The 144179-nt window shown below is 46.7% G+C and overlaps 1 non-coding gene across 1 annotated transcript; it reads right to left on the minus strand.

The window, feature by feature from the left end:
• Positions 1-58982: 58982 nt before the first annotated feature.
• On the minus strand, positions 58983-59097 carry LOC144825761 (U5 spliceosomal RNA). The gene has a single exon (XR_013609551.1). It is a non-coding gene; the product is annotated as a U5 spliceosomal RNA (small nuclear RNA).
• Between the last annotated feature and the right edge of the window lie 85082 nt (positions 59098-144179).

Here is a 144179-nt window from a genome sequence, read left to right on the forward strand (position 1 = left end):
CCACCACAAGACATAGATTGGGTAAAAATAGACCGAACAAGACAGGAACCCAAGGAGACAGTTCATGAGTTTTATGAGAGATTGCTGAAAACATTCAAACAATACAGTGGACTCGATGTAATGGACCCCAAGGATATAGGACAGTTTGTGTCAAAGTTTGTTTTGGGGTTGAGACCTGATATTTGTTTGATGATTCAGCAACATTTGATTTGTTGGCAAAACAGACCATTAGATGAGATTTTGAGGTATGCCAGGTACTGCAGTGACGAAATAGATTCCAAAGCAAAGAAGCTAAAAGAGAAGCTGATGGTAGTGCAGATGCAGTCAGCTGGAAAGGGTGGACAGCGCCAACAGGGAACAGGGACAATGAGACGAAAACCAAATGGACAGAATAGAGACAACGAGGAAAACCCGAGACCTAGAATAGACCTTGCTACGTTAAAGAAAACGACAAAGTGCCACCAGTGTCATCAGGTGGGACATTGGAGACGCGAGTGTCCCTATAACCCTGAGAACGGAGAATTAGAGGTAGAGGAGGAGGTTCCAGAGGTTCCAGTTCAAGGGGTACCAGTGCCGAGAATCAAGGTGGCCAAAGGGGGCACGTCGGCTTCACGAGCTCAGTTTCCGCAGCCACCAAAGATTTCGACAGGGGGAAAGGTTTTTAGACAAATGCCTCTTTTCGTGGATGAAGAAAAAAGTTACTACATTGATCCATTGACAGGACAACGTGTAAGCAAAGAAGAGGACTGTACCCTCGGGGCAGTTCTGGAAGTGGATCAAAGGGGACCATTTGTGGAGGCAGAAGTGGCAGGGTGTCCCACGACATTCTTGGTGGATACCGGAGCTACTCGATCAACTTTGAGGTCAGCAGTGGTTCCGGATCTACCAATGTCGGGGGAAACAATTCAGGTGGTAGGAGTCGCAAACAAGAGAATGACTAGCCCTTTGACGGAACCAGTGTCAGTGAAAATCGGAAATTACATGAATGAACATCAGTTTGTAGTATGTGATTCAAGTCCTGTGTGTCTGTTAGGAAGGGACTTATTGTGCAAACTGAACTGTACCATATACTGCACACCACAGGGAGTAGAGGTAGAGACGACAGATGATGACGCTACATTTAAAATTGTGAATTCGAGAACATGCATAGAGCTGTATCCTACTCTGACTGTGGAGGACCTTCCTTGGGACTTACGCGAGGCAGTATCATCAGAAGTATGGGACTTTACAGGAGAAGAGATAGGATTGGTCAAAGGGGTGGATCCAGTGAAGATCATAGTGAAACCAAATGTCGATTATCCAAGAACGCCACAATACAAACTGTCCCAAGAGACGATTGCAGGAATAAAGCCCGTGATCGACTCTATGATTAAACAGGGAATACTGAAGGAAATCGTGGGAAGCCCATGCAACTCCCCGATTATGGGTTTGCAGAAACCTAGTGGGAAATTTAGAATAGTACAGGACCTTCGAAAAATTAATAACATTGTTGTTTCATGTTGTCCAGTGGTACCGAATCCATCAGTGATACTGTTTCAGATACCATTCCAAGCTGAGTGGTTCACAGTGATAGATCTTTGTCAGGCTTTCTTTTCAATCCCATTAGATGAAGAGAGCCAGTACCTTTTCGCGTTTAAAATGGAGAATCGCGTCTTAACATGGTGTAGAATCCCACAAGGGTTCACAGATAGCCCATCAATCTTTAATCAGTTACTGAAAAAGAATCTTGAAAGTCTGGTACTGCCCCAGAATTCGGTTCTGGTCCAGTACATAGACGACCTACTTGTTGCGTCAGGAACAGAAGAAGCTTGCAAGGAAGACACCATCGCCTTGCTGAACCATTTAGCTGAGAATGGACACAAGGTATCCCCGAGTAAATTGCAGTACTGTCTGACCGAAGTACAGTACTTGGGTCATCGGATAGAAAAGGGAAAACGCAAAGTGTCACCAGATAGAATAGAGGCAATAATGAAGATGAACTCGCCTACAACACAGAGAGAAGTCAGGATGTTTCTAGGAATGGTTGGTTATTGCTGACAGTGGATAGCTAACTTTTCACTGAAAGCAAAACCCTTACAGAAACTGACGCACAAGGAGGTGAGTGATCCGGTACCATGGGACAACGAGTGCTTGATGGCGTTCCTACAGCTGAGAGATGACTTGTGTCGTGCTCCGGCTCTGGGGATGCCGGATTATGAAAAGCCATTTTCCCTCTATTGCTGCGAAAGGGAGGGCTGTGCTTTGTCAGTCTTAGTGCAAGTACATGGGAATGCCCGTAGACCAGTTGCATACTTTTCGGCTACCTTAGATCCAGTAGCCGCAGCGTTGCCCGGATGTCTCAAATCCGTTGCTGCAACAGGTGTCAGCATTGAGCGTTGTGAAAGCATTGTGATGGGACACCAGTTAGTGGTGTATGTACCTCATTCTGTGGAACTGTTAATGACCAGGACCAAGACCCAGCACTTGACCAACAGTAGGCTCACGCGCTATGAGCAAGTTATTCTTGCTGCAGAGAACGTGACCCTTAAGAGGTGCTCTGTCTTGAATCCTGCTACTCTGATGCCACTTCCTAATGACATAGAAGGCGAAGACTGTGAAGATCACGATTGCCTTGATGTGACTGAACTATGTACGAAGCCCAGACCAGATATTGTGGATGAACCATTGATCGACCCCAATGAAATTTACTTTGTCGATGGTTCATGTTTAAGAGACGATACTGGTCGGTTGAGAGCAGCTTATGCTGTTTGCACCATTACTGGAGTTGTGGAAGCCGCTTGCCTGGAAGGAGTACACTCCGCTCAGGTAGCAGAAATCATTGCATTGACACGTGTCTGTATAGCAGGTAGCAAAATTAGAGTCACCATCTATACTGATAGCCAATATGGTTTCGGTGTAGTTCATGATTTCGGGCAATTGTGGTCTCAGAGGGGTTACATGACTTCCTCTGGTTCGCCAATCAGAAATGGAGAATTTGTGCGGCTGTTGTTGGAAGCATTACAGGGTCCAGCTGAAATCGCGGTTGTAAAGTGTGTAGCTCATACGAAAAATACAGATTTTGTGTCACAAGGAAATAGATATGCAGACGAAGTTGCCCGCTATTGTGCGGAGCATGGTTATTCTTTCATGGAGGTGGAAGTAAGTGGGGCTCAGGAAAGGACAGAATTGAGCATGATGTTAGAAACAGTCGATACTTGGGAAGATTTGAAACAAATGCAAGACAATGCACCTGAATCTGAGAAGCAGGCGTGGGAAACAGCAGGGTGTGTGAGAAGCTAAATGGATTTTTGGATTTCAGCAGATGGAAGGGCCGTGTTACCTGAGGAGTTAGCGAGTCCAATGGCACGACAGATACATGGTCCAGTGCATTTGGGAAGGGATGCCATGCTGAGGGTGTTCAGGCAGACTTGGTATTGCCCAAAGTTTAGGATTGCAGCAGAAGTGGTGTGTAAGCGATGTGTCACTTGTCAGCAGTTGAACATAGGGAAAAGAACACCAGTTACACTGAGTCACATTGGGAGGTCTGGGGGGCCTTTCAACAGAATGCAATTGGATTTTATTGAAATGCCAAGGGTCAACCGCCTTAGGTATGTTCTGGTGGTAGTATGCATATTTTCCAGATGGGTTGAAGCATACCCTACACGCAGGTGCGATACACTTACAGTAGCAAAGTTGTTGCTTAGAGAGTTGATACCGCGCTTCGGGGTGCCTGCCTCTCTGGAATCGGACAGAGGGACACATTTCAACAGCGAAGTTGTGAAGATGCTTTGCTCTGCATTGAACATTGATCAGAAATTGCATTGTAGCTATCGACCAGAGGCTTCAGGTATCGTGGAACAGATAAATGGGACGTTGAAATGTCGAATTGCTAAAGTGTGTTCATCAACTTCCCTAAGTTGGCCTGATGCTCTCCCTTTGGTCCTTATGAGCATGCGTAGCACACCCGACAGGAGGACAGGTCTCTCTCCACACGAGGTATTGATGGGGAGGGCAATGAGACTTCCAACTGTTCCAACAACTGCATTACTGAACATTACAGATGACCTGATCCTGGATTACTGCAAGGGGTTATCTGACGCCATTCATTCTGTGTCTCTTCAGGTACAGGCCGCAGAAGTCCCACCTTCAAGAAATCAGTGCCACGACCTGTGCCCAGGAGACTGGGTGCTGGTGAAGAAGCACGTCCGGAAGAACTGCTTCGACGTGTGCTGGAAGGGGCCTTACCAGATAATCCTAATCACGAACACTGCCGTGAAGTGCGGAGGACTGCCAAATTGGATCCACGCTTCCCATACTCGAAGAGTTCCAGCACCCCTGGAAGAAACAGCTCCTCTCGCAGACGAAAATCCAGTGGTGGAGGAAGAATCACAAGAGGGGATCAGTCAAGCTGTGGGGGTGTCTGAAGAAGTTGGGAGTGTAACAGATCCAGAAGAGGAAGGAAGACAGAACGGCAGTGAAACTGAAGTTGCTACTGAAGGAGAAAGCTGTTGTGAAACCAACTCAGAGACAGAGCAAGTTCAGAGTGATCAAGAACTGAGTGAACGGACAAGAAATAGGAGAACAAGGCGTGGAGCAGCTACCTGGCCTGAAAGAAAAAGGAGGCCAAGCTTGAAGCCAGCTCGAGAGGAAACTCTTGCTCCTATATCCGAAGACTCAGATCCAGAGGAAAGTGCACAAGGACAAGAGCAGGAAGGTCCGAGAAGGTCAAGGAGGGTGCGAGTGCCTTGCAGAAGATACGCTACTCCTGAGTGGACCTACCTCGCTACAGATGTCCTCAGCGGGACGCAGAACTGGGAGGGTGAGGGAAGTGACCCTGACCAGAACTGACCCGATCATCACAGTGGAAGTAAGGTTCTTGATACCAGGAGCGGAGGTTGAAAGATTGCTGACACTTAACATCGTCTATCCTCCTCTTCTGAGCGGAATAAGAAAGTTGATCCTAGAGACAGTTGAATTTCCATGTTGTTGTTCGAGGTGTCCAATACTTGAGGGAATCCTTCTTCGTATGGAAATATTCGAGCAAGTGGTGGAACTTCTTGGAACACGCATAGTTTCGGATTACTAAAGACTTTGCAAAGAACTTTGTCAATACAGATTGAGAGATAACCTAGTGCCAAGAAGAAGAAGAAGAAATTAGGGATTTCCATTTTAGAGGATGGAGAAGGACTAAGGTTGCCTGTTGCTACAAAATTCAGAGACTGTTTTGCGGAGGGGATTTTTCAGCTTCCAGGTGTGGTTCGAGAGATTGGAAAAGCAAAGAAAAGAGACTTGTACTGTGAAAGAAAACCAGAACTACACTGTTTTGAGATCATGGAGGCTGGCAACCCGAACCGCAGGGCAAAATGCATAATAGGCACACTTTTAGGGGTAGTGATTTCTCTTATAGTTTTAGTAGTTACTGTATCTTATATAGTGGGACATGAAAATGATGTCAAAGCAGAAAAAGAAGAAAAAAGTGTACCAACACAGAAGCCTCCTACGGTTGGTAAACAGGGGGAAAACACAGCGAAAGAAAAGGCTTTATTAGATGCTGAGATTAAGAGGTTACATGCAGACGAATCCCAGGGGAATTTTAAGTCAAATGCTTATGCTAAATTGCTTTATGAATATATTGATGTCATGGAGGCGAAGAACTGCTATGTTTGTATGCAGTTGCCAGCTTCTGTGGATGAAGGCATCAGGTACCATCATCTTCCATTGACCTATGGAATTTCATGTAGTTTGTTGCTGAGCATATTTTATGAACGAGAAGGGTTTGAGTATTACTTCTCGAACTTCGACTCGGTATTGCCAGAGGTGCCAAATTATAAACACCTCAATAAATGGGACTATTACAAAAGTGAAGACAGGTTACAGAAGTTTTTCCTTCCATGGAGAACATTAGATACTTCACATGCCCGAAGAAATATTTTGACTTGTAAAGTGTCAGAAATTGAGAAAAAATTTATAGGGCAGGTGGATGACCGATATAGAAGACAAAAGATTCTAAAAGCTTCAGGACAATGGAAAACAGATTGGACCCAGGAAGAAAGGGAACACCAAAGAAAGGGTAGCAGTGGTCCAATAGCTTTAGACCGAGAGAAAAGGGGAAAGCTATGTATACACCGAAGTCAAACATATTATGAGAATATGTTTGTGAGAGCCGTCCGTTGTGAACATGCTTTCCAATTGGAGTATTACTCCAAAGATTTCTTAAAGGAAATGCAGGTGATTCCAAATGTATATTTTGTCTGTGGAAGAAATGCATATGTGAAACTACCAGATAATTGGTATAGATCATGTTACTTAGCAATTGTCTTCCCCAAAATATACCACGCTGAGGACTTAGAAACCAAAAAGAGAGGAACATCAGCTAGAGGAAGAAGGGATGTAAGCGCTGAGGAAGTAGTTGGAGATGTATTTGGTGCTATGTTTCCTATTTTAGGGATAGCACTAAATGATGTTAAGATAAGAAGATTGGCAACAGTTGTAGATAGGTTGTCCGCCAGTACTGCTCGATCTTTAATGCTGGTGGAGGGAGAGATGCAATCGATAAGGGCAATGGTTCTTCAGAACCGACTTGCTCTAGACGTTTTGTTGGCCAAAGAGGGCGGAGTCTGCAAGGCTTTGAAGGTCCAGGAATGTTGCACTTACATTCCAGACAATTCAAAACCTCTCGAAAAGTACATTCGAAACATTACTGAAATACATAATGAAATAGAAGATTTGACAAAGGTGACAGTGTGGGAAAAGGTAGGTCAAGGAATGGGTAAAGTTGGAGGTTGGTTTGCCAATCTGGGAAAGAATATCATTTGGTACATACTGAAACCTATCATCATAATAGTGATTTGTATAATCACTTTGTGGGGATTGGTGAAACTGTACAAATGGTATAGAGCAAACAGGTTGCAGAGATCTATGCGAGAGCAGGGAAGGAGATTAGCTGCGATGCAGGAGAATCAGTACCGGAGTCTGAGGGCTCTAGAGGAGATGAAACGAGGGAAGATTGCAACGACTTCAGTTTGATACTCTATACCTTAGAGAGGGTGTTGTGATGGTGATGACTACTGTAAGTCATCAAAGGGGGGATTGAGAGAGCACAAATCTGGAAAATGTAGAAGTGCACCATATTTACAAGCACGTTGTATTAGTCTAGTAGATAATATACAAGAGTGTCAAACTTATATAGAGAAAATATATACATGAGTGTTTAATTAGAATAGAGATACATATATCAGTGTGAAAAACTAATGTAGAGATGTAGAAATGTTAGAATGATGTTGGAGTCACACGTTATGGGGCTGTGTGAAAAAGAAATGTAATTCTGCAAACCATGAAAATGTGTAGGCCACATGGCAGTTCACAAGAAACGAAAGATGCTGCTACACTTTTAAGTAACTTGGATTCTAATGTCATTTTACTGCAAAGTATTATTAACCATAGAATTGAAATATGTTTTAAATAGATGTGTTACATTTTAGTAATGTGTGTTAGTTAGAATACTGTTTAAACAAAGAAATTAAATGTGTATATTGCAGAGGCCCGTTTCATGTAATTCTAGTAGGCCTGAATAGATAAAGTCGCTTCTTTGATCTGCATGTGCTCGTTAAGGAGAGGTCGCACAGAGCACGAACGAAAGGTCTGTTCAAAATGTTTTACGACTTCTAGATATGGTAGAGGCCGGAATTTGGGGCCTACCGAGAAAGTGTCTGTTTGCAGGTGCGAGGGGGACTTAATCAGAAATGATGAATAGACTTTTGTTCAGAGACGCCAGGCACAGGCCTGTAGGAGTCTTCAGGAATTTTAGGGGGTACCGCCTGGTCGGAGAGAAGCCTGGGAAGCAAGGTCAACTTTAATGAAGAGTCCCGAGGAGCACCAGCATGGAATTTGCCGCCCGAAACTACACCACGTGAGAGGCATCTCCAGGGGCGTTCCTATTGGAAATGTGATTTTGTATTAGGGACAGCACCCCGGGGTGGAGTTAGAGCAGATGATCTGAGGAACCTAAGAGAGCGGATGGGTAGGCAGATAGGGAACTGCGAGACTTAGACTTTGAGACAAAGACTAAGGGAAGTGTGTGATCTTCTTTGGAAGTCACCACTGCTGACACCTTTTTAGGTAAAGATCTTGTTAAGTAGGGATGTCACTTAGTCTAGTGTAGGGACAGCCTAACTTGTATTTTTCTTTTCTGTAAATGACTCTCAAGTTGCAACTCATAGCGATTCTTGCAACTCTCATGGTATTTGAGATATTTTTGATAATTTCCTTTTGCCGATTAAGAGCATTTAGAGAATTTCTTTTTATATTGATACCTGTATATCTTTTGAATCTTATTCTGAGATGTTTGTATCTTCAGATACTTTTGGCTTTATAATAAATCTTTAAACTTATTTGTAGTCAGTGGTTCTTTAGAGTGGTGTAAGTTCTTTCTTGATTAACCTAGTAGTGGATTGCCTTTTACTCAATGACAGGTACCAACGATTCAGTCGACCTGAGCTGGGATCTGGTAAGATAATAATAGACCAGAAATCCCACGTTAACAATGTGTAGCTTTAACTTTGACATGTCGACACACATCAAAGTCAAAAAGGGTAGATGACTCAGATTTGTGCATCTGTACACCATATGTCAGACATGATCATAAACATACATCTATTTTTCATTTCAGAGCATGGTACACATCCTCATGAGCAGGAACCTATGTTTGAATCCGATGATGACGGCGGGGAAAGTGTACCAAGTGTAGACACAGACGTCATCCAGGACCTGTTACAATCAATACAAACTCCCTCTCCCTGCACCAGAAGGCAAATCAGCACAGTGGGATCTCCGCTTGCCCAACCTGGAACCACTCCTACGCCACCTCCCACAACATCTCTGCCTCACCACTCGCCAAACACGCTGAATTCATTTGAACAACGTGTTGTGGATGTACAGGGTCAGTTGGCACAGGAGGTGCGTAAAGGCATTGAGAGCATGGCAGGCACCCTAGAGGGAGTTCTCCATTGCCTAACATCCAATAGTGGCAGTGCGGAAACTGGTAGCAGCAATGATGCACCACCACGTACTTTGTTTCACGCCATAAATGAGATATCAGAAGTCATGCTGCAGAGGCACAGACAAATGCCTAACACAAGTGCCAGTCTTGAGGTGGCCAACAGGCAGAGGGAAATTCAGGACACCCTTAAAGATATGAATGCAAAACAGGATGCCTACCTGACAAAATTGGCTAACTACCAACGGGATGTAACAGCTGTGCTTGAAAATCACCAACTCATGCTCAGTGCATTCATGCGGTACCTGATGGGCATTGAACATGATGCTGGTACAATCCCATCAACATCTGCAGCCCCTGAAGTGTCTATGCCTCCTGTGTCGACTGCACCACTGATTCCACCATCAGCTGTGACAACAAACACATCTGATGAAGAAGATTCAGAAGATTGTCCAGTCCTCCGCAGAACCATGCGTTAGCATCACATATTGTACCTGGACAATACATATACACTGTCTGGTGCACATAATACTGGCATTGTACCACAGTAATGATGAACAACAAATTACTGCTAGCCAATGGATGTACAATAAATTATCTGTGGCCTCCCTCCATGAGGTGAACAGATGATGTTGACACTCCCTTATCACACAATAAAAAACTAATCACTCATGCATGTCTCAAATGTCATGTTGATGTATGGACTGTGCATGTACAAATTCAACCCTACTGTATGTGTCCCTTGATCATTAGAGTCCTGTCATACCTTGCTAATTGCTAAGTTGTGTCACTTTCATAAATGTGCACCCACAACATGCAATGTCCAACTGGCAACGTTCATAAAGTGACTATTAACGTGTGTACAACAGCATTGCTAATGTGCAACATTACGAATGATGACTTAAGTTAGAATGACTAACACTACAAGTTTGTACAAGGAGGGGGTGACTGGGAAAATCAGATCTGCTTGCACGCTACCATGATTGTGGGTCAGTCCAAGGTGTATGTATGTGATGATGAAATATCTGACATACCACATGTATGTATGAAAGGAAAACATCAGCACGTGGCTGGCATCAAAGGCACATCCTAAGGTAAGATGAGTAGCACACAATTCTATTAACTTAAGCATGGGAATAGGGATATGCTTCACACCAGTGATTGAAACAACATCACTCAACACTCACATGGTGTCTCATGTATGAAGTCCTACAAAAACTTCAGTGCTGCTGCAAAGACTGTGGCACTCATGCCTCAATGCCTTTAATACACACTTGGTACAGTCTCCTACCACTAGATCATCAAAGTGAATGTCAACTTACATGAACATAAGCAAGGCATACCACACAACACCTTAGCCCAAGTAAGCCACACTACACACCATCCTCTGGTGGCCACATGTCTACATGTTTCACATCACAAACACCGTGATGGACATACTTTAAGGAGCACCCACACACCCCTGCCCACAGCACATCTTCCACAGGGCTGCATCCCCCATTGCACACGAACACTGACAGTACATGGCCTCCACCATTGGAACATGCACCTCCACAGTAATAGCAAATGCTGAGAGCTACATGACATTAGCAGTTACACCCCTGCTGACCAAACAGACGTCAAGACCCACAGGCACATCTTTCCACACACATATGCAGTCAAATTCATTAACCAGAGGGTCATCATGCACCCAGTGATGTTCATAGGAACATAGAACATCCCCAATCCTCCGCCATGACAAACAACAGCATCAAGAGATCCCTCCTACACGCCACAACAACATCCACACAATCCTCAAAGTAGGTCACACTGCCACTCCATATACACAATACATGGCATCATTGCAAGAAACAATGTTCCACAACACACTAGCAGTTAGACTCCACTATGGCATGAGGCAAGGTAATACACCACACTGGAATGTCTCCACCCTTGCAGACCGGACCAGAAGATTCAGCCTAATACATTTCACAGCACAACACACAGAGTACTGATGCTGAGTTCCTCAGGGACTGTCCCTCAGTACCTTTGTCTGCTATGTCTACATGGCTCCGCTTGCTGAGGGCATCAGTGAACATGGACTCTGCATTGTACCCTACGCCTAATACACGCAGCTCTGCCTCTCCCTCACCAAGGTACCCAACATCACAGGACAGAACTAACCACAATGGATGCGAGATGTGCCAACAAGTATGTGCCTCAGCTGGACAAATCTCCATTTGTTGTCAAAACAGGTCATCATCATCACAAGAACCACTACCACATGGGACTATACCTGGGGGTACCCTGGGCTGGATAAACAGTTCAGCACTCATATGTGCCACACAAACTATACATTGTACAGAACACATCCCTCACCCTGTCATTATGGATAATAGCAGTATCCTCACCATACTTCTTCACCCTCTGCTAACTCTGCAAGTGCATCAAAATTATTGCCAACTGATGCATTCATTAGATCTGCCACACATCCATCATCATCAGCCTGTGCAATGTGAAAGCCCTCAATAACAGTATCAAAAATACCCTCAGTACAAAAAAGATGAATGTCCAGACAACCGTAGGTAGACGTTCCCTGTGGCTCCCATGATAATACCACTTCCGCCTGCACATACAGGAGCTCTACTGCATCCACACCCATACAGATATACTGACACTCAAGGAGCTCACACACGCCTACACAGTCAGCCAGAACCCTGGGCCAGCAAACCTCTACCAATGAATCTGCTTCTAGGACCACAAGACATACGTCTGCAATACAGACCTAGCCATGGTCACATTTCCCTGCATCTACATAGCCAGCCTGTAAACCATCTTTCTTTCCCACTTGCAGGAAAGACGTGGCTCATACTGGCCCTCAGCATTGGGAAACACTGCAAACATTGAGGTACAGTCTCAATACCAGGTGGCCCAATAAATGACCGCCCTTGTGCCATCTGACCCTCACTTGTTGTGACGTTGTGTGATGCCTAACCCTGCCTAACAGTCAACATCCATCACCAAGGCACATAGTCATGGGATAATGCTGCATGCAGCAAATCCAACCCTTGCACGCATTGATCTGCGTTACAGGCACGTGCAATGGGTGTTGCTGTGTGCCTTACCAGCAACATCCATTGCCTTTTGACAGTGCCCCAGATGTAATAGGAACATGAAATGTGAGGCACTGTCCAGAAATTACACAGACCCAGTGCAGGCGTGAAGAAGGCTCAATGTTGACAAATATGATGAATTCTCCTTGTCTCCCCTTTTTCTCACAATGCAGTAGACATAGTAAGAGGAAGAGGGCGTTGTGATGATTGATTAACTGAGAGGTGTCCGTTCCTGTACAAGTCTGATGTTCACCGCAAGGCAGACACACTTGCCCCATTGTGCAAAGATGACTGCGTTAGCGATGAACAGGACATTGTGCAACAGTGCTGGTGAGAACAACAGGACTGCGCAGTAACTAGCAGATACGGCACGGTCCTGCACTTCATCCTGCAAAAGGGTAGCGCTACAGGAAGGCCTGCTGTCCACTACGGAAAAACGTCATGAAAGAGGTCCCAGAATCTTTACACATGATTGTTGATCACATGGGCTCACCTGAGACACATTACCTAAAGTCCCTCAAGGGTGAGTATTGGCCTGTATGAATTCGTGATAGTGTAATGAACATTTGGCTTACAATAGCTAACATGTAACGGTAATCTCAGATATGAGATCATTGTTGACATTCCTTGGCCAGCAAGGGTAAGGCTCAACCAGAGCTGATTTCTCAACTTCATATGCCTACAAGTACAACTTATTGTAATTGAAACACATATTTTATTATCAAAAATTGTTCACACTATTTAAATGTAATGCTAAACTACACTATTAAAAAATATTAATAAAATCCTACACTAATCTAATCTAAGGCACTAACATCTACACTTATCTTGTCTAACTGTTCCTATACCTACCTCACACATACTACACAACACACAGATGACCCCCACCCCCTATTCAACAATCACACATCAGGCATACTTACACTTAATCTAAACACATACTAATTAACCTACCTAACTAAACAATGATATATTTTTTTTAATTATTTTTTTATACATCTCAAAATACATTTAACATACACTATACATCAACCCCCACCCACTCCTAATAACTTAACACTTATCCTAACACTATTCCTAAGTACTACAACTATCCTAAATACTATCTAACCATTTTAAAAATTTTAACAATAACAAGGTCCGTAACTTGACATGTCAAATTCCATGTCATGGACAACGACCACAGTAGTTCACTCTGTGTTCATTCCTGCTCGTCCATTTGTTCAATGGTGGCCTTCATGTCGGCAACCATGGACAGCAGGGTGGCCAGCTGCAGTTGCATGCCCGCAACCTTCAATGTCAGTTCCTTTTGGGCCTTTTCAAAAGTTTCCATTTTGCCCTCAATATTTTTAATTTTGGCCATCAGGAGCACACCGTCGATCTCGGGGGGAGCTGCTGCATGCCCTGTTGCTGTACGTCCAACTTGCGCTACTGCAGCTCCACCGGTCCTCGTTGGAAGGGCCTCTGCTGTGGTGGGTCCAGATTTTTGAGCAGTGGTTGCCACTGGGGTCAGATCCGAGGGATGTCCAGAAGTGGATTGACTTGCAGATCCTGAACCAAGACCAGCTGGGGGTGCAACCCAACCAGATGTTGATGGTGCTGATGTCTGACTGCCTGAGGGTCCACTCTGTGTAGGAGATTCAGTGTCCATCTGGGGATGTTGATCTTCACATGATCCAGTTGGTGGTCCCAAGTGCATGAGTGAAGTTTTAGCCTTTTCCTTCCTGCTCCGCGTGTTGGATGGTGGAGTGGGAGTTGGTGATCTCCATGCTCCAGCAGCACATGAGTGCTCATGTCGGCGTCCCATCTTCCGGAATGAACGACCAACATTGCGTATGTGGCGGTATCTCTCTAGACGGATGCGATACTGCCTCTCCTCATCTTGTGTCATGTTTTCTGTAATGGAGCAATGACATCCACATCAGTCTGCACTTACACATTGACACCTGTACACATGCACATTAATGCAATCTTCAGAAAATTTTGTCAAGGGGCTATCGTTAACAGGGCATCAATTTAAAAGCATGGTGGCATCATCATCGATGGTCATACACAGGGATGCTAATTGATGTTGCGTACTACCTAACATTATAAATAATCTACATGACATGTAAGGCCTCAATACATATGAGATGGTGCATTCCAATGCATTTGTCCTGGCCATGAACCCAATGCTCGCCATTCACATATGCAGGCCCCTTCTCAACATGATGCCAGTGCATCTGTGTGCAGGCAAGGTTTGTATAGGCATTGTAATTGTGCTCTTCATACGCAGATACATAGCAAGGTATATGGACCATCATCCCTGTATGCTGCACAAGCCGACACACATGTAAAATGCACCATGGAAACGAAACATGGCCAAATTAGGATTGTGTTGCAAGGAAAGACACAGGTGTGCACTGCAATTGATTTGGGCACAGCCTCCTATCATTTAACTCTTGTACATGGGGTGCTGCTTGGGAGTAAATACGTGCTGCGTTTTCGCACTACGCAACACACACTGCACAACACTTTCATGGTAGACGCATCTTGACAGGGGACGTCATATCATGGCCAGCATCAAGGCCTGGTATGTGGATTGACTATGCATGATAAATGATGCAATGGCCATTTATACACATGTACATCAATGCAAATTTACTACTGCTGTCAATAGTCAAATCTGCCGGTGGACCTTTTAGTTGCATAGGTAACTGCATGATTATTGTGCTAATTGATGATGGACTTGCAGCAGTGTTGCATCCCTCTAACAATGGCAAGTACTGACACACGAGGGGCACAAGGAAATCCTACTTGTAGGAGGTATGTCTATGTTGTACTACAATTAGCATGTGTCATGTAGCCATGGTCTACATACACTGACTGTCACGTACCCCAAGTCTCCTTGATCAGCACGACACTCTTCAACATCTCCATGTGCACACTTGCCACCATTGCATGCACACACCACCACAACATACAAACCTATGCCAATGACACCCATCTGGTACGGTCCCTCACCCATGACCCAGCCCCAACCAAAAACAACCTCCATGAAGGAAAGATAGACGCTGCAGAATGGAAGAAGGTCAGTCAGAGGATACTGTAGACACACAATACAGAGGTTATCATTCTTGGCAAATCAACATCCGCCAGGGACGACGCCTATTGGTCCACAACAATGGTCACTGCAAGAACACCCACGGAGCATACACCCCACTTGGGATTCTTCCAGGTCTACTCACTCACAACTAACAAACAAGTGGACGTCATGTCATCCTTATGAATCTACACCCTGCGCATGCTCCGATAGATATTCTGGTGGATCACCACCGGAACGTGTGAGACGGTCACCCAGGCCCTCATCAACAGCCAAGTGTACAACGGGAAGGCCCTATACACAGGAACCACTGCCAGACTTCACTTAGAATTACTACCCATAGTAAATGCATCCACACAACTCATCCTCGACGGCCCTCACCACAGCAGCATTTCTACAGGCCATATTGACCAACACTGGGTCACCGTCAACACAAGGATCACGTTCTGCCTCCTCACCCACACACACACACAGACACATGACATGGGCCCAGAATGACTCCTCAACCGTCTCTCGTTCTCAGATCCTACCGGCCACCTCCGCTCCACCAGCCTCCCACTGGCCACCATCCCAAGGATTGACTCATCCACCACTGGACGTAGATCATCCTCCTACCTGGCCACCAAGACATGAAAGTCCCTTGGCGCACAACTACGACTGACCAGGACCATCTTACCTTCATTACAGAACTGAAGACATGCCTATTTCATCAGTAGCAGCACACCCCCTCCCTTCAGTGCCTTCAGACCCTCACACCTGAGTATGGTGCTCTATGGAGGTCTAGATGTATTCTTTGATTGTGGTCTCATTTTATGTGATAGATACTTACAGCAGCACAAGAAGTGTTACTGTGTCCCTTGCACACTGTAACACCTCATACATGTGACCCTTATCATTGAGTTTATGGATTTCCACATGGTGCCATTGAGTCCTTCACACTTCCATGCACATGTGATGTGTAAACATGCCGCATGCAAGAATGATGATTTTGGACTGTCTGCATACTTGGCATGCATGAGGAGACATTGTAAGCATACAGACAAAGATAGTAAGGATTTCACACTCACCAATGGCCTTAGGATCCTTGAAGGACTCCACCTCATCCCTTGTGTATGGTGGTGGACCACCTACAAGGGAAAGACAATAGAGCAGATTCTCAGCGTATGTTGCATATTTCAACACAGTACAGAGATTACATGAGAGTCAGTGGTATCTTCAACATTGGCTTACGATGCGTCCCATGAGGCAACCTGATTCATACAACAGTCTCTGGCTAAGTGCTTCACATGTGAAGCACACTCTTCCACTGCATGTATGACACACATGTGATCCCTTGTTTGTGGTGTCACATTGAGATGGCATTTGCCAAATACTTGCACACTTGTCCCATATCGATGATATGTTTGCATTGTGTAGATGTATGTGATTGTGCTTTTATGGGGGACTTCATTTATAATGCAGCACACCATGGTGAAAAAACGGCACAGATGCGTGAGGCATCTGTGCGGGAATTGTGGCCCATTGCTGGAGTTGCGTCGCAAGCGCAACGCAGCTCCAGCAAGGCTCGGGGATGCACCATCTGCATAATGCTGCGTCAAGACCTACGCCTGCTTCAAGCAGGCGCAGGGTTTTGACGCAGCATTGCCCAGAAAGTGACTGAGTGAAATCTCATAGATTTCACTCAGCCACTTTCATGAGGCGTTCCTGCGCAGGAAGGCCCCCCCCCCCGCCCCCCTGCGCAGGAAGGCCTTCTTATGGCGCAGTGCTTTACAACGTTGTAAACAGGGCGCTTTATTTGCGCGGCAGTTGGTCAAATAAAGTGACGCAATTGCAGTGCAAAGAGGCACAACTGCCTCATAAATCTGCCTTTATGTATGTAGCATTTTTGTGTAGCAAATTATGTTAGAGATTTAGCAAATTAACACCAACCTGTAGTTGATGGTAAGGTGCATTATTTTCCAAACATGCACAATTTAGCTTTTTGGAAGGTGGCAGGTGATGCACATAGGGCATGTATGTGCACCATATGCACACACATATACTTTTGAGGGCTGCAGCAGGGTGTCTTTGAGACACCCCTGCACCCTTGTACTTATTCACAAATGTCGATTAGCAAATAGCAGATTTGCATTTAGTGTATTTATTTCAAATTATTCCAATGCCCTCCTGGGCCATGGCAATGCATATGGAATGATCCCTTATTTGCAAAGTATAAACATGCAAAGTTGCACATGCGGAAGATTAATGAATTCCTAAAATAATAGTGCTTTTACTTCATACATATCATTTAGCAAATCATAAATAGCGATTCCTTGAAAATCTCAAGTTTAGATTAGCGAAAGGGTTTGTTGATAGATATGGCCCTATATCTGATGTTACAGCGGTGCAAGGGGATCATCAGTGAGGCCCCTGTAGTTTCACAATGGAATAGCTTAACCTTACAATACAGCTGTTAATACATGATATAAATGTAATTTGACTTACCAATTGTTCCCTCGACCTCGATTCCAAGGTGGTCCAGGAGATCCTGCTCACGGTTGATGACATCAGCCCACCGATGCTTGTACTGTCTGAGGGTCCAGTCCACTCCAAATATTCGCAACATCTGGTACCGGACCCTCTCCCGCCTCAGCTTCCTTTCTTGGGTTGGGTAACCCAGCAGTACCCTGCCTCCACTCCCAATCATGTTTGGGAGGTAGTGGACAATCAGCCACAGTAGCCCCTCATACTCCTGCTCAGTGAGGTTCCTAGACCTGGGTGACATTGTGACAAAGCACAAGCCACGCTGTGTGAATGCAACAAAAAAAAATTTTGCTATCACAGGAATGCCCCTATTATTATAAATCCACTAAACAGAACACTAATCCCCCTATTATTAACTTTGAAAACCCCTTAACACAACACAAATCCCCCTATTAATGAATATTATAACCCCTAAACAGACAGACACCCCTTTACACACAACACACAGGTAGACAATACACAACACTACAGAGACTATTTGGACACAGTTAGCAAGACACACACTGTAAAACAACTGCAGGACAGGACAAAACTCTCAAGCACTTTGCAAACACACTCCTACACCTCTCAGAGACTACAAAGGAGTGAAAGAGAAAGCGAAAGTATTATATAACTTCCTGTTTGTGGGCAGGGCAGGCTGGTTACATCATTTCCTGTTGCGATGCGACTCGTTTCCGTCGATGCGTCATAATTGGCATGCGAATAAAACGTAATTATGTCGCATCGTTGACTTGAAGCATGGTACAGTTAAAAAATGTCCCCTTACGGTGCGACCAGTTATGGTGGAAGCGTCATTATTGTCATGCGACACAATCTTTATTATGTCGCATCATTGATTTGATGCATGGCTGACTGATGACATATTTTCCCCCCAAGGTGCGACCAGTTATGGTGGAAGCGTCATTATTGTCATGCGACACAATCTTTATTATGTCACATCATTGATTTGATGCATGGCTGACTGATGACATATTTTCCCCCCAAGGTGTGACCAGTTATGGTGGAAGCGTCATTATTGTCATGCGACACAATCTTTATTATGTCTCATCGTAAATTTGATGCATGGCTGACTGATGACATATTTTCCCCTTACGGTGCGACCAGTTATGGTGGAAGCATCATTATTCTCATGCGATACAATCTTTATTATGTCTCATCGTAAATCTGATGCATGGCTGACTGATGACATATTTTCCCCCAAGGTGCGACCAATTATGGTGGAAGCGTCATTATTGTCATGCGACACAATCTTTATTATGTCGCATCATTGATTTGAAGCATGGGTGACTGATGACATATTTTCCCCTTACGGTGCGACCAGTTATGGTGGAAGCGTCATTATTGTCATGCGACACAATCTTTATTATGTCGCATCATTGATTTGAAGCATGGCTGACTGATGACATATTTTCCCCCCAAGGTGCGACCAGTTATGGTGGAAGCGTCATTGTCATGCGACACAATCTTTATTATGTCGCATCATTGATTTGAAGCATGGCTGACTGATGACATATTTTCCCCCCAAGGTGCGACCAGTTATGGTGGAAGCGTCATTATTGTCATGCGACACAATCTTTATTATGTCGCATCATTGATTTGATGCATGGGTGACTGATGACATATTTTCCCCTTACGGTGCGACCAGTTATGGTGGAAGCGTGATTATTGTCATGCGACACAATCTTTATTATGTCTCATCGTAAATTTGATGCATGGCTGACTGATGACATATTTTCCCCCCAAGGTGCGACCAGTTTTAGTAGATGCGACTTTATTGGCGTGTGTCACAATCTTCATTAATGGCACATTGCAGTTTTTATCTGACAATGTTGTTGCATATCTCAAGTGCTGTATGTTTTGACGCTGGGCAAAAGATGCGTGTTTACGCTTAGCGTGAAAGTATCTCAACAGGAACACAAAATGTTTGTGTGTAAATCTTTGTTGTTTCTATATTCAGCTGAGTCAGACTATGACATGTGTTGACCAAAGTCACTTTTGGTCCTTGTGTAACGTCACTTTTGTGCGTGGAGTCAGGAATGCATAGGTCAGATTGTGACGTTGGCAGACCTATCGTCACTTTTGGGCGTTGAGTTGGGAATGCATGGGTCAGATTGTGACGTAGGCAGAGCTAATGTCACTTTTGTGCGTCCAGTCAGGAATGCATGGGTCACATAGTGACGTACGCAGACCCAACGTCACTGTTGTGTGTAGAGTCATGCATGCATGGATGAGATAGTAAAGTATGATACACCAACTTCATTTATGTGGCTGCCACATTAGTCATATAATGCAAACTTGTGTGAGCACTGAGGGCTACTTTTTCATGGATGGTCATATTTATCCTCACATCCACTGTGTAACATATTAATGAATGTAATGTTTGTCCTATTATTGATTTACCTCCAACATGACTTTGCAACATACAAGAAATGTTTAATATTTTTACCTGCTGTCTGATTTCATAATGTGGACTCATCTTCACCTGTGCTTTTATCATTTTCTGCACCACTAAATTGGGATGGTAAATGTTGGTTTTTGACTATTATGATTTTATTCACTAATTTATGATGTTTTTGCGCAGATTATTACAGCATGCATTCGTGCGGCACTTCCCTGCAGCAAGCAAATAGGGCAGGAAGGTGCTGTGTCTTTGACATACGGGAGATTCCTGTGCTTTTCATGTGCGCTGACTCACAATGGCCGGCCTGCCTACCTGCACTATGTATGCTGTGTTGCATGGAGGAATATTTTAGTACAGGAACGGTCACCTTCATACACATGTGCATTCATACCCTGCACACAGACACACATGCACTATGGTGCCAGGGTACCTGTGTTGAACAGACACTGGTGAGTGTGGCCATTGCAGGTGAAATTGCAAGGCAGTACAATGTAAATGGATGTGTGGCCTGATGTATGTCTGATGTCAGCCTCCAGACATGAGAGTAAATGTCATGTATACCTGGTGACCTATCCTTAGGACACCCCCGCACCGCACGGCCACCAGCTGTCGCGTGTGCCCCCTGCCTGAGAGCCACTGCTCTGAGCCTCGCTGAGCCGTCCTTCCTCTGGCCACGCCCCCCGCCGCTGCTCGCTCTCCCGCATTTTCTGCATTTTGTTGTTTAGTTTGTAACTGTACAGCATTCCGTATTTAATTCCTGTTTTGCCCTCTGCTTGTACTGGTGTCCCCCCCTGTGTATTTTGTCCCCCGCGCCCACCCACCCCGCTCCCTGCTTCCCCCTTCCTGCCGCCGGGAGTGTGGACACGCCCCCTTCCTTCTGTGCCCTCCCAGCTGCGGCTCCCTCCCTGCACTTGGCCATAAATGGCGACCGTGCGCACGCACGGCGTTGACGCACAGCGGGAACGCCGATTGTGTGCCGAAGGCGCGCCAAAGGTAAGCCCGTCTGCGCCCGTCCGCGCCTGGACCGCGCTCAGTGCCAGGACCCCTGGCTCCCGCAGACACCAGCCCACCCGCCGGACCTACGCCGCCACCAAACTCTACGCACTCAACGCCGGCCGAAGCCCGGCCTGGTATCGAGCCACCCCAAGACGCACCCACGGACCCTTCTGCTGCCACTCCTGCAAGTTCACCTGCATCCAGACCTGCACTACACCAGCACCGACCAAGCCGAGCACCAGCAGCAACCACCTCAAGTGCATCCTGCTCAACACCAGCTCCATCCACAGACACGCCGTCCAACTCTGGAACCTGATCGACACCACATCTCCAGACGTCGCCTTCCTCACAGAAACCTGGATGAACGCCTCCTCAGCGCCCGACATCGCCATCGCCATCCCGGACGGCTACAAGATCATCCAGAGGGACCGCGTCAACCAGACAGGAGGTGGCATCGCCATCATCCACAGGAACTCCATCCGCATCACGACCAACACCAACGAAGCCCTCGCACCCGCCAAACACCTGCACTTCCAGATCCACATCAACCCCAATACCACCCTCAGAGGCACCCTCATCTACAGACCCCCGGGACCACGCACACAATTCTGCAAAGACATCGCCGACTTCATTAGCCCGCACGCCCTCCTCTCCGCTGACTACATCCTCCTCAGGGACCTCAACTTCCACCTGGAGAACAACTAAGATCGCAACACCACCACCCTGCTGGACAACCTCGCCAACCTCGGTCTCAAGCAGCTGGTGACCACCCCCACCCACTACGCCGGACACACACTCGACCCCGTGTTCTCATCCAGCAAGTACATCACCTTCAGCCACGCCACCGGACTCCACTGGACGGACCACAGCTGCGTCCACTTAAGCTTCAAAAGGACCACGATCCACCACCACCAGCAACAGCTTGCACGCAGATGCTGGTACAAGATCACAGCCGACCAGCTTGCGACTTCCCTGAGCATGAACCCTCCCACCAGCGCAACAAACCCAAGCCAGGCCGCCACCAACCTCGCAAAGTGGATCAGCAAATGCGCAGACGACCTCGCCCCTCTGAAGACCCCACCTAGCAGACCCCGCAGCAAGAAAGCCCCATGGTTGACCAACGAACTCGAGAGCTCTAAGAAGAACTGCCGAGCACTCGAGGAAGCCTGGCGCAGAGACCCAACACCAAACAACATGACTGCCCTCAAGCTCGCCACCCGAAAACACCACCAACTAATCCACGCCACCAAGAAAAATGCATTGAAGGAACGACTGGACAGCAACGCACACAACAGCAAGGTAGTCTTCAACATCGTTAAGGAGCTCTCCAACCTCAACGGCGGAAACAACGACATCACCCCTTTGCAAGACCTCTGCAAGTGTCTCGCCTCCTACTTCCACAACAAGATCACGGACATACACAACAGCTTCAGCACTCAACCAACGCTCGCCACGACTGAACGACCGCCCCCCACCACCACCCTCCGCGCCTGGACCCCGATAGGCACCGAAGACACCATCCGCACAATGAACTCCGACCAACCCCTGCCCTCACCACGTATTCAACAAGGCCGACGCTGTCATCGCACCCCACCTGAGGGACATCATCAACGCCTCCTTTGACACCGCCACCTTCCCGGAGAGCTGGAAGCACGCCGAAATCAGCGCTCTACTAAAGAAGCCTTCAGCCGACCCCACCGACCTCAAGAACTACCGCCCTATCTCGCTGCTCCCGTTTCCTGAAAAAGTCATCGAGAAGACCGTCAACAAGCAGCTGGCCGCCTTCCTCGAGACGAACGGATCCCTCTACCTCTCGCAGTCTGGCTTCCGGGCCAACCACAGCACCGAGACGGCCCTGATCGCAGCCACCGATGACATCCGAGCCCTGCTAGACAGCGGAGAAACAGCAGCCCTCATCCTCCTACACCTCTCCGCGGCCTTCGACACTGTCTGCCACCGTACCCTAGTGCAGCGCCTCAGCAACGTTGGACTCCAGGAGAAGGCACTGGAATGGATCACCTCGTTCCTCGCCGGAAGGACACAGAGAGTCCGCCTACCCCCGTTCAGATCAGAAGCCACCAAAGTCATCTGCGGCGTTCTTCAAGGCTCCGCGCTCAGCCCAACCCTCTTCAACGTCTACATGAGCCCCCTCGCAGCCATTGCACGCCAACACAACCTCAACATCATCTCCTACACCGACCACACCCAGCTGATCCTCTCCCTCACCAACGACCCCGCCACCGCCAGAGCCAACCTACACAAAGGGATGACAGACGTAGCCATGTGGATGAAGAACAGCCGTCTGAAATTGAACTTGGACAAGACGGAAGTCCTCATCCTGGGATCCTCACCCTCCGCCTGGGACGACTCCTGGTGGCCCCCGCCCTGGGCAGCGCACCCAAACCAACAGACCACGCACGCAACCTGGGCTTCATCCTGGACTCCTCCTTCTCCATGACCAGACAAGTCAACGCAGTCTCCTCGTCGAGCTTCAACATCCTGCGCATGCTACGTGAGATCTTCCGGTGGATCCCCACCGAGACCAGAAAGACTGTTACCCAGGCCCTCGTCACCAGCCGACTGGACTATGGCAACTCCCTCTACGCAGGAACCACTGCAAAACTCCAGTAGAGACTCCAGCGGATTCAGAACGCATCAGCACGACTCATCCTGGACATTCCCCATCGCAGCCAGATCTCCGGACACCTGAGAGATCTGCACTGGCTCCCGGTCAAGAAGAGAATCACCTTCCGTCTCCTCACCCACGCACACAAAGCCCTACACAACCAAGGCCCAGGATACGTCAACAGCCGCCTCAACTTCTACGCTCCCACACGCCAGCTTCAATCTTGGCCACGCCCTCGCCCGCGTCCCCCGCATCCGAAGAGCCACCACAGGAGGAAGGTCCTTCTCCTATCTGGCCACCAAGACTTGGAACTCCCTCCCGACCCACCTCCGCCTAAACCAGGACCACCTTGCCTTCAGGAAGTGGCTCAAGACCTGGCTGTTCGAGCAGTAGCGGACCCCCCCCTCCCCTAGCTCCTTGAGACACTCCGGGTGAGTAGTGCGCTATATGATAGCTTTGATTGATTGATTGATTATGTACTCCACATATGAGATTGTAATGCAACTTGCAGTGTAATTTTTTGAAAAATATCATGCACAAGGGAGTAAAGGTTGTATTATGTATTTTTATTAGTCCTAACAAAAATCAAGATGCATGATGAGGATGTTATTTTTCACAATCTTTAAAAAAATTATGCACTATGTCTGCACGTCTGCGGATGCCTGCTGCTGTGCTTTGGTTTACAGGAGCATGGCCGTCCTCCTGGTCATCCTCCGGCATTTGTGGATTTAAATCAGGTCCATCATCCCAGGGGACTTTTGTGAGCACACATATGTTGTGCAGTACTGCACAAGCCAAAATTAATTTGCACACTGTCTCTGGTGAATACAGCATACGTCCACCAGACTTGTCCAGGCGCCGAAACCTGGCCTTGAGCAGACCAAATGTTCTTTCAACAATGTTCCTGGTCCTGCAATGTGCTTGGTTGTACGCTACTTCCTGTGGCGACTGTGGGTTTCCATAAGGTGTCATCACCCACGGCTGGATGCCATATCCCTGGTCAGCTGTAATGGAATAAATGAGAAGGTACAATGAAATGGCTGTAATGGTTCTGGTCGAGTACAGGCCATATGTTGTGGGCAATATTTCATTTGGCAGTGTCCATTGGGCATGGATGTTGCAGAGAACACACCCCGAGACTCACATGCAAGACACCTTTGGCACATAGTTATGCTGGGAAATGGACACAGATTTGGACGGACATGCATTGACTCCCTATATGCCTCTACATGACCTTGGCCCTCATTTATGAAGGACTTGCGCCACTGGTGTATAACTTTTTCCCATTTTTTAAGTTAGGCACCAGCAGCGCATTTACTTAATTAATTATGCCCCTTCTATTGATGTATATGTATATGCTAGTACAACATTATTCCACTCATGACCTCATTAAAGCGTCATTGAAGCAATATTAACAGTATGGTAGCATGGATGGTGCATTGTATCATACTCTTTTGCTTACCTACAAGTAGGCCATTGCCATACTGACCATTCTTGAAGCGGTCATTTATGATGCAGTTCCGGAATATGAAGGCATCATGTACACTGCCAGGGTATTTTGCCAGCACATTGGTAAATAGTCCACGGTGATCCACAATGGCCTGTACATTGATAGAATATGTATGTTTGCGATTTATGTACAAATGTGCTGTTGCTGCCGGAGGTACTAATTGCACATGTGTACAGTCAATGGCACCCAGCACATGGGGTAAGCCTGCTATGTCATAGAATCCTTGCTTGATCTCCATCTGCTCTTGTGGATTGTTGGGGAAACGGAGGTAGCGGGGTGTCAGATGGATGATGGCATCCAGGACAGTTGGTAGGAATGATGAGAAAGCTGGCTGGGATATTCCTGCCACTTTGGCAACTGTTGTCTGGAAAGAGCCCGACGCTAGCATATGCAACACAGCCAGGAGCTTTGCCTGTGGCGGTATGTTGGTAGGCCTGTTGGTTCCTACCTCTAGCCTTGGTCCAATGAGTCGCAGTAGATGTAGTATGGTCTGCTTCTTGAGGCGAAATAGACTTATGACCTCCTCATTCCTGAGGCCTCTCAGGACGCTCCTTTGACGGAATAACCGCTCCTTTCTGCGGCGTTGCCTTGGGGGGGGGTGGATTTTGTGGGGCGGGGGGTTGTGGTTGGATTCCTGGTGCTAGTCGTCTCCGTCTGGCAGCTACTCGCAGCATTACCACATCCATGGTGTGGGTATAGTTGCAGCAATGTCCACTGTGGCCTCTCCTCTTGCTATGTGCAGATGCGTCATTTCCTGCGCGTCCGTTTTGTAGGCGCACCAATTCTGACGTAACCGCAACGCTGCGCATTTTCCGCAACAGATGCGACAAAAGTGGATAAAGTCATTAATATGGATGCGTCACTTTTGCGAGTGTTTCTCCGTGGTAACGCCCACCTTGCATACATTAATACTTACGTGTCGCAGGGCATTTTCACGCAGTGGTTTTCCGTGCGCAGTGGGCTGAAAGTGGCGCATCGTCGGAGATGCGCCACTTCATTAATATGGCGCATGCGTTGCGCCGACGATGCGCCATTATTTTTGGCGCATCGACGGCGCAAGCTCTTCATAAATGAGGCCCTGTGTATATGCTGTTGAAATTTTTATTGTGTGCAGATTCAGACTGAGACAGATAGTTTCTCCCAATAGCTGGAGCAACTACAAGTAAAGTGGTAAGAGATGTCAACAGGTAGAAAAATAACTGAGATTTGAGAGATGATGGGACGGAGGCACACCCACTGTTATTATTCCTCTTTACATACTCAACACCTTTGGGTCCTGCATAGAATATATATGATAGTGCCAGGTTCCTGCCCTGGATGCAAATTAGACAATGCTAATTGTTATGTCTTGCCTATCACAGTACATGAGCTGCCTGTTGCAAGACATATTGTTACCTTACAGTGGCTTAGATCCCTCCCATTACTTATCACTGGTTAGCTCCAATGTCACTCTTGTTTGCTTGCCTCTTATTCATTAGCTGTGTGGGTTTTCCTTCCTCTTCTTCAGTGGCGTAGCATGTGTTTCATAGGCCATAGTGCAAGGAAGCAAGTTGCCCCCTGATTGCTGCTGTTGTTTGAAAGTAGTGGGGTATTATACTGTCCTGAGTTGTAACTAGAGAGTGAAGTGAATGAGACATGCCTCTTCAAGAGGAGTTTGGAAGCAAAATATGTGTAAATCTTGAACTTGTCGTATGTAATATTGTATAATAGTGTCTCTTTGCGGCGGCTTAGATTATAGATAACACATAAATAAAAGGTTGTGCTGTGTTGAAAGCTTATATATCTGGCAAATCACAGCATATGTTCCTGAACATTTATACAAAGGGGAGAAGACTGGCAACAACTGGTCTAAGGAATGTTTATCACAGGTAAGACCGACCAGACCTTCTATTTGGACTCTACCCTCTTTCCTGCATTCAGCTTCCAGCGGAGATCAGGTAGGGAGGCCACAGAAGGCCTGGCGGGTGTGTACTGAGGAGTGGCTGTAGGGGTAAGCAATCTCCAAGCAATCTAGAGGAAGAGCCGTGAAGGCAGCAACACCAGAGTTAGTCTGTTTTTGGTTCTCATATGTAGTAGAGGCCAGGAAACATCCTTTACAACGCAACCATTACATCGGACTACACTTACAACGCAGTCATTACATCGCAACATCCTTTACATCGCATGTCACTACAATGCAGGTATTACAACGCATGACACTACATTGCATGTCACTACAACGCAGGCATTACAACACATACCATTACAATGCATACCAATACAACACATAGTACCCCTACACTATCCAAAACCTACCCTACTGTTGCACCCCCTGGAGTTAGAATCGTAATTGTTACCCCTACACTATCCAGCACTTACCTGAAATGCAATGTAATGGTATGCGGTGTAAAGGTATAATGCGATGTAATAGAATGCATTGTAAAGGTAGTTTCCAAAGATGCGATGTAGTGTCATGCGATGTAATGGAATGCGTTGTAAAGGATGTCATGATGTAAAAACTGCGTTGTAAAGGCATGCATTGTAAATGTATGTGTTGTAACGTCATACATCCTTAGCGGCCTGGCAGGGTGTTGAGAGTCCTGTAGCCCATCAAAAATAGACTTAGAGTTTCCAGGCAGAAGGCTACAGTTAGGTCACTGAGACAGGGCGACCGCTAGAGGAACCTCCATCTAGTGCTAAAAACACCAGTGAGCACCATTCACGCAGTACATGGACTCTCCAACCTTTAACACAGCAAAAACACACACCACATATGTCACATGCCACACATATGTAGGGATTAGAGCAGGATTCCGGTTATGGGTGGCTGAATTGGTTTGACACAGATGCACACGTCTCTGCCACTCACTCAAATCTGAATTTCTTTAAACTCTCAGTCTCCAGAGAACCCGCTGAGAAGGAAGAGGACACCTTTCACTAGGGCGGTGGAGGGAGTAGTTTGGGTATGCATCAGTTTTAAAAAGGCTCGAACTCTGCAATTGAAGTGACTTAAAATATACTGAGTACCACCAGTCACCGCACAGACGTCTAGTCCACTGGGAAAACATAGGATCAATCAGGGAAAAGCAAAAAAGAGGAGGATGGCACCACTCCCAGCACCTGTGAGGGATTATTGTCACCACAGAGACTCAATCCTATACCCTACCGCAAGGTATCTACCTAACAGTGGCCACTCACCCAATTTCTTTTCACTACTACTACATACAGTGTCAATGGCTGCTGAGTACACAATAGAGAGAAACAAAGACCGGGCAATACATTGCCAATAATTAATAATGACCGGTACCAGCCTTGAAACTATAAATACTGGTCAGGTGGTCACCCTAGTCCTGTGATGGCCGCCCCAGCGAACATACTCTCATTCATTGCTTATATAATTTAAAAAATGTAAGTCAAGGGGCCAAAACTTTTCATAGGATCCCACTGCCAGTGTTGCCACAGTTGCGGAATGCGGAGGCTGATTAGTCTGGCTTCCTCCTCATGCCTCTTTCTCCCACCACCCCAGACTCCTGGTCCCTTCCTCACTCTTGCAGGGGCTTTTCCACTTTCATGTTCCCATTTCTGCCTTTCTGTCTATCGCTCTTTCTTAAAGTCTGATGATGATAACTAAGTCCAGTCCCCTAAAATGGGTGCTGATGTTGAGACCCACCTGCAAGCAGCGGTCCAAACTAAGCCCTGTGATGTCAACCGAGGCACCAAATGCTCCATGTCACCGGTGACCCTACCGACTCTCCAAACCCTTACCTCTTGCCCCTTGTCTGATCAAAGCAAAACACAAAGAGAAGAAGAGAGGGCTACTCAGGGACGCGGGCACTCCTTGCAGTAGCGCAAGACCACACGCAACCCCTGGCAGGTAATCAGAGCTGTCAAGGCAAGCCTTTACTTGCATAGGTGTCACCAACCCATTGGTAGCAGGGGAAGAAGATGCTGTACCTTCCACCCTCCTCGGGCCTTTTTCATCCCTCTAAACTAGCCCTTGTTACCTAGTAGCAATGGTTCTCTAACATGGGAATGCTGCTTCGGAATGTATAACATTACAAAGCAAATTATTACAATGCATAACTGTACAACATGGTCAATAGACTGCAGCTTCCATTACAATGCATGCCATTACAACGCATATTCCATTACAATGAAAATTACTATTCTAACACACCCGGGTGCTTACCTCGGAGAAGGTGCTCGTCAGTGAGGGATATGTGTTGTAATGCATCCTGCGTTGTGGTGACCACATTGTAAAGGCATTGCGTTCTAATGCCTGCGCTGTAATGGATGTTTCCTGCTGGTTCGACCTCAACTTTCCCATGAAATTAATTGCGCTGTATGTCCATGCTGAAGTGTTGCATCAGGAAACAAAAAAACACTGCTGACCTATTACATTTAACTATGCTTTTTGCTAATGCTGTTTAGCATCGGCAAAAAGAAAAAACATGTTTTGCTGTGGTTGTGCAGGATTGGCAGAAGCATATAGGTGTTATGGTGCTACCAAGGCCCAGCCTAATGACATATATGCATGCATGGCAAATTGGTTTTGTTGACTGTAGACTACCTCATCCATTATTATTCTTCTACTGTAAAGCCCTCTGATACCCTCGTGGGTCACGTTCACGCAATATAAAATTCTATACATAAAAAAAATGCATCATTCCACATTTGCATACATACGAAAGGATGCGTCTACCGTTTGCTTTAAGGTGGAAGAGGCCAATCTTGGACAGTTAAACAAAACAAAATAGTGTGTAAGAACGTTTCGAAAAAGGAATGGACTGGGAGCAAATTGAAGCTGCTGTCCCGCAGTGGCTTAGCTACAGTGGTGCGGGGGTGTTCCGCCCCGGGCGGCACTCTTTTTGGGGACCGCAGAAGTGAGCAAGTTACCTACCACCCCTGAGAACAGCTCATCTGTCAACCGCCGCTGACACCCCCTTCACTTACCTGCACTGAGCGGCAAACTCAGGGACCGCCCCGGGCGCCAAAAGGTCAGGCTATGCCACTGCTGCCCCGCCAAAACTTTTTAACAAAAGCATAAAAAAAAGGACTATGATGAGGAGGGCCGATGAGCAATGAAGGAACTGGCAGTGGAAGAAGTCATGGTGGGGGGAAGAACTAGTAGTGGGGAGGACTGGTCGGGGAAGTAACAGAGGAGCTTCAGGCACGTAGGGAGAAAAAGCAAGCAAAATAAAAGCCAGACAAGGAGATGTTGGGTAAGCAATGGACTATTTGGTGTTCAGGGATAAGGAACCAACACAGAGTGCGTAGGCTGATGGGCAGCGTCGGATTGGTAACGCGGGCATTCGGGCAATGCCCGAGGGGCCGGTGTCCGAGGGCTGCTGTGGGCCTCTTTTTTTAGCAGTCTGGGGGGCCATTTGGGCGCTATCTCTATTGTTCGAATACAGCCAGTGGCCCAGTGGGTGTCTGAGTGGCCTTTCTAGAGGGAGATGAGCGCTCGTTCCCTCCGTTTAGCAAGAGGTGTCACTCCCTTTGTATCGCTGGCCGGCCCATTAATGTGTGCACATACTGAGTGGTGGCAGGGGGCTTGAGTAGAAGTGGCCTAACTTGTTTCACCACTGTAAACTAACACATGCATTTTTTTACCCCCCCCTCCTAAAGTTTTTTTTATAAGATTACGCCAAAGCAGTGATTTGAGGAGTGATTATGCAAATGTGGGCCGATTTTTTATTTTTTTTTGCTTGCCCGTGCCGATTTTCAATCCTAATCCAACCCTGCTGATGGGTATTTGATGGAGGGACGACCACACAAGGGAGAGAGCAAGAAATCACATTTACTCCCAAGGAGTGGATGCCAAGAAGGATGGCAAAGAAGCTATGCTCCATAGGAGGGACGAGTACGAGAAGAGGAAGGAAAGCCATTGAATAAGAACCAAGCAAATGAAATTAACAAGGAAGCCCAAAAACCCAATGTGAGTATTGGTATTGTTCACAACAATTGTCAACAGACAGAGTTAAACAGACAGCTAAAATCTAAAGTCGGTCCAAATGTAGGTAATTTTCTCCTTGTAGCTGTACTCTCATGCACAAGTGTGAGACATTCAGCATATGCCCCCAGGGCCGGCCCTAGGCATGTGCAAAGTGTGCACCTGCACAGGGCCGCCAAACCCCAGGGGCCGCCACGACGAGGATCGAATCATACACATATTCGTTGCACTGGCGGCCCCTGGCAGGATTTGGCGGCCTCCAACCCCGGCGGCTTTTAGTTTCACTTTTTAATACTGACTTCCGCAGCCCGCAAACCCTGTCACCCCCCTTTCACTTCCCTGGCCTCCTCTCTGGCTCCGCTGCGCACCACCGACCTCCTGATTGGGCAGCAGGGGCGCCGGGGTGTTACTTAAAATGATTAATGACCAGGCTGAGTTGACTGTCATCACCCGGCTGGCACAGACAGACGCCGGAAGCCAAGGTGATATGCGGCGCACGCAGAATACTCAACCTAACCTGGCTGCTTCCCGGCGCGTGTGCGTAACTTGTGTGGCATATCTATTAGTCTCTGGGGGCCGGCTGCAACCTAACAGCATTCGGTGGTCATCGTCCGTCCGTCCGTCGATGAGTGAGCCTGAGCAGCGCAGCCTCAGAAAGAAGTACTTACTAGTTACTGTACTGTACGCTGCGCACCTGTCCTGTGACCTGGCGGGTAAGGGCACTCAGAATCTGATTGTTTTTGACATTTGTGTCACTCGACTCGTTTAAGTACAAGCACGAGTGTGGTGCTCGTGCTGCTTGTAAGGCAGCCCTTCCATTGGTGTGTTTCTCCCCTTTTGTGCCCCTGCATGTCCATTCTGCGTAGCGTATTATTGACGGAAACAGCAAGGTGGAAAATACCAAACACAACACAACTGCGTCTCTAACTTGTCCCTCTGCCAAGAGGGCACTGAAGAGCAGCAGTTACTATCCCTCTCCATCCAAACAAAAGGCCCGTCCAGCGCGGCGACTCCCTCCCGTGCAATCCCACCAGCCTCAATCACAAATGCACCACTACACGAGCGCGCTCCCCCAACCCCGTACCTCAAAATGCAAAACCTCCACCATGATGTCTACCAATTCCTGCACCTAACGAAATCAATATGCCAAGTGCCTTTAAGGTGTGCATCTCACCACACTCTAATGTTTAAATTGTCTTTTCCGTCCACCTTGGTGAGGTCGCACCCATGATTAAACTGGAACAGTGAAACAAATGGAGAAAAAATGGAATAAACTGAAAATGTAGGTAATGATAATTGACACAGGGGCCGGGTTGCATAACATGGCTGATGATTTACAATATGATTAAGCAAACGGAAAAAAGAGGAACGATAAACTGTGATGTCTTCAAAATGTCTCTCCAGAAAACAAAATGCCTTTTAAAGAGGTAAGCCTGTATTTATGGATGTAGCTGTGAGCTAAGAACTTTGGTAAACATGCTTGTAAATAGTGGTTGAGTAGGTTTTTCATGCATGTTTAATTGGGCATTGGTTTCGATATAGCATTTTGGGAAATGTAGTTTGTGCTTCACGTAGGTGAAAATAAGGGGGAGTATAGTCCTTTGTTAGGCTTTACTGTTTGGTTCAGACTCACGTAATTAACCACCTGTGGGTACTTGAAGAGGGGAGATAAAAAATGGAGCAAACCTTAGCAGGTAATGGAGTCAGACCGAGAGGGAGGTAATGTGCTTCGGCACACTTGAAAGACTGAGGGAAAAATTACCGAAGTTATACGGCACTGAAATGGAGTCGATTCCTAGCGTGTTCGGGCTGTTTCATTGAAAGAATGAACTTTGCAAATGTTATGGTAAGCGCATTTGAATAATAGCGAGCGAGAATGACAAAGGAAACTAGTGGGGTAGGCTGATGTTTTGAATTTAAATTTATTTCTTTGAAAATGAGATTATATGTGAAGGACACATTGGTGTAATGTGACCGCGCATTTCAATCTCAGTTCGCAGCAATTTATCATGTGTAGTTTTAAACAGTTTAAGAGGTAACAGGAATGTTGTTATTTAAATAGAGATTAAATAAGCGGTTTTCTGATACGCAAGTGATTTTGTTTTACATTGTATTGTAGATGCCCCTGACGAAGGGACCCTCCCGAAATGCATTGGGCAAGTTTTTAATTTTTAATAAAGTCATGATATGAGGAAAAACATCTCTTTGCCTGTGCCTTTGTGACCATCTTCGACGTGAATGAGTAAAAAGAATTGAAATGAACGGATAAAAAGGAGAAAAAAAAGATGATTAACTTGGGTGCATAATGGTGAAATTTGATTCATTTGACTCGTTCAGTATACATGGCTGTGCTGCTAGAGTTGGAACCTAAGTTAGAACCACCGCATTTGTTTAAGTGCCTTTAAGGGACATATCTTTTAGAGAGCGCAGGATGTTCATATCCTGTTTGGCATTTTATGACACACTAGATTTAGTTTAGTGGCGTAAGTTATTGAGAAAATGAGACCCCTTCATGTTAAAACGCCACCTCCAACCACCAACCTGCGCTACCCCTCGTCAGTCGGCATACTACTTAAATATACTATAATTCCTAAACCAGCATCAAAAGGGAAAATGCATCCCTTCATTTCCGTATAGTACGAGCAGGTTCAACAGTTGGCAACGACCTAGCATAATGTTGTTCGACCAAATCCTACCATCTCTGCCTTTGAAAAGTTCATCTCCTTGCCTTCTTAGAAATAGGGTTACAGTTAACAGGCACACCCGACCATAGCACAACCGCCAGCCGTTTGTACAACCCCTCCGCACTGTTTTGCCCAATTTCGCGTCATGGCATGGCAGGCCTGCCGCGGCCCGGCCGACTCATGAGGCCCGCCGCCCAAGTACGACCTTTTGAAATCACACGGGGAAATAAAGTCAACGCGTCGGTAATCATAATCATATGCCTTTAATGCCAGTCTCACTTTTAATGTGGTGTGCCTCAATTAACAACAAAGGTGTCTCTTGTGGCAAAGTACCTCTACAAAAGGAGAACGGCAATTGTGAAATGTCTTTCTTAGGCATGAAGGCGAAATGCTTTCCTAGCAGCACTCTACAATTTTATAGATTATAGGATCAACCACGTATTATTGAATTAATACCGCCTTTAGCACTGAAAACTCATCTGATGGCGTCTGTGCAATGGTGGGAAGGTAGTGGGACAGGTATTGAATTAATCGGTTGGGCTTGGGGCCAACAGTCCAGCCAAGTGAAACAAACACATGCATAGGTCGGCTAACAATCCAGCAATCACAATTCACTATTTCCTCTAATTTGGCATATAAACATAGGCCAGAAGCCTTTTCTCACACACCCTGCCTTCAGCTACTAGTTGCCCTAGCTATATAAAAATACATATAACATGGCATACTGTGCACTTGCTGTTGCTAGAGACAACATATTTATCTATGTATACTTCATTCAAAGCAAAAATGCTAAGAAAGAAATCCCCTAAAGATGGAAGGAGAAATGAATAAGGTGGTCTTCCTAAAGCATGTATTCTAAAGAGATGCTTTAATTATGAAAATGCTTTCTGGAGGTTAAGTTTGTATTGTGTGTAGTCAACTTCTGGGGTTATCAAAGTCCGTCCGGACCCCCTCTTCCGGGGCCCCCACCTGCGCTCCCTGCACAGGGCCACCATGAGCATAGAGCCGGCCCTGATGCCCCAGTGCTCCAGTGAACCCCTGACATTTCATACACTGTGTACAGACTTTCCTAGGCATGTGCTCAACCTTTACTGGGAGCCCTCCCAAGTTTACACAAGAAATAATTCCTTGCATTCACTCTTCCTTTTTAGGCCTTTCTTATTTGTTTTAGGTTTTAAGGGCTTCGCTGGCGCTTCTGCAAACAATCCCAGAAAAGAAACGACTACGCAAAGCAATGTGGCATCCTGTGGAAATGTTTTTTCCTTCCAACGTTGGGTTGGCAGTGGCCCCTTCTCAGTGGTGTAAATGTCAATAAAACTTGGAAAAATCTCTCTATGAACCACCAGAAGGTTTAAAAATAGAGCATGTTCTGTTTTGAGCCGGCTGCACACTTTTCTCTTTTTTCCACACACGCTGTCCTCATCACGGTTTCATATGCATTAAAATAACCTCCATTCTGTTTCTCCCTAAGACTCCTTTAGTCACAAGTCCGGTGCTGAATATAGAGTTCGCATCAGATCTGAAAATAGCAGAAGTACCATGGACCGCATCATGTACATGCGCGCTTACGCAGGGCTGAGCTCCGCGTCTGTTTTCACGCGACTGCACTCTCTAAAATAAATAAAATTAAAAAAGCACATACCTTTTAGAACATGGCCTGATTTTGAGTTGGGCGGACGGGTTACTCCATGACAAACAAGACGGATAACCTGTTCGCTGTATTACAAGTGCCACTGGATATAATGTGCAAGGTGTCCTCTCAGCCTGCAGGCTCTCACCCTGATGCTGTGAGTACCATCGGGTTGGCTATCAATAAATATCGTCATCAGTTAAAACCCCCCTCAGGTTAATGCACACTCTACAAATACCTGCCACTTTAGTAGGCTCCATTAGATGTTACCATGCAACAATTTGCAAATATACATAACTGTCGGAATTACTTCGTGACATTGCATAACAGCTGCTCAGTTATGCACATGATGGGGACAAGTGCCCCATAATGCCTTGCAGGGCCTGGAAAGGCCTGCATGAAAGCATGTGAGTTTTCATCGCATAGTGGCCCCAGGAGGACGGGGTTACCACTAAGTGGTTGTGAAGGTGCAGGGGTTGCTGCAGGAGCACGCAGACTCCCCCAGCACGAAGTGTTGATGTCCCTACTCTCAGTCTCTGGGGGACTTAAAAGAAATAACCCCTCAAGGTTTAGCTATTGTTTTTAAAGTTAATCCAATGTTGTAGCTTTTGTTCTGCAGTAGGGTGTGGAAGCTTGGGACTGCACTGAAGAGTGCAAGGTAAAACCTGGATGGTCACTAAAGTAACACCCCCAACAGGTGGAAAGATGAATTTGCATTGTCTGCATTTACATGATGTGTTACTTTTTGGGACTGGAAGTCACATGTGAATTGTGCAATCATAAGCAAAGTGGGATAGGTTGCTAGCATTCTTGCTAGGGTGCCTGGTTGTACATGCCTAATCCTGTGATTAGAACTCTGATGGCTGTTAGGGGCTTTAATTGCAATGTATTATACCTGTTATCAGATGTGATAAGTACCTGCCATCCCAAAGGGATGCTAGACATCTATTCTTGCTACTGCATCAAGTGAGTACCAACCCAGATTGTTAGCAACTGTGATTCAGGGGTGTATACAGTATGGTCCGTAGGAGATGCTCAGTCAGGCTTATATGTCACTATGGCAGGTGTTCCTGTTATACATGCTTGTTGAGATACTGGGGTGAGTCGCCACTGGGATGGTGCCAGTGGGCAGGGCCCTCACTCCAAGTTATGGTCAACCCTCTGCTTTAGGGGGCAAGATGATGTGCATACACAGGAGTGGTGGTACTAATCCCCATCCCCCTGCGGGAGGGGTGGGAATGTTATGCAATGTCACCAAGTAATTACAACAGCTTATGTATATTTGTAAATTGTTGCATAGTAGTATCTGTGTTTAATAAATGCACTCTTCTTTTTATAAAGCAAAGTACAGACTGGACAATCAATTATTGAGTGTTATTTCTGCGTACCTGCAAATGGCGATTACTAGTCCACACTACCTCCCTTGAGTAAGCCTTAGACTTCTCTGCAACGCTACCTTCTGAGAGTCAAACGCTACAATGGGGTGTTTGGTTCCCAGTGAAGGACAAATTTAGACATGTTATTTGTGCAGACCTCACAGATACTGCCTCGTTTTCCAACACTGTTGGCAGCGGTGGGATACATAGTATCCCTTTCAGGTACGCATTTTTAGCATTTAATAAGTCCAGTATTGCCACACATTACCTATGCAGTAATGAGCAAATGATAGAGCACAATTCCCTGAGAAGGGTTCAAAGGTTTGGTTATGTGAACTAAAAGTATGGGAATGTAAAGCCCAGCGCACATACGTCATGTGAAGATATTATGGTTTAAATGTTAAACTGTATTGATATGACTGAGTTTTGTTCATAATAAAGTGATGGCGGGATGGTGCTTTCCAGGAAATGATTGCATACAAGTGTTGTAAGCCATATTGTACCCTTTGAACCCTAACACTACACCTGCATGAGGATGGTGTCTTCTCAAGACGTATAGAGACAGCAACGGATGCCCACATCACAGATGGGGGTGTAGCAGTGGATCGGACTTTGGGGAGACAGGAGAAGTAAGGGGTCCTGGGAAATTCACACACTTTCTAAGGGCAGGGAAGGTTTCCACAGAAGGGGCCCCAGATATCCTTCCCCCGCTGAAATCTTTCTTGCTATTGGCGCAGGCCAAAACCACTGGAAGGATGGAGCAGGAGGTTTCTTAACCCCTGGTAGTAACACCCTAGGGGTTTCCATGGTGGGGCCCCCCAGAAACTTTTTCCACGATGGGAGGAGGGTGCAGTAGAGTTGTGTGTCCGGCAGGCCCCCCCAAATTAACTGGTAGGGAGGGTGAGCAACCCAAGGATGGACCATGGTAGTGGGTGGCCCAAAAGGAGTGGAGTTATTGAGCTAGGATGTGTAGTGGTAGCCCCTAGGTACTCTAGGTGGGCTAGGTAACTGACCCAGTGGAGATCTTAGAGGGGTGATGGACTCCCTAGATTCCAGGTGAAGGGTTAGTTGTGGACCCTGAAGTGTCAGGGTAGGGTGGTGGTAACCCAAGGAAGCAACAGGATGTCATTCTGGAGCTTGTGTTGTGATCCTGAGGTGGTGGTTTGGGCGATGCCTAACCGGTGACCAGTCAGGTAGGTCCTTGGGGGTTGGACCCTGGGACTGGGAGCCTGGGGGTGTTTCCCAAGCTCGCTGCAGAAGGTGGACTTCTGCCGGGTATTACCACCCTGAAATAAATAAAAATAAAATAAGTGAAGGTACCCTCTACTTCAGAGGGGCGTGGTGTAGGCAATCCAGTGATCATGAGTGTCCCTGGACGGTCTCCTAAGGTGCTGCAGGGAGACCTAGGAGGGCTCTGAGAGGTGGGCCTGGGTGTAGCTGAATCAGGGCTCACGGGCTCTCCAAGGGTACTCCCGACGGAAAGCGCGTCTCTCGGAAGAAAGGGTGCATAGGCCCTGTTCTCGCAGCGGAGAACAAGGAAGGATTCTAAGTTCCTCGGGTAGTTACCGTGGGGAGCTACCTACGGGGGGGATGAGCTGTAGGATGTCTGACGAGGCACCCTCAGTCTTCCTCCCTGGCACTGCCAGTGTAGTGGTGAGGCCGGTCTGAGGTCCTATCAGGGAGCCAGGCCAGTGGCCAAAGGTGCTTTTCTGTGAGGGGAAAAGCACGAGTTGCTGTGCTTTCTTCAGGGAAGACAGTCATCCCAAAAGGGTGGTGGCAGCAGAATTAACTCAGCGGCAGGGCGAGGGTGAGGGTCCGGAGAGGTTGCATCTTTAGGGTGCAAGGACCAACAGAGAGATAGTACTGGGTGAAATAATCTCCAGAAGGGGTACCAACGAGTGACCCAGGGGATAGGGTTTAGACCTATCCCTGGTGACTGCATTGGTGCTGAGGCACTGTACCCTTGTCCAGAGAGGTAGTAGGCATAGTGTTGCGTGACCAAGGGCAGGCCTAGTTCGGCTCAGTCCATGTAGACCATGAGTGACCTAGAGGTATCTAACTTAGAGTCAGGAGGGTTCTTAGGGGTGTGTGGGACCCCTGTAACGGCTGGAGGTCTCATGGCTGGAAGGAGTAGGTGGTCTGAGCGGATAACTGGTGAGTAGGGGGTTTTAGTCAGAACCCCTTATAACTGGTTATCACTGACTAGGGGAAGAGTACCCATGCATAGTGGCTATTTCTTCCCTGTAGGAATAAGCTGGGCGTGGAATGTGGTTTTAGAAGGTAGTTCTCACCATCTGAGCTGCCCGGATTTTTCGCTTTTTGAACACTTGACTTTTTAGCTTTCACTGTGGGAGAGCCTCATAAGCTGGGACTCACCCACTGTGAAATCATGATGAAACAGACTGCATGTGGATTGCATGGGTGTCCCCCTTGTGAGAGAAGGCTGCTGCGCTGCAGCCGGAGTAAGGGGCACCAGAGTGGTTACATGTAGACACGGGCGCACACACGTGTAATGGCTGCGCCGGAAGGATTCCTGTTGTGTGCAGCCCAGGAGCAGGTACAGATAGAATGGTGTGGCAGGAAATATGCAGTTGGGTGGTGTCATGGAATATGCTTTATAATGTAGGGATACACATGTAAGGGGAAGTCAGTGTGCTTTACTGTTTTCACTGTAGGAACACTCCATTACTCTCCTATGAAGATGGGGACCACATGGTGTAGTTTCACTTCCCTAGGGCCTACAAATTCCAGACATGCATCAAAATACACTGTAAGTTGTGTAAAAGGAAGTATTCTGCTGAGTCCAAAGCCATATCTGTTCTGCTGATGGGTCATCCAGAAATGTCATATTCCACTGACTCAGATCATAAACAGAGCCTGGCTGGGTGTGACCCTGCCAGGCTGGATTAATTACCTTCCCCCCAAGCTGTAGCATCAGATGCCTAGCCATTCACTGCAAACATTCCAAGGGCGAAGATCTTCTCTCCAAGAGGGAGGGATGGGAGGTAAAGCTGCAGGCTATCCATCAGTAGCTGTCACCAGGTGCCAGGCACCAGGCCTGCCCCGGGCATGCGCCATGAAGGCAGCAAGGAGGCTTTTCAGAGCCCATGTAGCATGAGACCCCTGGACGACACCATTTTGAAGTACGTCATAGGCCTATGCAGGAAGGCCTACCCTGGGCATGCGTCATGAAGGCAGCAAGGGGGTAAGGGGGCTTTTCAGAGACCATTTAACATGAGACCTCTGGATGATACCATTTTGAAGTATCCCAGAGGCCTGTGCAGGAAGGAGGGAGCTGTGTCAGAGAGGATAGGGCAGAAGGGCCTTCCTGCCAGCCTCCTCAAAATTCTTTAAAAAGATTTTGCACAGGAAGAGAAGCTCTCTCTGGGGTGTGGTCTTGCTGAGGAAGACTGGTGCTGTAGCCTGGAGACGCATGGGCCTCTGCACAAGAAAAAGAGAGGCCCAGAAGGAGAGCCAGGTTAAAGGCTGGCGCAGGGAGCCAGTGAAGACAGCTCCATGCTGAGTTCACCATCTTGGAGACCAGGAGGGCGGTGGAAAGTGCTCCCTGTGGCTAGGGCTGGCCACCAGGAACAAGAAGAGGTTAAAATGGTGGAAATCGGCCATGTGGGGGGCTGAGATATGCCCCCCAGAAAGTAGGTGGCCTTTGACCTCTGCCCTGACCGACGACAAAACGCGTGGGGCTCCGCCGCCGGTCTTCGCTGTGCCCCAGGGTGGCTCAGGTCCTGGGGGCTGTCCCCAGAAGATGAGAAAGTTGGGAAGCACCGTCGTGCTCCCTGTGATTGAACCCCTCGGGGGCCAGGGGCCTACCCTGGCCCCCGATGAAGAGAAAGTCGGGGAGCACCGTAACACTCCCCTTGAAGGTGCCTGGGGGTGCCAGGAGCCTACCCTGGCCCCCGAAGAAGCAAAAGTCAGGGAGCGCCGTCGCGCTCCCTGTGAAGGTATCCCCAGGGTCCGGAGTGTTGTCGCGGTCCCTGGGAAGAATTTTGGGGCCCGGGATCCCCTACTCCGGGCCCCGGTGGCTGCAGGAAGGAGAGGGAAGTGCCATCGCGGTCCCCGTGAAGACCTCCTTGGTGCCCGGGGGCCCCAACTCTGGGCGCAGGTGTGGACCACGAGGAAGGGGGAGTGCAGCCGCACACCCCCGTGGCAGAAGGAAGGCAGGGGGAGTGCTGTTGCACTCCCCCGAGGTCCCGCTGGGCCAGCAGCAGTCTCCTTGTCTGCCCGCAGGAGCGGGCAGACCAGAATGGAAGGGCCGGCTCCCAAGGCAGCATGCAGGGTGCTGGGCAGTTGGAGAGCTGGCGGGAGCCGCCGGGGGTGGGGCCCCCTGAGCTGCTCTCCAACGTTCCGAGAATGCGGGGTGCCTGGGTGGGACCGGGCCCCAGAGAAGCAGCAGGAGCTGCCAGGGGTGGGCTCCCCAAGCCGCACATAACTCACCTGAGAAAAAGGGGTCCGGGTGGGACCGGGCCCCCAACAAAGGAGATGAAGCAGCATGAGGCCACCACCAAGGGCAGCACGGCTCTCCCAGAGCAGTGGGGGAGCCGCTGCTCTTCTATTTACGTGCATGAGGAAGTAGTGTGCCCCATAATGCCCAGCAGGGCCAGGGGAAGGCCTGCAGAGGAAGCCGGCTTGTTGGTGGCGTGGGGTGGCCCCAGGAAGATGGGGTTGACGCAAAATGCATACAAAGGTACCGGGGGAACTGCGGGAGCAACGCAGACTCCCCCAGCGAAGAAGTGGAAAGTCCTCACCCTCAGTCTCTGGAGGACTCAAAGGAGACTACCCCTCAAGGGTTCATCTGTGTAAACCTACCTCATGCTGGAACTTTTATTGTACAGCAAGGAGCTGAAGCTTAGGGTTGCACAGAAGTGTACAGGGTTAGACATGGATTGTTACTGAGGTGATTTCTTCTAGAGGTGGGAAGGTGTACTTGCACATGTGGTGCATTTACGAATGATGTTCCTTTTGGGGACTGAAAATCACATGTTTAATGTGAAATGATAAGCGAATTGGGGTTATCCTGCTAGACATTCCTGCTAGGGTGTCTGGCTGTACATGCTTAATCCTTTGATTATCATTGTGATGCCTGTTAGGGGCTTTAATTGTAATGCATTATAACTGTAATCGATATGATAAGTACCTGCCATTCTAAAGGGATGCTAGACATGTATTCTTGCTACTACATTGAGTGATGAACAACCCAGATTGTTAGCCACTGTAATTCAGGGGTGTATACTGTAGAGTCAGTATGAGTTATTCAGTCAGGGTTATGTGTCACTATGGCAGGTGTTCCCGTTATAAACGCTTGTTGAAATACTGGGGTGGGTCACCACTAGGATGGTGCCAGTGGGCAGGGCCATCACTCAGGTTATGATCAACCTACTGCATTAGGGGACAAGATGAGGTGCATACATCGGAGTGGTGGTACTAGACCCCCAACCGTGGGAGGAGAGAGAATGTTATGCAATGTCACAAAGTAATTCCAGCAGCTTATGTACATTTGTAAATTGATGCTTAGTATGGAGTAGTGTGTGTGTGTGTGTAATAAATATACTATTTCTTTTTATAAAGAAAAGTAAAGACTGGACAATCAATTATTGAGTGTTATTTCTGCATAGCTGCAAATGGCGATTAACATCTGATTGTTGCAACTGTTGTGTTTCCACAACTTGCATGGACTTTTAGCATAGAAACAATGTGACCTACATGTTGGTATATGCACATGAAGCTTTAGCAGGTGTACACCAACATAAAAGTGCACCATGGTGTTGACTGTCATAACCTTACACGAAAAAGCACAAGAAAATCGCACACCAAGTGCTCTCCTGGATAGACACATCCCAGCACTGGAACCTGCAGGCCCTACAGATACGGTCTTCGGAATAGCCACCAGTCACCCAATGCAGTGCACTGCTCCTTCAAATGTACCACAACGACAATACCTGACCACACAATCCAACGTGGCACATGTGACTTAACCTCATATGAATTGTACACACAATCCCCTGCACACAGGTGTGAGAAAACAAGATGCTCCTCTGTCATGATTATACATGTCACTTTGTGTGCTAAGGCTAATATGTGTGTGACAGGCTTGCAAGGCTATAAACAGCATGTTCCAATGACCAACACATAGGAGAAGCTAGCGACAGTCATGCATGAACACTTCTGCCTTTACAGTATACAAGCCTGAAAACAACTGCATCGTTTCTCCTGCGGGTTCTGATAAGAAACCAAAGCTAAAGAGCGGCACCCAATCAGAGACTCCAAAGAGGAGATGCCCAAAGCTCATGCTGATTAACTCAGTGGTTGAGTACACATCACCACTCAACTACTTGTTTGTACCTTCTGAGGTTAATGACGGTGTAAACCTAATCTGTGTCTCTTTCCAGGGTAGATGAACGTGAAGAGTGAAAAAGACGGAGTGTTGAGATCTAAACTCAGTGCTTTGCAGTCTAGAGTTAAATACCACAGTGATCATTAAAGTGAGAAAATTGACTCTGTGCGTTGAAAATTGAGAGCATGTTAAATGGACATTTAAGTTTTCAAAGGTCTTCCTATAGATTCCAAGCCCGAGCAGATTGTTAGAATAGTTGCAATTCTTGTTGGGATGGTAAACAGAGGATAAATATGGGGTCTCAGTTGCTGTTCTGAAGATAAGAGCCCCATTGAGGAAAGGCATGTTGCATGACATGAGAGTTCTTGATACAACATGGTGTGAACACATCCAGCTGGTTATCTAGTTAGCAGTTAGATGTTGTTGCATTATTTTTTTGTGTGATTTTCCTTGTGTTGTCTGAATTTCCCTAGGTGGTTCTTTATCACGCTCTGTCTTGTGTGTCTTAGTGTACTTGTGTGTCTGTTCTGGGGTTGTTTGTCCCCTGTTATCCTCTTGGGTGTGGTCTGTTTAGGCTCAAGAATATTGGGGGTGGAAGGTTCAGGTAGAAACTTTTCGCTGGCAAGGCAGTAGTTGATGCGTTGGTGGGCTCTGCTCATCCATTGTGTCTTGAAAAGAATGAAGTTAACGTCTGCATTTGTGAGAACCTAAGAAAATGTGACAAAAGCTCCACCCTCCTATGTGACTTCCTACCCCCACATTGATGATCGTATCTGGACACCGAAGACTTCACATATTGCACCCTAAGCCACCCATTCTCTAGTCCCCATTTGGTTGGTCTTGGAGCTCTGTATGCTGCAATCTAGTCTGTTCACCTTCTTCACCTTCACCCCACAGTATGAAAACTAATTCAATCTGTTATGAATTAATTTTTTCTGACATTGACACTTACAGGGAGAGTCGAGAACAAGCACAGCCAGGTCTAGAGGGCCTGGCTTCAATGTGGCAACATGTGCAAATACATCCATGCAGAAATATACTTCCATGCGTTTGCACTCCAAAATTAGACCTATTGGTTTTGCCACTGCTTGGTATTGGTGGTTTTGGTATTGGTGGTATTATGTCTTTGGTGGTGTTGGTGGTGCCTGTGGTATTGATGGATGTGGTTTTGGTGATGGTAGTGGAATTGATGGTGGCAAATTAGGTTGTGGTGTAGGTAGAAGTGGTATGCTACTGGCGGTGGTATTAATGGTGGTGGGTGTTGGTGGTATGGGTGCTTGCTCTAGTTGTAGTTTTGGTAGTGGTTGTATTGGTGATATTACTATTGGTGGTGATAATAGGGGAGGTGTTAGTGGTTGTAGTACTGGTGATGTGATTAGTGGTGAGGAGGTATTGGTGGTGGTGTGGTATTGGGGGTGGTGTGGTATTGGTGGTGATGTGCAATTAGTACTGCTGTGCAGCTGGCCGTATTGTGGAAGTTGTATGTATGGTATTAACAGTGGTGTGGTATTCATGATGGTGGTATTGGTTGCAGTGATGTGCTATTGCATGTATGAATTAAATAATTTAATATGACAAAGTGTGTTGGCTGAGTGTACTTTTTAGCTGTAAAATTTCCCCCATGCATTGCAATGTAAACCCTTCAGTGAGGGCAGAATTATATATCAAAGAGGCAATAGCATGAGGTATGAGGCAGAAATACAATTCTTGTGGAATCAACATCCACCCTGTGGATACGTTTATAGAAAAGTTTCAAAAGCTGTATTAGATGACAAAAGCTGTGTAGTAAATGCTTCTGGGACTCTAGTGCAGTGCAATAGGTTTATTGCGCAGTTCAACAGCAAGACATCTTCATAAGGAGCTGGCCAGGCACAAACTGACTCTACCTAGAATCCTAGGAAGAGTTCAGAGCCACACGTTCTGGAACACAATGAGGTAAGGGAATAATTGAAACAGAGATAGGAATAATGTACAACACATCTTCTCTCGTTGAAACAAAATAACTAGAATTTTTAGGAAAAGAAATTATTATCAATAACAGAAAGAAGAGGATAAGGCAAAATTATGATAGAAATTGAATTACCTACTAGTAACATAAAATAGGGAAAACACCTCGGTTCTTCAACAAAACATATCAATCACAACAGTAATCATTTAGATACAAGGGCGGTCTATGAGACCTTGGACACCTTGAGGGTGGTTGAGAGAATTCATGAGTTGGAGAAAGAACAGACTGGTTTGAAACTCCACTACTGGATTGAACATCAGGAGCATCACCACCACCATCCCTCCTATTTAACCCTCCCACAGAACTGGGGGAAGAGGGGACATGAGAAGGTATGAACATGTAACCAGAGGAATCACTACTACAATGTTGAACCTGAGGAGGAATAGAATTAGAAATCTGAGAACTGGCAGCAGAAGAAGTTTTCTGATATAGAGCCACCCTCCTCAAATTCCATTTCTCTCCATTGGAAAGTACCACATAGTGAGGGTAAACCATCTTCACAGAAAAGGGACCTCTAAATTTAGATAAACCACCTGAAACCTGTAAAGGATACAAGATGATTCCACAGGAGCGTCAGGAGTCCGAAGATAAATCCACAGCCTTCCCCTGCGGCCTTCCGACTCTATCGAGCACTAGAGCTCGAGAGGCGCGCCAGGGGAAAACAGGGAAACAAAACAAGGAAAGGTTGGGGGGAAGAAATGTGTGATGGTAATCTTCAGACAGGATGTTTTTTCCACTTCACTTGAGTGCTTGGTAAGGAGTTGGCTGTAACACAAAGAAGTAATAACATGTATCTGAATACAGCAATATTCTACAATCTCTACAACCGTGACACATATGAACCTCTCCTACCCTGTGTATGCTTGGAGTAGCTTAAATATCGCAGAAGGGTTGTGGATGGACCTCTTGTAAGGAATTCTTCTGAAGCTATAGGAAAAGATGGTAATATCAGTAAGTACAGTGTGCCTGAAATACACGCAGTGTAATATATAATGACCAATACACTGCTCACTCTGGTGTTTGTGTAGTGCTCGAAATACTCTTTTACAATACAGATGGAACGCTCCAACTCTTGTACCAAAACACAGGATAGCTGTACTAACATCTGTAGAAACAAACATATATTCAAATACTGCAATAAGTAATAACACGTAACTAAATGAAAATGCAGCGCTACCGCGCTGTTACCGTGATTCTAGAAGAGTAGAAATGCGAAATCCCCTCTGGTCCACGCAAGAATCAACTGCCAAATAAATGATATCCCAAGATAGCAGTATTCCACTGAGAAAGAATGGACTGGGAGATAAATAATAGTGGGAAGGGGAAGGAAGTGACACACTGGGAATGCAAAACCTTACTAACTAACTAATCAAGAGCACTGCAGTAAACCCAGCCGGGCAGCGGATAGCAAGACCGGCATGCCGGGCGAAGCAACTCCAGTGGGGGAAAAGGGAGTGATAGCCCGGCCTGTCAGCGGAGCGAAAACCCGGCTGAAAGGCGGAGCAGAGGGGAAAAAAGAAGCACGGAGAATTGAGCCCGGCCGGTAGGCAGGGAGAAGAAATCTGGCCGCCGTGCAGGGCTTCACAACTGTAGAAGACTCACGGAGACTCCGTGAATAATATTCCAACGGACAAGCGTTAGCTGGAAACAACGCTCGACAAAGGCTGGAACTCACGAAGGGAGGGAGCAAAGACCGGAGCCCGAGTTGGACAAGGGGGCCGGGAGCTCGCTAGGGGGAAATGCGGAAGGCACAAAATACCGGAAGTCAGGCAACTAGACAGTAGGACGGAAGTAAACCAACGGAGCTAGACGCAAGAACGTGAAGCGTCGCTCCATGGGTTGGAGAGTCTTATATAGTGAACGATTAAAGGGACAGTGTAGGAGGAGGAGAACGTGTGAGGCATGACAGTACACTCCCCCCACAACAACCCCCAACCCTTTGGGCTTGTCTGGATGTCTCAGGTGAAACGCCCGTAACAGACGGGGTGCATGAATGTTAGAAGAGGGTTCCCATGTACGGTCCTCTACACCGTATCCCTTCCAATGGACCAAATATTGAACCGAACTCCTCACTCTACGGGAATCGAGAATAGCCTCGACCTCATATTCTTCCGAATCCTGCAAGATTAATGGAGGAGGTTTCACTGGCAACGTGGTTCCTGGTTCAACCGGTTTTAACAAGGACACATGGAATACCGGATGTATCTTGAAAGAAGATGGAAGTTGTAATCTCATGGCGACAGGATTGATCATCCTCTCCACCTTGTAGGGACCTATGTATTTGGGGTTGAACTTGCGTGGACCCCCAAGAGCAATGTATTTAGTGGAGAGCCAAACCTCGTCCCCTGGTGTGTATATAGGTTCCAATCTCCTGTGTAGATTAGCCCCTTCTGTGTATCTCACCTTGGCCATTTCAAGACTCTCTAATGCCCTCCTTTGTATGTCATGTAATCTCTCTACCCTATCTGAAGCAGCGGGGGTCAGACACTCTGCAACCGCTCCTGAGGGTAACAACTTAGGGGGATAACCATATGAACAAAAGAACGGAGATACATTGATGGAGGAGTGTATGCTGTTGTTATAGGAGATTTCTGCTACCCACACCAATTCATCCCAGTCCACCGGAGACTGTAACACCTGATTCCTTATGAATTGCTCAAAACACTGGTTAACTCTCTCCGTCTGCCCATCTGATTGAGGATGATGGCTCGAGGACAGACGTACTTCTATTTGGAGCAACGAACATAAACTCTTCCAAAATCTGGACACAAATTGGGCTCCCCTATCGGAAACTAGAACAGAAGGGAACCCATGAAGTCGTACTATGTGTTGCATGAATATGGATGACAATTCAACGGCTGTGGGTAAACCCTTTAACGGCACGAAATGGGCCATTTTAGTGAACAGATCCACCACCACCAGCAACGTATTGTTCTTTGCTTGAGTGAGCGGTAGTTCCACTATAAAATCAAGGGACACAGTATGCCAGGGGCTGGGAGGGGCTGGCAGTGGCATAAGAAGACCCACAGGATTGAGGCGAGATGTCTTGGTTTGTGCACATACATAACAGGTCTTGACGAATTGTTCTACGTCTGAAAGCATATTAGGCCACCAATACCTGTCACGCACTGTCCTGATTGATTTCTTTATCCCAGGATGACCACCAGCTATAGGATGGGAATGATACCATTTCAAGACTTGCTCCTGTAAATCCTTTGTTGGTAATACCACTCCCCCTTGTACACACACAAGGTCCCCTAGTTTGGAAGTGTCATGCGTACCCACCACAGTCGTCATGTCTGCTGAGGCCTGACTGATTCGAACCTGCTCTAGGAAAGATTCCTCGGTCAGTAAGCTTCCTACGATATTCGTTCTGGGAATAATAAAGGTCTGTTCGATTGGATCTGCGGGGGCCTCAAATCCTAATCTTGATAGGGCATCTGCTTTGCCGTTACGTTTTCCAGGTCTATATTGGACAGTGAAGTCGAATTCACTAAAAAACTGGGACCAACGCAGTTGTCTCATGGACAGCGCTTTGGCCGCCTTAATGTATTGGAGGTTACGATGGTCTGTGTATACTACTGCAGGATGCCTGGCCCCTAGGAGGTACTGCCTCCACTCTTCAAACGCCTTCTTGATGGCTAGGAGTTCCTTATCCCCCACGGCATAGTTGTATTCTGCCGGGGTGAATTTATGAGAGTAATAAGCCACCGGATGGAACTCACCGGACACCGCATCAGCCTGAGAGAGGACTCCTCCCACCGCCACCTGAGAAGCATCTACCTCCACCACAAAGGGCAGAGTTGGATCCGGATGGCGCAACACAGGGGCGCTGGTGAAAGCCTCCTTCAGGAGCTGAAAGGATTGCTCTGCCTCACAGGACCAGACAAAGGGAACCCCTTTCTTCAACAGAGACGTAATGGGTGACACCAAGGCAGAAAAATTGCGGATAAACCGCCGATAGAAATTGGCCAGCCCCACAAAACTTTGGATTTCTTTGACTGAACTAGGGGCTGGCCATGCCAGAACGCCCTCTACTTTGGCAGGATCCATACGAAGACCCTTAGGGGACACGATATATCCCAGAAAGGGAACCTCTTGAGTGTGAAAAGTGCATTTTTCTAGTTTACAATATAAACGATTGTCAAGCAACCTTTCTAGCACATTGCGTACATGCTGCTGGTGGATAGCCAAGGTAGAGGAAAAAATCAACAAATCGTCAATATATGCAATTACGTATATTTCAAGCATGTCCTTCAAGACTTCATTTATGAAGAATTGGAATGCCGCAGGGGCATGAAGTCAGAGGTCCTCGGACTATACCTATTTGCATAGGTTCACTGTCATCACTAGGCTTTTCTGGAACACTCTTCTTCTCCTTCATAGCGACATAACGGTACTCATGCTTCCCCTTCTCTCTCTTCCTTTCATGAAACCGATGGTCAATCTTCACTACCAAATCAATGAGAGCATTACATGTATTGGGGAGATCTACTATCTGTGACAAGGCGTCTTTCAGATCATCTCGTAAACCCCTGTAAAACATGGTACTGCGCTTTTCTTCAGGCCAATTGGACTCAACCACTAACCGGCGAAATTTGGTGATGTAGACTACAAGATCCTGTGTACCCTGTTTAAGATCCAACAATTCTGTGTCAGAAGAATGGGTATACATGTGTCTATCGAATAATTTACGGAATTCTCGCCTGAAGTCTGTATAGTTGTGTAATAGAGGGTCGTCCCTATCCACTAAGGGTATAGCCCAATCAGCCGCAGAACCACTGAGGTAAGAGATTACAAAGGCTACTTTCGCCTGATCAGAAGGGAAACACTGAGCCTTACACGAAAAGTGAAGTTGACATTGACTAAGGAAGGCTGCGCATCGCGCTGCCTCTCCTGCAAATCTTTCAGGGGGTGCTAGAGGTATAGTAGAAGGTGTGGTTACTTGTACCACCGATGCTCCTCCTCCTGTAGCCCCATTGGGTTGATGTCTCTGTATAGAGTCTACTCTGGCCATCAATGTTTGTGTTTCTACTTGCAAACTCCCTAACATCCCCGCTAAATCCGCTAGGGTCACTGCTTCGAGATCCATGACGCTCAGGCAGAACACACCACTTGGGCTTCACGTTCTGTAAAGGATACAAGATGATTCCACAGGAGCGTCAGGAGTCCGAAGATAAATCCACAGCCTTCCCCTGCGGCCTTCCGACTCTATCGAGCACTAGAGCTCGAGAGGCGCGCCAGGGGAAAACAGGGAAACAAAACAAGGAAAGGTTGGGGGGAAGAAATGTGTGATGGTAATCTTCAGACAGGATGCTTTTTCCACTTCACTTGAGTGCTTGGTAAGGAGTTGGCTGTAACACAAAGAAGTAATAACATGTATCTGAATACAGCAATATTCTACAATCTCTACAACCGTGACACATATGAACCTCTCCTACCCTGTGTATGCTTGGAGTAGCTTAAATATCGCAGAAGGGTTGTGGATGGACCTCTTGTAAGGAATTCTTCTGAAGCTATAGGAAAAGATGGTAATATCAGTAAGTACAGTGTGCCTGAAATACACGCAGTGTAATATATAATGACCAATACACTGCTCACTCTGGTGTTTGTGTAGTGCTTGAAATACTCTTTTACAATACAGATGGAACGCTCCAACTCTTGTACCAAAACACAGGATAGCTGTACTAACATCTGTAGAAACAAACATATATTCAAATACTGCAATAAGTCATAACACGTAACTAAATGAAAATGCTGCGCTACCGCGCTGTTACCGTGATTCTAGAAGAGTAAAAATGCGAAATCCCCTCTGGTCCACGCAAGAATCAACTGCCAAATAAATGATATCCCAAGATAGCAGTATTCCACTGAGAAAGAATGGACTGGGAGATAAATAATAGTGGGAAGGGGAAGGAAGTGACACACTGGGAATGCTAAACCTTACTAACTAACTAATCAAGAGCACTGCAGTAAACCCAGCCGGGCAGCGGATAGCAAGACCGGCATGCCGGGCGAAGCAACTCCAGTGGGGGAAAAGGGAGTGATAGCCCGGCCTGTCAGCGGAGCGAAAACCCGGCTGAAAGGCGGAGCAGAGGGGAAAAAAGAAGCACGGAGAATTGAGCCCGGCCGGTAGGCGGGGAGAAGAAATCTGGCCGCCGTGCAGGGCTTCACAACTGTAGAAGACTCACGGAGACTCCGTGAATAGAATTCCAACGGACAAGCGTTAGCTGGAAACAACACTCGACAAAGGCTGGAACTCACGAAGGGAGGGAGCAAAGACTGGAGCCCGGGTTGGACAAGGGGGCCGGGAGCTCCCTAGGGGGAAATGCGGAAGGCACAAAATACCGGAAGTCAGGCAACTAGACAGTAGGACGGAAGTAAACCAACGGAGCTAGACGCAAGAACGTGAAGCGTCGCTCCATGGGTTGGAGAGTCTTATATAGTGAACGATTAAAGGGACAGTGTAGGAGGAGGAGAACGTGTGAGGCATGACAAAACCCTACCAGAGTTTATTTTTACAAGATCACCCTTAGAAATCTTATTAGAAACTGGTTTCGCCAACTTACTAGCAGAAATAGACCCGGACGTAAGAGCACTCTTTGTTAAGTCTGACTGAGAAACTAAATCTTTAAACCAAGAGGGAGTCAATTTTGTGCTGGGAACTCTGCCCCTCATAATCTCAAAGGGAGACTTGTTCTGGGAACCATGAAGAGTAGTGCAATAGGCATAAACCATTTCACAAACCATACTAGAAACCGAGGAACCTTTAGAAACTGCCATCTGGATGGTTCCCTTGACTAATCTGTTTAAGCGCTCACAAAGGCCATTCCCTTGGGGATTGTAGAGGGACGTTCTGTGGTGAGAGATACCAGAAACTGCTAGAAATGAGCGCATCTCATGAGAAACTAACTGTGTCCCGTTGTCAGTAATGATGACATTTGGAAAACCTTCCATGAAAAACAAAGACCTCAAATATCTTATGGTCGTATCAGTAGTGATGTCCTTCAAAAATTCTACCGACAACCACTTTGAAAAACAATCCACTACAACAATGGCAAACCTCTGAGACATAGGTAACTCATTCATTGGACCTTTAAAGTCCAGACAAATAGTATGCCACGGTTCTTCAGGAAATTTTAACTCCCCAACTTGAGACCCCAATGAAATTTTCAATCTTTTCTCACCTACTTTACAGGTAGGACAATCTTCAACCCAGGAAGATATAGATGAGTCCATACCGGGCCACCAAAAGTTCAACTTGAGTCTTTGCTGTGTCAACGTCTGACCCAAATGCCCCTCATGTGCTATAGCAATTAGCTTGGATCTTAAATCAGCAGGAGGAACAAATTTGTCTCCACGCATTATGACATTATCCTCACATACAGATAATTCATCAATAATCTTTAAGAAAGGACGAACAGAAACATGAACACAGCTTTCCCTCCGTGAACCCAATTTGATTAGTTGAATAACTTCTTGCATAACACAATCCTTAGACGTAGCTTCCAACCAATCCATACGCGAAAAAGAACTCGCACCAAGAGAAACAACGTCATTAATCCATGCAATATTCTTCTCAGTACTCTCAAGACTGAACATCTCACTAGACTGAGACTTAGTTGGTGTCGCCAACCTAGACAAACAATCAGCTTGAAAGTTTTTCCAACCCTGTATGTGAGATATATCGAAGTGATATTCTTGGAGCTTGGACGCTAATCTCGCTAACCTTGGGGAACTACAAGCTGCACCACCACGGGAGAGTATTCTAATAAGTGGCTTATGGTCGGTTTTAAGGTTGAAACGTGTGCCCCACAAATAGGTGGAAAATGGTGTGCACCCCATGCGGCAGCCAAAGCTTCTTTCTCGATGACCGAGTAATTCTGTTCACATTGAGAAAGACTGCGGGAAGCAAAAGCAACGGGCCTCTCACCATCTTTATGTGACTGCACCAGAACAGCGCCAAGACCACAAGCACTCGCATCAACCAACAAAGTGGAGACTTTTTTAGTATCAAAAGGCGCCAGGACCTTTGCACTGCAAATGGCGTCCTTGATGTTGTTAAAGCATATCTCCAGTTCATGTCCCCATACAAACTTGCAGCCCTTTTTGAGCAAGGCTCTCATTGGTAGTGTTTTCTCTGAAAAATTTTCTATAAATTTAGAATAGTATTCAATCAATCCCATGAAGGAACGTAACTGGTCCTTATCAGCAGGACGAGGAGCAGAACGTATAGCCTCTAAGAGATCTTTTTTTGGCTTCACCCCACTAGCGGATATCTCACGGCCCAGATATTCAATGTCTTGAACGAGAAAGGAACACTTCTCCTTCCGTAAGGTAAGTCCAGTGTCCCAAATTCTTTGCAGAACATTCTTCAGGACATGATTGTGTTCAGCAACAGATTCACCAAATATCAAGATGTCGTCCTGGAAGAATACTACATTTTTCAACCCCTTGATAATCTCAGTGACTAATCTTTGGAACACACTGCCCGCTGATATCAAACCAAAGGGAAGACGGGTGAATTGGAAAATACCATCCGGAGTGATAAAGGTGGTGAGATGTTTCGAAGACTCGTGAAGCTTAACCTGATGGTAGGCACTCTTCAGGTCTAGCTTTGAGAAGTATTTTGCACCCTGAAGAGTAGACACCATCTCTGAAATATTAGGTAAGGGGAAGGTGTCTGCAACAACACATTTATTCAAAGCCCTGAGGTCCACACAGAACCTAAGTTTGCCATCAGCTTTTTTAGAGATAACCACCGGGGAAACCCAGGCTGATGCTTCTGTTGGTTCTATGACTCCAGACTGAAGCATTTCCTCTATCAACGCACTCACATCCTCACGGATAGAAATGGGAATTCTTCTGACCCGGTGTTGTATGGGTAAGCTATTCTTCTTCAGCTTGATGAGGTGAGAGTAACCTCTCAACTCACCAAGTTCAGCTTTGAACACCAAACTAAATTCATCAAGAATGGATTCGATAGAGTCATCATCCACTACCATGATCTGATTCTTGGCACGTGGATTGATTACAATGTACAAATCGTACTGATGAATCCAACCAAGGATGGGAGGACTGTCAATAGAAACGTACACTTTCCCCCAGGTAGATCTCTTCTCAAAGCAGATGTCATATTCAAAGAAACCAAGAATTTCTATCTTCTGGCCATTGAAACCTTTAGGTGATATGTCACTCTCATTCAAGTTCACCGCTTCCCAGAAGGTGTCAAAGATAACTCTGGGAATGATGGTATGACGTGACCCTGTGTCTACCATCAATGACACTTCATGAGAGTCAATCTTTAAAATAGCCTTTGGTCTGTTCTGTATAGGATCCTCTCCAACGACATCGATTTCATCTATCACTAAAAGTCTCTCAGCTTCACTCTCACATAGGTAATCTTCAACAGTAGCAACTCTTTGCTTAGGTTTTGCTTTGCACATCTTTGAGAAGTGTCCCATTCTGCCACACTTGAGACATTCTTTGTTTGCTGCAAAGCAAAATTTTGCGTCTGAAGAATGACTACTGCTTCCGCATCTATTGCATGGTTTGTTGGTAGCGAAGCTTTTCTTTTGTGGAAACTTCGGTTTATACTTTACTACAGCAACGCTGTCACTTCCACAATGTTCACATTCAGTAAGACTTTTCTTATCGGAAACTACTGATACTTCTTGTTGAGGGCTCACTTTGTGGGAATCGAGAACTTTCATACACTTGCTAGATTCCTCAATGACCTTTGCTAAGTCAATGGCATCCTTCAGTGAGGGATTCTTTGCTGCCCATAATCTCTCCTGAATCTTATTAGAACATTGTACAATAAGTTGATCTCTAATGAGTTCGTCGGTCATGACACCAAATTTACATTTAATAGACAACTCTCTGAGTCGAGCCACAAAATCATCTATGGATTCAGATTCTTTTTGTCTCTTGAGTGTAAAATTTGTAACGGTTCATGACCAGATTCTCCTCCTTCGAGAATCTAACTTCCAACCTTGCTACAGCTTCTTTGAACTCATCATCCATATCTTGCCCATTAGCTCTTAAAGCTATAGGTAAAAATCTGAAGACTCTCTGCCCTTCTTTGCCAAGCGTGCTCAAAAGGATGGCCTTTTTTCTTTTTGCTGAGAATTCTTGACCATCTAGCGCTTCAAGATAGTTGTCGAACATAATATACCAATCTTCCCATGGTATCTCTGGTGTGCCTGGTTCAGGCAAAAATTGCGGTGGTAAGGTAACTAGGATTTGTTGTGTCATGTTTATTAATTCTAATTAATTATAGTCAGAGATAGCAATTAAAAAATTATTTTTTTTGAAGAGGTATATAAATAGGTATTTGTTCACAAGTATAAATTTCCTTTATGACAAACCTTCATTTGTATTTTGCGCATGGGGAGATACTGTTCTGATTAACTGTTTATAACTTGTGGAGAAAATTTCAGACTTCACGATCAATTCACGATGAAAAACAGCAAACGCGGTTTCAAATGAAGTAAACACACATTAAAATGGCCGCCGCTTTAGTTTGAGGCTTGGAGCGCATAGAAATGAGGCTTGGAACGCATGGATGTTTAGCGTGAAGCTGTCCTTGTTTGCGCGCATGCGTGTAATGTCTGAGTCGCTTTTCCGTAGGCTTCAACTAACGCGGTGACGTCAATCACTGTGCGCCTAGCAACAGCATCGGTTGCTGACGCGCTCGCGCAAGGATCGAAGATTTACTTACAGTTCCTGAATGATCGTCCTAAAATTATCACACGTTACGTTACGTTACGTTACGTTAAAAATATTTATACCGCGCACGTTCACCAACGGTTTCATGGCGCTCTTGACGTAACAGCAGCTAGGGTAGGGAAGTTACTCAGGTAGTTGTTGAAAATAGAAAAGTTTTGAGGAGCTTGCGGAAATGGTCGTAAGTAGGGCAGAGACGAAGTGCAGTGGGAAGGGAATTCCAGATGGTAGGTGCCATGGCGGAGAAACTAAGGCCACCATGCTTTTTCCGCCTGGATTTGGGAATGACCAGGAGATTGAGGGTGGCGGAGCGGAGGTCTCTATGAGGGACATACCGTGTCAGGCAGGAGGTAATGAATGCTGGGGCAGAGTCAGACAGGGCCTTAAAAATGACACAGCCAAGCTTAAAGAGACAACGTTTGGTGATGGGAAGCCAGTGAAGACTGCGTAGGAGAGGAGTGACATGCTGGTACTTAGGCTGGCGAAAGATAAGGCGAGCTGCCTGATTCTGGACAAGCTGCAGCCGGTGGAGGTGACACGCTGACGGAGGGCAAAAATCGAAGCTGCACGCGTCGGGTTCTTTCCTTTTGAAGATTTTCGTCTGCTATCCAGTTAGCACCATTCCAATAACGATCCAAATCTTTATGGACCGCAGAAGATCACCAGAGGCATTCCTGACCAGCTACAAATCGTCGCCAAAATTGTAGTAAATGCTTCTGGGACTCTAGTGCAGTGCAATAAGTTTATTGCGCAGTTCAACAGCAAGACATCTTCATAAGGAGCTGGCCAGGCAAAAAATGACTCAACCTAGAATCCTAGGAAGAGTTCAGAGCCACACGTTCTGGAACACAATGAGGTAAGGGAATAATTGAAACAGAGATAGGAATAATGTACAACAAGCTGTCTAATGCCAGACCGAAACATGAAAGCAAACAAAGAGCGAGAACATTTTTGCTGAACGTGTGTTCACCATGTCGTCCATTCCAGGCATCAAAATGCCTTCCCTTCTATCTCGGGCTATTGTTATATCTCTTACCCAATAAATTAACGCCTTATTTATAAGAACACACACTGCGAAGTCCCTTTGCCTTGGCCAAAAATCATAGTTATAATAACTATAATGCAGTCAACTCCAAAACTGTCCATGATTTGGAATTACCCTTCTAAAAGACTCAATGTGACAAAGAGACGGTCACCCCTTCTGACACTCAGTGAGCCCGACTCCATGTCCTTAACCAGGGACGTTACCTACCTCATACTCTTTGAGAGTCTAAGGAGGGATAAGCTCAGTCTTCATTCCAAAGATCTTGTGGGGCGGGTATTATCTCTACCACTGTGTCTAGTGGTAGCATCCCACAAGATTGAATCATCAGGCACTCCCCGACCCTGCACACTTTCAGGAAGGACCTCAAGACCTGGCTCTTTGCCTGATCCGGAGCCTTCCCCCCCCCCATCCCCTCCCCACCCCCAGCGCATTGAGACTCTCACGGGTGAGTAGCCTGCTATATAAACCCCTGATTGATTGTATGGTGCGGACTTATGGGGCCATGCGGATCTCTCAGCTTTGGTCAAGATTCAATATAAATTTTTGCGCAATTTGGTCGGCCTGCCCCCATCCAGCCCCATGATACCTTTGCTAACTGACCTAGGCTGCCGTTCTATTGACTGTTGCTTTGTGGAGGAGAATATGGATAACCCCCTAATTAGCCCGATTTGCTAAAGAAATTGCTGAGCTAAGATCCATACTAGGTTCAGGTATTATCCCTCGGTTTAGATCTATAAGATCCATTTTGGAAAATATGGGCCTTGGTCAACTTTGGCATGCGCCTGACATTAGTATTTTTCCTTCAAAAAAGGATTTTAAAGCACTTTACTGGGCATCCATAGAAATAAACTTGTTATCCAGTCTAACTCTTCTACTTTAGATTTTTGACACACAAATTGGATCCTTCGTTGGAGGATTATTGGGACCTTATTACTAAGAGTAGCAACAGAAAATTATAACATCAATTTAGAATCGGGTCGCTGCCAGTAAGATCCTTCACATCCAAATTAGCGGGGGCAGTCCAATGAATCTTTTCCTTGGTGTAGGGACCTAAAGGAAACCATAGGTCATGTCCTTTTTGTCTGCCCAGCCTACAGATCGCCCCGGTTAAAGTGGTTGAACCCGATATGTAAAACCTTGGGAACTCGGGTGGCGCAGGATGCAGTTTGGCTGTTGAGGACCAATACATCCGAACTAGTGGCAACTTCGGTTGCCAAATTTCTGGGGTGGATGTGGATTATCAGAGTAGGCACCCATATGTTAATCGAATGAATCAATGGTTTTACTGATTATCTTCTCTTCTTACGTCTTTTCTGTGATTTAATACTGTTTTATTAATTGTGGTTTTTACGATGTATTTTATAATGTCACCTTTTTTCCTTGTGTGATAGTATTCGTGGTATATTTATATTATATCTTATATATTATTTTTTTTGTCGTATACCCTGTTTTATGGAAGTCTTTTATGATGAAATATTCGAATATAGACGTTTGAACTGAACTGATTGAATCTTTAAACACTATAGGAAGGTAGCAATCTCGTTCATACTGCCTTGGACAAATCTAGCAGTGAAGTCCATGTTCAGATGCAGACAACTTGGAATCAGTGCCCTTAAGCCATCTGTGTGACCAAAGCAGAGTGTTCTGATTTACTGGCTTACTTTTCACATCATATATGCCACAGTCTTAAGATTGGGGAACAGTTCCAGGAAAGTGATATTGCTCCGTAACAGAGAATATTCAACCAATCGAGTCAATCCACCATTTGTTCCCCAACACCATGCAAAATCAAGGCAGCCTGATGCATCCATAGACAGTTCCATTCCCTGCAGCTCTTCATCAGAACCCGATACAAACATTCTGCAAAAACCCATCTTCAAATGTAGCATAACACACTTCAAAAGTTGCGCCACAGCTTCACCACAGCTCTCTACCTAGAAAAATGTCTGCCACGTAGAAGTATTTTTGTTTTAAAATTTGGATGACCTATAATAAGCTGGTAGTGCTGAAGCATCTTTTTTTTTTTTACCCTGCAGCAGCAGGGCTTTCAAAAATTGAGTGAAACTCTTAAATGTTCCTCTCCACGAAAATCTTTAGTAAAAGGCGAAAGATTTATTCGGTTTGAGGAGAAACCAGAGTATAGTGCTGAAGCATCTTATTGGCAAACATGCCTCTTGTTACTGCTGTGATGAATGCAGCTGTCCTTGCCCATAGACAGCTTCCAATGCTGATTGATCATGTCCAACTGGATGCCCAACAATGACAAGTCATAAACTCAATCAATAGACTTTATTAAATTATTCACTAATAATCATAATAGCACACATTTAAAAAAAAGAGTAAAATCATGTTCACAATTCAAGACATAATTTGTGATTAAATCGATTTAAATAAGATTTAAAAAAATCATAGATCTATGGCGGCATATTGTAGTCTTCAAATAGCTCAATGTTGAATTAACCAGCATCTGCAAAATGTAGAAAGCAGGTTTGCACTCATAAAATCCATATTCTTTGAGTACAGGTAATAAATAGCATTGCGTAAACGGTTTATAACATTTACACAAAAAAACACAAAGTCCTTCCCCAGGTGTCCCATGTAAATGTCTTACCTTCTCTGTTGTACTTCCTGTTTCAGCCATCTTTGCTATCCTAATAACTTCATTGCCCTGTCTACCACATTCCCTATGCTTGCACTGCTTTATTCTCACATGGTGGGGAAACTTTGGGGTGTCAAATGTAAATCCACGACCCATGCATTCTACATTTTCAGGATAATGTATAAGATGCATTTAAATACAATTAATGTATACTGGACTTAAGTACATAGATTATCCTGAAAATTTGTAAAGGATCCTAAACTTCTAAATCTACGATTGGTAACCCCTGCTGTACACCCTGAACACCGCTCCCCCTCCTAGTGATTAGTTTCCCTATCACCCCTTGCTTTATTCTCCGCTCCTCCCATTCCCACACTGCTTCCTACACGAGTGGGTGACTTTTTTGTTTCAACCATGAAGAAAGGGTAAGTCAGAAGATATCACCCTTGGCGATTGTGGGCAATATGTCCCTATTTGATCTAATTCACATGACATTGTAAACTCTGAACACCTTTTTCTCTAGAATGCCTCATGGAAGGACATCATGGACCACAAAATCATCACAGCTTGCAGGCCTCTCTGAGAGATGATGCAGGGTGAGGAGGGATAGGAGGTGTAACTAAGGATCTTGACAGTGTGGTGGTAGGCACTCTAGGATCCAGGGGTGAACCATGAAGGGTTTTTTTTTGGTGGGGATAGCGAGCAAGAGTCCAGGGCTTTGCTGCAGGGCAAGGGGTACTTCAGCGCAGGGAACAAGAAATAGCTGTCGATTGCTCTAAGTGATCCCTGGTGGCAACCTGAACTTTTCCAGTTGCTGTAAAGGTCTCCTCTTTAAAAGAAATATCACAACCATAGCAGTCTAGGAAGCTTTTTAAGTTTAAAGTAAATAAGCAAAGTCGTAAGTACCGTAACTTTGCATCCTCAGACACTCCTTCCTACCTTCTACCGTTCCTTCCTCTTGCAATATCCCAATTGTCCTTGCTCTGTTTCGACCTACAACTTACCTCCAATTACCCCCTCTCAAGCTACCCCATTCTGTGTCCACCCCTTGCTCTCTAGCACATTCAATCTCTCCTACCTCACCTGAGGCCCTCCTACTTCTGCACTCTCAGGCTGGGATTGACACTTTCGTTTGTGTGAGAAATGGTGCTTACAAATATGCCAAAGTTCAGTTTGTTTCAATGCTTCTTTGCTGTACCCTTAAGCTGATATGACATCTGTCATCCACTCACCTTCAGGGTCTGGACTTCAGATATTTTCGGATAACGGTGTATTTGCTGGAATGTGTCTGTTTTGTAGAACTTGTTGAGCCTGTCCCTTTAATGGAGCAGTACCACCCAAGTAATGTGAAAGATAAAAAGACACAGAACACATTTTGAGCAAGCATTAGCAAAACCTGTCTGGTGTTAGCTGCCATCCTTTGGCTTTGCCATTGCTTGCTTTATATAGATGTTGCAACAGTTTATTGTTGGCAGCGGGGCCGGCACAGGTAAGCACGGTGAGGTTGGGCAGGGCCCGGCCAGAGGAAGGGGGCCGGGGATTGGGAGTCGACAGACGGCGGAATAGGTATTATTTATTTATTTAATGATACCTATTCCATCATCAGTCAACTTCCCCCCTCTTCAACCCCGCGCACCTCACCGCGTTTACCTGTGGCAGCCGTGGCTGAATGTTGGAGAGGCTGCTGGGCTGTCTTCAATATTAAAAACTGACATTGGCTAAAAGCACAATTAATTTTGGTCTCTAAAAGCACACATCGCTATAGTAGATTAAAGACTCCCCCACGACCTACTTTATCAAGGACTAGCAGCCCGTCCCGACGTTGTCCGGGTATGAAATAGAATGTGTGTAATGTGTGTATTTGGCAAGGGCAATTTATTTTAAAACCTCGCGGTAGACAGCATTTTTTGTTTCATTAGAATAGGGACGAGAAGGCCCAGCTGCAGCCCTGGTTGATGTTGGCAGGCGCGTGTAATTGGTGTAGTGATCCACCGCCTGAGCCCGGCTACTGCCCTGGTTGATGTTAGCAGGCGTGTGTAATGTCGTTAAATGAGAGAGTTATCAGCAGCGGGTAAATCCGTTTAATGAGAGAGTTGAGTGACAGCGAGTAGGAGAGGCTGCTGTAATTGTCCCCGCAGACACGCTCATTTGCGTGTTCCCCCACTTGAGGCCCAGATGCAGGCCTGTTTGATGTTAGCAGGCGCGTGTTCCCCCACTTGAGGCCCAGCTGCAGCCCTGGTTGATGTTATCAGGCGCGTGTAATTAGTGTACTGATCCGCCGCCTGAGCCCGGCTAGAGCCCTGGTTTATTGTAGCAGGCGCATGTAATTTCGTTGAATGAGAGAGTTCAGTAACAGCGTGCAGGAGAGGCTGCAGTAAGGTTACTTACCAGGCCTCCAGGTGAACGAGTTTGTTACGCCCACAGCACACGGCCACAGCAGACGATCTTCTGATTAATGTGCGACCCACATGGCATGAAGGGCAGAACGTAGCACACGCCCCCATCGTTTCTCACGCACCCAGCGTGCCCCTTGATGCGGCGCAATTGCGTTGACATAGCATGAAGGCCGGACACACGCCCCCAGTGTTTCTCACGCGCCCAGCGTGTCACGCCCCCAGCGTGCCCCTTGATGCTGCGCAGCAACGTAATTGGCGCTTGTATGTATGACTCACATGTCATGCAGGGCAGACACATGCCCCCAACGTTTGTCTCGCCCCCAGCGTTTGTCAAGCCCCCAGCATACACCCACAGCCCACGATGTGATGGCCGTACCACACGCCCCCAGCGTTAGTCACGCCCCCAGCCCACGCCCGCAGCACAACGCAGACACGCCCACAAGGGACTACTTTGCTGCCACAATTCTTTTACCTTTTAAATGTATAGAGGAGTTGGCCTAACGGCTAAGGCGCTCGACCTCGGACCTGGGGATCTGGGTTCGAGTCTTGGGAACGACTCCAAACATCCTGTGATTCTGGGCAAATCACTTAATCTCCCCGTGCCTAGCAAAAATGAATGTGTGTCCTCATGTAACGTAAATGGTGCTATGTAAAGCGCTCTGATACCTGATTAAGTTCGCGCTATATAAAACTCTTAAAAAATATATATATATATATATATATATATATATGGTGGCCGTCTGCATAGCCTATGTCCTTCTGCTGCAACTGCCCTTTCCAATCCTGTATTGGGTGTTGTGATTGGTGCTGTGGTTACTGAGATTACCCGCCTCAAAGGTTTGGGCTCTCTATTTATAATATTAGTATGGATATGGATACAAGCCTGCCGGCGTACCTGAAGGCTTCCTTTTAGCCCTTCATAATAAAATGATGCCCTATGCTAAGAGCCATTCCTGGGCGCTTGATTCATGAGAATACGTGCTAACATCCCCAAGTGATGGGAGAGTTCATTGGAAGTGTAGTCTTTCCAAAATCGCGCCGTGCGCTAGTGGGCACACCTCTTGGTTTTATTTGTGGGTAACATAGTGAGATCTTCACCTTATCAGAGAGAACATTTTTTCCAACCTTTTATATAAATCCTTCGGTCATGTTATGTTATTTGTGATATTTTTATCCCTCTGAAATGAGATAAAAATAAATATAAATAAAAGTGAATATTGATCAACGGTTCAAGTTTATGGGTAACATAGTCAGAGAAAACCTCTGAAACTTCAGCTAATTCTAGACTTTGGGGTATCACGTTCATTCTCTTACTAACTTCTTATTGTACATTGCTACCTCGTGGATACTCTGGGATTGCATAATCATACACAAACCTATTACTTCATTCATTGATAGTTCTGGCTGTTTCATTAATAGTTCTTGTTTTCGCTTCAAACCATCCTTAAAAGTCTTCATCTATACAGCCGTGGTCCGTGCAGGCAACAGCGGTGAGGCGGTGGGGCCACGTTGGGGGTGATTTCGAGGGACGATGTAGAGGGAAAATTAAATAAATAATACATTTCCCCTTGACATCATCCTTCGAAATCTCCCCCAACGCCGCCCCACCACTGTTACCTGAACGGATCGTGGCTGCATCTATATAGTCTCACCCAATCTTTTTCAAGAAAAAAATTATGTTGGATTGTTGAGTGGCTATCAATAGCATATGAAAGTCCTCCAAACCATGCCTGATGTCTGAGTCACACTTTATCAAATGTGTAAAATATATCTTAATGGGATGTTATCTTTCAGTCACTGTTTGTGGGTCGACAATCTATAGATTCAGCTTTGTTCTTTCTCAGTGTTCCCTCTGAATTCTTGACATTGTCATCCATCTGCTCCAACATTATCCACTTAAGGCCACCGATTGTGTGCTCTGTGGATATATTATATTCTGGTATTTTTGTTGTGGTTTTCTTACAATGTACAATACCCCGGTGCTCACAATTTCTAGTTTTCACTTTGTGGACTGCAATGTACAATATTACAGTGCTCACAATTTCTAGTTTTGGCACATGGCGGTTGTGTTGCCCATAAAGCCTTTGTACTAACCTTGCCTTGATGGATGGAAGGAAGGCTTTCAACGTCAAGCAGTGGTCCCTCAGCTCCAGAAGGTTGATATGGAGCTGGAACCCTGCCAGGGAACCAGAGGGCTCTGATCTCCACCTCTCCCATATTGCCTCCCCAACTCAGAAGTGATGTAACAATCACCACTGTCAGTTTTTTTGTGGCAGGGAGGACTGCTGCTGACCCAATTGTGGTGCATTACCCACTACTGAAGATCTTTTGCAGTCTCTTTGGAAACCTGAACATGGTCGGAGAGTTCCTCTTGATATTTTGTCCACTGAGACTTCAGATCACACTGAAGAGCCTGCATATGCCATCTGCCTTGCTTGGCCAGCAGGATACAGGAGGCCATCAGCCCAGCAGCATCAGAGTCAACCTCACTGAAATCTATGACCAATGCTGAAAGATCGGGATCATAGCCTGAATGTCCTGGACTCTCTTTCCCAGGGGAAATTAAAAAAAATCAAACCATGTCCAGAATGGCTCCAGTGTAAGGCAGTGTATGAGAAGGAGTCAGGTTTGACTTCAGCACATTGAAAGTGAACCACAAAGATGATTGGATGTTCACCACAGTCTGGAGGACTTTGGTGACTGCCGGGGGCCCCATCACTTACAAGAACACCCGAAAAGCACTGGTGAGACAAAAGGGGAGCACAGCAAACTGAAAATGCTCCTGTCTTACAAATGTACCACAGGTAGCGCTGATGGGCCTGCAGGAAGGCTATGTGGAACTTGGCATCCTGCAGGTCGTACCATCCAGTCTCAAGGGTTGAGGGCAGACAAGACCTAGGTCAGTGTGTGTATTTTGAATTTGTTGAGAGGTCACATGTCTCAAATAGGACAAAGGCATTCATCCTTCATGGGCACCAAAAAGGAGCAACCACGTCCTCCTTCTGGCACAGGCATGCTGTCAATAGCCTGTTTGGCCGAAAGAGTTTGCACTTCCTGCCGCAAAACGGAAAGATGGTCCTCAGTAGTTGGGGAGACGGTGGAATGTGCGGCAGTCTGGAAAGGAAGGGTAGGACATAGCCCCTCTGAACAATTTGCAGTGCCCACCTGTCTGATCTTACAGACTGCCAACCTCGCAAGAATCATTGGATCCTTCCTCCTATGAATGGCTGTGCTCTGATAAGGGTATGCTAAAGGGGTTTAACAGATGGGGCTGCAGGGAGGACCGCAAAACTGCTGTAATGTCATGCTGGGATTGGATTGGCTGGTGGTATGGGGTACCTCTGCCGAAGCTACAAAAGCAATTGTAGGACAGATTTGGCTGGCACGGTGGAGCAGATTAGCCCAGAGTGCTGCCTGTAGCCCTGCTCTCCTTAAACCTATTCAGAGCGGAGTCTGCCGTGTCTCCAAACAGGTGAGTCCTGTCAAACCACATGTCCATAAAGAACGACTGGCCATCGCCTAAAACACCAGTGGACCACAGCCAAGCCTGGTGGTGAGTGAAGACACTGGTGCCAATGGGCAACTCAATGGAATCAGTGGTGTCCAAGCCACAAAGAATTGTGAGCTTGGGTGCATCACGACCATCCTATATAGCCTATGTGAGGACTGGTCAGAGCTCATCAGGGACACCTGGAAGAATTGAGCCACCAAGTCCCAAAGGGCTTGAGAATAGTGCCCCAGCAGGCAGCTGGTATTCACTAACCTGAGTGTCAAGCTGGTAAATGAAAAGACTATGCTCCCAAACACCTCCACCCATTTTGACCCCCTAGCAGGGGTAGTAGTTGGGAATGTGTTAGGATTGATTTTGCTTGCAGACGCCTGCACTACCAAGCTATCAATGGAGGGATGCTGAGAAAAATATGCAGGATCATTCAGGGCAGTTGTCGACAATCTGGTGGTTGACCAATGTAAGGTTTGTTCCATGCCCCCGACAAAGTGTCCGTAAGGGCCTCGTTAAATGTTAAGAGGGATTCTGTAGATTCTGTAGAAGTCTGTCCTGGTTGAAGAACCTCCATAACTACTTTGTTCTTGACCTCCAAGGTGAGGAGCTGGGGGTCAAGGACTACAGCTGCTCTCCCCATAACCATGGTATAGGCGCCACTCTCCTTATTAGCAGTTCCAGGAGGTTGAGAGGAGTCTGAACTCGGGTGATATCAAGGATACTAGCCTCCTGCAGGTTTTCATACCAATTCTCCTCTTGATAAGTTTGCACAATTTCATCACCTGTATTGTAATCATTATCTGAGTCCATGATAGACACACAGAATACAGGGAGTGCTGTTGCTGTTGTTGTGGCAGATCAAGTGGAGGAAGTGTGGAGCCTCAACAAGGGCCGGTCATGACTTTAATCGAGATAGAACTGGCACAGATTCTATGTTGGAGAGGACAAATGGGGGCCTTGTCTTCTGAATGCAAAGAAGTCAGCATCAGCGTCAATGCTGGGCCGGTTGGAAGCGCGCTCGAAATTGACTTGCGAATTTTGTAGCGCTGGCGCTTGGTAGCAAGCAGGACTGCTACAAGCGTTTTCCTTGTATTCCTGCTCAGCCACTGTTTTAGACTGATTTTAAAAATTGTACATTTGTGTAACTAACTTACCTGTTGTGTGCTCGCTCACTCCCCGGTCCACCGCAGCTACCAGTGCTGTTTGTTGTGGAGGGAGGCAAGCGGCACAACTTCCTGGTTGCTCCATCGGAGGCGGCCATATTTGGTGGGTTGACGCGCTAGTCTCCCACTCCGCCCTGATTACTTAAGGGCCGGTTGGAAGCGCGCTCGAAATTGACTTGCGAATTTTGTAGCTCTGGCGCTTGGTAGCAAGCAGGACTGCTACAAGCGTTTTCCTTGTATTCCTGCTCAGCCACTGTTTTAGACTGATTTTAAAAATTGTACATTTGTGTAACTAACTTACCTGTTGTGTGCTCGCTCACTCCCCGGTCCACCGCAGCTACCAGTGCTGTTTGTTGTGGAGGGAGGCAAGCGGCACAACTTCCTGGTTGCTCCATCGGAGGCGGCCATATTTGGTCGGTTGACGCGCTAGTCTCCCACTCCGCCTAACCCACTTAGCCCTCATTCGATCGCGCAGCGGTGACGCGCAGCGGTAGCGCCGTAGACGCGCCGGAGAGGCGCCAGAGAGAAGCCAGTCTGCGCCAGTCCGCGTCCAGACGCTTCCGGCGGTCCGGTGGTTAGATTTGTTTGCTATGGAAAATCCTCTGCTCTCTTATGATCTCCCTTCGTTGTTTGCTCTTCGCCCCCCTACGTGTCTCCTTTGTGTTCACTCGTTCCGCCCATCTGACACTAATTATTCCTGTAAAAACTGTAACTGGAGCCCATCCCTCTCGCATACCGGTACTTCACATTCATCCTCTACTCTGGAATGGAGAATGTTTCTTTTAAACTGCAGGTCCGTTTGTAAACATCATACGGAAATACATATATTGATTGAAGAGCTCAATCCTCACGCTCTCTTCTTAACGGAAACGTGGCTTCATACAGACAATGATCCAGCTATTGGGTGGGCCATTCCACAGGGATTTACGCTAAAGGGACTAGATCGTCAGATTGGGAGGGGCGGGGGAGTGGCTATTGTCTATCGAGACAGTTATAAATGCCGCATTACCCCCACCACCTCACCAACCTGCGAAAGTGTTCACTTTTCGTTAGAATTCTCCCCTACCACCACTTTCTCAGGCATATTAGCCTATCGTCCTCCTGGTGCTCTTAAAATCTCCATTGCTCAAATAACGGATCTTGCTGCAAGCGTTGTGTTATCCTCACCCAATTTTACCTTACTAGGGGATCTCAATTTGCATTTAGATGATCCTCACGACACAGCAGCCAATACCCTCCGCTCCAACCTTCTAGCACTGGACCTTCACCAAAAGGGTTTCCACATAACCCACAACAGAGGTCATCTTCTTGACCACATTTATAGTAATAGTGACGATCTTACGGTGGTACCCCCTATTCCATTACCTTGGACCGACCACTTTCTAGTACCCTTCATTTGGCGCACAGACCTCCCTCTCCCCACTCATCACCTTGCTAAACAGCGAGGCAGGAAGTGGTCATCACTCCCCCTCCCTGCATGGGAAGCCGCCCTGGTCAGAGATCCCCCTAAGAAGGCATTGAATGCCAACACAGCAGCCAACCATTTCGATGGTTGGATCTCTTCTACACTTGACATGGTCCTTCCCGGGCAAGCCAGCAATGTCACAAAAAGACCCAAATCCGCCCCATGGTTCACTCCCAACATTAAATCCAGGAAATTAATCTGCCGTAAATATGAAAGAGCTTGGAGACAGGACTACTCCCAATACAGGAAGGATAATTATAGAGCGGCCATTAGGCTCTATAAACAGGAGCTAAAAACGGCACAAGCCTCCTATTACGGCAGCAAAATTAATGCTGCCGCTAATGCTCCAAGGGAAATTTTTAAAATTGTAAAAACCCTCATTTCACCTCCGACGGAATGTCCCTCCGCTGATGGTGCCCAGAATCGCTGTAACGACCTGGCTAATTTTTTCTCCCAAAAAATTCAGACCATATATTCCTCCTTTAGAGATGTCAACAATGATTTAGATCCCTCTGCTCCCATAACCGCGGTCACCTCTATCCCTTGTCAGCTCAATACAATTCCACTCTTAGATATGCCGGCTTTGGACAGACTTATTTCTAAAATCACTTCTGGCTCCCCTAACGACTCGGCACCCCCCCAGACCCTTATCAAGGTGACGGACATAATTCGCCCGGTCATATTGGACGTTCTCAACACCTCCATCATCTCGAAATCCGTACCTCCTTCATGGAAGTGCGCGATGGTGAGGGCTCTGTTGAAGAAGCCCAATTTGGACCAGAGCAACTTGGCGAATTATCTCCCCATTTCTTTGCTCCCTTGGTTGAGCAAACTACTAGAGAGGCACGTAAATAACATCTTGATGAGCTATTTGGAATCAAGTGGCCTTCTGCGTGCCTCTCAAACAGGGTTCCGCCCTCGACATGGAACTGAAACCGCTCTCCTAGCGGTAACTGAAGAAGCAAGAACTGTGTTGGACCAGGGCGGAAAAGTTGCCATCATTCTATTAGACCTTAGCGCCGCGTTCGACACGGTTAACCATGTCACGCTTTTACAACGCCTGGCGGACATGGGCGTGTCGGGCGCGGCCCTGGAATGGCTGACATCTTTCCTGGCTGACCGTTTCTTCCAGGTCTTTGAGGGCGAGGTGGCATCCCCTAAACACCCTCTCAGATGTGGGGTTCCTCAGGGCTCCTCCCTGAGCCCCACTCTGTTTAATGCCTACATGGAACCCCTAGACAGGATAGTCCATCCCTTCGGTGTGCGTATTGTCACCTACGCAGACGATACTCAACTGGTGGTCTCTTTAGACCACCAGGACGGATCGTCTAGCACCCTAGGTGCCTGTCTGGAGGCTGTTTCCAGATGGATGCAATCTTCCTGTTTAAAACTTAACGGGGAGAAGACAGATGTCATCCTATTGGGCAACCCCTCCCCCTCGGGTTTTGCATCCACCTGGCCTCCATGTCTAGGCCCGCCCCCCCACTCCCAAGTCCCAAATAAAAAGCCTAGGGATTTGGTTTGATACAGACTTGAACTTTTCGGTCCAAGCTACGAAGACTGCGGCTACTTGTTTTGGGTTGATGAGGATGTTGCGGAAGGTGCTCCCTCTGCTCCCATTCCAGGCAAGGAAGATCCTGGTCCAGGCCCTTATACTATCTCGCCTGGACTATGGGAATGTCCTCTATATGGGAGCTCCTGCATTCACCATCCAGAAGCTCCAAGTCACCCAAAACAGTGCGGCCCGTCTACTCTACAACCTCCCCCGATGGCAGTCAGCAAGGAATGCCCTAAGGGAACTTCATTGGCTCCCTATAGCGGCAAGAATACAATTTAAGGCCATGTGTATATTACACAAGGCCTTTCATCACACTGGCCCCGCAATTCTTCAGTCCCTGGTCACTCCCTATGTTCCATCCCGCTCCCTTCATTCCTGTTCCCTCCAGCTGGCCACGTCCATCAGAGTCAGGAAAGCCTGTTGGGGTGGCCGCTCCTTTTCACACACTGCGGCTAGACTCTGGAACACCCTCCCTCTATCCCTCCGGGGAACGGTAAATCATTTTTCTTTCAGGAAAACCCTGAAAACACACCTGTATGCTACACCCTGCTGATCTGCCTTGAGCCCTCGCTAGATAAGTTTCCTGTCATAAGCGCTACGAGGCCTCCGGGTAGATAGCGCTATACAAGTGTTGTTTCAATTCAATGCTCCAGTTACCTGCGTTCATCATGGCTCTGGAAATGGAGTTGAGAGAGGAGCCTGAGGTGGCCACATTGTGGAAGCGGAGGGTCCAGCTGCCACCAAGGGGTAACCCACCTGCAGAAGCCAGGTGGAGAGCCTCCTGGCTCCGTGGGGCCCATAGGCATGCCAGAGGGAGTCAGCAAGGATCCAAAGAACTGAAGCATGGCTGAGTGAAATTCTGTGATCTGCTTAGAAGTGGTGGACAGCCCCAGAAACTCGAGTTGTCCCGAAACAAGCTGTGGGATCAACTTCAAAGCTGAACGGCTTAGGGAGCGACTTCAAGATGTAAGGTGCCACCTTCTGAGCCTTCTTAAAAGAGTGGTTCTTTAAAATTAACAAATTTGTGAGAAATCCGTACTATAGTTTTCTCTGCCACCTCATCCTCTATGCTGCGACATTATTCAGCTATGCTTTCAAGCTTCACCACATTGCCAACAGTATACATTCCAGTAATCATGTATCCAAATCCATTTTGTGCACCTTTCTGATCTTTTCAGCACACACACCATTAAACACATAGGGGCTTATTTATGAGAGCCCTGCATCACGTTTGCTCATAAATCATAAGTAAGGTGACGCAGAGTAAATCATTGCGCCCGGGAGGCGTTCCACGGATGTTGGGCTGAGTTTTCCCACGCAACACCCATGGAATTTGATGCTGTCCAAGATTTACAAAGTGATGTAATTTGGGGAAAGCATCAAATTTACATGTCTCCTGAGGTGAGGTGTAACGAGGAGAAATATGTTAATTTCTCCTCACTTTTTCCTACGTGCTGCAATCTGTAGCACATATTGAAAGAGGAAAACGCCTCGTAGGAATGTTTTTGTGCAGGAAGGTACACATTCCTGCACAAAAACTATCCTGCCTGCAACAGAGGCACCCTTGCACGATGGTGCAAAAGTGCCTATGTTAGCGCTAGGCTTCCAAAACAGTACCAGTGTAGGCTGAAAGAACAGGAATGCATCATATTAATTAAATACGGTGAATTCCTGTCCGTTTACTTTGGCGCAGCGCAGCGTAGTAAGGAGCCTTGCTGCATTGCCCTACGACAAACTACCATAAATTAGGTCCTTAGCTCTCACCTCTAAGGTTATTGTCTGTGCAAGTTCTCTAAGTTCTCTAACAATCCCCTCACATTAGGAACCTACACACCTTTCATCAAATCTGCATGAGTTTATCTCGTCATAAGAAACCCACTGATCCTTCTTCGCCATCAAAGTATCAACCATTGTCCCATCTCCCATTTTTGTCCAAAATACTGGAATGTTTGATTTTTAACTGTCTCCCTCTTCCACCTATCCTGAGGCAACCTGACAGGCTTCTGAGTAGGCCTGGGCCTGGGTGAAATGTCAGTTCACCTGATCTTGCATAATTTCTGGCATTTCGCATCACGTTTAGAATGCAAAATGTGTTACATTATGGCATTTCCATATGTCACGTAAATAAGGGTTTGAACACAATATGTTGTTGTTCACGTCGTGCACGATTTTGCTGTTTTTTTTAACCATGAAATACAACGCATTTCACACAAAAGGAAATTGTGAAAAATACTGACGTCGGCATTTCATATAATATTTTGTATTTTGCGTTATTTATGGGGCAATTCACATGATTTCTAGGAAGAAAGTTATGCAAATTTGCTCAAGTCTAATTTTAAAGGCTTACAAAACTTTAACACATAGCCTGCTCTTTCACACCTGCATGCCACAATCATCTCTCATACTTCTAAACCTATCCGCTGCCTTTGACACTCTCACACATCCCACACATCTCACTCTACTATCTGCCCTCAACTCACTGACATCACAGTGCACAAATGACTCTCCTGCCTCTCTGACCACTCTGGAATTCTGGGAGTTCTGGGATTCCATGTGATCAACACCATTCCCAATTTTACACATTTACAAAGAAGGAAAAGAAGGATTTGCTATGATTGATCTGCACATCAACATTTGTCTTCTTATTATATAAGCACAATATCTCTCTGTAGATACTCCAATATTTCTGAAGTGCAACTATGATATGAAAAATGCTTATCCTTCTACAGCATTAGCCAAAGACACTCTGCCCACCACAAAAGGTGTTATAGAATGTCACATCCATGTAACGAAAAGATCATATCAGTGCACATCCTCAGTAGTTTCTTTTATCCACGTGCAATTGGTGCACTCAAATACAAGTTCTTAGTCCAAAAGAAATCACGTCGTGTAGATACAAAAACAATCTTTATTTCTTTTTTAAAACCAGGTTCTTCACAGCCGACGCGCGTTTCGCCCCATATGGGCTTTTTCAAGGCCAAGAAAACACCGTAATCACCGAACCTTGTTTTCCAAAAGTCCTTCTATCTTTAGTTCCTTTACAAGTACGCTGTGCGGTAAAGATCCAAGTCTAATTCTATTGTAATCAATAGTCGTTCTTCTATCAAGCAGTCACGGAGCCAGGATAAGTTCCAGCATTTCGCCGTGTATGTATGTCCCAAACGATGAAAACACGTAACCCGTTTCCTTATCATGGCTCCGTGACTGCTTGATAGAAGAACGACTATTGATTACAATAGAATTAGACTTGGATCTTTACCGCACAGCGTATTTGTAAAGGAACTAAAGATAGAAGGACTTTTGGAAAACAAGGTTCGGTGATTACGGTGTTTTCTTGGCCTTGAAAAAGCCCATATGGGGCGAAACGCGCGTCGGCTGTGAAGAACCTGGTTTTAAAAAAGAAATAAAGATTGGTTTTGTATCTACACGACGAGATTACCAATTTTAGTTGCTATCACTCAAAGATCTGACTTTAACTATCTCCCTACCATATTCAACAATATCCCTCGGGGACATTATCTCCTCATTTAGGGCCCGAAGTAGGTAATCTCGATTTACCTACTCTTAAATACCGAATCATACCGATTCGGTATTTAAGAGTAGGTAAATGGGATGTAGGTAATTTCTCTTTTTAAATTACCGAATCGGTAAGATTCGGTAATTACCGAATCGGTATTTACCGATTCGGTAATTGCCATTCATTCCTATGGGCCTGGAGGCCCATAGGAATGAATGTCAATTACCGAATCGGTAAATACCGATTCGGTAATTGGGGGAAACATTGAAGGGTGGCAGGGTGTCACTTTGACACCCTGTTGCACCCCTCAATCGGGTATGGGTGCACATGTTGCAGACATACATGCCCTAAGGGCATGTATGTCTGCAACATGGCAGCGTTTGAAAAGCAAAAAAAATGCTTTTTCAAGGATTTTCATTATTTACCACCAACCTCTAGTTGGTGGTAAATAACAAATTCTTAAAGCCCTGTAGCACTGATTACAGTGCTCCCTACATCTCATAATACAGATTCGGTAATTTTACAGAATCGGTAATTTTACCGAATCTGTAAAATTACAGATTCTGTAAAATTACAGAATCTGTATTTTAGGTGGCCCTACATCTCATTTTCCAAATACCGGTCGGTAACGGCCGAAATTACCGAATTTCGGCCGTTACCGACCGGTATTTGCCTACCTACATCTGGCCCTTAGGCTCTATAACTCATTTGCTTTTTTGTGACAGAAACATTGAGATGTTTTTCAACCCAACCATAAAAAAGAAATCCTTTATAACTACTTCAACCACTGCCGCACAAAATGAGAAATTAAAGATGAGGCAGATATTTCCACGTACTCTGTTAAATGCAGTTGAAACACTACAACTCACTGGTACTGAGTAACTGAAGACTGCCATGGTCAGTAAGGATATTAATTCACCCATGCTGCAAAGTGCTCATCTTTATAACCAGAACTTCGAACAATCGTGCAGACTCCCACCTCATCATACCACCACCAGGTTGGCTGATGCTAGCATACAAAGGAGCTAGTGTCACTGTCCCTAACTTCCTCTGTGACACCTTGTCTTTCAACACTGCAAAAACCAAAGGTTTGGTAATAATAATAATAATAATAATAATGTCCTAGTCAAACTTAGGATACTATGTGCCACTTCCAGTTTATGGTCCTACTACCTTCTATGCCCTACATGCATTGAAACTTCCTACTGCTAGGCATTAGTCTAAGCCCCCTACTTCTAAGAATTCAAAATAGCAATAAAATGTTGTCTTTACCAGAAGGACAAAAGGGAATACTGCCCTATTCAATCTGAACAGCTACACTAACACACGCACATAAAAGGTTGAAAAAAGAGTCCATTGTTCATGTTTTGACAGACATGAAGATATGGACCGTATTGCAATGCCATGCTACAAGACTTAACATCAGCTCGAGACAGCAAGGTTTGCATCAGGGGCAAGTACCATGCTTCCAAAAGGTGGATTGATTGATTTTAACAACAGTCTCAGTCAAGCACTTGGATAGGCGATTAGCGAGCCCTACAGCACTGCTTCTAGATATTGTTTTCTTTGTAGCTCACAGGGATACCATTCAGTAACACAAGACCAAGCACCCCAGGAATGGCTCACACAAGCAAACCACGTAATTCTTTGTATGCCATTTAGCATAATGAGTAAAGGAACTTGTATTTATACATAGATAAGTGATAAAGTACCCTTTGCCATACATTATAAAGATATTGCAAGTACCCAGAGGAGTTCTATTACCATATATGGGAATGAGGCTGAAGACTCAGGGGCGTTACACAAGCTCCTGCAGCCCCCACGGTGCGGGGGCCCGAGCTGCAGGGGGCATCCTCAGCACAGTACTCAGGCCTGAGAGCTCCGGATTAAATCTGAAGCGGGGACCCCTCCATGTACCTTACAGGGGGGCCCACTTCAATTTTTGTTACAATACTTTGAAGACTGAGCTACTTCATACGGTTTGGATCTCATAGGTGACTTGCAACATCCTTATCATGTACGGCAGGGGTACATTATTCCTTATAATACATTGCCACACCATCACCTTTCTCACAAACCACTTCCATTCTTGGTGTATAGCTCTTTCATATCAAAGAGAGAGCTTGTTAACAAACATGAAGATTGCAAATAGAATCTCTAGTGCAAAATTAAACACATCAAAAAAGCTGTTAAATATTTGTTACAAAAGATACTAGAATTAGTTTAAATCAAGACAGGATTGCTATCACAGAAAATGTGTTGCTGCTCAAAGGAATGAACATATAAATTCGCTAGACTGGGGGCGTAAACGCTCCCCATGCTAGACACCTGCAGGTAGATATTATCCTCGAATCGAAATAAATTTTGCTTCATTCCTTTGCTACGCCCCCAGTCTAGCGAATTTATATGTTCATTCCTTTGAGCAGCAACACATTTTCTGTGATAGCAATCCGTACATCGATAATTTAAAAACCTGGAAAAGGTATATCGATGACATCCTGGTGGTGTGGCGAGGCCCCAGCGAGTACTGCCTCGAATTTTCGGAATGGCTTAACACTAGAAACTCTTTTCTCAAATTCACCATCGAGATAGGGGGCCTGAGCCTTGCCTTCCTTGATTTGCTAATTGTGGCCAAACCTGATGGATTACAATCAGAACTGTACAGGAAACCTACTTCGAGGAATTCACTTCTACTGTTCGACAGCCATCACCCCAGATCCTTAAGGGAGAATCTCCCATTCGGACAATTTCTGCGGGTCCAAAGGAATTGTTCCACCACTGCAGCCTATAAAGAACATTCTAGGACTCTGAGTAACCAGCTGATCACACGCAAGTATCTACCCAAGCTGGTACGTCAATCAATGAAACGGGCTATGAATAATAACCGCTCAGCTTTACTGGAACCATCTATACCAAAAGCTCCATTGGAAAGACTCACATTCGTACATACTTTTGGGACTCTTTCCACCAACATTCAGAAAACAGTCAAGAAACACTGGCCGATTCTTAATTCTGGACTTCTGGTTCTTCCACCCCCTTTGTTCTCATTCAAGAGAGGCCCTAACCTGAGAGAGAGGTTGGTGCATACAAGACCCCTTGAAGAACACCCGAGGGCTGAGGGGACACTATGGGACCTTCCACCAGTCGTAGGACATCATCCCTGTGGCACCTGCCAAGCTTGCCCTCAAACGAAGAAAACAACGGAGATTGACATAGGAACATCGCGACCTTGGAGACAAAACAGATTCACGAATTGTAATAGTGATCGACTTATCTATCTCATCACGTGCCCATGTGGATACAATTACGTGGGGATGACCACAAGTAAAATACGTATCAGGATATCAGAACATAAGAGTACCATCCGTTGTAAGAGACAGGCCACTAAGCTAACTACACACTTTTTAGAAGCCAACCATCCCTCCACTGCATTCCAATGGACTGTGCTAGAACAACCTTTCATTCCCTCGCACACCGCAGATGTAAAGAAATTTCTCCTTGTAAAGGAGCAGAGATGGGTTTTGAAACTGGACACCCACCGCAATGGGTTAAATGATGAAATTCCCTGGTCCACTTCGTAAGACCTGATCATCCAACAGTCTCACTTTCTAACACTGCCTTATCTGATCATTACACAGCCCTGCCTTGATTTATTATCTATTTGAGTAGGCCTGGTATAAATAAAGGTAGTCTTTAGGTCCAGGGATGGTACTTGTGTTCGTTTAACCCGATGGACAAACCCGTGGGCTCAATTATAGTAACCTCCGTGCAGCTCGACAAACTCACTGGTCATTCAGGGAATACACCATCGCCGCTGACGAGTGTTGTATCCCATTGGCATTTTGTTTATTTTTCTATATTACTTATATCATTGTATAGCTGTAGGATGAACTACCTAAGTGTTCTCCTGTGTTCAGTTGTGAGAACTGTTAAAACCCACAGATAGATAAGCTTTACGATTCCAACACGGGACATAGCGGATTCTGCCAGCTGATCCCGGATAGTGTGCAATCTTCACACGGGTTGAATGCAGAGAACAAACATAGTATTCCCCTGGCTTTATAGACACAGATCCTGTTTTGGATTGTAGAGATCGATTACGGAAAGAGTTGTCATAACATAAAGGTTACTAAGGGAACGCGCCACCAATGACGAGCGGTTTAATATCCTCAGCTCGTTATTTAACCAATCACGAGGCATTTGAGTTGGTCACGTGGTCGCGGGTGTGAACCGAGCACTCCCTCAGCAATCTATAGGCCGATGAGTCAGTCACGTGCTGTTGGCGGCGAATCAGGTTTCTCCTTTTATGGAGACACGAAGCAACCGTTCGGTGCCTCCCCAGTCGGTTCAGACGCCGGCCAGGAAGTACCGACGGTTAGGTAAGACTGCTACCTTTCTCCCTAGCGTTTGTGCTAGATATCCTAAGCGACTGACTTCTGTTTTGTCTGAAGTACTGATTGATAGAAGTTGGTTTTATAATCACTATGCATTTGATCACGGAGATATTAATCTAATCCTCGGGGGTATTTTCGCTACATGCTGAATCCATTAGACCATTCTTGGTAGACCTGAGGGAATACTGTGGAGGTGTTCCATATAACTTTTAATCCTCCTTATTTAGAAAATCCCCGTTAGCCTTCTGTACTATGCAGGTGTCTGTACACTTTGGAACAACATGTCTCCATTTTTTTCATGTTTCGTAGAGCGGTGCTTCACTCTACCCCTGAGCCACTGCCAGGTGGGGTGAGGTCTTCACATCTTACAAGCTATGGTAAGATTATACTTGGCATATAAATGATATATCCAGACATGGTATACCGACTACACTACCTTTTTGAGTGTTCCTAGTTAACACTACAGGTGTGACTGAGTTTAAGGTCTATCTTGTTCAGACCTAGCTCATGAATGAGGTTTTATGTGTGTGTTCAGTCTATTTGACTTGTGATTCTTTCTTTTTCCTGTTCTAAACCTTTTTTAGTGAACGACATAAGCTGTAAGCCAAAGACAAGAATCTTCACCTGGAAACTGCAGGTGATCTCTGTACTTGTCTGCTATATTCGCCTTTTAGTTGTCACTTATTATTTGTTTTACTGATGCAGTAGCACTTATTTGTTATAAAGGTCCTGAAGAAAGCAAGGACTATTACGTCCACTTGTTGCTGAAACATGTCGACCCAGTTCCATCTTGAGACAGCATATTTTTCAAACTGTCTTTAACAAATTTTTAATATTGGTAGAGCAAGCATCACCCGAATAAAGTTTGTTCTATGCTTCCTCACCCAATTTTAAACCCACATCCTTTTGTTTATTACTTTTTCACGTTAAGACTTCTTTTTGCACTGCACTTTCCCAGTCATACCACACTTGACCACTCCCCAGTCTCTAGGAGTGGTAAACCATACTATTGCTTGTTTAGCGGAAGGGACCTATTTACTTCTTGGTCTCTTTCAGTCTAAACATAATACAACTGCATAGATGGTTTTGAGAAAATCCCAAATGATGAAGGGCGGTTCCGAGTGGTGACTGATGGGTACCTCTGACCATCTCTTGGTTTGTCATTGGATACCATTATTTATTGGTTTAGTTTAAGAGTCCTATGTCGTTTGCCTGTTTCACACACTCCTTTAACCTCCTTTTCTTAGACCCTCTAGTACTCCTTTGTTGTTATGTATCTGTGGGGGCCGTTCCCAGAGGTTGGTCTTTAAATAATCCCCCGGGTCCTACCCTACCTTAGTGTTTTTGTTTATTGTGAAAAGTGAACAGGTAATGCATAGGTGCTGGTGGTGGTGGCCTTGCGCACTTTAAAGCCTTTAACTCAAATGGATGTCACTGAAGTGGACAAAGCATCCAATACTCAGGACTTGCTTGGCCATTTTTGCCTAGTAGTGACCTGGAGGCATCTCCTCATTCCTCTAAAGGACTCGGGGGTGAACTGTTGTGGGAAGCTGTAAATGGTATGGCTATATTCCATTGGGTATTTTTATTTATTAATTTAAAATTATTTGAGTTTTTTATAGCGCTGGCAAGACCCATAGGTATCAGAGCGCTTTACAAGAGGTTCCACATTGTTAAAAAGTTACATCAGTTACATAGAAGACAAGATAAATGGCGCGTAGAAGGGTAAGAGGGGTCAAGTGAAAAGGATAGGAGGGAGATGCGGCAGAGAGACGAAGGAAACTCTGCCACAGTCCGGCTGGGTAGGTGACGGCCGAGGGGGAAGTCCACAGCCCATCTCCTCTATAGCTATCAAGGTAGCTCTACCGGGCATCAGCCAAAGTGCTAGGTCTCAACGGTAAGTGGTCAGTTCACAGATTCTATGTCCTGATGGGTGAGCCGGATGAGGGTGGAGGATGGGGGAGCACCCCTAGCCTCGAAGGTCTAAGCTCGATGAGCCATTTCATGGAGTCCCGTGTGGCTAGAGGGGCTTCTCTGTTTGCTGCAGTCCAGTGGAGCGAGATGGAGGGGGCGGGGGAGAGCATCGAGAGTGTGACATAGCAGATAGGAGACCGTAATCTGAGGTATTCTAGGTATTCTGAGATCCATTATCCACTGCCTCCAGATGCTTCCAAAAGCCATGGTAAACAGCTTATTAGCCCCAGTAGATTCAACTGGCCCCATCAGTACTTGCATTAGTAGAGATGTTTTGTGGCTCGCACTGCCGCCATGTTCTTTATCACCAGCTTCTTGGCAGATCCAGGCTTGCTGCTGGCGAAGCTGGAGACCGTAGCACACTTGGTGAGGCCATTGGCATGGTGGCCACTGAAGGACAGGAGAAGGCTCTTGCTATTCAGCTGCTGGCCGGCGCATGAAGAGGAGGCGACAGAAGGCTCCTCTGCCATTTTCACATCGAGTCCGATAAAGTCCAGCGAATCCTCAAAGCGTAGCGGCTTCTCGATGTGGTTGGGGACCGGAGAATCCGGTGTGTCACAGAGACGAGATGGGATCGCACTCTTCTTTGTCACTACAGTTGTTAAGCTTCCTCTTCTTAGAGGCGCCGCTGGCCTCAGGCCGGACCTCCGGTACTGGGGGGTGCGGGGAAGAGAGACCTGTGGGAAACATGAACACACACAGAGATAACCAGCCTACTCAGCGTAAGATGGGCTTGTGGGGGCCAAGGACACCTACTGTGTCTCGTTCACCTATCCCCCCATAACATCAGTCATTACAATTACACCCTGCCACTGCCTACACTCAACCAGCTCCCCTCTGCTTCAGGACCCTTGTTATTGTCCATGGCTTTTGGCTAGATGATGGTGGGGAGGTAACAGACATTGACATAGTGGTAGATGCTCTGCCCCACTGATATGCATGTTTCATCTGGCGGCCCTACGAAGCCAACCTTGAGGGAATCTCATGCCGCAACCGAACATGCATGTGCTATCAAGTAGGAAAATCTTAAGGGATGCCCCAGGGCCCATGAGGTCCCATGGAGGCTTGTAATTCCATGGACTTTATTCCCCAGGATATGCACTTGGCCCGTAACAAAAGGGGGTTCCCAGGAATTCCTCAGCGAAGGAATCCACAGTATTCCCTTTTTGAGAGGGGATGCAAACCCAGACTAGGAAAGGTAGCCCTTGGCTTTAGCAGTGTGCTCTGAACTCAAGCCAGGATGGAACCTCATTGCAAGTATGCTTTAACCTTGTGCGCAGAATATAACAGCAGCAATACACTGCTCTGCCTATCGTTTGTTCCTCCAATTACCCCATAAACAGAAATATGAGAGCCATGGCTAAACAAGAGGAACGGAGAATGGGATAAGAAAGAATACAAAGACACTGGACTCACCCACTATGACTAATTACTTCTGCTGGTCAGTGCAGTCAGCACAATGTAATTAGAGCGATGTCTTTAAAGACAAAGAGATATCTTTAATAATTTACCATACAAGGTTCTGCATTTAACTGTAAGCGGATATGCCTTAGCAATATCTCAGTGTAACCAACTCTGTACTTTGATGTAAACTTGTTATTCCTTAAATTAAACATTCAAAGAATAAATATCTAAAATATACTTTGGTTAAAACTTTTACGTATGACTAGAATAACTACTTCAAGCTTTGTGATTATTCACTTTCTGTGGAAGATGAGTTATATTTTCTATGTGACTCTTGCAGTACTGACAGATAACCACAATGTTAATATTCTGCTGTTTCCTACTTTAGCAATTTGTCTAAAGATGCAAGAACTCCAATACCTTGTGTTCTGACATTCATATATAGCATGAACAGCCTGGACCATGCTAAGGAATCCTGCCTGTTCTATCACAGATTAACCTTTAGTAAATTGTAACAAACCCACAGTCTTAGAAGAGTTCATATAAATATTAAAAAATAGTTGAAAGTTTGTTTCCACCAATAATACAACTTTCAGAACTACTTCTCTGCATTCTCAACATCAATGCAAATCCAAAGGAAATCAAATGAGTATTGGGAAAGGAAATGTGTCATCCATGCTGCAACATCCTGGCTGCAGCAACATTGTGTCATAATTGCCTAGCAAAGATGCCTTGAGCTACAGAGGAAGTTATACTCAGATTTCCAAGATGGCTGCTGCCTCTACAGACTTTGCAAAACTTCATGGCCTACTACAAAATGTAGCTCATTGTTGGGACACTGTCATGTAGTGCGTTCTCCATACGTTTACATTCTCATTCCAGAGAGTGCCAACACTTTGCTGGGACTGCCAGTATTTCCTTCCTTAACCAAAAGTCAGCATGACCAGATTTGAAGTATCACTCCTCTGCTCGTAACATGTTCTAAGAGGTAAGCAATAACTTTGGCCCTACTTCCTGTCACAGTCTGCATCTCCCCAGAGTTCATGGAACTCTCACAGAAGGGTGTCAGGGATGCTATCACCACCTCTGTGGTACAGAACACAACTCCAAGCTAGCACCATCCTACCGCCTTCAAAGGCACGTAAATCTCGAGTCTCATGAAGCCATCCAATTCTGACACAACAGGGGATTGCTGGCAATATCGAAGGTGTGATTAATGCCATCAGACAGGTGCCATCTCTTCCCCCATCACTGCTTTGAAACTTTGTGTCACAGCACCATAGGAAGAGCCTCCCTCTGATGACGTACAAATCGAGGTTTGACTGTCTTCAAGTTATGTATTTCCCTATGTTGGCGTGTTCAGTCTGCTTCTACTCTATAAGTAGTTCCAATGAAAAATGCTCTAAAAGAGGAGAGGTTGGGCTGCGCCACATTATGTCACAGGATAGGACATACGCGGTTTGGCAGTGGTTGCTGGTGGTTTGTAGGTGTCCTATCTTCTCGTGTGCATGTGTAGGGTTTGTGAGTATGAGTGTTGTGGTAGTCTGAATGAGGACTGTTTGGAAGGGAGAGGATAGCCCTTGCAATCATTCACCCAACCCACATCTCTAAACAGTGGGTCATGTGTTTGTATATTGTCAACTTGTGTATGTGTGTCTGTGAGTGTAGACATGTTTTTGTGATCCTGTTCTAATATGTCACCTGATGGTGCGAAGGTAGCGAAGTGTTTTGTGTTGAGGCTGGATGTCTAGGTAGACAGAGGAGATAGAAAAGAGGGGGATAAAGGTTGATAGTGCCAGCCGTAGTAGGTGAAAATAATGTATGCAACGGGAGTTACCCATAGACCCAAGAGGACAAGGGTATTAATTATGTATTTACACAACTTTGCACAAGTCATTCAGACCCATATTCCGGCACCAGTACACAGATAGAGGACTCTGACCTCTGTTGTTTGACAGATATTTCCACTTGAGTTGTTGTGCAAATACCTCTCAGACACAGACCAACATCAAGGCCAGTTAAACTGCATTAAATGATATGCTAAATCAGGTGTAATTCTGCATGTGATAAATCTTCATTCACCCTGTAAGGACAAAGGTAAGTAAGTAGAACATATTGATAAGGCCAGTCCTCAAAGTTTGCTGCAGTGTGGAAGCTTCCTCCTGGGATGCAAGCCCATAATTCTATACAGCAACTAAATTCGCAAATATATGACAAGCTGATTGACCTTAATTTTAATCTATGCCACAACAAATCATGTTCCGTTGTGATGTTATTTGCTGCGGCCATTATGGTCATGTATGCTAATATATGCTGGTTTATACAGCAGACATGGAAACATATCTCTGAGAGTTTAGTATCAAGAGATCCCTTGGGGTAGTGGAAGCTATATAAATGTCTTTAATTAATCAATCATAGGTCAAATGGCAAATCCATGTGCTTTACAGCTGGTGTAGGTGGCGATAAGCTAAATCTAAAACATTAATCAATCTGCTGATCAATTGAAAGTATTGTGAAGAGAAGCAGTATCTTATTGTGCCTCTGATGTTCCGACTGTGAGTGGCTATAAAAGCCACATTCAAATATTTGTACTTTAAGTTCAGTAACGGGTGATCAAGGTACGCTTTTAAATCTGAAATGTATAGGGAAATATTTGGGGGAGGGGGGGAGCAGTGTTTAATTTGAGGCAGCAGTTTCCGGTGCTCGGCACTGGCACTTAATTGTCAGCATCTGTGCTTATGACAGTCTGCCATATGGTGGCGTTGTCTGCCTAATTTAGGTATGAGCACAACAAAAGCTGTTCATTCATTCAATATACATTAAAATGACTAACACCTGCCACCCAAGCCATTGTTATAGCTTTGGAGACCTGGAGTAGAATGAATTGTCACACTTGTAGAGTGTGATAGTTAGTAGTCAGATTGGTACTCTCACTGGCAGCGCAAGCAGGGACAATGGATGATCCAGCTGCAGTGTCCTCCTCACAAGGGCACTGGCACCTATATTTTTACAAATTAAGCACTAAGAATACAGCTCTGCTATAAATCATTTAGATTTGTCATTTTTGGTGAAAAAGACCTTTAAGTCAATTTGGCTTGAAGCCATGTTTTTTCATGCATCCTTGTTAGGAAAAGTAGTATTTGCCAATTTGACCTTGCGTTTCTCCCAATTGACTTTGTCAAAAAACAAAGAATAATGTATATAACATAGGTATAACATTAGGTTTCTCTTTAATGTTTTAGCCAGTAATACTTTTAGCCTGATAATATTGCCGATCGAATACCAACAGGATCCAAAGCCACATTGGTTGAATAATTGTTAATTGACCAGACAGAGATGTCCAATAAGTATTTCCCAAAAAGGTTGCAGTCAAAAGCTAGAACAGCCTTAGCCGATAATTCTTTGGGCTGTCTTTAGTCCCCTTTTTTATGTATTGGGTGTGCTACCGCCACGGTCGAACTGGGAACTGAAACCGGCCCTAGCAAACAGCTCTGCCAGCCCGGAGCGAGGGTTTGGGGAGGTGGGGGGCTGCTAGAAGTCTAGAGTCTCACCGCTGCCGCTTTTGTTACAGGGGGCCGATATTACAACTATGCTGCAAAACCGGCTCCCCGGTAACAAAAATGGACCCCAGGAGTCCAAACCCGGCCCCCACCCTGGCGGCCCAACAGGGAAAAGCCCAGTAGCCCGTATGGCCATCCGGCCCGGGCTATCGCTACTTTTCATGATAGTGGGATTAGACCAGTTTCCAAAACTCACAAAAATAACTTATACATTACTAGACTCCATAAGTTGGGGTATGATTCTATGACATTGATAGGTATTTCTTCTGGGCCGACAGCCATTGAGAATTGAGATATTTTGACAAGAATAATAATTCTAACTTGAGCAATCCCAAGTGAGGCGTTGTTAGATTTGGGGAGTTCAAAGGGAGATGAAATGTTATTAGAGTACAGATCTTTAATGTGAGTATGCCAAATTTCATATGGTAGAAAGTGACCACTTGCAGCTCTGTGAGACCCACTGCAGTAAATGAATATTTACCAGAATAGCTTTGTGTTATTCACTTTACTTGATGTGTAGAGTGGGAGCAATGCTGCTTCTTGCATCTCCTCTGTATTTCTTTTATTGTCCTCCGGTAAATCGTTTTTAGCTTCTTAATCTGAAAGTCCAGGAGTGGTGTACTCTGTAGTCCATCAAGTGAGTGGATTCTATTTATGAACCATTCCTTCATGCAGAACATCTGTCGGGCATGTCAGGGCTCAGAAGCGGCAGGAAGGTGGCACACTGCATTTTATAAACTCTTAAATAAGTAGTCCTCTAGGGGAAGGAAGCAAGACTGGCCAGTATGATAAGTATTTGAAGGAAAGCATGTGCAACATTTAATTTTGAAACATTACTGCTGTAGTGTGACCTCTTGTTTTATCTTTAGAAAATAATTTACAAGATGGAGGACAACCTAAGAAGGTAGCTTACCAAATGGTTTTAAACTGAATGGATGGAGTGAATTTGTAATGGTTAGATCCTGGATAGCTTCAAATAAACCATCCTACTTTTTTAGGTCTCCCTTGGCAGCGCGTGCGCTGGCTATGCTGTCTCAGCGAGACATAAAGTAATCTGTATGTTGGCTTAAACTCCCTGTAATTTGCTTTTCCGCTTGCAATTGGTTTACCTGTGGCATTGCTGTTGTTATCTTGCTTTCTGTTGGCTGTTGATCCTATGGTAACTTCCGTGAGTCCTAGGCAGTGGTGCATGACTACTAAGCATGGGCGGATTTAGCGAATCTGGCGTACGTGAACTTGCGTATTTACGGATTCGCAATCCGCAAAATCCGCGAACTCTCGCGAATTTGCGGATTTTTGTGTTTTTTGTGTTCGCAAGGGTTCGCGAGGATTTGTGTGCCAGTTCGCAATTGCGAACTTACTTGTCGGCTCGCAACGGCCGCGACTATGTTGTTTCTACGTCTGGTTCATCATCACAGGTTCACAGCACCCTCTGTTTCACCACTGCCACCCTCTGGTACACCCATGCCACCCTCTGGTACATCCTCACTGCCACCCTCTGGTTGGTTTATCATTGTAAATTATGGGGGTGAAAAAAAGCAAGCACACCTGCCCTGCTTCAACTGCCATGAATTAATTTGGGGTTGATTAATGTGTCAGTGATTTTGAAACTTCCAGTCTGGCTGGCACCTGCTTCCTTCCTTCTCTGTAATTTGCTTTCTGTTGCAGTGCAATTTTTTTTTCACAGGACCTTTATGGCCTACTTGTAGCTATTCTATGAGCCTGCTGTTTGGGACAGAGCAGGGTCATAGAATAGTTGCAAATAGGCAACTGAACTCTGGAGGGGCCCCTCAGGAAGCACTAGAGTGAATGGTTACTAATGTTAAGATTGAACTTTTGCACCTGCTGATTGCTTTCAGTTCTGCAAAAATAGTTTTTCTGCAATTTCGCGCGATTTGCGGGGCGCGAATCCGTGCGAGATCGATTTCGGAAGCCGCGAATTCGAGCGAATACACGATTTGTTTTTTTTGCGGCGTGTATGTTCGCGTGATTTTGTGCGTGTTCGCAAGGCGCTTCTAGCGCTACGTTTGCGAAGTTACCCTAGCGGTCGTACATGGGCGCGGCCATCTTGTTTGCGTGACGTAATTCCGTTTCCGGCCGCTATGTGTAATCTCGCAAAGTATGCGGCTCGCTAGTACAATTTCACGCGTGATCGCGAGGAAAATCTCGCTCGAACGTACCCACGCGGTCGTGAACGGGCGCGGCCATCTTGTTTCTCATTCATTGCTATGGTTCTGGGCATGCTCTCTGTATCCTTTCTTAATCTCTGCCATCCTTTGCTTTTTTGAAGTTTTTTTAATCTATTTTACTTATTATCTATCCCTCTATTTTTCTAGCTCTATATTTTTGTGTTTTCTGCTACTTTTTGTTAATTTTGAACTACTTTTTTAAACGCTTTTCTTTTCTTCTTCCCTGTTCTATTTCTTCTTTCTTATTTTGCTTCCTTTCTGCCCAGACCATGGCAAAGGGAGCCGGGAAGAAGCCCGCAAAGGGGAAGGGTCCCGCACCCCGTGCCCAGCTCCCGTGCGGGCGTTTGAGGGGGAGACAGTGATAGCTCGGGAGATTTTTAGTGCGGAGGAGGTGGCCGCACTAATATTTCACGTCCAGCGCCGCCTCCCCAAGACCATCATGGGAGGCGGCAAGATCGCAACCGGCTACGGCATCCGGGAGCTCGGAAGCGGTGGGAGAAGGTGTGCCGGGCCATGTTTAAACTCTCTGGGGTCCGGCGCACTTATAACCAGGCCACCCACCGCTGGACGGATGTCATGGACCGGGAACGCGACTTGCTGGACGTGCTTGGCGCAGAGATCCCCGGGCTTGGTGAGTAGTAGTAGCTATTTCTAGCTATTTCATCACTACTCTGTTTTATCCGGCTCTGTTATTTGCAATGTTTGTTTTTTACCAAGAGCAATAATGCTGCCGATTACATTGTAGGTAAATTATATTTCAAAATCTTCTATGCATTTCAGGTGCACTGCTCTCCTTCTCAATAGCCTTGCTACTATGCTTATTTGTTTTGTATTTTGTGTTCATTTCATTGGCCTGAGAAATTATGTATGAGTGTAGTGTAAAGAACTGCGTAATGCTAGACACTAAGGGTCATATTTTCAATTACCGCCGCATCCCTGCAAAGTAGCAGGGATGCGCCAGTAATTGTGCGCCATGCCACCACCACCCATGAGCCCAAAACGTCACAGAAGCCTTACGCATCTGTGCCGTAAAGGCGGCGTATTGCTGGAGTTGCGTGCCAACGATGGCGCAGCTCCAGCAATGCTCTGGGGTGCCCTATCTCCCCAATGCTGCATCAAGCCGTACGTCGGCTTCAAGCAGGCGCAGGGTTTGAGTCACGCATCATTGTCCTAAAAGTGACTTATTGACATCTTGTAGATTTCCCTCAGCCACTTTTAGGATTCGTTCCTGCGCAGGAACGCCCTCCCTTGCGCCGGAACGCCCCCTGATGGCGCAGGGCTTTACAACGTGATGCATCTCCCATATGCGTCACTTTGTTAATATACGCCGCACCATGGCGCCTCTTTTGTTCTGCCGCTGCGTCACAAAAGTCACGCAACAATGGAGCAAAAGAGCCGCAAGGGACTTCAAAATCAGCCCCTACAGACTCAAGTCCAGTCCTTCCTTTAGACACATGGCTATAAGAAGAAATAGTGGTGGTGGTCGGTGGATTTATAGTTTGAGTATTCACTGATCTGCAAGCACGATGGACTTTGTCTGTCACTTCGCGTGCTGCGGACTGCTGCCTGCCAGGCCAAGGTAAACCTTTTTAGTAGTCTGTTTAGTGAGTTACATAGGAACTTTCAAAGTCAACGGTCCGCAAATCAAGCAATACTAATAACGTAGTATACCACATGAGATCGGTCAATATATCCCGTGGAATAGTTGTCTATCTATTTGCTATTTCGCCAAAATATTTTGTATTGTTATTTTGAAATGTTTGATTTGGTTGACAAATATCATCCATGTTTTCTGGTCTTTCTTTCTTTCATGTTGTACATCAGCTCCCCTCAGGGGCAAGAGGACACAGGAGGAGGAGGAGGGTGCTGTTCAGGATGCAGGCCAGGATCGGGCAGGCGAGGGCTCCTTTGCTGGCCCCAGTAAGTTTTAATTTTAATATAGAGTACCTATTTTTTCCTAGCGTTCCTCATTCGATTTTTTCTAAATCGTCTTTGATCTTCTTGTAGACTGGATCTAAATTCTTATCCTGCCTCGACTATGACTCCCTGTGGTATTACTAGATTATTCTTATTAGTCTGTCTGTGTAGCTAACTAAGATTGCACATTTGACAATTCCATTGGACTCCCATTCTAGTCAGCAATAGCTCTATGCACTGAGTGCAGTCCTCTGGGATTGTCCATAATGTCTTTTCAAGACTTCGAAATGTTTATGCTTTGACAATTGCCAACAATAAAAAGGTGAATGACCACCAAGAAAGAATAAGATACTACTTTACTTTTGGTTTGGATACTAGGACAATCCATTCTACTACTGTTGCAGGGACAAATCTCCACAAACAGAACTAGGGACACAAAATAATGCAATAAATTATTACATTGTATTTAGTTTTTTTCACATTTCTTTATTCCTCCTAGACCAAATATTATATAGTAGTGAGTGGTGTATTCTAACATTCTTAAATGTACTTTGTAGGTGGAACATCTGGTGGCGGGGCCAGCGCGGAGGTGGTGGTGTTGGACAAGGACTCTGGGGAGGAGGCGGTGCAAGTGCCGGACGTTCCTGTGAGGGTTCACACGGTGGTGGCGGGAAGAGGTAAGCTATATATTCCTTACTTATTGAGATTGAAGACTGCATAGTGTGCTTTCTGCACGGGTGTATTATAAATCAACCAGGTAGTAGCATCCTCTAAATGTACTTCGACTTAGCTGTGAAGTTTTTGTCGAGAAGAATCCCAATAAGATCTGAGATGAACTTGATGGATGGGATGAACGAAAAGCGAAAGAAGGGTGTAAGTAAGTGTGGAAGGACGAGAAATTTAATGATGGCTGGCAAAGAAGAATGATATGTGTTTGCTTGGTCCCCGAGGTGGCGGGGAAGGAAAGAAAATAGTATGGTGCATGGCTGGGTGAATGATGAAGCAAGGATGGGTGGAAGGAGAACAGCCTGGGTGGGTGAAACAGAAACTGTATGTGTGCGCATATACTTTGAATGGATGGATGCCTGGATCATGGTATTATCTGACTCTTAGATAGCATATGTGTATCTAGAGAGAGTAGACGGTCACTGGATGAACTAAGTGTTACCTTGAAGAGCATGTAACACCGCACCCGCACGTCCGTTCCAGTGTAGGAAAGGCAAGGAAAAGAAGTTGTAATTTTGTCCAAATACTACCATGAATAGTAGCAGTAGTTTGTATTGCAACTGCAAGCACAGCATATATCCGGTTCTTACGGTGGAGACTCCCTACCTCTCTTAATAACTTTAGTTTAGTAGTAGTACGTCATTCATGTGTGGGTGTATCCCTGTTCACTCAATAATAAGCAAAGCACCTAAAGTCATCCCATATGTCATCAAATACATCCCATGTGAAGTGATAGATAATCAAATTATTTAGCTTCTTCATTTTCCTTTTTTAGTACTCATTTGCACTGTAGGGTGAAAGCTAAATTAATTAAGCAGTAGCCCTTGTAACAGAGTATTCTCAGTGCCACCCGTAATAGAAAAGGAAGAGCTTCACCACCTGCATGTACTGGACCGGTACAGTAACGCAAGTCTGTCTCACTCATCATGGTGTGCGTCTGTTTTTCTCGGGTGCAAGTTCACTGCGCTGGCATTATGCCGCTTGCATAAGATAACGTACCAATTTTCCTAAACAAGAGAGAAGAAGAAGAATAAGACTGGTGGACTGTCATAGTCGACTGTAATGGAAGTCCATAGTGCTCGTAGAATTAGTTCCTTAAACTCCCACTAATGTTAGAGCAAGGATGAAGAAGTGGGAGGTTAGATAGATACTGTCCTCAATAGTTATGTACTGTGCTTTCAATTTGCTACTTGTGCTGTGACACAACTTTGTGCTCAATCACTTTGTGTTATTAATCTTAAGGAGCATTGGTTACAGACTATGTCTTTCTTTCTTCATATAGTTGCTCCTTCCAAATCAACTAGACCATCACGGAGGGAGCAGGCTCGAGTGGCCCGGCAACGGAGGCTGGATGCCACTGTCGCCGAATATCGGCGGCTGGTGGCCATGGAGGAGGAGGACACGCAGTCAACCGGTACGACAACAACAACATCTACTGGGACAGCTGCATCCTCCTCCGTGCCCCCACGGGCTGCCAGCCAGCGCAGTGCTCCAGCGGTACGGAGCCGGGCTACCAAAGCCAACCGCCACCGCCGAGCAGCAAAGACACCAGCTGCCCCCCACAGGAGTTGCAAGGCACGCCAGCGCCGCTTATCCCTAAGAGTGTCCTACCTGGAGCAGGAGGTCCATACCTACAAGAACTTGGTAGAGGGCCTCCGCTTCGACCATGCCACCCTCCGCAAGGAGTATGATGCCCTGGCCGCTAAAGTCAACAGCACCCTCCCGTAGTGTAGTGTCCCTTGCCCCATTTTTAGAGACTTTTGGGGGGTGGGAATTGGGAGTTGGGTTGTGGGACTTTTGAAGGACAATCGTTGGGGTTAGGGAGGGTCTTGCGGGAGATTATTTTGTTAGGGCTACTAAAATATACTTTTTGAAACTTTATCTGACCATACCTGTTTTTTACTGCTTTTGAGTCTGGTGGGTGGGGGTTTAACAGTAAGTTTGTTTTCCTGAGGAGTCCTAGGACTTTAGTAGTACTACCGTCAATCTCTCGTCTATTCCTAATACTCCATTATACTACCTCCCACCAAACGCTTATTTTACCTGTAATTTGTGTTTGAAAGTAGGGCTAGTCCCAGGGCTGGCTCCACAGGAAATGGCGATTAAGGTTGGCAATCCTGGGCGGATTAAATGTCCTCATTGCGGTGGTACTAGTGGTGTGACACAGTGGCAGTTGCATGCATATGGAAAAAAAAAAAATGAAACCTGGTTTGTCCTTACTATAGCATTACAACGGTACGATAGAGAATATAGGAGGTGACAGTTCACTAGAACAGTGCCACACAGAGCCTAACAAATGGTAAAGTAGAAAGTATAACTAGTACTTGTGTTGAATTTCTTTGACATTGGCTACTACTACAAGAAATAGTACTGAAGCTAGCTGAGTAAGTCTAGAATATATCCTCGGATTCCTTCACCAGCCTGTTGCTATGACCTTATCCCCCCCAGCAAGTGTGTGGAATTATTGATGTCATTTAGTCATACATCAAGCAAAACCACACAGCCCGGGGGGAGACGGTTAGGGTTTTGAAAATGGATGGGAATGGGGGTTTCTTTTTGGGTAGGTTTTGTTGAGAGAAAAAAAAAAGCACAGCATTGACAAACAAGAATTGAAGATAAAGAAATCTTTGGGTACATGGCTAAATCTTTTGAACACTAAGTGCCTCTCACAGAGTAAGTGATCCCCCCTTTCCCACCATGGATTTTCTTCAAGTCGCTTGCAACAAAAATTACACATTCCCACGAGTGCTCTAAAACCCCAGAACTCAGTTGCAAAAACCAAGAACACCCCGAAACACATGCAATCCTGCTGCTAGGGCTAACCCTAACGAACCCTAAGTTACAAAAAGTACCAAAACCTTTTTCATCATGGATGTTGTTAAAAGCAGTTTTATCCGGTATTAGACCTTCCCAGCAATGGCCCCAGAGCCGTCAACCCAGGCGAAAACAAGTAGAAGACCCCCAAACTGCCAAAAAGCAAAAGTACAAAAATGTGGACTTAGTCACTTTTGTGAAAATTTGCCAAATCACTCCGCGTGCGCTCTGCAGCTAGGCCCAAACTCCCCTCTGCCTCCATGGATTTCCTTCAAACCTCTTGCTATCTAAACTATCCATACCCAGTAGTGCTCCCAGGCCCCGAAACCTACCCACAAACACTAGGAAGCCCCCCAAACAGACCCCTGAAAACGCTACATTGAGCAAAAAGTCAGAAAAGGCAAAACCTTTTTTCCTCATGAATGTTGTTTAAACCAGTTTTATCCGGTATTAGACCTTCCCAGCAATGGCCCAGAGCCGTCAACCCAGGCGAAAAACAAGTAGAAGACCCCCAAACCCCCAAACAGCCAAAAAGCAAAAGTACAGGTGATTAAAGTTTTAATTATATTAACTTGTGCAAAACAAAGAAAGTGTCAGGGCTAGGGTGGCTTGTGGTCTAGGGCCCGCCCCACTCTGCGTTCGGGGGTACCCCTGTGGCAAAATGCATCAGTCCTCTTTGAGAGGGCGTTGGTGGCTGGGGTGCTTCAAACCTGCTTGTGCTGTTAAGTTGCATCCATGTTTATAGGTTTGCGCAGGTTTCCCTGTCCTTTAGCTGCTGTTTTACTGTGTTTCCGCCTAATGCGTGAGGTTTTGCATGCTCACGCGTAATGCGTGAGGTTTGGCATGCTCACGCGTAATGCGTGAGGTTTGGTTGTCGGGTCGCGTAAGTAGGCGCCGAAGGCACGCTAACTTACGCGACCGCGCCCTGCCTCCTGTGCTCACTATTCTGGACTGTTCCTGGGGTGTGGCTGTGGTTTCTTCCTGCTCCCTTTCCTGTTTCCCTCAGAGCAGCGTTTTGGATAGGAATTTCACCGGAGGCTTTCGGTGTTCATTGCAGGGGGCGTGGCAGTTTCCAGGTTGCTCCGTTGTCAGCTTTCCAGCCTTCAAGAACCAAGTTGGAGCGTTTCAAGGCGATTTCTCATCCATCTGAGTAGTAGAGTAGGTCGTACTCTACAGGTAGGGAATAGGAATTCCTGGTTCCCAGTTCTTGGCTAATTATCTTTTTTTAAAGGTGATATTTATAGCTGCCAAATGCATTATAAGTGATTTCTAAAACTAAGAAAGTTCGCATCCTTTAATGTTTTATTCCTCAAGTAGATAATCGCAATCCATTGCTGGCAAGGGTTGTTGATAGTGTTTCAGGGGGAACGCAAAGCATATTTGAGTGTGCGTAAAAGCTGTTTCTATTGCAAGATTGTCTAGGCGCATTCCCTTTTTGTGACGTCTGGCTTATAGGTCAAAAGGGTTATTTCTTGTTAATGATGTTTATGAGGTAATCGTTTAGCTTGTCCTTCAAACTTTGGTAAAGGAGTTTATTTGCTGAAGTGTGTGTTGTTATTTCTTTGATGAAGAATCTGTCGCAATTCACAAGAGATTGAATTCGCTATTCGCAAGTGATTGAAAATTAAACAGCACAATTAATAAAGTGTTATATGTTGAATACTACTGTGTAAGAAGCTTTCTGGATTATTAGAGAGAGCTTGTTTATAGGCTTGTGTTTTAGAATCTCCACAAAGGTTATAGCTAACTTAGAATTTGCAGAATATTTTGTTACTAACTTTTCCTTTTCAGATCTCCTTCCCCGCAGTTCCCTTCCCAATTCCTTTTTCCCCTCGCTTGATCACTCCAAGATTCTGTGTAGTAATTACATTCGGAATTGGAGGTATCGAGAGGTGGGCCCTTATAACTTCACGACAGACCCTGAGGAAGACGTCGCCTGACAGAATAGTGAGCCCACGAATTATTTTCCTCCTGGTCTGTACGTGGAGTCATAATGACCACCATCAATGATTTAATGTCTGCAATCATGCGAATACAAGCAGACCTAAAAGAAACCATGGATGTAACTGCTTTGTTGGCAGCTAAGGTGGAAAATATTCAATTACAGAGTACTCCTCTTCCGGATGAGGTTCACGAAACTGGTGCTAGCAGGGGACATACAAACATAGCTGTTACTGTGCCCCCCCAGATTCCTTTGGCAGCTCCTGAACGTTTTTCTGGGGACCCCTCTAAGGTGCAAATCTTTTTGACCCAGATAGAGTTGCATTTTGCTTGTAGACCAACTGCATTTCCAACCCCACAGTCTAAGATTGCGTTTTTAATTTCCTATTTGACCGGAGATGCCGCAAACTGGGCAGTTCCTTTGGTCAGACAAGATGACACTTTGCTTTACAACTGGAAACGTTTTGTGGAAGAATTTGAAAAGGTTTTTGATCGTAGAACAGTTACTTTATCCGCAGATCGAGAACTACTTCAGTTGAAACAAGGTAATAGGGACCTTGTTTCGTATTTGTCTCACTTCAACAGATTAATCGCTGAAACTTCTTGGCCAGAGGAAAAAAGGGCCGCCCTTTTTTATCAAGGTCTAAAAGACGAGCTAAAAGATGTTCTGGCTCAAATTGATCCTCAACCAGTAATTTGCTCTGAATTGATTAATCTAACGTTGCGTTTAGACCACAGACTCTCTGAACGAAGATCAGATAAAAAAAGAACAGACAAACCAAACTGGAGATCAGAAGCTAAATCTAGGCCTCAATTTTCAAATTCTGAAACCGGTTCGGAGCCTATGGAAATAGGAACTTTAAGACAACCATTGTCTAAAGATGAGAAAGACAACCGTCGAAAGAATGGACAATGCCTTTATTGTGGTCGAAAAGGTCACTTCGTGAAGGACTGTTTAACTAAGCCAAAGGGAAAATTTCCTAACTCTAGTAAGTCAGCAGTTCTGGAAAAAACAGATCCGAAATCGGAAAACTAACTGGCCCAAGATGTTTGAAGGGAGATCTCTTGGGTACTATTGCCTTCCCTTCTGTGAACTCATGTGTCTCTAATTACAAAGCTCATTTTAGATTAGTCGTACAAATCAGGTTAATTCAAGAAACATGCCAAATGGAAGTTTTAGTTGATTCTGGAGCTACAGGAAATTTTGTAGACTTAGAAACCGCTCAACGCTTAGGAATCATCTGTGAACAAAAAGAGACTCCAGAAATAGTGCAAGCGGTGGATGGAAAAATTCTAGCTGGAGGGCCAGTGACCATGCAAACATCCAAGGTTATTATGATCTGTGAAGATGCTAAGCAACAAATACATAAGGAGGAGCTTCAATTTGATGTTATCCAAGCACCTCAGTATGGTTTTATTCTGGGAATGCCTTGGCTTTGCTTGCACAATCCAACCATAGATTGGCGAAAAAGAGAACTAGTTTTTCTGTCTGATTTTTGTCATTCGACTTGTCTTAATGCCTCAAAACCAACTCTTAGTCGATTGGCCACAGCTGAGGAAAAAGAAACATTGTTACCTAAAGCTTACAAGGACTTCACAGAAGTTTTTAGTGAAACTGAGGCAGCCCTCCTTCCTCCTCATCGAAGCTATGATTGTCAAATCGATCTTGTACCTGGATCTAGTGTCCCAAATTGTCGCATTTATGCTTTGTCTGAAAAAGAGAACCAACACTTAAGACAATATCTCGACCAATATCTAGAGAATGGATTCATCCGCCCCTCCAAGTCTCCGGCAGCGTCTCCTTTATTTTTCATTCCGAAAGCAAATGGGGAATTGAGGACCTGCATCGATTATAGGGCGTTGAACAAAATCACTGTCAAAAATAAATACCCATTGCCTCTCATCCCTGTTCTTTTGGACCAAGTTAAAAGGGCAGAAATCTACACTAAATTGGACCTCAGAGGAGCCTACCATTTGGTTCGTATCAGGCAAGGTGATGAATGGAAGACTGCTTTCAAAACCCGATATGGTTTGTTCGAGTACTTGGTGATGCCATTTGGGCTGTGCAATGCACCAGCAGCTTTTCAGTTTTTTTTGAATGATGCCCTGAAAGAATTTTTGGATCTTTTTGTTATTGTCTATATAGACGATATTTTGATTTATTCTGATTCCGAAGCCGAACATGAAGGCCATGTCAGAAAGGTTCTGAAAACTCTGCAATCACATAATTTGTACTGCAAATTATCCAAATGTGATTTCCATGTTCGGGAAGTTGAATTTTTGGGAGTTCTCCTCACTCCAACTGGAATGAAAATGACTGACAGAAAGATCAAAGCTGTTGCCGATTGGCCCACTCCGACCTCTGTTCGAGACATACAGTGCTTTTTGGGGTTTGCAAATTTTTACCGCCGCTTCATTGATCATTTTTCTGCTGTGGTAGCTCCCATCACACGTTTGTTAAGAAAGAAGGTGAACTTCGAATGGTCCATTGAAGCTGAACATGCATTTCAGAAGTTAAAGAGAGCCTTTACTGAAGCTCCCGTTCTCATGCATCCCAATGTAGAGAAACCCTTTATCATTGAAGCTGACGCCTCTGATGTAGCTATAGCAGCCATTCTCTCTCAAAGACATCATACTACTGGTCAAATGCATCCGGTTGCCTACATGTCTCGAAAACTAAATCCCGCAGAGCAAAATTATGTAATAGCTGAAAAGGAGCTACTAGCGATTCTAGAAGCCTTCAAAGAATGGAGACATTACATAATGGGAGCAAAATTTACTGTAACCGCGTACACTGATCATAGAAATTTACAGTTTATGAGCTCAGCCAGACTTTTGACCCCGAGACAACTCAGGTGGATGATGTTCTTTGCCGAATATGACTTCATAATTACCTTCCGTCCAGGCCAAGACAATAAGAAAGCTGATGCCCTGTCCAGGAAAGACTCTTCTTTGCATCGCTTTGAAGGAACCCCTCAACCAATAATAGATCCAGGCAAAGTAATTAATGTACTCTCGGCAGATCAATTTTTGGAGAATATTCATGAAAATTTTCCTTCTTCCCAGTGGAAATCATGGTTGAACTCCAACGTTAACCAAACCATCAAAGAAGGGATACCTTTCCATGGAAAGCAAGCTTATCTGCCCTCTTTGCAATTACAAGAAACTGTATTCAATTGGTTACATTCACATCCTCTGGCCGGTCACCCAGGCCCTCGAAAGACTGTGGAGAAAATACAAAAGATGTTTTGGTGGCCAACGCTGCAAAAAGATGTGTTAAAAATGGCTAATGATTGTGAGGTCTGTGCAAGATTTAAATCCGATCACACTAAACCTAAAGGTTTTCTACAGGTCCTACCTACACCAACTGAACCATGGAAACATATTTCGTTGGATTTCATTACTGATCTACCACCTGCCCAACACCATACTGTGATTCTAGTAGTTGTAGACAGTTTAACCAAATATGCACATTTCATTCCTTGTAAGCAGCTACCTACTGCAGGACAGTTGGCGCAAATATTTCTACAACATGTGGTGCGCTTACATGGACTGCCTTCAGTTTTGCTTTCAGATCGAGGGTCTCAGTTCTCTTCCAAGTTCTGGCAACAATGGTGTAAAGATCTGCACATCACTTCCAATATGTCCACTAGTTATCACCCTCAAACTGATGGGCAAACTGAAAGACTGAACCAAACTTTGAAACAATACTTGAGGTGTTATGTTACGGACTCTAAGAAATCTTGGTTAGATTTACTTTGGATTGCGGAATTTGCGTATAACACTTCGCCTCATTCATCAACCGGTTTCTCACCGTTCAAGGCACTCTATGGCTATGAACCTAACACCATACCGTTAGCTATGATCAATGATGGTAGTGTTGTGCCAGCGGTTAAAGACTCTGTACAACTTATGCAAACTATCCACCGTCAGGTTCAGGATCGCTTGTTGCAAAGCAAGAAGAAATACAAAGAGCAGTATGACAAAAAACATCGTTCAGGTCCTACGTATGCCCCTGGAGACAAAGTGTGGTTGTCCACAAAGAACTTGAACTTCAAACACAAAAGTATGTTTCAACCTAAGTACATTGGTCCTTACCCAGTTCTTCGACAAGTGAACCCTGTGACATTCAAGTTGTTGTTACCTAAGTCTCTACGAATTCATCCAGTATTTCATACTTCCCTTCTTAAACCTGCTAAACAGGATCTGGCTCCCCGTCCCGCTCCAATTTTAGTTCATGGTAATTGGGAATATGAAGTGCGAGACATTTTGGATTCTAGGCGTCGGGGTTCTAGGTTGTGGTATCTTGTCTCCTGGAAGGGATACGGTGCTGAAAATGATTCCTGGGAGCCGGCTGCCAATGTTCATGCTCCACGCTTGGTACGCCGTTTCCACCTCCTCCACCCTCTAAAGCCGGGCCCTAGACCACTCTTGGGAGGGGGGAGTACTGTCAGGGCTAGGGTGGCTTGTGGTCTAGGGCCCGCCCCACTCTGCGTTCGGGGGTACCCCTGTGGCAAAATGCATCAGTCCTCTTTGAGAGGGCGTTGGTGGCTGGGGTGCTTCAAACCTGCTTGTGCTGTTAAGTTGCATCCATGTTTATAGGTTTGCGCAGGTTTCCCTGTCCTTTAGCTGCTGTTTTACTGTGTTTCCGCCTAATGCGTGAGGTTTTGCATGCTCACGCGTAATGCGTGAGGTTTGGCATGCTCACGCGTAATGCGTGAGGTTTGGTTGTCGGGTCGCGTAAGTAGGCGCCGAAGGCACGCTAACTTACGCGACCGCGCCCTGCCTCCTGTGCTCACTATTCTGGACTGTTCCTGGGGTGTGGCTGTGGTTTCTTCCTGCTCCCTTTCCTGTTTCCCTCAGAGCAGCGTTTTGGATAGGAATTTCACCGGAGGCTTTCGGTGTTCATTGCAGGGGGCGTGGCAGTTTCCAGGTTGCTCCGTTTTCAGCTTTCCAGCCTTCAAGAACCAAGTTGGAGCGTTTCAAGGCGATTTCTCATCCATCTGAGTAGTAGAGTAGGTCGTACTCTACAGGTAGGGAATAGGAATTCCTGGTTCCCAGTTCTTGGCTAATTATCTTTTTTTAAAGGTGATATTTATAGCTGCCAAATGCATTATAAGTGATTTCTAAAACTAAGAAAGTTCGCATCCTTTAATGTTTTATTCCTCAAGTAGATAATCGCAATCCATTGCTGGCAAGGGTTGTTGATAGTGTTTCAGGGGGAACGCAAAGCATATTTGAGTGTGCGTAAAAGCTGTTTCTATTGCAAGATTGTCTAGGCGCATTCCCTTTTTGTGACGTCTGGCTTATAGGTCAAAAGGGTTATTTCTTGTTAATGATGTTTATGAGGTAATCGTTTAGCTTGTCCTTCAAACTTTGGTAAAGGAGTTTATTTGCTGAAGTGTGTGTTGTTATTTCTTTGATGAAGAATCTGTCGCAATTCACAAGAGATTGAATTCGCTATTCGCAAGTGATTGAAAATTAAACAGCACAATTAATAAAGTGTTATATGTTGAATACTACTGTGTAAGAAGCTTTCTGGATTATTAGAGAGAGCTTGTTTATAGGCTTGTGTTTTAGAATCTCCACAAAGGTTATAGCTAACTTAGAATTTGCAGAATATTTTGTTACTAACTTTTCCTTTTCAGATCTCCTTCCCCGCAGTTCCCTTCCCAATTCCTTTTTCCCCTCGCTTGATCACTCCAAGATTCTGTGTAGTAATTACATTCGGAATTGGAGGTATCGAGAGGTGGGCCCTTATAACTTCACGACAGACCCTGAGGAAGACGTCGCCTGACAGAAAGACAGAAACACAGGAATAAAAGTACGAAAAAGAAAATGTCTGAATTCATTGGCTCATTTTCAGGCCTCGGTGTCAGGGAAGAAGAGTTCGTCCTCATACTCTGCGAAATGATCAGGCAGGAATAGGTCAGTGTCACCTAATGCAGAAGAAATTCCCTCATCTAAGTTGCTGTCCTCCTCGTCTTCTTGCGTCGTGCGATCTGGTACTTTGAAATCTGGTGGTATGAGGTGCTCATTCATCTTGATCATTGTCAATATCTCCACATTTTTGGGCGAGAGGCGGGTCCGTTTGCAAGTTACAATGCCACCAGCAGCACTGAAAACACATTCAGAAGACACACTTGCGAGTGGGCAAGACAAGTAATGTATAGCCAGGCGGGAGATCTCTGGCCACAATTCTTTTTTCCCATGCCAATACGCCAATGGGTCAGCATTAACATAGACCTCTGTTGAGTCATTATGATAGTCCTGCACCATCGACTCAAAGTTCTCCACGTTTCCTCCACTTTGCTGAATTTTCGCTCAGACCTTTTCAGAACCATAACCAATCTCAGCTAGCCAATTGTCTTCATCACCCGATATTTCTGTTGTGTCTGGTGCAGATGATGCGGTTGCCGGTGTCTTTAACGGCTGAGAGGTCACTTGTGCCACAGCCACAGGTGCAGAAGTGGAGTCTTCTGACTGGGGATGGCCTGCTGATGCTGAGGTACTGCCTTTTCCTTCAATTTGCTTCCGTTCTTTTTCAAACCTGATGGCTGACCAGGCTACCCAACGTTTGTACTTTGTAGCATCTTCATCACTAAAAGGAAATAATGCAGAGCCTGCCAGCGCCTTTTTGTAGCGTGGATGCAGAATAGTAGCACAAATGTAATGCTGTTCTGAGTGGATCTTTTGAAGACGTTCATCGCCACGTAGACGCTCTAATAATTTCTCCGCCAAAAGAAAAGCGACTTGCTTTTCTTCATCGTTTTGAAACTTTGAAGACACCGCCTTCAGTTTGTGCTCCAGCATGCGCAACGATGGGATAGCTTTTCCCAAATTACAGTCCTCCCTGCTGACTGCACGCGTGAAGAACTCAAAAGGACGAAGCATGTCTGTCAGGCTTTTAACTAGCTCCCATTGCGCCGCATTTAACCTCAGGTCCTCCTTCACAGCTGTACCCATTGTTAAGAAATACTGATCGAGTACCGTAAACTGCTCATACAGACGCTCAAGCATGTAGAAGGTTGAGTTCCAACGTGTTGGCACCTCCTGGATGAGTGCTTTCACTGGCATTCGACGTTCATGTAGCAGGCTCCTCAGATGCTTCCGGGCCTTAAAAGAATGGCTGAAATGGTTGCACATTTTTCGGCAGGTGACCACTAACTGGCATGCTGGACTTTCTTTCTCCAAGAATTTTTTAACCACCAGGTTTATACAGTGCGCCAAACACGGCACTCTGAAATAGTCACCCAATTCCATGGCCTTAACTACATTGGCGCCATTATCCGTGGAAACATAACCAATGCCGCGTTTTTTTGGAGACAGCCAGTGAAAGACCTTTGTGTTGAACTCATTCAAAATGTTTTCTGCTGTATGACGTGTCTCCAAGCCAAACATGGCTAGTGTTGCATGTTTCCGAGCAGCTTTAAAAACTTGGTCCAGGTCAGCACCTGCGTTTAGCTTTGCTTTAACCCCTGAAAAAGAGACCCAGTGTGCAGTGATGCACATGTAATCAGTGCCTGCGCCACTGGTCCACATGTCTGTTGTGAGATGTATAGTGTGAACAGCACTCTTCTGCAAAGCTGCCCCAATCACCTCCAGCACATCTTCATGTAGTGCTGGAACCGCAACTCGGGCAAAATAGTACCGGCTAGGAACCTTCCATTTAGGGCAGAGGACTGCCACTAATTCGAGAAAACCAACCCCTTCGACAAAAGAAAAAGGGAGAAGATCCAGCGCTAGCATTTTAGCCAGCTTAGTGTTATACAGACGCACCATTGGGTGGTTGCGGTCATATGGCGCGTCTGAAAACAACATTGTTTTAACGTTGCCCTGGACCATTTTACGGGACGATGATAACTTCTTCGACTCAGTTACGCTCGCTGATGAACTTTTTCGCATTGGTGTCTCACTCTGTCCCACACTCTTAGTGTGGCTCCCAGGGGTACTGGGTGTAAGTGAAGTGTGTGACACTTCTTCCTCCTCGTCATCATCAGATGGAACATCAACGTTTTCTCGACTTGCAATTCGGGCTTCCTTGATCTCCTTTAGGTGCGCAAACCATTGGACAGCATGCTGTCTCTCAAGATGACCTCTCTGGCCTCCAGTCCCATAGTTGGTACCAAGCTTACCACGACTAACTGCAAGCTTACAAATGCTACAAATGGCTATGTTTTCCCTTTTTGTGGAATCACTAAAGAAGTCCCAAACTGCGGACTTGAAATGTCTGTGGGGGCCGGAGGAGGCGATACTGGTGGTGGCCGTGCTGCTAATGCCAGATGAAGTGAAGGATGTGTATTGCTGAACTTTACTATGTTGTGCACTTTCACCACCACTAATTGAGGTCGAGGTGGATGGAGGTCCCTTCTGGCGAGTAAGAAATATGGAAGCGGTACGTTGTGGTGTACTAGTTAACATCAATGATTCTGGTGTTCCCATTGCCTCCTCGTTGACTTCATCATCACGCTCAGCAGCCTGTCGGGCTAGGTTCAAAATGTCTGTTTGCTGCATGCCCGCTGGGGCTTCAGTGACGTTAGTGATGATGACTGCGTCGTCGTCGTGAGAGTCTTCAGCAGCAGGAGTATACGCCACTTCTTGTTGAGCGTCATCACACTCCATAACTTTGAGAGTTTCGACGACCTTCCTTTTACGCTTAGCTACCTTTGTCAGATCATGGTGTGCCTCCTCAACCTCACTCTCAGACAGCAGTGGTAATGGTTCCCAAGTAAGATCCAGATCATCAGAAGGAGGTGGGCTTGAAGAAGATGTAGACACCAACACCCTTGATCTTTTCCTTGCTCGGGATGTGGACGACAATGAATGATCATCAGGAGGAGTGGCTTCCTCGAATGATACCTCGGCTTGATTGTCGATTTCCAGATGTGCCCCTACTTCTGGAGGAACAACTATTGTGGCCACTTGTTGTGCCCCTCCATGCACCTCTGCTTGCTCCTCTCCTTGCGCCGCCTCTCCTTCCACATGTACTTGGGCTTGTACTTGCACATGTGATTGTTGTTGCGGCTGTGGTTGTTCAACACTCGTCAGATGAGCTACAACAACCTGTGTTGATTGAGGGACATTGCTGCTGCTTTCTTGCGATGAGCCAACATCACTGGTCGATGGTGATTGAAGAACTATACTGGCTGTCTCTGAAGCACTCAAGGGCTTGGACCTAAGTTGGCGTGGTGGTGGTGGCACTGAGCCCAATGGAGCGGAGGTGCTGCTCCCAGCTTTGTCCCCAGCAGACCCCGCTGCTGCAGCAGGCGTACTTTTTTTTCCCAAAAAATGTGGCGGTCGTCATCACACCAGTCTCCTTGGCAAGTGGCGCCACTTGCTTCTTCTGCTCCTTATTGGCAACTTTCTTGCTAGAGGAGCTACGGGTAACTTTTTTTGGGGCCATCTTCTTCAGATGTCACTCTGAACAGCAGGCCGCAGTTGCACAAGTTGCAGAGTTGTCTGTGGCCACACGTGACGCTGTGCTGCACACACCGCAGCAGGACTTCTTCCTGGCACTGGTGGTTCTCTTGTGCACCTACAAGCAATGGAAGACAGAGGAACATCAGTTATACACCCCAAAAAAAGTCGAAAAAACACACAAAAATCAGCACAATCCCAGCCCATCCATGGCCTGAATGGTGTTTACATTCAAGAAGACAACCCACAGAAAGACTAGGCCCATGCACCACTCACTACTCCTGGCCAAAAGGCCCCACCAGCAGCCCCAAAAAAACGACAAAAAACACAAAATTCAGCACAATCCCAGCCCATCCATGGCCTCAATGGTGTTTAAATCCAAGAAGACACCCCACAGAAAGACTAGGCCCATGCACCACTCACTACCCCTGGGCAAAAGGCCCCACCAGCAGCCCCAAAAAAACAACAAAAAACACAAAATTCAGCACAATCCCAGCCCATCCATGGCCTCAATGGTGTTTAAATCCAAGAAGACACCCCACAGAAAGACTAGGCCCATGCACCACTCACTACCCCTGGGCATAATGGATGAAAGCTAGGCAAAATAAGTGCAGGCCTCAGACACTGCCTCTCTTCAAAATGGCCCCTTGCACCCCAAGCACATGTTGCCTGTACCAGCACTCAAGATGGCCACCACCACCACCCACATGGCCAGTCCAAATCAACAGTAGCACCCCCAAAAAAAGGAAAAACACACAAAAATCACCACAATCCAATGCCATCCAGGATGTTTACATTAAAGAGAGTGAGACCCCACAGGCAGACTCAGTCCATGCACCACTCACTACCCCTGGGCAAAAGGCCCCAACAGCAGCCCCAATAAAACGACAAAAAACACAAAATTCAGCACAATCCCAGCCCATCCATGGCCTCAATAGTGTTTAAATCCAAGAAGACACCCCACAGAAAGACTAGGCCCATGCACCACTCACTACCCCTGGGCATTATGGATGAAAGCTAGGCAAAATAAGTGCAGGCCTCAGACGCTGCCTCTCTTCAAAATGGCCCCTTGCACCCCAAGCACATGTTGCCTGTACCAGCATTCAAGATGGCCACCACCACCACCCACATGGCCAGTCCAAATCAACAGTAGCACCCCCAAAAAAAGGAAAAACACACAAAAATCACCACAATCCAATGCCATCCAGGATGTTTACATTAAAGAGAGTGAGACCCCACAGGCAGACTCAGTCCATGCACCACTCACTACCCCTGGGCAAAAGGCCCCACCAGCAGCCCCAAAAAAACGACAAAAAACACAAAATTCAGCACAATCCCAGCCCATCCATGGCCTCAATGGTGTTTAAATCCAAGAAGACACCCCACAGAAAGACTAGGCCCGTGCACCACTCACTACCCCTGAGCATAATGGATGAAAGCTAGGCAAAATAAGTGCAGGCCTCAGACACTGCCTCTCTTCAAAATGGCCCCTTGCACCCCAAGCACATGTTGCCTGTACCAGCACTCAAGATGGCCACCACCACCACCCACATGGCCAGTCCAAATCAACAGTAGCACCCCCAAAAAAAGGAAAAACACACAAAAATCACCACAATCCAATGCCATCCAGGATGTTTACATTAAAGAGAGTGAGACCCCACAGGCAGACTCAGTCCATGCACCACTCACTACCCCTGGGCAAAAGGCCCCAACAGCAGCCCCAAAAAAACGACAAAAAACACAAAATTCAGCACAATCCCAGCCCATCCATGGCCTCAATGGTGTTTAAATCCAAGAAGACACCCCACAGAAAGACTAGGCCCATGCACCACTCACTACCCCTGGGCATAATGGATGAAAGCTAGGCAAAATAAGTGCAGGCCTCAGACACTGCCTCTCTTCAAAATGGCCCCTTGCACCCCAAGCACATGTTGCCTGTACCAGCACTCAAGATGGCCACCACCACCACCCACTTGGCCAGTCCAAATCAACAGTAGCACCCCCAAAAAAAGGAAAAACACACAAAAATCACCACAATCCAATGCCATCCAGGATGTTTACATTAAAGAGAGTGAGACCCCACAATCAGACTGAGTCCATGCACCACTCACTACCCCTGAGCAAAAGGCCCCAACAGCAGCCCCAAAAAATCGACAAAAAACACAAAATTAAGCAAATCCCAGACCATCCATGGCCTCAATGATGTTTAAATTCAACAAAACAGTTGTATAATGCATGCACCCATAACCAACCCATGTCCTACTGGATACTGTGGCTACCCACAATATATTTTATTTAATGTTCTGAAAAAGTTCCAAAATTGTGGTTGCAGCAACTGTAATGCCCCAACAAACTTACTTGTGAAAGTTGATTTCTAATCCAAAAGTGATCCAAAGAAAGTCAAAAAGGCCTCAAATCCAAATATCCAGCAGCACCCACAAAAAGTACTCCTTCCAGGTCAAGGTCCAAATGAAAGTGACCAGCACATGAAGAAAGCACTGGGAGGAGCCTGCTGGACAGGAACAGGAAGTTGGAGACTGTGGGGCATTTCCTTCCTCTCCCCCCCCAAAAAAAAATGGACTCCTTGCAAACAAAAAAGTGCAGGCAAATGTCAACCTGAGGAGTGATTCTGATAAAAATCATCATTTTCTGAAGGTTTATGCTGTTTGATTTCTTGTGCAGAATTGCAAAATCTCTATTTCGCGAGTGCGAGATTGTTCCTGCCCGCCGCACCTACGTTTTCGCAATTGCGAACTCTCGCAATGCGTGCTGTGCAAGGTAAGGTGGCAAGCCGCGATTACGTATTCGCGGGCGCCAACTCCCGCGGGATCCCGCAGCAAGATCCAAAATGGCGCAGCACTCGCAAAATATCGAGAAAAACAACTCGGCAAAGGCTGAATGACGGAAAGTGAATGCCGTGCGCCACGCCGCGCGCCGCAATATTGTATCACCAAGCAAAAAAATCCGCCGCGTGCGAATTGACGGATTTTCGGCAAATTCGCTAGAGTTCGCGGATTGCGAATTTACCGAAAATCCGCAAATTCCGCGAGCGGAACGGATTTTACGCCCATGCTTAATCACTTGTTATTTTCAGCCTGTGCTCCCACATGTTTTCATGGAGTGCTGCCGAGCACTTGAGTCATTGCACCCACCCCTTCCACTCCCCCTTGTTTTTTCTGCCGTGTGGCCTCAGGCAGCACGAGGACTCCTGCTGTTCAAATCTGCCCGGAGACACTGCTGGTTATTTTTGCTCCAGTTATATTTCCTTGTGCACATTATCCGCACCTTTTCCGACTAAATGTGTTCTGTTTTTACCTGAACTCTAATTACTTACTCCCCCTGCGTTGAGGTTTTTCTTCCACCCCGTATAGCGCTGTGACACTCTTTTTTCTCTGCCAAGTCGGCGCTTCACAAAAGTTCAAATTTAACAAATAACTCAGCAGGGCCAGACCCCCAATCTTCTTGTCTGTTGAATGAGCATTACTTAGAGAGATTAAGCTGCCATTTATTGCTGCCCATAATGAGGGGGTTCTTCAGCTCCAGAGTCACCAGCATGGACCCTCTCGGGAGCCTGTCTTGCTCAGTTACTGTTATGTTGTGTGGGGGCACACAACACTAGGGAGGTGACTAATGGGGGCACTGGGACTGCTAATATAACCTTATTCAATAAGGACGCGAACACTGTTCTTTGTTGCTCACTCGTCTTCCACGCCGTCGCCCAACTGGAGTACGTGCATGCGTAGACGCTATTTATTCACTCATGGTCACGTGGGCGTGACGTGTTCAGCCGATTACTCCACCGACTAGAACACTACATTCCTCCCCAACAAACATGAAAAACAAAACATTGAATAATAACACAGTCTCTCAGGATCTCCATAGTCCGTTACATGCAATCAATTCTGCACAGCAGGGCCACAGCCAAATATAGGTAAATGAGAACAGTCTTACTTTAGGTAGTCTCTCAAACGACTGGAGGGCACTGGATTCCGTCGCAGCCAGTACTGGGACATTCCTCGGCTCTGGGTCTCACCAATCCCGGACTCAGCTCCCACTGGGCCCTCTGCAGTCGCTTGGTCCTGATCCTTTTCATTGATGTCGATGCTTTCAATTTCCATGGTGCAGTGAGCTAAAAAACGGTGATGGATCAAGCCCTGATCTTTTGACTGGGTAGGAGTGTTCTGCTTAATTCAGATACTCTGTCCATCACCACCCCCCTTTTTGAATCGTTTTGGCCACCACAAGTAAGGAAGGGTATGCTCAGATGTGAGTGCCTTGCTCACTGCACCATCAGGATTCAAGCAAGCCGGGCCGAAGACGGCTGTAATGCCAGAAACCGGTCCCCGGAGGCTTGTTTCCTTTCCAGTAAAGAATTGGCTTGGTAGTTTGGTCTGCCCTGTTCCCATGATGCACTGGGCCAGGGACAGACTAATTTGCATGTAGCCAGGTTCTGAACTGGGATGGTGCAGTGAGCTAAAAAACGGTGATGGATCAAGCCCTGATCTTTTGACTGGGTAGGAGTGTTCTGCTTAATTCAGATACTCTGTCCATCACCACCCCCCTTTTTTAATCGTTTTGGCCACCACAAGTGTTGAAGGGTATGCTCAGATGTGAGTCCCTTGCTCACTGCACCATCAGGATTCAAGCAAGCCGGGCCGAAGACGGCTGTAATGCCAGAAACCGGTCCCCGGAAGCTTGTTTCCTTTCCAGTAAAGAATTGGCTTGGTAGTTTGGTCTGCCCTGTTCCCATGATGCACTGGGCCAGGGACAGACTAATTTGCATGTAGCCAGGTTCTGAACTGGGATGGTGCAGTGAGCTAAAAACGGTTAAGGATCAAGCCCTGATCTTTTGACTGGGTAGGAGTGTTCTGCTTAATTCAGATACTCTGTCCATCACCACCCCCCTTTTTGAATCGTTTTGGCCACCACAAGTGTGGAAGGGTATGCTCAGATGTGAGTCCCTTGCTCACTGCACCATCAGGATTCAAGCAAGCCGGGCCGAAGACGGCTGTAATGCCAGAAACCGGTCCCCGGAAGCTTGTTTCCTTTCCAGTAAAGAATTGGCTTGGTAGTTTGGTCTGCCCTGTTCCCATGATGCACTGGGCCAGGGAGAGACTAATTTACATGTAGCCAGGTTCTGAACTGGGATGGTGCAGTGAGCTAAAAAACGGTGATGGATCAAGCCCTGATCTTTTGACTGGGTAGGAGTGTTCTGCTTAATTCAGATACTCTGTCTATCACCACCCCCCTTTTTGAATCGTTTTGGCCACCACAAGTGTGGAAGGGTATGCTCAGATGTGAGTCCCTTGCTCACTGCACCATCAGGATTCAAACAAGCCGGGCCGAAGACGGCTGTAATGCCAGAAACCGGTCCTCGGAAGCTTGTTTCCTTTCCAGTAAAGAATTGGCTTGGTAGTTTGGTCTGCCCTGTTCCCATGATGCACTGGGCCAGGGACAGACTAATTTGCATGTAGCCAGGTTCTGAACTGGGATGGTGCAGTGAGCTAAAAAACGGTGATGGATCAAGCCCTGATCTTTTGACTGGGTAGGAGTGTTCTGCTTAATTCAGATACTCTGTCCATCACCACCCCCCTTTTTGAATCGTTTTGGCCACCACAAGTATGGAAGGGTATGCTCAGATGTGAGTCCCTTGCTCACTGCACCATCAGGATTCAAGCAAGCCGGGCCGAAGACGGCTGTAATGCCAGAAACCGGTCCCCGGAAGCTTGTTTCCTTTCCAGTAAAGAATTGGCTTGGTAGTTTGGTCTGCCCTGTCCCCATGATGCACTGGGCCAGGGACAGACTAATTTGCATGTAGCCAGGTTCTGAACTGGGATGGTGCAGTGAGCTAAAAAACGGTGATGGATCAAGCCCTTATCTTTTGACTGGGTAGGAGTGTTCTGCTTAATTCAGATACTCTGTCCATCACCACCCCCCTTTTTGAATCGTTTTGGCCACCACAAGTATGGAAGGGTATGCTCAGATGTGAGTCCCTTGCTCACTGCACCATCAGGATTCAAGCAAGCCGGGCCGAAGACGGCTGTAATGCCAGAAACCGGTCCCCGGAAGCTTGTTTCCTTTCCAGTAAAGAATTGGCTTGGTAGTTTGGTCTGCCCTGTTCCCATGATGCACTGGGCCAGGGACAGACTAATTTGCATGTAGCCAGGTTCTGAACTGGGATGGTGCAGTGAGCTAAAAAACGGTGATGGATCAAGCCCTTATCTTTTGACTGGGTAGGAGTGTTCTGCTTAATTCAGATACTCTGTCCATCACCACCACCCTTTTTGAATCGTTTTGGCCACCACAAGTGTGGAAGGGTATGCTCAGATGTGAGTCCCTTGCTCACTGCACCATCAGGATTCAAGCAAGCCGGGCCGAAGACGGCTGTAATGCCAGAAACCGATCCCCGGAAGCTTGTTTCCTTTCCAGTAAAGAATTGGCTTGGTAGTTAGGTCTGCCCTGTTCCCATGATGCACTGGGCCAGGGACAGACTAATTTGCATGTAGCCAGGTTCTGAATTGGGATGGTGCAGTGAGCTAAAAAACGGTGATGGATCAAGCCCTGATCTTTTGACTGGGTAGGAGTGTTCTGCTTAATTCAGATACTCTGTCCATCACCACCCCCCTTTTTGATTCACTCTCCACTCGGCCACTCCGGCTGGGCGTCTCATCAGGGGTTTCTGGATACTCAATGGGAGAAGACATGTCCATAACGGTCCGAGGGCTGGCAATGTCTCTGACCGGGGAGTCGGAACCTTCCGTTGACACAGAGGGCGTCACGTTGGCTCCATTAGGTTGGTATTTTTTTTAATGAGATACATTGCGAGTTACAGTTTCCATGCCTCTGGTAGCAATGACTCTGGTGCCTTTGACATTGACTACTGTCCATGGGTCAGGCTCATAGGGAAGCCGGAATTTTCCACTGGTGACCCTGTTCTTCAGTAGTACTATGTCCTCTTGAGCGATCTGGGGCACTTGGGCCCGTCTCCGTTGACTGACTTGCGCATGTGATCTCTGGCGTCGGGATTCAACCTGACATTCATCGGGAGATGCGGGCCGCCACCGCGGATGGTGAGGTATAGAATCCATGACCACACCGCCCATGAGCAGGTGTCCTGGAGCGACACCCGTGGTGGTGTGGGGTGTCTGCCGATAGTTCCTTAGGAATGTGAAGATGGCCCGCCAGTTCAATAGAGTGATTTTTGTCATGTGCAATCCTGATCATCTTGTTGAGAGTCCGCATGAATCTTACGGCTTCGCCATTTGCTTGCGGCCATCTTGGAGTGATTCGACGATGTCGGATACCTAGCGCCTTTAGGTAGTTGGCTAGCTCCTGGCCTTGAAACGGAGGGCCGTTATCAGTCTTTAGTTCTTGTATTAGCCCATGCGCCGCCATGATTTTCTCCAATTTCGGAATTACTTCAGTAGCACTGGTTGTGGATATGATCTCCACCTCCGGATATTTGGAGTGATCGTCAATCACCACCATTGTGTGACGTCCATCAGGAAGACTGCCAAAGTCAAGGCTGATACACGCCCAGGGAGACTTGGGCCTGGGTTCCACCATGATTGGTGCCGGTCTGGGAAGTTCTCCGGTTGCTTGACATGCTGCGCAGGACCGAACAGTGGCCTCGACTAGGTCATCCATTAAAGGCAACCACACTTTGGTCCGAAGGCGAGATTTCGTCTTGACCATACCTTGATGACCTACATGAGCCAGTTGAACAACCTGATCCGTTAGAGAAGAGGGTATTACCAGCCGGTGTCCTCTTAGCAGGCATCCATTGCTGTTCTCGTTCAGCTCCTCTCGCACGTGGTACAGGCTGTCCATTATGCGTTGCGCCCCCGGAGTAAAGATCTTCCATTCCTCTTTCGCTTTGTGCCAGTTTCCTCTTTGCACAGCCACTATGGCCCTTTGAAGGCAGTCATCCTTCCTGGTGGCTTCTGCGAGGTGTTCCATGGATATGGGCAACGGACAGGACCGAACGGTGATGCACCTTACGTATTCTTCTGTGTCAGCCGCATCGTCCATCTCTTCCGGTGTGGCTGCTCGCGGGTGTCGTGATAGATAATCTGCAGGGTTGCGAGCCCCGGGTTGGTATTCCACCCTGCAATTGTAGTTTTGTAGCTGTAGCATCCACTTCTCGATGCAGGGCGGAGGCTTAGTGGAGGTTCCTGAGAATAAAGCAACCAGTGGCATGTGATCAGTGGCAACGACAAAGGGTTTGCCATATACATACAGGTGGAAGTGTCGGCACCCCCAGTGTATGGCTATCGCCTCCGTCTCAATCTGGGAGTACCTCTGCTCCGTTTCCGTAAGGGACCGGCTAGCGAAAGCCACTGGGGCCCAATCCTCTTCTGCTTGCTGTCGCTGCATGAGCACCGCTCCTAGTCCAACGGGACCAGCATCTACAGCCACTAGTGTCAACTTCCATGGGTCGAAGAAGGCCAGTGTGGTGGCTTCTGAGAGAGCCTCCTTGATGTCTCGAAATGCTTTGTCCTGTTCCGGGCCCCATCTCCAAGGCGTGGCCTCTTTGGTTAGTTCTCTCAGGGGTAGTGTCAAGTTGGCCAGGTCTCGCATGAACCTTCCACGATAATTCACCATCCCGAGGAAACTTCGGACTTCCGTGACGGTGGTGGGGGGTGCAGCCTCTTTGATGTCCTTCACCTTTTCTGGATCCGGGTTCACCCCGTCGATGGAAAACGTGTAGCCAAAGAACTGTATTTTTCGCTTCAGAAATTCACACTTTTCCCAATGCAGGGTGAGTCCCGCGTCTCGTAGTCTTCGTAGTACTTGTGTCAGACGGCTGTTGTGCTCCGGTATGGTCCTCGCATGTACCATGATGTCATCACTGACATTGATCACCCCTGGTATGTCTGCAATGAGCTCCTGTATTACATTTTGAAAGACTTCCACCGCACTGGAAATCCCAAAACTCAGACGGGTGTATCTCCTGAGCCCTAGATGCGTTGAGAACGTGGTGATGTTGCGGGAGGACTCGTCTAACACTAACTGGTGATAGCCTGATCGCAAATCCAATTTGGAGAACCAGCAGGCACCCGCCATTTCACCTATGAGGTCGTCGATGGTAGGGGTTATATGGCATTCTCGCTTGATAGCAGCATTGGGGAGCCACATGTCCACACATATCCGCACCGCACCTGGTTGCTTAGGTCTCCACGTGACCACGATTGGCGAAACCCATGGAGTTGGGCCTGTCACCTTTTCTATTATTCCCGCATTTTCGAGCTTCTTAAGTTCCTCTTCGACCAACGGTCGCAGGTGGAAGGCTATCCTGCGGTGTCTCAGGGCTACAGGTTGGACTGTGTTGTCGATGTGAAGGTGCACCTCTTTTCCTCGGAACCTTCCAAAGCCCTTGAATACCTCGGCGAATTCTATCGACAGCTGTTATATTGATTCCTGATGGACTCCGAATGCAAAGGACACCACTCCTAGGTCTTCGGTTGCCCTGCATCCCAGTAGCATGCCCTGTCCATCTTCTGACACAAACACATTGGCGGTGATGGACCGGTCTCCATGTGATATGGATGTCTTGAATTTTCCTCTAATCTTTAAAGGCGTATTTTGTCCATATGCGAACACAGTGATGGCCGACGAAAGTAGCACTGGCGGTGGATTTAGAGTTTGGTACAGGACGGAGGCCATCAAGTTTATGGTCGCTCCTGTGTCTACGACTGCCATGAGGTCTTGGGTGCCTACCCGAACACCACACTGAGGTAGACGTCTGGCCTTACGAATGGTGGTGCCAATCATGTGCACATTGTGCACCGTCCGCTCTTCCTCCTCATCATCATCCATGTCGCTTTTGCTCGGGTCCTCTTCTGGTACAGCGTTTACAACCTGGCGTGGTTTCCGGTACTTCTTCGCTCTACAGACTTTTTCGAAGTGATTGAAACGCCCACAGCCTGAACATCGTTTTCCTTTTGCGGGACATTCTGCCGCTGGATGTGGTATTCCCCCACAGTAGCCACACGACTTAGGTTGTCCCGTCGGACCTGTCCCGGATCACTTCTTGGCCCATTTCGTCGGGGATTTGATGGTCACTTTGTTGACTGGTTCCGCCTTCACAGGCGCCTGGAGAGCGGCCTCCATGTGCGCAGCCCGGGCCTTCGATAGTTCCTTGTTAGGATATCCGCCAATGACTTGCCGGATTCTTCTAACATCCATTCCCGCAGCTTGGCAGAGGAGCAGCCTTGAATGATCTGGCCACGGACCTCTTCTGTAATGTCAGCGAACCCACACGTGGACGCAAGGTTCTTCAGGCGCGCATGATATGTGTCTAGTGACTCTTCTGGCAACTGTCTCGCCTGCCTGAATATGAACCTCTTGTAGTTCTGATTAGCCATGGGCTCAAAGTGTGCGTTCAGGGCGTTGATTAATGAGTGGTGGTTTTTTGGGGTAGCTTCCACTAGGGTTTTTGCTATATGGTGTACATCCTTGCCTCCTAAGTGAAGGACCATGGCCCTTTTTTGATCCTTGTGAACTTTGGTGGCTTCGAAGAAGATTAGCAACCTATCCACCCAGTCCTTCCACTTGGGGCTAGCGAAGACAGGGAGCCCTCGACCACAAACGGCTCAATGGGGGTATCGTGGCCATGACGTGGACCGGGACGCGTTACCAGATGGACAGGAAGTAGCGCTGTTCCTTTTCCCTGATCCACTGCGCTGTTCTATGAGCAAACACCTTGCTGGTGGTGACCGTGGTAATTTGGCATGGCCAATGTTTGTTGGGAGAGACAGACAGGCCGAGTGTAGGCGTGTGGGTGAGAATGAAGATGTCTCTGTTCGTGATTCTTGTTTGTGGCGTTGTTGGCGCCTTCAGTGTTCATCAAACCCCAGTGTCTGAGTCTATATGGGGGTTCCTTTCCTGCTGCTCACCCCTGTTGGTTGCCCTCGTGGGCCTGGATGGCCTGATGCTGAGGTGGAGCTTGATACTGGTCCCCTGGCAAATCGAGGCACTGTTGGGGCTTGGCACACTGTTATATTTCCTCACCAACTGTGGATTAGTAGACCCAAATGCGGTGGGGGTATTCGCGGCACCTGGGGAGCACGGTCCCGCCTCCCCCACTCGCTCTCAGCCACGTGGTGCCGGGCCTAGTCACGGCCGATGCAGTCCCTCATTGCAAGGGCCGATGCGCCTCACCTGGGGCCTCGCATGCTGCCGATGCAGCCGCGGTGATGAGTCTTCCGCTCCGGTGCTCGGAGTCAGCCGCACCTCGGGGTTACGCCGGGCACGAGCGCCGCGAGCCAAAGGCAGAGCTCGCGGCCGCCTCACGGCAGACGCGACGACAGCACAGCGAGGGTACGCCCACCCTCGTCGCCAGCTGTTATGTTATGTGGGGGCACACAACACTAGGGAGGTGACTAATGGGGGCACTGGAACTGCTAATATAACCTTATTCAATAAGGACACGAACACTGTTCTTTGTTGCTCACTCGTCTTCCACGCCGTCGCCCAACTGGCGTACGTGCGTAGACGCTATTTATTCACTCATGCTCACGTGGGCGAGACGTGTTCAGCCGGTTACTCCACCGACTAGAACACTACAGTTACATTGCAATGTCGTCCAGACATCTAGCCGAGGGAATCTTCGCCTTGCAAAGAAAGCACAGCCCGTTAGTTTCTGTCTGCCGGGTCTAAAGGTCATGCCTCGTGATATCTCGCACTCTGCCTTCAAAGGCTTAGCGCCCTGGCATCTTTAAATACGGCTCTTATTGTTTGCATGCCTGTATCAGCCCAGGGACTATCGGTGAACCATGGAGCTGCAGGGCGCTTGATTCTTTAGAGCTAAGTCTAAACGTGGGCATGTGGGTGACACTTGGGCTCGGCACTGGTGTGTTAACGCTTCGTTCCATTTCATGCACCCAACATTTTGTGGGACGATTATGGTACATACTTTAATATAATCAGAGACATGATCTGTGATGAAATACTGTTTACGAATTGAGAAATAGAACACAATCTGGGAAATTTAAAAAAAGAAAACGGCTATAAAAGGAGGAGTTTCAGGGCATGGCACGTGTACTTGAACATGAAGAGCATTTATAAGTAAGTGGATGTGGAATAGATGTTACACTGTCGCATCACTTCCTTTATCCAACTAAGAGGTATGCTTAGAGCTAGATTCACAGGAGTGTGCCATGCCCAAGCGGATCGGATTCCACATTGCCCCCCCCCCCCCCCCCCCCCGAACGTCTCTGGCTGCTCACTTGGTCTCTGTTTCCTGTCCAAGTAGAACTAGTGTTGGCTGATGACCATCGCCAGATGGTTTTTGATGAGGGAGTTGCTGGCATACCAGGTCTGCACCACCAGCCCGCTCTGTCCGAAGGTTCTGCTGGACCCCGAGATCCTGGAGGTGAAGCAGACTCACTCTCAACCTCCACTCGAGCTGCACAAGCAAATGTGTCTGGTGACCGGCGCCACACTCAGAGCATCAGCGGTGTGCTGTACAAAACTGAGGTCTGCACAATACCTCCTGCTGCCACAAACCACACACTAACGCCAAAGGTATGAACTAGGTCAGCAGTGGCCTGCCCACTGGGCGTTTGGACTGAATGCAGCAACCTGACAGACATGCACACCACCTAATCAAAATCCATCGAAATTACTTTTATCTCACAAATCATGAATACTTCTTTAAATGACTGTTATTCTAGTTCATCACATCCACGTCGATGCCCTTTGAGCACACAGAATACTTAGGTTCCTGCATTACAAAGGCAGCCTGCAATACGCAATAGATACTCTTCTTTTTTATAACTGCGCAGTCTTGTGAAAGGTCAGATTCCAGCTTTGCATTAAATCACTCTCTAGTGTTTCACTAGGTCTTACTGATTTCAAATCTATCAGGCGTCATGTATTCTTTTTCACAAACACATAATTTAGAAGCAAAAAGGCAAGTAAACATGTTCAACTGTTTAGATTGAACATAAAACCTTTTTTTTTTTCTACAGAAAACGGTTTGTTAGTTTTCGTCATTTTCGGGAGATGTAAATACAAGATGTTAATATTAACCAATGCAATCATATTCAGTTTATCAGCGTCTGAAAGATGACTGACTGAATTTTTTTTTTTTTTTTAAACCTTTATTGATTCAAGTAAAGTAGCACAAGCGCAGGCCAACAACCACGGAGGCCGGCCGCAAACTCAGGAAAGATAAACAAAAGCGTTACACATGTTACGGCTCTAAGAATAATCACGGTGCAATCACAGTACATGGTATGCATGCGCCTCAAAACGCAAGGATGTGGAAGGTTTCATTTTTATAGTTTGAGGAAGCAGCAGAGGCTATATCATTGAAGGCATCACACAACATGACAAAAGGAAGAGATGGGAGGATCGCATCCCTCCATGCTAGCGAAAATCAGTGATGAGCAACACGGCCGAAGGCACACTACGCCCGCCGAAGGCAGGCCAGGAGTATAAATCAAACAATGGTCAGTGATTTAGTGAAAGCATCGTCCGAAAAAACCACCCTTCTGAAACAATAAAGAAGGCAAGTGTAAATGCCCAACAGGGAAAAGGAAGAAAGAAGGAGATACAGCCAACGCCACTAAGAGAGGAAGAGAAAAAGGGACCATAGAACAAAATAAACTAAAATAACAATACCCACCCAACACCCGCCACCCTACATCACCGTAATGGCTATGGCCTATCCCACTAACAGCGTGTCTGTCGCCCCAGAAAATTACCCTATGGAAGGGGAAAAGGGAAAAAGGAAAAGAAGGGAGGAGGAGAGAAACACCCAAGATGGCGAATTCTATAACAACAGTAAAAGTGGCGAGAAACGAAGAGGAACCCTCCATCCGTCCCCCGACAACACCCTCCCGCATGTTCTAAAACAGCACAGGGTGCAGAGTCCAATAACAAAATCCGTTACTATCAAACGATTCTCGAGGCACATAGTCGGCTTACTGCGCTATCAGGTAAATCCGCGCGGTACATATCCGTGTCGGTCATCAGCTAGGGACCACCAGTCCATAATAGGCACTGTTCATCCTTGTCCCGTCTTATCCGTTCTACCAGAGCGCCCCAAAGTATCAGCTCCCAGGTCAAGCTGTATGGGGAGTCGAAGTGTCCAGGCAGGAGTGAGCAGCAGAACAGGAGCTTCGATTTGGTGCAACCGGACATCCGCTAGGTCCCTCTCACGTCGTTCTAGGGACCCCGGCCCGGCCCGACAGCACATCTTCCCCCCGATAGGCAACAGAGCCGGGTCGGGGAAAAAAGTCTCAATGTCAAACCATAGCTGGAGCGGCCCACGGGTGATGGGAAGCATGGCCTGGGGCGGACACACCCATCGCGATTTCAAACCAATGCCCACCCTTCGTCCCAGGCACTCAGGATCTTCAACAAGAGATGCCTCGGGCATGGGATTTTCAAACCCGCCAGAGTCGTTGAGTGCTGCCATCTTGTTGCATCCGGGTAGCGAATGAGGCATATCGGCGTATTCCCACTGACCAGCCATTCTCAAGTGCCCCCGTGTAAACACAATCTCATCCACCTTACTACCCAGGAGTCGGGCAGATTGCACCAAATCGTGACGTAGGGCAACAATAGCAGCCATAAGATCGCAATAGTGCAGGACTCTTCCAAGCCCCGTCTCAACCGAATCTCCCTTCTCCTGACATCCACGATCACTGTGGGGCTCAGACTCCTCGCAGCTACAGTCCATCTTGCCCGTCGTATTCACAGGCAGGGCCACCCAGATGCGGGGCCAATTTGCAGGCAGAGGGGTCTCAGGCAGCTTCGTATTGCTCTCGTGAGTGCCAAAACCAGTGTAAACATGAAGCAACAATCAAATAGAAAGCTGGCCCAGCTCGGTATGAAGTGAGCAAAAAACCGGGAGTCGCCCGCCGATAGCGGGACAGCACGCAAGCAGTGTCCCGGCGGTGAACAAGCAGGGCTCCCACGATCGCGCTATGTACACCAAGCACACTGTCAGGCACTCCTTGGAGTTGCACCCGTAGCCAACAGGATATGCCGTTCGAAAATCGGCCGCTCCCCGACACATATGACCCGACCGGCACTTCTCGGTCGCCAGCATCCGTTGTTGTTCACTTGGCGACCAGCCTTCCTGTCCACTCGAGGCTCCGGTCTCAGGGCTGCTGCGGGCCGCGAACCAATGCCGGACGTATCCCCAAAATTAAGCAAGCGCAAGCTTCAGGATTGCGCCGTAGGCAGTCGGAGGTGCTCGTCACCACAGGTGCGCCGTTTTGTACAGGATCACAGGCAGGATGTGAGCTCGGGAGGAAAAAGTCCTCGGAGCCGAGGGACTAGGCGGCCGTCCCGATCGCCATCTTGGCTCCTCCTCCTTATGACTGTGTCAGAGCCCGTCACGCCTCATAGTAATGACAGGCACGGAATGGGTGAAAAGACTACATATTCCATGATGCTCAGCGGCTAGGAGGCGGGGTATAAGTAGAATCCATTTCCTGCAGCCGGTGTCGGATATTTTGGTTCGTGGTTCCTGGCGTTCCAGACGACCGTGCGGAGTGGTGTGTCCTGCGCTCCTGTTTCTCCCTGTATTGCGGACGCAGTCTTGTGCGTTATTTCCGACTTTGTTGCTTCAGTTCTGTCCTCCGTTGGAGAGCCTTGTCACCGGCTATTGCGGAGGACGGTCTTCATTGTACCGAGTATTCGGTTCCTGTGTCTCCGTTGGTGAGCCTATTTTCCTCGGCTCATGCGGAGGACACGTTTGCATGTATTTCCGTTTCCTCCGTTGGCGAGCCTTCTTGCACCGGCTATTGCGGAGGAAACAGTTGTTTGATTTTTGCGTTATTCACTGCCATAAATCCTCTGTTGGAAAGCCTTCTTGCACCGGCTATTGCAGAGGATTTACTTCGATAGGTCCCAGGGTGGACGAAGAGTTTAGTCCTACACCTGAAAGCAACTTCCTTCAGGTAACCTTGTTCTCCTTACTTTTGGGTGACGTAACCCTTATTTAGTTTTCGGGAGGTACTGTGTACTTACGCTGCATTCCTTAGAACCCTGTCTATGTTTCTTCAGGACGCTGATGGAAAAAGATTAGGGTATGTAGCATCCATACTTACTAGTGTAGGTTTTGCCATTGTATGGGTCTTACGGGCAGTTTCATTAGTAAGTTTTGTGTTTACAGGGGAAGGCAATCACAGGCTGTATTTATGTACTCTCCATGGAAGAGAAGCATCTCCTGAGTTAGTGCAGTTCGCCTTCCCGATACAGGTATAGCACCATTTAGCCTGATTAGTAGCATTAGTATAGAGAAAACGTTCCTGAGAATTGATATCAACCAATTATTGGTTTCTTTTCTGTCTTCACAGCTCTCCCTCCCTGCAGTCCCCTTCCTTTCCTTCCTGTTTATTATTTTGCCCTCACCTGATCCTTCTCTAGCCCACGGCTTTAACAGCATTCGGGGCTTGGATAGATCTGGAGGTGGCCTACTTGTACTACAAGCTGATCCTGAGGACGGAGAGGATAACAGAATATCCGACCCCAGTATTATATTCCTCCCGATCAGTTTGGGGCGATGGCTACTCTGGACGAGGTGATGGCTGCCTTAGTCGTGGTGCAATCTGAGTTGATAGCATCTAGACAAGAGAGCACAGAATTACGGAATCGGTTAGATAACATTCAGAAAAACCCTTTTAGTGCTGGGGCGTCAGGGTCTGGTACAGCCGGTTCAGTAGTGGTGGAGATTCCCCCTAACATTCCGTTAGCACATCCAGAACGATTTAACGGAGATGCTGGATCTGTGCAAGTGTTTTTGACACAAGTCACGATGCATTTTTCGTGCAAACCCAGGTCATTCCCCACCAATCAGTCAAAGGTTGCGTTCGTCATCTCGTATTTAGTAAGGGAAGCAGCTCAATGGGCTGTTCCAATAGTCCAGAGAAACGATCCAATGTTACATGACTGGGACGTGTTCCAGGCAGAGTTCACGAAAGTGTTCGATAGAAGAGCCGATACGTATATGGCGGACAAAGAACTACTAGGCCTACGTCAGGGGAATCAAGATCTGGTAACTTATTTGAATCATTTCAGACGTTTAGTTGCTGAAACTAAGTGGCCAGAAGCCAAACAAGCATCTATCTTTCATCAGGGTTTAACAGAGGAAATGCAAGACATCATAGCTCAAATAGACCCCCAGCCCGAGTCATGTGAGGATTTGATCAATTTGGTGTTACGATTAGACCATAGGATGAAGAATCGTAAAGGAGGTAGCGGGGCTAAGAACAGGTCGATCCCCTCTTCTGTGGCGGTAAAGACCCCTGACAGTACGGTATCTCACACTTCTGAGCCTATGGAAATAGGAGCTGTCCGTGCGGCCTTAACCGCCACCGAAAAGGAACAGAGGCGCAAGTTTGGTCTTTGTCTTTACTGTGGCAAAAAAGGCCATTTTGTTAGAGAGTGCCCTGTTAAACCCAAATTTGCCAAATTCCGCTTGAATAGGGGGGTGTCAACGGCCACAGAGAAACCAGCGGAAAACTGAAGGGCTCTGGGGTTGATGAAGGGGTTCCCTGGAGTCATGTTATTATCCCTTCAATGTTGAGTACGGTAGTGGGAGCGCAACATTTATTCATCAAGATAATCTTGATGATCGGCATGATGGAGGTGCATACGCAAGCTATGGTGGATTCGGGGGCTACGGGTTTCTTTATGGACATGAAGGAAGCAGAAAGATTAGGCATTTCTCTAATCCCTAAAGAAGACGGTACCGATGTGTTTGCAGTAGATGGCAGGAAACTGAACACCGGGCCCATAAGTTATCAAACAGCTCTGACAGAGATGAGGTTTGGGTATCACAGAGAAAGAGTTTCTTTCAGCATAATCAAGGCACCGCAGTATGGGGTGATCCTAGGCATTCCTTGGTTGAAAAGACACAACCCTGACATCAATTGGGAAACAGACACAATATTGATGAATTCCGCTTATTGCGAGGAGCATTGTTTTAGATACGCACAGTGTCCTTCGTTTGCTTTGGCATGTGGGGATCGGATAGCCACAGCCGCAGAAAAAGCGGTTACACTTCCAGTGGTATATCAGGACTTTGAAGGGGTTTTTGATGAAGTACGAGCTGAAGAGTTGCCCCCACATAGGCCATACGATTGCCAGATTGAGTTAGTTCCTGGGGCAGTGATTCCCAAGGGCAGGCTGTATGCGTTGACGGAGCCAGAAAATGCTTACTTGAGAACATATTTAGACAAACTGTTAGGCTTAGGGTTCATACGCCCTTCACGATCACCAGCAGCATCCCCGTTGTTGTTCATTCCCAAGGCCAATGGGGATTTAAGAGCCTGTGTAGACTTTCGAGCCCTCAACGCGGTAACAATAAAGAACAGATACCCTTTACCTTTAATCAACGTATTATTGGAACAGGTGAAAAAGGCTAAGATATTCACCAAGTTAGATTTGAAGGGAGCATACCATCTTGTGAGAATGAGAGCAGGGGACGAATGGAAGACGGCCTTCCAGACCAGGTATGGGTTGTTCGAATACCTGGTCATGCCCTTCGGGCTATGCAACGCCCCTGCTGCATTCCAGTTTTTCCTTAACGACGTGTTGAGAGAAATACTGGACAGACACGTTATAGTGTACATAGATGATATTCTCATCTATTCTGAGTCGGAGGACATGCATGTACAGCATGTCCAATCTGTCCTGAGGATCCTACAGAAAAATCATCTCTACTGCAAACTGTCCAAATGTGACTTTCACGTCACTACGGTGGAATTTCTGGGGGTTATGCTTACCCCTTTGGGGCAGGAAATGGCGGAGAGGAAGATTCAAGCAGTACGAGACTGGCCGATTCCTCGAAACATCAAGGATGTTCAATGTTTCCTAGGATTCGCCAATGTTTACAGACGTTTTATTAACCAGTTCTCGAAAGTAGTGGCTCCCATAACCAGACTGTTGAAAAAAGACCAAAGGTTTGGGTGGGATGAGAAAGCCCAGGAGGCGTTTGTAACGCTAAAGGAAGCGTTTGTCACCGCTCCAATACTGACGCACCCCAATTCTGATGTCCCATTTATAGTCGAGGCAGACGCTTCAGAGGTAGCTATCGGAGCCATTCTTTCGCAAAGAAATGAAACCACAGGACAATTACATCCCGTGGCTTTTATGTCACGTAAACTTACGGGGGCAGAACTCAACTACTGCATTGCCGAAAAAGAACTCTTGGCTATCAAACATGCATTCACAGAATGGAGGCATTTCCTCATGGGGGCGAAGCATATGGTGACGGTTTATACCGATCACCGTAATCTGCAGTTTATGTCAGCAGCCAGACATCTCTCCCCTAGACAACTGAGGTGGATGCTTTTTTTTTCAGAGTTCCATTTTGTTATTACTTTCAGGCCTGGAGTGGACAATAGAAAGGCGGATGCCTTGTCCCGTCAAACATCCACAAAATCCTCGGAGGCTGGGACAGAAACTCCTATAGTGGACCCTGTCAAGGTGGTCTGTGGCATCCAACCTGATGCCTTTTTGCAGGGCATACGATATGGGATCAGAACGGACCCCTGGAAGAGATGGTTACAGTCACATCCTGAATGGCACCTACAACATGGCTTTCCGATCAAACAAGGGCGAATGCTGTTACCCACTGAATCCTTGCGGAAACAAATGTTCTCTTGGTGTCACACTTCACCCAGTGCTGGGCACGTCGGGGTTGATAAGACTATGGATCTAATTCAGCGTAGATGTTGGTGGCCCACGATAAGAGCCGATGTAAGGAGATGGGTGACAGAGTGTGATGTTTGTGCCCGCGCCAAGTCTGATCATCGTCGTCCTGCAGGGCTTCTACAGCCCATGCCTACCCCTTCTACTCCATGGGAACGAATATCATTAGACTTCGTGGTAGGTCTACCCAGAGATCAGGGTTGTACAACAGTGTTGGTCGTCATTGATTATCTGACAAAGATGGGGCATTTTATTGCTTGTCCTCAAGTGCCTACAGCAGGTCAATTGGCACAGCTTCTTATGGTCCATATTGTGCGTTTGCATGGCTTACCCAATGTCATAGTGTCTGACAGGGGCTCTCAATTTACCGCAAGGTTTTGGAAGGCATGGTGCTCCTCTCTTCATATTGAAACGGCTCTGTCCACAAGCTTCCATCCGCAAACTGATGGTCAGACGGAGCGTCTCAATCAGACATTGAAACAATTCTTGCGATGCTATGTGTCTCAGGGTAAGAACAACTGGGTGGAGCACCTTTGGCTTGCGGAAGTGGCATACAACAATGCGACCCATTCTGCCACGCGAGTATCACCTTTTTTTTGTACTTATGGACATCATCCCCGGTTTCTTCCGTTTGCACAACCTTCCACTGAGGTGACGGTGCCTGAAGCAGCCAGGAGGGTTTCCCGGCTAAAGTTGGTGTTGGAGCAGGTACAGGACTCCCTGAAAACATCGAAGGTGGCTTATAAGACAACGGCTGACAAAAGACGCCGTCAAGGTCCTATGTATCAGGTGGGGGACTGGGTATGGCTGTCCACCCGGAACTTCAGGTTTAGGCGCTACAGCGTGTTTAACCCTCGCTTCATTGGCCCGTTTCGAGTGGTGCAACGCATCAATCAGGTGGCGGTGAAGTTGCTGCTACCGAAGCATCTGCGTATACATCCCGTTTTCCATGTGTCTCTGCTCAAGCCTGCGGCTGCGGTGGTGCGACGTCTCCCTCCCCCTCTGTTGGTCCCTGATGACCTGGAATACGAGGTAGAGGGTATTCTGGACTCAAGGTGGCGGGGCCGTGGCCTTCGGTATCTGGTGGCTTGGAAAGGGTACGGTCCCGAGGAGAACTCATGGGAGCCTGCTTCTGGGGTTCATGCTCCTCGCCTGGTGGCTGCTTATCATCGCCGGTTTCCTGAGCGCCCCGGCCCCCTTCGGCGCTCCAGGTGAGGGGGGGGGGATGTACTGTCAGAGCCCGTCACGCCTCATAGTAATGACAGGCACGGAATGGGTGAAAAGACTACATATTCCATGATGCTCAGCGGCTAGGAGGCGGGGTATAAGTAGAATCCATTTCCTGCAGCCGGTGTCGGATATTTTGGTTCGTGGTTCCTGGCGTTCCAGACGACCGTGCGGAGTGGTGTGTCCTGCGCTCCTGTTTCTCCCTGTATTGCGGACGCAGTCTTGTGCGTTATTTCCGACTTTGTTGCTTCAGTTCTGTCCTCCGTTGGAGAGCCTTGTCACCGGCTATTGCGGAGGACGGTCTTCATTGTACCGAGTATTCGGTTCCTGTGTCTCCGTTGGTGAGCCTATTTTCCTCGGCTCATGCGGAGGACACGTTTGCATGTATTTCCGTTTCCTCCGTTGGCGAGCCTTCTTGCACCGGCTATTGCGGAGGAAACAGTTGTTTGATTTTTGCGTTATTCACTGCCATAAATCCTCTGTTGGAAAGCCTTCTTGCAACGGCTATTGCAGAGGATTTACTTCGATAGGTCCCAGGGTGGACGAAGAGTTTATTCCTACACCTGAAAGCAACTTCCTTCAGGTAACCTTGTTCTCCTTACTTTTGGGTGACGTAACCCTTATTTAGTTTTCGGGAGGTACTGTGTACTTACGCTGCATTCCTTAGAACCCTGTCTATGTTTCTTCAGGACGCTGATGGAAAAAGATTAGGGTATGTAGCACCCATACTTACTAGTGTAGGTTTTGCCATTGTATGGGTCTTACGGGCAGTTTCATTAGTAAGTTTTGTGTTTACAGGGGAAGGCAATCACAGGCTGTATTTATGTACTCTCCATGGAAGAGAAGCATCTCCTGAGTTAGTGCAGTTCGCCTTCCCGATACAGGTATAGCACCATTTAGCCTGATTAGTAGCATTAGTATAGAGAAAACGTTCCTGAGAATTGATATCAACCAATTATTGGTTTCTTTTCTGTCTTCACAGCTCTCCCTCCCTGCAGTCCCCTTCCTTTCCTTCCTGTTTATTATTTTGCCCTCACCTGATCCTTCTCTAGCCCACGGCTTTAACAGCATTCGGGGCTTGGATAGATCTGGAGGTGGCCTACTTGTACTACAAGCTGATCCTGAGGACGGAGAGGATAACAGACTGACTGAATTGATTTTGTTTGGAATCCACCTAAAGATCAGACCAAGTTCAATGGTGAGTGCTTAAAATCGCTGAGCCATTTGGCAGGAAATTTACATTACATTTAGTATCAAAATACTGATGAGATTGATTGCTTCAAAAAGAAAACAAATGTTATGAAAAAAACGTAAACACAGAGAAAAAATTAAGGATATGAACTGCAGCCACTTGTATAATGCAATTCTGCCGCAATGGTCTTTTGTGCGTGATTACAGATTTAGCACTTGCCCCATAATACACCACCTGCTGCATAATGTATGTCAAAACGACAGCATTTTGAAACAATACCACATCAAAATCAGCCACATTACATCACACAATTTGCCTTTTCTTGCTGCAGAAGCTGCATAGTCTGGTCCTCCATTGCCGCATTATTCCAGTTGCCTTTGCTATAAAAAGGGATACGGAGACCGACTTCAGACTTTTTAATCTAAGCTATCTTCAGTGAATAGGTCTCGGTACGGCACCCCACCTGTTATGATCCTGCGGGTTACCAGCTTGGGTTACTCACTCACCATATATTCACCTTGGGCCCATAAACATTCATACATAAGCTTGTAGAACCGCTGGGTCAAATTTCATGATACCTGTGAGATAGTGATTACCTTTACCAATTCTTACCAATCCAATCCCTTTGACACATGAATTTCCTCTGGTCAATGAATCTAGTTGTTAGATGAATAGGTAGAAATGACATTTAACGTTTTATCCTTCAATGACCACAGACTCAAGAAGTTTTAAAAACCTTTATCTAATCAATAGTTTTGTGAGTCAAAAATACCAATTACATTTCGAACACAGTTTTCTTTCAAGAGAGAAATCAATGAATTCAATATAAATCTCTATCATAGATATAAGGATGACAGTACCTGGAAGGGAGAAAACAGAGAGTAGTACAATGACATACTACACAGAATTATATTTACCGAGAATGGTGTGCAGACTAACTCCGGGCCAAGGAGTCAGATGGAGTCTTCAAGACAAGTCAGGAGACCTAGGATCAGGACAGTGAATGTGACCTCTTCTAAGTGCAACGCCAGCGTCGCACCCCTCTCTGGAAATATTCTCCTCAATTCTTTCTGCGAAACCCCTTCTAGGATGTGCCTCCTCGATTTTTTTCCTGCGATTCCCTTCTAGATGTCTGGATTTTTCGGCACTTGATTTGGTTCTTGGTCTTTTGTGTGGTCTTTCAGCATGCCCTCCAGCGTGGCATCTGCAGCATCTCCATCTCTCTGTGGCATCAGTGTGTCTAACAAACTAAACTACCTCAATTATACTATTCTAAGTGTATGTACCACCCCCAACGTTTCAAAATCGTGAAAAACTCTAATTCTGATTGGACAGGGCATGGGGAGAGGTATTCACACCATACTAGATGTTATATTTTCTTAAAGCTTATTGTTCTAGGTTCCCGCCCCTTACTTCACTTTCCCAAGCTTTATTTCCCACCCGCATTTCAAGTTGTGATCAATACACTGTATATAAAATTTGTTATAGTTCCTTCCCGTTCCAGGGTGATCAGTAAATTTCCACGAAATTGTTACTTGTTCGATCTTGGCTAGATTTCAAGGGTGTCATCATGATTCCGGGCGGGTTAGGACTGCGCATGAACATTTATCACGTGGGGTAAGGAGTTCAGTCAACCTCCGAGGCCCAAATGAGAACTATCGATAAAGTCAGAAAGAGACATGTTAGAATTTCAAATAAATGTTTTCACTGTATACCACTTTACTCTATCCCCATTTACTTATAAAAAAAATCTTTCGTATTAGCATTTTGGTAAAACTGAAAAGTTTAGTTTCAGCAAAGCATGCGCATTAACATGTGAGTTTCAAGCGAACATTTTGAAAACTATTGCACAGCTGCAAAAGTTTTCCCTCCAAACATAGAAAATGTCATACTGCGTAGATGCAGTAGACGCATGAGCAGTAAGAATCCTGCATTTTTGGTGGCCATTTTAAGACACTAGGGTTATTTGTTAGTAATACACATAGAAAAGCTTCCACTAGATTCTGTGTAATTTGTGTATTGTAATATTAGTATTTACAATCATGTTGGTTACGGTATTACGAGTTATTTGAGAGGATTGCATCTGAGCAAGTTTCTTTTATACAAGTCCATGCTCCATCAATTACAAATTGCATAGTCCACTGTGGGAGTGGACACTATACATTGCTGATAGAAGGGGATCTGACTCCACCATAGTAGCTATTTGAAGTTGACTTTTCTTACCCAAAAATATTGCACCAATGAGTTAATAGTACCTCTATCAATGACTATTTAAACAGTTTTGAAGTTCAGATTATAATAGGTTTCAACACAGCCTTTGGACTAAGAGCACAACTATAAGGATACGTGGCGCTAGGACCTGGACCCTTTCGAATCCTCGTCCCTCCTGTGCTCTCACCACGCTTAGGACGCCCAGCAAATGGGGTAACACTTCTGCTCCTAATGTCGGGATGGCCGAGGCTATATAAGGCCGGCTGCAACCTATGCTGCCCCTTTTTGAGAGAGCACGGTTCTGGTACCAAGTGACCTGGCGATATCCCACTTATCCAGCCCCTTAAACTTGGGGTAGATGGGGTTTTGTAAGTTCACATGATGAGGCCGGGATAGTGGCATTCAACACTACATGATTTCAAGAACTGTTGTATTCTCTATCAGTAACTTGCTGGGGTAGCACTGAGGTGATGGGCAGCAATCCCTATTTTACAAGGACATTCACAGTTGCTGGTCTCAAGGTGGCATCAGTGTCTTACATTTTCTGTAGTCTATCAAGCAGGCAACTGGGGAGGCCAGTAGAAAGTGTGTGAGCATAAGCAAGCTTTAATTGACAAAGGTGCAGAAGATGGGAGCACGGAGGTAGCATCGGAGAGTCTGTGGACACCATTTTCTGTCACTGTTCTGATGTAGGTAGACTCGATTAGATTATAGCTATGTTATATTGTTAGGCTTTTTGACCCGAGGGGGGAAAGTAATAATTAGTTGATGAAGAAGAAGGAGGAAGTGTCTGCGTGCTATGGGTTCTGTTTGTACTCTCCTTCAATTTTGTACTTTCTTGCTCAATAAATGTTAGCTGGAAATGAATTTTCCCAAGAATGGATAACAAATCCTTGCTGGGGCAGAAACTTTAATATCAGTTTTCTATATTTCACAAAAAGTCAGAAACATCGTTCTCCAAGTTGACTCAAGAGGGAGAACACAGAAGGAATGGGTGATAATGTAAAGCTCTGTGATTAGAATGTGCTTGTAGAAAATTGGGCCATTTTTAGGCCGAGCCTGGCCAGCACATGCACTGCTCTGTGAGCTATGTTGTATTGGAGTATGCACTTGAAGCCCCGCCCACTCTCCGCCCATATTTGTCATTGGCTTGTGTCATTGTTCTTCGTAAATGCTGGCTGCTTCTTCTTCTTATTATTATTATTATAATTGCATTTATTGAGCGCGCAGCTACCCGAAGGTTTCCCGGCGCTGTAGCAAACAGAGGATGGAACAGTGAAAAAAACCATGGGCATGGAAGTTACATGTTAAAAAGCCAGGTCTTAATACCTTTGCGGAATGTCATATAACAGACTTCCGAGCGCAGGGATTGGGGCATAGAGTTCCATAAAGAGGGGGCCAGAAAGGCGAACGAACGTCCGCCCATCTTGGCTCGCTTAACACGTGGAATTTGAAACTTGTTTTGGGTAGATGATCTTAAAGTGCGGGATGGGACATAGTGCTGGACCAAGGAAGATAGATATTTCGGGGCTTTGTTCATTTTAATACGGTGCATAATGCAAAGGGCTTTGAATTTTATACGGCTCTCAATTCGTAACCAATGCAGTTTGTGCAGATGGGTAGTGGCCGAAGATCTAGCGGGTAGGTTACATATCAGGCGCACAGCCATATTCTGAACAACCTGAAGTTTCTTTAATACCTCCTTACAGGCGCCCAGGAGTAGTACGTTCCCGTAGTCCATCCGGGAGATGACAAGGGCTTGGACCACGGTTCTCAGGGTATCCACTGGGAGCATCCATGTGATTTTTCTAAGCCACCTGATGATGGTAGTACAGGTGGCAGAGACCTTTACCACATGTTGCTTTAATGACAACTGGTTGTCAAGCAGAACCCCGAGATTACGGGCAGAATCTGAGGGGGTAGGTAAAGGGCCCATCTGCAGAGGCCAATGTTGCGGGCCCCACAAAGGTGCATTGGGACCGAATAGGAGCAGCTCCGTTTTGTCCCCATTGAGCTTTAATTTATGTCTCTGCATCCAATTGGCGATCTGTTCCAAACCTGTCTGCAGGGAGGAGGAAGGCGAGTGATTCTTGGTGGAAAGTGAATAGACGATTTGAGTATCGTCAGCGTAAGAATATATTGTGAGACCCGCTTGCTCTGCCAAGAAAGCAAGCGGTCTCACATAAAGATTAAAGAAAAGGGGACTAAGAATCGACCCTTGGGGAACACCGTGAGGGGAAGAGTAGATAGAAGAAACAGAAGTAGCAGAAAAGACCTGGAAGGTGCGATTAGAAAGAAAACTAGCAATCCAAGCCAGGGCTGGGCCAACAATCCCCACGGATTGCAAGGTGGACAATAAGATGGAATGGGAGACGGTGTCAAATGCGGCACTCAAATCAAGCAAGATGAGTGCCACAGTCTCCCCATTGTCCACCTGTCTCCTGATGGTCTCAGACATGCCAAGAAGCGTAGTCTCCGTGGAGAAACCAGCCCTGAACCCAGACTGAGAGCAGTGAAGAAGGTGAGAAGATTCAACATAAGAGGTGAGAGAAGAATTCACGTGTTTTTCAAGAATTTTAGAATAACAAGAGAGGAGAGAGATAGGACGAAAATTAGAGGGGTTATTAGAATCCGCATTGGCCTTCTTTAGCAATGGAACCACCATTGCATGTTTCCATTCGCTGGGAACTGAAGCCTCCTCCAGTGAGGCATTCAACATATCTAGTATGATCTGAAGCAAATTTGGGTCCAGGGAGGCCATTATTTGAGGGGGCAGTGGGTCATTGGGGGAACCCGATTTAATTTCATGTAAATATTTCTGGAGGAGCGGAAGAGAAATCGGTTCCCAAGAGTGAATTGGTGGAGAAATATGAGTACCATCATCAGCAACAGCGAAACACGGGGTGGAGAGTACGGGCTCAGGGAAAGTAGGAGCATTGGGAGTGGCATCAAGGATAGCATAGATCTTATCAATTTTGTCCAAGAAGAATTTAGCCAAAGCGTTGCATTGGGAAGAGTCCAAAGAAGGGTCTTTAGGTGCAGAAGACATGCCAGAAAGATCTTTTACTAGTTTAAACAGAGCCTTAGGTCTGTTTTGGGCCTTAAGTATGATGCTGTTTGCATGATTGGCTCTGGCAGTGTCACAGGCGGAGTGGTATGTCCGAAGGGCAGCCTTGTAATTTGCTTTCTTAAGTGTGCAATAGTCCGAACGCCATAAGCGCTCCAGTTTCTTGCAACAGGACTTTTCCCGACGCAATGAGTCGTTAAACCAGGGAGCTGGTGGGTGATGGAACTGTGACTTATTCCTCTGAGTGGGAAGACACAAATCTAGGGCTGTATTTAGCCAGGAATTGACTACAGAAACATCCTTGGTAGAGATGATAGGAGATGTTGGTTTGGAATTATCAAGGCAAGAATTAAGTTTGTCTATATCCAAACGTTTCCAGTTCCTACTAGCTTTATGGGGGGGAAGTCTAGAGGAATTATTATGAGCTGGTATTCTAATTGAAAAGTTGACAGTAAAGTGATCAGACCAAATGACAGGAGAGGAAGAGAGGTGAGTGATACAGTTGAGATTTGAGATGATGGGATCCAATAAATTACCGGCTTTATGGGTGGGGCCGGAGTTGTGTAAGTGGAGGTCAAGGGCAGCTAAGTCCTGAAGTAGGCGCATACCAATAGGACAAGATGTGAGATTAAAATGAATGTTTAAGTCACCCACTACTAAAAAGTTAGTGGATTGTAAAATAAGAGGGGCAATAAGCTCGGGGAAAGAAGAGGCCCAAGAATTGGCCGAACCCGGGGGGCGATAAATCAGGGTTCCAGTCAAAGTATAATGCGGGGTGAGGGAAAGTTTAAAGAGGCCAGCCTCGCAGTTAGGGAAATCTAAATCCTCCCATTTACAGGAAAACTCTCTTTTAAAAATTATCGCTATGCCACCTCCCTCCTTGAGCACACGGTTTCTTCCCACATAGGTGTAGTTATTAGGGAGAGCCATAGCAATGTCAGGACCAGAGCAATTGCTAAGCCATGTTTCTGTTAGAAACATTGCTGCTGGACTTGCCGATTCGAGAAGATCAAAAATCTCTCTTTTATGTTTTGCCAGAGATCGGCAATTTATGCTAATAAAATTCATAGAAGGAGTGGATGTAGGCATATTGATGGAGGCCAAATGCGTAGCCTGAATGGTGGTCCAAAAGGAGGAGGACAGGGAGTCTGTGACCGCAGGGATGGAATCCAGAGTAAGGGCACAGGCACAACATTTTAATGGAGCATCTTGGCAGTTGAAAATGGGAGCCAAGGTGCAGGAGGAGGTCTGAAAAGACAGTAAATCGGAACGGGAATATGATGTATAGCCCGGGGCCGATGGAGAGGCCCCTGGTCCCGTCCTGGCGCGGACGGGCGCAGACGGGCAGGACTCTGGCTTGACTCCGGCGCGATGATGGCGCGTCCGCTGAACGCGTCCGCTGCGCGGAGTCATAGCCGTTTATTTTTATAGACTTTCCTCTCGCCCCAAGGGAGGAAGCCCTGCCCAAGATGGCTGCCACACTAGCTCTGCCCTAACCCCAGGTCGAGCAGCCCCAAGATCGGCCGGACCCTCTGAGGAAGGTAGCGCTGGGTGTGGTAAGTGAGGAAATACTCAGAATTAATTTGGCAATTTTAAAAGTGTCTTGACCCCAAATCGGACAAGACAGTCAGCGTCGCGCTAAATCCGCGCGCTGGGTGCAGGGGGGGAGAGGACACAAGGGGAAGTGAAATCAAGGAACAAAAGTTAACAAAAGTTTTAAAACAAAGATTAAAACGAAGTGTGACTGCCCGGCTCAAGCCTCAGGCACCGAATGCAGGGATCTCGCGCCAGGAGTCCTTCTACTATTTTTATAGACTTTCCTCTCGCCCCAAGGGAGGAAGCCCTGCCCAAGATGGCTGCCACACTAGCTCTGCCCTAACCCCAGGTCGAGCAGCCCCAAGATCGGCCGGACCCTCTGAGGAAGGTAGCGCTGGGTGTGGTAAGTGAGGAAATGCTCAGAATTAATTTGGCAATTTTAAAAGTGTCTTGACCCCAAATCGGACAAGACAGTCAGCGTTGCGCTAAATCCGCACGCTGGGTGCAGGGGGGGAGAGGACACAAGGGGAAGTGAAATCAAGGAACAAAAGTTAACAAAAGTTTTAAAACAAAGATTAAAACGAAGTGTGACTGCCCGGCTCAAGCCTCAGGCACCGAATGCAGGGATCTCGCGCCAGGAGTCCTTCTACTATTTTTATAGACTTTCCTCTCGCCCCAAGGGAGGAAGCCCTGCCCAAGATGGCTGCCACACTAGCTCTGCCCTAACCCCAGGTCGAGCAGCCCCAAGATCGGCCGGACCCTCTGAGGAAGGTAGCGCTGGGTGTGGTAAGTGAGGAAATGCTCAGAATTAATTTGGCAATTTTAAAAGTGTCTTGACCCCAAATCGTACAAGACAGTCAGCGTCGCGCTAAATCCGCGCGCTGGGTGCAGGGGGGGAGAGGACACAAGGGGAAGTGAAATCAAGGAACAAAAGTTAACAAAAGTTTTAAAACAAAGATTAAAACGAAGTGTGACTGCCCGGCTCAAGCCTCAGGCACCGAATGCAGGGATCTCGCGCCAGGAGTCCTTCTACTATTTTTATAGACTTTCCTCTCGCCCCAAGGGAGGAAGCCCTGCCCAAGATGGCTGCCACACTAGCTCTGCCCTAACCCCAGGTCGAGCAGCCCCAAGATCGGCCGGACCCTCTGAGGAAGGTAGCGCTGGGTGTGGTAAGTGAGGAAATGCTCAGAATTAATTTGCCAATTTTAAAAGTGTCTTGACCCCAAATCGTACAAGACAGTCAGCGTCGCGCTAAATCCGCGCGCTGGGTGCAGGGGGGGAGAGGACACAAGGGGAAGTGAAATCAAGGAACAAAAGTTAACAAAAGTTTTAAAACAAAGATTAAAACGAAGTGTGACTGCCCGGCTCAAGCCTCAGGCACCGAATGCAGGGATCTCGCGCCAGGAGTCCTTCTACTATTTTTATAGACTTTTCTCTCGCCCCAAGGGAGGAAGCCCTGCCCAAGATGGCTGCCACACTAGCTCTGCCCTAACCCCAGGTCGAGCAGCCCCAAGATCGTCCGGACCCTCTGAGGAAGGTAGCGCTGGGTGTGGTAAGTGAGGAAATGCTCAGAATTAATTTGGCAATTTTAAAAGTGTCTTGACCCCAAATCGGACAAGACAGTCAGCGTCGCGCTAAATCCGCGCGCTGGGTGCAGGGGGGAGAGGACACAAGGGGAAGTGAAATCAAGGAACAAAAGTTAACAAAAGTTTTAAAACAAAGATTAAAACGAAGTGTGACTGCCCGGCTCAAGCCTCAGGCACCGAATGCAGGGATCTTGTTATGTCTTATTTAGTCTGTAAACACTATTTTCTTTAATGTGTTTCTCTTACTGCAGGGGGGGTCTCTTGTGCGCAATTGTGACCACGGCTTGTTTTTTAAATTCATAGCCAATGGGCCAATGGGGAGTTCTTCAGGGGAGTTCTTCAGGGGCTGTGTGAGACAGACAGGGGCAACTCAGTGATGCCTTCAAGCATTTGGAATGCAACAGGTCTTGAATTTGCAAGAGTTTAAGCTATTGGCATTGTAAATAACAACGTATTTTATTTATGTTTTGAAAATGAAAACATAAATAAAAGGCATTACCATTTACAATGCCAATAGCTCAAACTTGCGTAAATGCGAGACCTAGTGCATTGAAGATGCTTGTTTATTCCATCTTCTCACCTTATTCTGACCTTGGTGGACAATGATGACAATGCAGCTTCATATCCAGAGTGCTATTCAGTGAAAAGCAAATGTAACTAGTAACCTAACGGTGATGTCTCTATCCAATATGCACCTGCTGAAGCAATTTGATGAAAGGGATATTTGAATTGATCTCTTCACAAATCTTTTAAACAGTACTAAGGGCCTTTTATTGAGTTTAGCAGATGAGATGCTCTGTCACAAATTCGGCAGATGTCCCATCTCTGGTATTACAAAATGCATTACAGCCTATGGCACTTATAATGTGGCGGGCGGGATATCTCTCATTGTTTTAAAGGAGGATCACATCTACCAAACTATAAATAAGGCGCTAAACTAGGTGAGTTTTAAAGTTTTCATAATTGTTTTTCGATTTACCAAACCCAGAGTTATTCATTTCAGCAAACTTAAAAGTCTTGAGTCAACTCCCTTCTTGGACGAATCTAAGGTAACAAATTTGGTATCTATAACATTCAGTCCAGAAAATATATTCCGACATTGTAGGGATCAGAAATTATCAGGTGCAATGAAGTCATCCAGCTATGGTCATTCAACTATGACGAAAAATTGGTCAGTACTAACCCTGGGCGTAGTTTGCGAAGTAGTGCTACGCGAATTGCGTAGTGCGCTGTTTACGATGATTGCACAGTGCCCAATGCTTGTCCGCACTGTGCAATCATTGAAAACGGCATCTTGCACAGTGCGAGCTCTCTTTTACTGCTGCTCGAGTAGATTTTTACTCGAGCAGCAGCTTACTCAGAAGGACTGGTAGTTTCTCATCGCAAGCATACGCGACCACTCACAATGAGAAACCTGACCTCCCTGCATTGAGAAGCTCACCGGGAGGTTTATTTTCCATGCTCGCGATCGGCAACTTGATGTTGCTGATCGCGAACGCGGAAAAAGTCTCGCCAGGATGGCATTTTGCTTGCTCGGGGTCGCCAACTTGGCGTTGAGGACCGCGAGCAAACAAAAAATGACCGCTGCACTACGCTATGCGTGTTTGCACTGTGCTACGTGCAATTCGCGTAGTGCGAAGTAGCACAAACCTCGCAAACTATGGGAGTGTAGCGTAGTGCTTTGCCCAGGCTTAGTCAGTACGTGTGGATTTTGGTTCTTACTGCCCCAAAGTCTACATGTCCTATTAGTTACCAGGTATTCTCTCGATCCTCCTCCACCTCCAACCCCCCCTCCCCCGCTCTCTACACCCCCATTATAAAAATCAGGAAAATACACAGAGTAAGGTGATTATCGCACAAATCGTAATTGAGATATGTGTAGTACCTCAAGTTATCGCACACATTACAATTAATCAGGGTGACTGTAATTCGTGCCGAAACATCATCTACATTTGCAATAGTTTACTGTTCTGTTTTTACAAGATATTTTATTGCTCAGCAAGAAAAATCTAAAGAAGTTGAAAAAAGTGGTAGGCTTTTTCCCTGTTCTTTCATTAATCAAAACAGATATTTTTAGAAAAAAATAAAAACCCAGTAAATTGAGTGGCAGCTGAGCTTCCCAAATTTCTGCTGCTGTAAGTAAGGTAAGAACTGGAGTTATACACGAGCTTAAATCTCTTACAAGTAAAGACATTTTCGCGGTTTTGAAATAGCAATTTCCTGGAAAGATTTCGAGGCCAAATCTTCTGAAATGGAAGTAAAATCTTGCTAATCCTCGCAGACTGGCCAGCATGCCACGGAAATGAATACAAAAAAAGATTATCGGATTTCTTCGTGTGGGTGGGAAACGCCAAGTCATGAGGACGGATTAGATCAATTTTGGTTGAGTGAGTCTTCCCACTTTAGAATGTTATTTCTCCCAGTCCTGGCTGGAGCTCTTCTCCGACTCTTTCATGTGGAGTTCTGTTCATGATTCATTTCAGGGTAACTGGTAGGTGCTCCGTGGGCCCTTGCGGTATATGACGCCGACAGCTTTACATGAGCTTCCGGCCAATAACACTTTGCACGTGGGAGTGTTGCGTTTACATTGCATGATGGGATTAGTACGCCTAGTTTTGGCATGTAAACTACAGGTCTCATTATGCAACGTGCTTGTGGCTAAAAAGCGACTGTCTAGAGGTGTCACACATGACGTGTCTGTATTTTTAAAAACCGGCATCTGACATAAGTGCAAGCATTTACAGATGTTTTAGAAGTAGATATTTTAGATTTGAGTGTCATGTAGGGGCCTAATTTAAGACAAGACCCCCTTTCCACTTTAAGGGTAGGGGGCACTTCTGTGAATGAAAAGGTATGCAGCTTTTGTTGCACGTCTTGAGAAGTGCCAGATAATTCACAACCTGCTCCTCGACGTGTGAGGAAAGACCGTGACTTTAGCGAATGGGGAATAAAAACTTGGGGGCATAATATCAAGAGCGGCGTAAACATTATCGCAACTTTAGGTTCAGAACCAGGGCTTCTATGGGAATTCACAAGGGCATATTATCAAGCCCATTATCGCCGCTTTACGGTAGTTTCCTGCCGCTAAAGCGGCGATAATGTTAACGCCATTCTTGATAATAAGGCCCAAAAATTGGGAAGTTAGGGTATGCAGTGGATCCTCCCTCAAAAACAGATCTAGTTCCAGATTAAGGCCTGCCCCATAACCTTGAAAATAAATACCACCCTTCCTGGAACAAGCCTCTTCTTGAAAGGGCAGTGCTAAAAAACAAGCATTGGCCAAGCCAATAGGTCTCGCCTATACAAGAGCTACTGTCTTTCACAGTGTGTTTTAGCCATGTTCTACACCAGGATGGTTGCTGTTCAGCAAAGTTAAACATTGATGACGTTGAGGAGAGTGGCGTGCCGTGGAGTAGAGTGCCGCTGCCGCGGTCCGTACAGGTAACAGCAGAGTGCCGGGTAAGGAGGGATTTCGAGGGACGATGCAGAGGGGAAATTAAATAATTAATTTTCCCTTGGCATCGTCCCACTTAATCCCCTATTAACCACGCCTCCGCTGTTACCTGCACGGACCGCGGCTGGAGTGTCGTACAGTGGGGTGTCAGAGTAGCGTGTCGTAGATTTGAGTGTCGTGGAATGGAGTGGCATAGAATGGAGTGGCATAGAGTGTAAGGTTGTGGAGTGGTGTGAAGTGGAGGGTTGTGAGGAGTCGAGTGGAGGAGAGAGGAGGGGTGGGGAGTCGAGTGGAGGAGCAAAAAGTGAAGTGGAGAGGCAGAGAGTGCACTGGAGGGGCAGAGAGTGGTGTGGCGGAGAGTGGAGCAGAGTAACTGTCAGAGTAGAGTAAAGTGTTGTAGAGGAAATAAAGTGTCAAGGGGGCGTGGCTAACCGCCAAGCATGGCGGACGCAAACTAAGTTAGCTCCTCACTCAGTCTGGCGAATCCTGCTGTATCCTGCGGAGCTGGGGCCAATCTAACCCCCAAATAGCAACCACACAAAAACATGAAGGCTAAGAGATGAGCTGATTACCCCTGAGGCACAGGAATGAGCGTTTGGCGAAGATGAGAGCTGTCCACTAACTTGCCGGTCGGGACCTACCTGTGGGGCCGGTACAGCGTCGTGAGCAGAGCGCTGTGAGGTGCCGCCTTCTTCCCTACTTCTGGACCTCTCCCCCTGCGGTCCGGTGCTGTGGGGGTACAGTGGTGCCCCTGTTGCGGACGGACGGAGCCGAGGCGTGCCACTGCTTTGAACTGGCAACACCACAAAATGGCAGCCGACCCGGGATGCACCTCCCCTGCTGGACTGAAGAGCTAGAATGCTGGTGCCCCCCTCTCTCCCGGCCTGGTGAACACTGGGCGAAGGCCTTGAACTGGTGGTGGTGAGGGCTGAACCGGGAGACACCGGGTGCTGGCCTCGTGGGCCGTGCCGGTGGGGAGTCGGGAGCCTCCTCCCCTCGGGCAGACAACAGATAGACTGAAGAACTGACCGAGAGCCGTCCCGGAAGTGCAGTGGAGGCCGGGTCTGGACTGGTCCTGCGGTGGCAGGTGAGGCAGCCAAGGGACCGAGGCCCTACGGGACATACTGGAGCCGGGGTGAGCGGGGGGGGTGGGGGTTGCCCCGGCTTGCGATGACCGGCCTGTTGCACCTGGGCCTCTCCCCCCTTCTCAATTGCGGATGCCAGGGCTATGGGGATGAATACAATGCTGATGGACCCCCTGGGAGACTGATGGGGGCTCCCTGATTCCAGCATGGAGGAGGGCAGAGGAGCACCCGTGACATGAGGAGTGGCCCCTGGATTTAAGACCTTCTTCCCCTTGGGGGCTGGACAATAGTCCATTGGGGTTGGGGGGCAGCATAAACTCCATGGAAGACACCTCCTGATAAGGCCACCCGCCCCCCAATAACAAAGAAAAAAAACACTGACACCAAAAAAGGCCTGTACTACGAGATCATCCCTGACCCCCTCAGACACGCATAATGAGTAGGAAGTGCTGATGACACCCTAGGCTGTGATTGGATCTGGTTGTCAGCCAGGACTAGGCTCTCAAGGGGTGCTGACAAATTGCTGGCACGGCGAAGCTCCCAGTCAGAGTGCATGGAGGAGCCTGGGGAGACTGAAGCGAATCGGGTGCTACGCAGGGAGGGTTTTAGGTGGTTGATTCCCGCCCGCTTCTACCAAGCTGGTTGGCACTCCTATCCCCACACTGTAGGGGGAGATACCCAGAACTTTGCCACTGCACGGCCCTAGGGGCTCACAGCTATGAGCTAGAGACGGCACTGGTCTACTGCGCTGAATTGGGCCGACAGCAACCAGGCATTTTAACCCATACTCTGCTTATCCAGGCACATATAGAAGACCCTGCTTTGCAACAGCGACTGCACCAGGTTTGGGCTGCGACACTTACCCGGTGAGAACCCTCAGCGATATACAAACTGTGTATTCTCCACTACTACGGAATGGGGCGCACCAAAGGCAAACTCTTTGAGGCAGCTGCCACGAGCTCACAACAGCAAGAAGATACAGACACCCAGCAACCATTATCGAGTTGTATTCTGCCAACGAACATGGAATCACCACCGGACAAGCTAGACCTTATTCTCCAAGAGGTGAGAGACTCGCGAAAATCCATTGAGTGGCAGATTGTCTCCCTCAGATGGCCTTCACCCTCTTAAAGGCAGACCATACCAACTTGGCCGCAACTGTGAAAGATAATACAGTAGCACTGGCGGAGTTGGTACCACAGCACACAGAACATACAACACAACTCACACGATTGCAAAAACAAATGGCGGACCTCCAGGACAGGGTCGACAATGCAGAGGGTATAAACTGCTGGAACAATGGTCGCTTCATTGGTATGCCGGAGTGCAGTGAGGGTCCCAATGCCGCCAAGTTCATGGAGCAATGGTTCAAAGAAAATATAGCCCCGGAGGGTCTCTCAGACTTTTTCTGTGTGGAGAGGCTGCACAGGATCCCCTTGGGCCGACCAGCGGCAGGTGCCCGCCCCCAACCCATGATTATCAGAATACTAAATTTCAGGGACTGGGACTGGCTGCTCCAAAAGGCAAGAGAGAATTCCCCAATCCAGTATGAGAACCAAAGAATATCATTATACCCAGATTACACTATGCTTGTGCAACACAAAAGGTCTTCCTACTAGGCTACCATAAAGAAGCTCAGAGCACTGAATCTTAAATACACCCTGCTATTTCCAGCCCGCCTGAAGGTCATGCATGATCAAAAGACGCAATTTTTTGAAACCCCAGAGGAGGCAGACGAATGGCTAGAAGTAATGTTCCCCCCAACGGCATGTGGGACTTCCTCACAAAGCATGCCTCAAAGTCCCATGTCTACAGCAAATCGGCAATCGCGATGAAATAGACTGGCCCGCAGCTCTCAAGCTAGAAACTCCACCCTGGAGCTAGCCCTGAAAGGTTGCGAGGAGGCGATCGCAGCGACAAGTACACTCAGAGAACCGCATCCCCAATCGACTTCGGAATCCTTGGAGGAGAAAACTATTCATTCTGAGTCAGAGAACAGTGTAGCCCTGTTTCGCACTGTGACTGCTCAGACAGCAGATGATTTGTTAGGGTAAAAGAAGTGTCCCCTTTCCCTTTATAAATGAAAGGACCTGTTGGGAGCTGTTTGGACAATCTACGGTTATAACTGACAATTGGTAAGATGATAGCCAATAGCGGCGCACATATCCCTTCCCAGCTCTGCCAACGTATGTTGTTAATTGTATCTGGACTGGGCAATAGGGGCTCTGTAACTGTACACATCACCATGCAGAAGCACCCCCCAGCATGCAAAAGCAATTTGTAATTTGTTCATCTTTCACACTGTTGTGATCCTAGTTTGAACCAGGGCAGTTCTAGCACTGGAGCTAGTATTACAGGTTAATTTAAGGGTGTTTAAGGGAACTGGCTCACTTCCCACATCAAGAGATTGCTTGTTGGCCCGGAAACCCTGGTTTATCATGTGCAGCGCTCACAATAGCGAGACCACATGTTGGGTGCCTATAATATAATTACCTGGAATATGCGGGGACATGGATCCATGCATAAACATCCTAGAATATATGCATAGCTCAATAAGCTCAATAGGCGCAGGGCCCAGGTAGTGTTTCTGCAAGAGTCCCATCTCACTGATTCAGAAATTGGTATATTGCGCATGAAATGGAAAGGCCAATTCTTCCCCACATCATATTCCGCATTTGCAAGAGGGGTGACCATATGGGTTAGAAATGGAGTTCCGTTTGTGGTGTCAGAGTCACTAGTTGCTCCACTGGGTCGATACACACTGGTAAGTGGAATGCTGGATGATACGCATGTGGTGCTGGGCAGCCTTTATGCCCTAAACTTTGAACAAGATACATTTCTGGCGGGTCTCAATGGGGTGCTGGCAGACTCAGTGGCTTATCCATGGATACTAGGGGGCAATTACAATGCGGTCATGGGCACTAATATGGACCGCTCACACCCGCCGATTCCAGGAGCAGGATCCATTAAGCAAGCAGAGGTACTGTGTAGGTGGTCGGAGGGGTGGGCACTGGGATACATCTGGCGTCTTAGAAACCCAAACAATAGGTATTACTCGTTCTTCTCTCCAACACACCAGCTCCACACAAGAATAGATAGGAAACTCTGCTCCACTCCCCTTACTATGCAAGTAATGCACACTACTTACCTGGGGAAGACTTTCTCCAATCACAATCTCCTAGAGCTCATGCTTGGGTGGGGCAGGATCCCCACCCCGGTCGCCATTTGAAGATTGTGGCCTCAGATGCTAGAGGACTCCGTTTTTCAGAACACACTGGCAGTTGGCACCACAAACTACTTTACAGAAAATGCAGATACAGCCTCCATGCGACAGGTAGAGTGGGATGCTTTTAAAACTGTCATACAGGGTATGGATCATCAGCACCACTACAGAGGCGCAACAGGCGATACACAATAACCTCAGAACAGTTGAGAGCACCATGAATAGTATAGAGCAGGAAGCGGCAAAGTTTCCCGCCAAAGCAGCGGCACTGCAAGAGGCGCTCATTAAACATGCAGAAATATTGGAGAGCCTTAGAGTAATGGGTTACAAAGCGTACACTCAGATAAAACACACAAAGGCTGATAAGTCTGGTGTGCTGCTAGCGCATAATATACGTGATTCCCCCCTGCTGCCGTGATACATGAAATAGCCACATCAGAAGGGAACACTGTGCACACCCAGCAGGAAATAAACAAAGCATTCTATAAGTACTATGAAGCGCTTTTTCCAAGCCCTAGTGCGATAGATAGATGAATCTATAGACGCCTCTCTAGACAACCTACAGTTCCCCCAGTTAGATTATGCCACCAGAGACGAACTGTCATGCCCCATTGCCAGAGCTGAAATCAGTGAGGCTATCCCTGAGCCGGGACGCTCTGCTATGGATATTTCAGGGTACCAACCCCTTTCTCTGCTTGCCACAGAATATAAAATATTAAGTAAAATGTTGGCACACCGCTTACTCCCATACCTACACAAGCTCATACATGTGCATAAATGCGGGTTTGTCCCTGCCCGCAGCACGTCTCTCAACATCAGAAGACTTTATCGTCTCATGGGGCCAACCACAGCACCGAGACCGCCCTGATCCCAGCCACCGATGACATCCGAGCTCTGCTCGACAATGGAGAAACAGCGGCCCTCATCCTCCTTGACCTCTCCGCGGCCTTCGACACTGTCTGCCACCGCACCCTAGTACAGCGTCCCAGTAACGTCGGAATCCAGGAGAAGGCACTGGAGTGGACCACCTCCTTCCTCGCCGGAAGGACACAGAGAGTCCGCCTCCCCCCGTTCAGATCAGAAGCCACCGAAGTCATCTGCGGCGTTCCTCAAGGCTCCTCGCTCAGCCCAACCCTCTTCAACGTCTACATGAGTCCCCTCGCAGCCATCGCACGCCAGCACAACCTCAACATCATCTCCTACGCCGACGACACCCAGCTGATCCTCTCCCTCACCAACGACCCAGCCACCGCCAGAGCCAACCTACACGAAGGGATGAAAGAGGTAGCCGAATGGATGAAGAACAGCCGCCTGAAACTGAACTCGGACAAGACGGAAGTCCTCATCCTGGGATCCTCACCTTCCACCTGGGATGACTCCTGGTGGCCCCCCGCACTAGGCAGCGCACCCAAACCTACAGACCACGCACGTAACCTGGGCTTCATCCTGGACTCCTCCCTCTCCATGACCAGACAAGTCAACGCCATCTCCTCGTCATGCTTCAACATCCTACGCATGCTACGCAAGATCTTCCGGTGGATCCCCACCGAGACCAGGAAGACGGTCACCCAGGCCTTCGTCACCAGCCGACTGGACTACGGCAACTCCCTCTACGCCGGAACCACCGCCAAACTTCAGAAGAGACTCCAACGGATCCAGAACACATCAGCACGACTCATCCTGGACATCCCCCGTTGCAACCACATCTCCGGACACCTGAGAGACCTGCACTGGCTCCCAGTCAACAAGAGAATCACCTTCCGTCTCCTCACCTACGCACACAAAGCCCTGCACAACCAAGGCCCAGGATACCTCAACAGCCGCCTCAACTTCTACGCTCCCAAACGCCAGCTCCGATCGACCGGCCACGCCCTCGCCGCCGTCCCCCGCATCCGAAGAGCCACCACAGGAGGAAGGTCCTTCTCCTACCTCGCCGCCAAGACCTGGAACTCCCTCCCGACCCTCCTCCGCCTGACCCAGGACCACCTCGCCTTCAGGAAGCAGCTCAAGACCTGGCTGTTCGAGCAGTAGCAGACCCCCCCCTCCCCAAGTGCCTTGAGACCCTCCGGGTGAGTAGCGCGCTATACAAATGCTTTGATTGATTGATTGATTGATGGGGTTCACTCCAGCTGACATGCAGAATGCAGGCTGCATCACATTAGACCTTAGACAGGCCTTTGATACCTTGCAGTGGGATTACATAGTCAGGTCACTGGGGAAATTTGGTATACCGCCGGAATATCTGAAGTGGGTACAACTGCTGTACACAGCGCCCATGGCGCGTGCCCCCACTGGGAATCACATATCAGAAACATACCCAGTGGGCAGAGGTACCCGTCAGGGGTGCCCACTGTCACCCCTGCTATTTGTGCTCGCGCTATAGCCCTTGGCCATCAAGCTGCGGGTGGAGTCCAGAGCAAATATGGATC

This window comes from Lissotriton helveticus, chromosome 3_1 (genome assembly GCF_964261635.1).
Source record: "Lissotriton helveticus chromosome 3_1, aLisHel1.1, whole genome shotgun sequence".
NCBI classification, from domain to species: Eukaryota; Metazoa; Chordata; class Amphibia; order Caudata; family Salamandridae; genus Lissotriton; species Lissotriton helveticus.